This window comes from Lolium rigidum, chromosome 3 (assembly GCF_022539505.1).
Source record: "Lolium rigidum isolate FL_2022 chromosome 3, APGP_CSIRO_Lrig_0.1, whole genome shotgun sequence".
In the NCBI taxonomy this organism is placed as follows: domain Eukaryota; kingdom Viridiplantae; phylum Streptophyta; class Magnoliopsida; order Poales; family Poaceae; genus Lolium; species Lolium rigidum.
This window is the reverse complement of record NC_061510.1, coordinates 303,443,465-303,587,643: the sequence shown is the minus strand read 5'-3', so window position 1 is coordinate 303,587,643 and position 144,179 is coordinate 303,443,465. Positions and strand designations below refer to the sequence as shown.

Genomic DNA, 144,179 nt, shown 5'->3' with positions numbered 1-144,179 from the left:
AGATCATTCATTGAAAGCGGTGGAGTTACAATACATCAGGAGGACCCTGGAAAGATCTAAAATTACAACCAGTTCCTGTAATTTTGCACTAATGACCCCAGATCTAAAGATGAAAACGCGACCAGGTCCAACTCCATCTCCAGCACGCTCTAGATTCCTACCATGAACAACCATGGCGACACCGGGGACAGGACCACTTGGGTCGCCATAGCGGGAGTCAATCATGGCGGAGCAGAAGAGCCTCCATAGAAGGAGGTTATTGGTGACCTTGAGCTGGTCTTTCAACACCAGCAGCCAAGGAGGGAGCGGCCGCCCTTCGGCCTGAAGAGTCGACGGCAGGAACGCCACCGAGGATGCACTCCCAGGAGCCTCGTCTCCAAGTAGAAGTTCCCTCGTTGTAGAACTCGACACAGGACTCCGATCTTCCCCGCTCGCTCCAGATCCTGTCAGATCTAGATAGATCCCAAGACGGACTGCTCCTTCCGCCCCCATGACGGCAAGAACAGCGTCAGAGCCATCCAGATCTTGCAGTCCTGGAGTAACCTCGAGCTTATTCTTCATGGAGGGTGAGGGGATGCCGCTGCTCACCTCCGGATCCGCCCTCCGGAGCTTCGTATGCGGAAGCCACACCACCACCAGCCACCGAGCGCCGCCCGTAAGCCTCGGCCACCAGATCTCCACCGGCATAGCGCCAAACTCCACTAAGGGAACAACTACTACTTCTAGACTACTATGTACAAAGGGGAACCAGCCTCCCCTCTCCCAGTCACTCCGGCCAGCGAGGCCACCGGAGGAGAGGGAGAGGGGAGCCGGCCGAGAGGAAGAAACTCTCAAAGGGACTGTTCACTTCAGCCTGAAGGGGGAAATGAGCTTTTTCAGCTGACCTTGAACTTGGACAAGACATACAGAACAGACCAAAGATCGACGATCTCGAGGAATGAGGAGAACCAGTAGTTATGCTCCCCAGTAATGTAGTCCATTCACTGACCGGTTTTGAACACTACTATAGCCTTACCGCCTCGATATGAATTGTTGGCAAAGATGCTTTCCTAATGCGTCCTATTCTCAGCACGCGGATGAAAAGTTCGTGGTACGTTCTGCTCCTGCCCTTGTGATATGTAGCTTATGTGTCGAGATGACATCATACGAAGAGATGTGAGCCTATATCGGTGGTACGAACGAAGCGATATGGTTTCATGACCGACCGAATATATAGAGTCGTGCACATTATTAGTAGGAGCAGTCAAGCAATTCCTATGTACCACCCTTTCTTTGCTCGCAATGGCTTGATTGCTACACCCACCCGTGAGATATATTTGGGTCTATCAAACAGGTCATTCATTCACAAGTTGGCCATCCAAATTTGATACTCTAAGGGGAAAAAAAAGTCTTTACATTTAAACAAGCTGAGCAAAACGATTTTGATTGGTACCAAGCGATGCAATTTTAAAAAAAAAACTTTTATGTCCAAAAGTTGGAAGAAGTAGAACCCTCTACTATCTGAGATTCAGACAATGTTGGAAAGATTATTTTTCCAAATTCTTACATGTTAACAAGAAACATAAAAGGAAGAGTAAAACGCTTGGTGGGTTATGAAGTTGCCACGTACGAGTGGATTATTCACGAACTGGGGAAATGCTAACTTTTGGTCACGAAGTTGCAGCGTTGCAACACATTAGTCATTCCGGCATGACCGCCGTTAAGTCACCGACGTGGCACCGTTAGTGGTCATGTGAAAAGACGCGTGCATGCGTCCCAGTGCCCAAATTTGAAGAAACAAATCACACAATTTGGATAGATAATTGAAAGCATTTGGACAGTAGCTTTTTAAATAATTTTGACAGAAGTTTTTCACATAATTTTGAAAGCATTTCCACTATAGGTTTGCGCAGAATTTTGACAACATTTTGACTATAAGATTGCACAAAATTTTGACAGCATTTCGACTGTAAATTGGACTGAAGTTTGCACGGAAAATCGACAGCATTTGGAATGAAAGCTAACAGTAATATGCCATCAGATAAGAAATAACAACCTGTCTAAAAAATATGATCAAAGGGACTACAAATTGATGCAACAAGTTTGTTTCCATTGCTTTAAGGGAATACAATCTTTCTAACATTAGAGACTGAGACTTCCCGTTAAACACGGCAGCTGCCGGCGCCTCCACAGGGTGACGACGACAACACGCTGGACTACCACAACGCGGAGGCCAAGGACGACTCAGATGATTTTGTTGCCTGCGTCTTCCACGACTGGCAGGCGGCCATGGCGGAGGGCCGGAAGTTTGACTTCCCGCCAGTGATGACCGACAAGGAGATCGAGAAGCTCAACGTCCTCGTGTCGGAGGTGGACCGGCCGTTGCAGCTGCCACGGTATGGCACCGACATCATACCGCCAGCCCCGGGCGCTGCAGAACTCGGCCCCACACCTTCTGGGGGCACCCGACACAAATGGAAGCGCTGTGGATTTCGACCATTTCGGTCGACGCAAATAGACGTGCGCGAATAATTTGGGTGTTCGTTTTGCGTCGCCCCGATGGAGATGTCATTAGTGTTAGATGGAGGAGGTGAAAACGAAAAGGTGTTTTCTACGCAATTTCAGCTCCAGGACGGCCACACGCGTGCCTCAGGTGACCACTGACGGCGCCACGTCTACGACTTAACAGAATAAGTAACGTGTCTCAATGCTGCAACTTCGTGACTAAAAGTTAGCATTTCCCCAGTTCGTGACTAATTCGCTCATGTGAGGCAACTTCATGACCCACCAAGAGTTTTATTCTAAAAGGAAAGCGTGCAATGATTCTTCTTTGTACAGGATAAACATTAAATCATCAAAATAAACTTGAAGCTGCAAAAACAAAATGAAAATACTATAATTACATGTATTAATGTTGGTGCTTTTCTATTCTCTTCTTCTTTCTTCAACATATTTTATTTTTGTGGCCGGAGAAAACAAAAAATTCTCTAAAATAAATGGGCCTCACCGAAAAAAAAGAAAAACGAGCAAACCTTGTCGCTTTTCCAAGGCATGTGTTACGAACACAAAATAGTTAGCACACATATTAATGTGAATTGCTCTAGAACTTTTGACATTCATAATAGACAATGTTGACATAACTTTCTTCAAGTTGTGTTGATTCAAAGCTTCTCTAAGGTAGGAAAATCCAGAAATCGACATGGATTAATCAACATTGGCACATGTAGGACAATCACATCTTGAAAGTTTTCTCTATGGATATTATACTTGTAGCTGCTCAATGATCTATCATAGGGTTCGTGGTAGGTTCCCACAGCTGACCTTCAAGTTCGACAAGACCAGATACAGAACAGCCCAGAGATCAACGATCACGAGGCATGAGGAGAACCAACAGTTATGCTCCCCAGTACTGTAGTCCAATCACTGACAGGTTCTGGACACTACGACAGCCTTACCGCCTCGTTATGAATTGTTGGCAATGATGCTTGCCTGATGCGTCCTATTCTCATCACGAATGACAAGTTCGTGGTACGTTCTGCTCCTGCCCTTGGGATCTGTAGCTTATGTCTCGAGATGAGATCATAAGAAGAGATGTGAGCCTATATCAGTGGTACGAACGAAGCGATATGGTTCCATGACCGACCAAATATGTAGAGCCATGCACACTATTAGTGGGAGCGGTCAAGCAATTCCTGTGTACCACCCTTTCTTTGCACGGAATGGCCTTATTGCTACAACCACCCGTGAGATATATAGGAAATTTGCCCGTGCGTTGCACCAGGTTAATTTATCAGAGACATGATAATGTGGTTAGTCAATTCATTTACATAATTATCCGTGCGTTTATGTGGCCCTATACTACCCAAACACCCCGTCGCCCTTGTTTCCTCCCTAGAGAGCCGTGTGGTCACGGAGCCCATGGGGTGCACCGGAAGAGTTATTGAGGCGAACTGAGTAAGGTTTTGTTAGTAGAACTTCAATTTGTCGCTTCCTCATCTCTATTTTTGAAACATGAAATTTTTTATACGCATATAGTCACAGGTACTCATCAACCGCAGTACCGAAACTTTGGATTATTTGTGGCATCAAGAAATGTAATGTTGAAGAAATGTAATGTTGCACAAAGTTCATCAACCATATAGCTGCACCACGTTTAGCAAGAAGCACGGATGCGATCTGCAAATTCAGACGAGCAAATAGCATGCTCCATGAAGAAACTTGAAGAGAGACCCTTTTAAAAACATGTACTACTAAATCATGATCGTAACTAACCCTTTAAAATCATCATATTAATTTGCATATATATTACTGTTTTTCCTCCCTATAAAAATCATCACTAAGTGATTACGTTTTACAAATCTATGTGCTCTACATTATCTATGCAACATCATGGATTTGCTCCCGTGGAAGTACTTCTCCACGACCCCGGCCACCTGCTTTGCGTCTCTAGTATGAAATTTATAAGTGTGCACCAGGGAAGAGAGACAAAATAACAACGGATGGCCATTGCTCCAGTCAGGGTATATATCGTGGAATTGGCGATGGCGTGCGCTGGCCGTCGGCCGCCTGATCCGGATTGCTAAAATCGGTTGCTTCGGTACCCGTTCGATCAGCATCTCACGGTCACAAACCATCACACGCTCTGCTGCAGGTAGATGTCAGGTCGCTTTCGCTGTCCCTTTCGTCTCTTGCTGAAAAGTGTCGCCCTAGCAAACAACCCTTCTTCCATGCAGTTGTGCAAGTGCCAAGTGAGTTGCAGTGCATGCATGCGGTCAATGCATGGAGGCAATGTGGAGCCCACTAAATGAGGTAGTATTTCTCTCTCCTATATTCACCCAGTAGCTGCTTTGAAATTGTATGGGGGAAAAGTTGTAACGTTGTAGCAAAAACTCACAATAAACACCAACCTGATATTAATATACTTACATTATATTTAAAAAATACTTATACAACATCGAAAAAAATGAGGAAAATACCACAAGTATCAAACACCTAGAAAACTTTACAACATCTCGCATCTGAGTTTACAACAACATTAATTGACTTCTATTACATTTTAAAAACACTTATACACCATAAAAAATCCGAGGAAAATATAATTTGTATCAAACACCTAGAAAATCTTATAGCATCTCACATATGAGTTTACAACAAAATTAACAGTCTTCCTTTACATTTTTAAAATACTTATTGAACATCGGAAAATTTGAAGAAAATACAACTGGTAGCAAACACGCGGAAAATTGCAACATCTCGCTTGTTATTTGAATTACAACAAAATTCACAGCTTAGTTTTACAAAAGTCACAATCAATTACAATAAAAATTCATATGTTTGCAAACAATGTAAAAATGGTCAAGCAACAATTTATTTTCTACGGGTTGAATACAACAAAAATTGTCATCTATTTTTATAAAAGTCACAAATAATTACAACAAAAAATCCATATATTTAAAAACAATGTGAAAGTGGTCAAGTAACAATTAATTTACTAAGGGTTGAATTACAACAAAAATCGTCAACTATTTTACAAAAAATCACAAATGATTACAACAAATCTAAACTCTTTATAAAAAATACAATGTGGTCAAGCAACAATTAATTTATTACATATTGAATTAAAAAAATATATACGTACTTGTACGTGTCCATTTGTGACGGAGCTCCAAAGTTCACGTTAGACATGTGATGAAGGTCGTGGCCTTAGGTGCTGGTCAATGGTTGAATCATTGAATGCACTGGCAGTTACTTAAAAAAAGATTGTAGGCTCTGGCTCACATGCATGCATCGAGGTTGAATGAACAACGAAAGGGACATGCATTGAATTTGTGGTAGGGCCCACCTATCCAAGCAAAGTAAGAAACCTAATAACTGAGTACACCGCGCGGGGCAGCGCGCTGACTGGGACGACCGATTTTCATCTCTGGATCGGTCGGTGGATACCAAGCATTTTCCATTGGGGAAGGCGGATGGCAACAGTCAACAGTCACACGATCAAACAATAGTCATCATATGGTTCCCATTATAACTTCTTTTCCAGATCAAAGCAGTATACGATCTGACCGGAAACGTGAGAGCAGGCTCTTTGCTCTGCGATCAGTGAGACGTGAGAGCAGGCGAACGGTTGATCGAAACTGGAGATAGCCGGTCGTCGCTGGTTGATTGTAGGCAAATCAAGATGATTGCCAGATCGAGAAGTAGGGCGTTGATTGGCAGAGGAGGTCCTTCGTCTCGGCGTTTCGGCTGACTGCTCATGTACCTCGCCTGGCGCCCCGCGTCCAGCGTCAGCGTGCCATCTGCGTGCAGCTGCAGTCCACCGTGAGCCAGTCCGCTGCGATGTGTGGCAACACCCGTGCGTGGAGCCGTGGACAGGCACGAACGAGCGGCCGATCACACCGCTCGCACGCCACCCTCTGGTCTTAGGCAGTCAGGCGTCAAGCCGGTCCAAGCAGCCAACGCGCACCAGGAGGAAGATACGCTGAAGAGTCCCATAGGACGTTGTCGATTCGCTCGGCTTAGGGCTCCTCCCATCGATTTCTTCGGTGTGGACGAACACAAAATCGCTCTGCCAAGTCGTAATTAGATGGGACGATTTATAAGTCTCGTATAGATCTGAGTTCGTAACGATTTTCTCATCCTATTGTGCGGGACTTCGTCGCCTCGATATCAATAGTTGGCCACGATGCTTTCCTGATGCGTCCTATTCTAAACACGGATGACAATATCGTTGTATATTCTGCTCGATCGGGCCCTTGGGATCTGTAGCTTATCGATCGGTCGAGATGGCATTATAAGCATAGTTGTGAGATTACATTCGTGATACGAACGAAGCGATATGGTTCTATGAACAATAGAATATATAAAGCCGTGCACACTATTCGTAATAGGAGTCAAGCAATTGTATGTACCACCCGTTCTTTGCCCGTAATGGCTTGATTGCTACAACCACCAGTGATAATATATATATATTTCGGTCGATCAAACATGTTGTTCATTGAAGGGTTGGCCGTTCATATTTAATACTTCCTCCGTGTAGAAATATAAGATGTTGGAGAATTCACGCACAAACTTTCTTCCATTCGCGAAATTTCTGGGATTCCTAAACTTCCCTCTCGTCACAACCCGACCGAACACTCGAACAGTATCACTTCCATGCTCTCTTCCCCGATGGCTCAAGGAGCGGTCTCCCTCTGTCCCCTGATGCCTCCACCCGATCCGCCGCCGACATGGCTCCCTTCTCGTCACCCCGGCATCGGTTGCCCCAGCGCCCATGTTGCCCGGGCACGTGCCCGGGCTTCGCTGCCGCCCGCGAAGAAAGATTTCGGCGCGTGTTGCTTTGCCCGGGCTTCCTTGGACTTTTTTCTTGAGCGAACAAACTTGTTTACATCCTGTGTGCCCGTCCATTTGCGCCACGAAGTCTTGCACAAGGAAGCCCATCAGCCAGGCACTGTCTAGGAAAGGCACCGCACCCAGCAAATAGATGTTCTCGCTCCAAATCTTAGTTCAAAAAATCGTAGGCAGCCAAAAACAAGTGAGTGCAAAGGGATCCGAGTCCGCATCCAGAAATACATCGTGAGTTCGTCTTGTAATAAGCTTTTACAATCAGGTGTGAGAATACACATACTCCCTCCATTCTCATTTAGTCTACATTCTAAAATTAGTACTACCTAGATATGTAAGCAACCGGAAACGGTATCGCTCCGCGTCGTCCCCCGCGGGCGACCGGGGCGAACCCTAGCCCCAACCGCGCCGCCACCCCTCTTCCTCCCCTCCTCCCCCGCCGCCGCCGGCGAGCGCCACCGGGCAAAGCCCGCGCGGTGCCGGCGGCGGTGGGTTCCTCTCACCGCGCGCGAGGAGGCTGCGCGGGGCAGGCTCGGGCGCGGCGGTGCTCCTCGGGGCTTCAAGAGCTCGGTCCGGCGGTGGTGGCGGGCGTGACGGCGGCGGTCCCGGGCGGAGGTGGTGGCGGGCGCGGTGCGTGGCCATGGGCGGCAGCGGAGGGCGGCGGCGGAGGGGACCTGGCGGCGGCGCGGCCCGGATTGGGGCCGGTTGGGCTCCGATCCGGGCTCCGCGGGCCTTGTCCGGGGCCGAGGTGGGTCTCGAGACGGCCAGCCGGCGGGGCGGTCCCCCTGTTGCTCTGCTGCTCGTGCTAGGTCCGGGCACTGGCGGGCCCCGGATCCGGCGGCCCGGCAGCGCGGCGTCCGACCCTCTCTCGTCCGGGAAGGTCGTTGGGATGCCTTGCTGCCATTCAAAGGCGAGATCTTGGATGCCGACAAAGTGACCGGCTCGATCGGCGGCGTGGCGGTGTCGGTAACGGCGCGGTGATGTCCCCGGGCGTTGCGGCGAGGGTGCTTCTTTGCGGCAGTGTGCGGCCTTGGCCATGGCTGTCTTGCGGGAAGTGAGGTCGCGGGGACGCTGCACATGGTACCTGGCTAACACATTGCGGTTTGGTTGGGGGCGACTTGGCTAGGTTTGGGGCGGAGCTACAGATAGATGGCTTAGGCGGCATGGGTGTAGCAGCGTGGCGGCACAGCTAATGGGACTTGATCGAGACCTAGCAGGCGGCTGGGCATGATCTTGGCCTAATTGGTAGTGCTCTGCGTCCGGACGACGGTCACCTCGCGTGGCGGAGGGCGGATCCCCTCCCCTGGCTGCCGTTGGCCTGATGGCTGTTGGCTATGTGTCGGCCTGCCCTGTCCAATCCGCCGGCCTTGCGGTGTTGTGGCTAGGCCATGGGCTCGAGTTCGTGGGATGCCGGGCGGCGGCCTCTGGAAGGTGGACTGCGCGGTTGGCTCTACGGCGGGCAACGTTGCGGTGGTGGTGGTCTCACTCTTCGGCCATGAGGATGGCGTGGAGCGGACGGCGGGAGATCCTGGTGTTGGCGGCTCTTCGGCTGTGGCAGCTCCCAGATCGTGGTTTGGGAACCTTCCTAGGGGGCAGCGGGCGGCTGAGTCCTCGGGCGTGGTGTGAGGCTACTTCCGGGCGAAAGCTCAGCGCTGAGGCGCCAACGACGGCGATGCCCGCGGGTGTCATAACCCTCTTGGGGGCGTCGTTGTGGGTACCCTCCCCGCGGTACGGCTCCGGGTGAAAACCCTAGACCTCGCGGTCTCGACGACGGCGGCGTAATGCGTCGTTACCCTCTTGGGGGCGTCGTTGTGGAGTCCCGACTCGACTCGGTCTGTTCCATTGTCGTCGCTAGTTTTGGTTTTCCTTGTTCTTTTTTGTTTATCCTTTGATCTGCTTTGTAAGAGGTTCTCCTCTCCACCATGTATCGGTTCAGCCGTTGCGGCTTTATTTATAAAGCGGGGCGAATGCCTATTTCGAGAGATATGTAAGCAACCAATTCAAGATACATCGAAAATAGCAACGTTCAATAAAAAGGAAAATAACAACGTCCAATAAAAGAGCAAAACTACTACGTTTTCAGTGTCGCTGTTAACAAAAATCTAGAATGTAGAGTATTTTAGAACAAATTTTAGGATTAGAATGTAGAATATTTCAGAACGGAGTGAGTATTGAAGAAACTTTTGTGCTTCTCCATTTATTAATCTATTTTATTACTCTCTCATATCCAAACAATTGAGTACAAAGGGAACTGATTAACCAGCTTGAAACGATGAACTAACAGGTTTGTTTTACGAAAATTCGATCGATCTATTAATTGTCAATAGTAGTCAATGGTAGGGAAATAGTTAATTGTTAACTGTTCGGTTGGCTTGGGAGTAGCGATTAGTCCAAAATATCAGATGATTAACTGATTTAATCCGTCGACTATTAATCGGTACAACCTACACAAATTAGCAATTAAAACACGTGTATATAAGAAAAAGATAGTATAATGTGCATCTACATGCCCGGCCCTACTTCTCTAGCACAAGCCGAATGATCGCCACCCTCGTCGCCCATCCATCACTGGAGGCAGACAAAGCTTATCATAATATGAGTGCATATGGGGCAGTTGAATGCATCGCAAAGTTGCAAAGCTCCTATTTTATTTGCGAATATGTGAAAATTTAATGTGTTGTGAACTTGCAATGCAATATATTAGTGTTTCCACATTAGAAATATTGTGAAAAAAATTACTTTTTTTTAAACTATGAAATATACCCGTGCGATGCTACGGATTAAATTATTTGTTTTTTTTTGTGTTGACATGCATAACCTACTACACAAGAACCGTTATGTTGAATTTAACTTTTCAGATTTAATTATTGCTACTCATAAATTTTTATGAATGTCAGCTAGTTTACAGAATACACTTCATTATACGACTTTTTCATATGCTTATAGTATGTTGATATCATATAGAGACTCCTAATACGTAGGTAAGAGGATATGAGCCACTTGTACTCCAATTTAACCCATCCTGCAACAACAGACCCTATTGCATAGACCATGAAATGTTCAATATTGATCAAACTATGAACAATATTTAGCAGAAAAAAGAGTGGAAATCGACACAGACAAGCTAAGTATTCCCTGATGAGTTGAATATCGATTAAATAATGAGGAGTATGTAATGTTAACACGGTTTATTTTACGTTTTTCGAAGAATGTGGATATGTTATATATCAAAGTAACAAGAGAGAGTTCTAGAAAATTTAGTATAGACCACCATGAACCAGGATAACACAACACCTCCATTTTTACATTTATTTTGAAAAACAACCTCCAAGAGTATGTGAATGTCTGAAATTAACTCCTGGTTTAAACAAATAAAATGTCAACCACGAGGGCACGATTTTCACAGATTTTGTTTCCTAATATCTAATAAAACATACTACTGTTATACATTTATAGGAGGAAGCCACAACATTTCATTAGACAAAAAACTGAGAAACAGAGCCACTGCTTTCAGCGCGTGACATTGAATTCCAGCATCATAGACTGTCATTTATTTGCATTGCGGCCACGAGAGCATCAGACCTAACATAATGATCAATACAAAAGCTTTTTTAAAATGATTAATACAAAATCTTAGAAACTTGCATATATTTTCAAAGGGGTTGGACCCTGCTGTTCAAGGCAAAGGACTAAAGGGCGTGGCTCATCGGCATCCCCCTCGTCTCTGAAACATTCACCAGTTTCTCCATCTCAAACTTACATTCAGTAGTGTCTCAAAAACTAATGTTAGCTGCGGTTATTTAGTACCAAGAGGGCAACTCCTCGTGTCTTTCTGAAACTTTCAGCCCAGTTTCTTCATAATCAAACAAACGTACTCCTCACAGCTCAGGCATTAACGAAAACATGTTGTGGGCATCAGCCAACAACAAAACGAGATGAGTAGGGAAAATCAATCAAGCAGTGTAGAGCGACAAAAACATTGCTGTCCCGATCGAGCAGGCCATGGAGGCTCACAGCTGGGCTTGCGGAAGACCATGGTCGCAGCGTCTCCATCTTCGGGCTCGGCTATGTGGGGAGCAACCCGGCATGGCGTCGTGCTTTGTCCAGCACAGGGGATTGACTACGCGGCGGTAGTGCAGGAGCTCCGAGAGAGAGGAGGCTCTGTTGGAGGGTCGAGATAAAAGGGAGGGACGGTGCGGGTAGTTGGGTGTGACGCCTGCCCCGGTGCCCACCGGCGGCAGCCTACGCTCGCGAGGCCGTGCTCCTGCGTGCTGACGCATGGTAACCGACAGCCGGCGGTGAACACGCCACTACCGCTACTCCGGTATGGTGCCCACACGCAGACAAGAGTGGGCCGGGCAAGCAGCTGGGGGTCTCCATGGTAAATCGGTTGATGGGCGGCATGGTCGCCTGCTGGAAGCCTCAGTTACAGGCGAGGGTGGGAAAGAACTGATGGATGAGGGCCTGGAGGTCGGGCTGAGAGTTTTGGGGCAGCCACGGTGTCGTTCCACCCGCCGGAGGAGATGAAGGTCGCCGGTGGCGAGAGATCAACCGGGTGGCAGCCGGATGTAGGTGTCGATCTGTTTCGGGTCTTCGGGAGGATGGCCATCGAACGTGGTCGTTACAGCCGATGAACCGTTTTTTCTTTTAACATAAGCGGTGGCAGTGTTGTAAATTGTACGAATATCAGGGGTAACAACAAAAAACGGACGAACAAGAAACCTTATTTTCTTTATTAGTAGGTATAAAAAGCTGGGCCTAAGAGCCTTACCTCTAAAAAGGCAGTGATGGTTGCTCGTCCTATTCACCATTCTCTAATCTTGGAGGATGGAGGATGCAGAGAAAGGGATGAGGGGATTTTACTAGGTTGGGAAAAAGCGCGCAAACGGAGGACATTGTATCGTCGCCCGGAACAAGTGTGCAAACCTTTCAAGTATGGAGGATTGGACGTGAAGGACTTAAACACGCAGGGGGGTGGCTTTTGCCCACGATCAGAACATGCCTTGGCAGGGGCTTGAGGATACCAGATTTGCACTTGACAAGGTGATTTGGAAGAATGGTGCAACCCCGGATATGGACATCGAGCTCGCCACGGTCTTCAGAACCAGACTTTCTCAGTGCTACGTTTTTCTGCAGGAGGAAGATACTACGGAGCATATTTTGATGCAGTGTGTGGTGTCTAGGGAGGTGTGGCACATCTAAAGATGCATTGGTGATGCAGTTCACGTCTCCTACTACCAATAGCATCCTATAGGAGTGGTGCTTCCTTGAAATAGGATTTCGCTCCGCTATATTGATATGGCGGAAAGGATTAATTTTAGAGATAAGGAAAGTAAGTGGTTTGACGTGTTGGTTCGCACGTTCTACCATGCTCTTTCGAAGAACAGGGTAACACTAGGAACCAGCATTCTGCACAAGGAGCCCTGCTTGTGCTCCCCATAACCGAAGTTGAGAGTTGTATTTGGTTTATTTTCCTATCTTAGGCCCGCCGAAATCCATATCTAGCCCGTGTATATCTGTCTCTATACATACAGTATACGTCGCGTTAGAAAGAAGAAAAAAAGAGATCATTTGACCAGGTAACCAACCCAGCTGCCTAACTACCGTCCCACATCACACACACATGACCGTATTAGTATTCCATAGGTATAGAAATTACTCGTACAAGACAACGTGTGCCATATATGGGCCATACAGGTTGTACATACATGTCAGAGTTTTTAATTATACGATTATGCCCTCGCTTATGAAGGGTATGGGAAAATCTCCTCCGTCCTTATTTTTGTTGCGATCAGAGTTTTACCAAGGATGGAACACGAAAGCATAAGTGCTGCACAAGCTTTAGCAGCGATCATCTTGGAGGAATTCCACCTGCTAAAGCTAGTGCGTAGGGGCATCGAGGGAGTACACACTCTGGCTGTGAGGACAGATGAGGGCCTTGTCCTTCAAAATGTGTTTCTTGTAATCTTTTTCTTATTGTGTGTGTTGCCTGTAAGCTAAACTCTCAGCATTCTTCTACTCTATCGTACGTGGTTTTATTAAGTTATTAAAGCTGGACCTAAGAGCCTTACCTCTAAAAAGGTAAAAAGGCAGTGATGGTTGCTCGTCCTATTCACCATCCTCTAATCTTGGAGGATCCAAGTTGTCTGTTGGGAGATGCAGAGAAAGGGATGAGGGGATTTTTCTAGACTCGGAAAAAGCACGCAAACGGAGGACATTGTATCGTCGCCCGGAACAAGTGTGCAAACCTTTCAAGTATGGAGGACTGGACGTGAAGGACTTGAACATGCAGGGGGTGGCTTTTGCCCACCGATCAGAACATGCCTTGGCATGGGCTTGAGGGTTTAGGAGTCTTGGAGTTTTTCCTTGTTTCTTCTTTTTCTTTCTTTGAGTCTTTGATTCCCGCTGTGTGCAGTTTGGGATCAAATCTTGTAAAACACTTCTGCCTTCTATACAAGTCAGGTACACGTTTCGCTTACTCTCAAAAACAAATGTATATGGATGACCTGAACCACCGTGGAGGCTTGAAGACAGTACGCCTGTGCTCCGGTGTCCCCCCCCCTCGTTCGAGAAATGGTGGTGTGAAACACATTGACGGTCCGGATTGCGCGATACCGGTTGGTTTGGATACGGTGGTCCCTGTATAAAGTTTGTACTTTGTATTATACGCATTGTACGGGATGGCGTGGCAAAGTAGAGGTGATGACGTGTGATCTTGCGTGTCCGTTCCGGTAGCCTCCGTGTCCCTTGCGTGTCCCCTCCCAGTATAGAAAGGTCCCCCGCCGCATCGCCTTCTCCGTCCCCTTCCATTTCCCCCCAACCGCCCCCAAATTTGGCAAAGAGCGAGAGGTGAGGAGAGAGACGAAAACCCTAGCCCCATTCGACCACATCCATCGCCGGCGATGGAGAGGAAGGGTAGCAAGGCGGCGATGGAGAAGGAGGGGAGCAAGGCGGCGTCGGCGTCGTCGGCCGCGTTTGCGGTGCTGCATGCGGAGAATGCGGAAGCCGAGGCGTCGGCGACGGCCTCGGAGGCTGAGCTGCTGGTGAAGGAGCCGGAGGTGGAGGATCTGAAGGAGGGCGGCGCGCAGGGTTTGGTCGCGGCGGCAGATCTGTGGAAGTCGGAGGCAGAAGCGGCGGTTGTCGCGGAAGGAGTGGCGGGAGCGGCGACGCCGGTGCGGGCGGATGATGTGGACCCGAAGGCGGAGGCTGAGGAAGGCGTCTCCGTCCGTGGGCCGGCGGATCTTCGGGAAGGGGAAGGAAGAGGTGGTTGTGCGGGAGGCGGAGGTAAGCGCATGTTCATCCTCTTTTACGCCCCTCTTTTAATTTCATTTCCATGTGTGCTTAGTGTTCCTGAAATTTGTAGAATCTTGGTTTGCACTCGCATCCGTGGGTCGAATATATGTAAATGTCCGGTCTGGGAGGCAATATAATTTGATATATGTTGATCTTGGCTTTGCATTCGTTGATACAATCCTATTGAAATGACATGCATGAACCGAAGCTAGTTTTGTTAGGATTATATGTAACCTACCAGCATTTAATAATGGAAAGCGCATGAATGATATAGACAATGGTTAAATACTAGTATTTATACACACACATGCATCTAGTTGGTTCAATCATTGATGATGATTAAACACCAGGAATTAGATGATATAAATCATTATATTTTAGTTAATCCTTACTGATTTGATAATACTATAGTATTGGAGTGGTGTAGCTAGTGCGAGAGAACAGAACAAAAGAGAGTGTGACATTGATGATGATGAGGATGTATCATAGTAAGAATGTAGGGCATGAAAATTAAAGGCATGAGTTGTGGCCAAGAGGATCCTAGTTATGATGTGTATGTAGCTGCCTTAAGTTATTTTAGGAGGATGTTTCATTGTTGTTCTGATTCATCATTTAGGTCATGCAAGTCTTGTCAAGATAACCTGCTAGTTGCAATGGTTGCATTGCTGCTGCTTGTAATTTCATAGTTAATAGCTTGCTGTTTTGTTTAGCTCATGATGATTCAATGATGTTGCACATCACCTAATGGCTAAGTTGGAAAGCCTCCAAAGAGTTATCAGTAATTCTGTAAGATTATAATGAAGTATCAATAAATATCATGAAAATAATGACTACAGGTGATATAGTTAGTTGCTTGTTTACTTATTCTAGTTGTGATGCATTGATTAACGAAAGCAGTTGCATTATCCCCATTAGAGCATAGTATGTTCTGATTATATTGCAAAATTAAAAAGTAAGCATCCAGATAATTTTTATGACCTAGCATAATGTGAGAATATTAACCTTTTGAGATTAATGTGAGGATTTTATCATGGGATTACTGTGCTATGATTGAAAGGATCTTGTAATGTTTAGTAGAATGAAATCATGATGAGAGAAGGTGCTACCATAATGTAAATATAAATATAATTAAAGACTAATTAAGATGATCTGTTTGGTATGCATAGTATTTGGATGACATTTTCCTATTGTGGATTAATGTGGGGACTTATGTTATTTGTATGAAGGGTGGTGAAGGGTCCAGGAAGCGGAAGCGCAAGGAGGATGAGGTCGTGCACTGCTGCTCCAGTGCCTGCTCCGGTGCCTGCTCCTGTGCCTGCTCCTGTGCCTGCTCCAGTGCCTGCTCCTGTGCCTGCTCCGAGTGCTCGCTCCAGTGCCTGCTCCGGTGCTCGCTCCCGAAGTGCACTGCTCCGAAGTGGCTGCTCCGGAAGTGCCTGGTCCAGACTTTCCACTGGTCAATATGAGCGGTTGGAGGATTCGAGATGGCTCCACGGAGGTGAGCTATACAATTTGTTCTGTAGCAATGCATGTATTTCAGTATGTTTGCTATGTATCCGTAATCTTAACTTGTTCAATTTGTTGTTGTGCGGTATGACTCCCGGGATTCATGCGAGTCCGTGGACGGCAGGAACATTGCATCCTTCGGACCAAGCTGCTGAAGAAGCTGGATGATGGGGACCTCCCTTTCAAGAAGAGGGGAGGTACTTCTGTCCATGGCACAAGGTGAAGCCCGGGGATGGCATGCTTGGTAGCCTCAGGCAGCCTTGCGAGGAGCTAGCCCATGCCGGCAGCTCCAAGCGAGATAAGAGCGAGCATCAAGGGCTTCTCATGGTGCTTGCTAATGAGGATGCATGATGCCTAGTTCCTGTGGATGGTGGTTGATCTCGTACATTTGCTTTTGGTTTATGATGTTGGAACTACTGGTGTGAGTTGTGTTGAACAATGTTTGGTTTGCATTTGAACTCGAGTAGTCGGACCATCTATTATAGTGATGGTCTTAATTACTGAATCTGTGTGGATCTATGTTCTGTGTTGAATTATTATGTAGCTGATGATGCTTAGCTACGTGTTTCATTTGGAATGATGGTGGTTTCATGTTTCATTAATTTGTCAATGAAAGCACAGCTCAAGTTTAGCAGAAGTTTGAAACATAAACAAAAAAATTGTAATCCATCATTGCAAACAAAAATGTGCATGTATTTCATTAACATGATGAGGGCCTTTGCTGAATCCTACTTGTAATAGTAGTGACAAATTTGCATATAGATGGTTAGGTAACATGGCTATGATTTTAATTATATGCTAGCACATTAGGACTAATGCAAATTTAAATATAAAGCAAGTTAAATATTAAAACAAAACATCGAAATATTAGAGCACATCAGCAACAAATCATGCAAATATTAGACCAGATCAGCAATAGTCCTTGCCTGTAAATATACTAGAGCAAAGGGAAGTGTTTCGACGGAGGGGTTTTCGGACGAGAAGAGGGGGAATGTCCAAAAAATGACAAAACCACCATGGATTGGGCCAAGATTTGGCACAATTGTGAACCTTGTGATGTGAAACCTTGGTTGCTCAGTGTTTTCCCATTTTTGGAGTTGGCACCATGGTGGCCCCATGGTGTAGATGTGTCGAGACAGGGGTTTTCGGAGGAAAAGAGGGGGTAATTCATGAAAATTGACCAAACCACCATGGATTGGGCCAAGATTTGGCACACTTGTGAACCTTGTGATGTGAAACCTTGGTTGCTCAGTGTTTTCCCATTTTGGAGTTGGCACCATGGTGGCCCCATGGTATAGATGTGTCGAGACAGGGGTTTTCGGAGGAAAAGAGGGGGTAATTCATGAAAGTTGACCAAACCACCATGGATTGGGCCAAGATTTGGCACAATTGTGAACCTTGTGATGTGAAACCTTGGTTGCTCAGTGTTTTCCCATTTTGGACTTGGCACCATGGTGGCCCCATGGTGTAGATGTGTCGAGACAGGTGTTTTCGGACGAAAAGAGGGGGGAATGGCCAAAAACTGAGCAAACCACCATGGATTGGGGCAATATTTGGCACACTTGACCACCTTGTGATGTGAAACCTTGGTTGCTATGGGTTTTGATTTTTTGGACTTGGCACCATGGTGGCCCCATGGTGTAGATGTGTCGACAGAGGGGTTTTCGGACGAAAAGAGGGGGTAATTAATGAAAATTGACCAAACCATCATGGATTGGGCCAAGATTTGGCACAATTGTGAACCTTTTGATGTGAAACCTTGGTTGCTATGGGTTTTGATTTTTTGGACTTGGCACCATGGTGGCCCCATGGTGTAGATGTGTCGAGAGAGGGGTTTTCGGACGAAAAGAGGGGGGAATGGCCAAAAACTGAGCAAACCACCATGGAATGGGCCAAGATTTGGCACACTTGACCACCTTGTGATGTGAAACCTTGTTTGCTATGGGTTTTGATTTTTGGACTTGGCACCATGGTGGCCCCATGGTGTAGATGTGTCGAGAGAGGGGTTTTCGGACGAAAAGAGGGGGGAATGGCCAAAAACTGAGCAAACCACCATGGAATGGGCCAAGATTTGGCACACTTGACCACCTTGTGATGTGAAACCTTGTTTGCTATGGGTTTTGATTTTTTGGACTTGGCACCATGGTGGCCCCATGGTGTAGATGTGTCGAGACAGGTGTTTTCGGACGAAAAGAGGGGGGAATGGCCAAAAACTGAGCAAACCACCATGAATTGGGGCAATATTTGGCACACTTGACCACCTTGTGATGTGAAACCTTGTTTGCTATGGGTTTTGATTTTTTGGACTTGGCACCATGGTGGCCCCATGGTGTAGATGTGTCGACACCGGGGTTTTCGGACGAAAAGAGGGGGGAATGGCCAAAAACTGAGCAAACCACCATGGAATGGGCCAAGATTTGGCACACTTGTGAACCTAGTGATGTGAAACCTTGGTTGCTCAGTGTTTTCCCATTTTGGAGTTGGCTCCATGGTGGGCCCATGGTGTAGATGTGTCGAGAGAGGGGTTTTCGGACGAGAAGAGGGGGGAATGGCCAAAAACTGAGCAAACCACCATGGATTGGGGCAATATTTGGCACACTTGACCACCTTGTGATGTGAAACCTTGGTTGCTATGGGTTTTGATTTTTGGAATTGGCACCATGGTGGCCCCATGGTGTAGATGTGTCGAGAGAGGGTTTTCGGACGAAAAGAGGGGGAATGGCCAAAAACTGAGCAAACCACCATGGAATGGGCCAAGATTTGGCACACTTGACCACCTTGTGATGTGAAACCTTGTTTGCTATGGGTTTTGATTTTTTGGACTTGGCACCATGGTGGCCCCATGGTGTAGATGTGTCGAGACAGGTGTTTTCGGACGAAAAGAGGGGGGAATGGCCAAAAACTGAGCAAACCACCATGGATTGGGGCAAGATTTGGCACACTTTTGAACCTTGTGATGTGAAACCTTGGTTGCTCAGTGTTTTCCCATTTTGGAGTTGGCACCATGGTGGCCCCATGGTGTAGATGTGTCGAGACAGGGGTTTTCGGAGGAAAAGAGGGGGTAATTCATGAAAATTGACCAAACCACCATGGATTGGGCCAAGATTTGGCACAATTGTGAACCTTGTGATGTGAAACCTTGGTTGCTATGGGTTTTGATTTTTTGGACTTGGCACCATGGTGGCCCCATGGTGTAGATGTGTCGAGAGAGGGGTTTCGGACGAAAAGAGGGGGGAATGGCCAAAAACTGAGCAAACCACCATGGAATGGGCCAAGATTTGGCACACTTGACCACCTTGTGATGTGAAACCTTGTTTGCTATGGGTTTTGATTTTTTGGACTTGGCACCATGGTGGCCCCATGGTGTAGATGTGTCGAGACAGGTGTTTTCGGACGAAAAGAGGGGGGAATGGCCAAAAACTGAGCAAACCACCATGGATTGGGGCAAGATTTGGCACACTTGTGAACCTTGTGATGTGAAACCTTGGTTGCTCAGTGTTTTCCCATTTTGGAGTTGGCTCCATGGTGGGCCCATGGTGTAGATGTGACGAGAAGAGGGGTAACTTTCTTCATATTTGATACATCTTAGTTTACAGACATAGATGTAATGTGCATGAAATAAAATTTGGAAATTATTATTTGTAAAAACCAGAATGCAATTTGAAACTTTGCATTGAAAATAATAATTACAAATATGGGACTTAAATTGCATTATTATGAGTTGGGACAACTTAATGGGCTTTCGGCCCATTTAATGATTCATGAATGCGTTGACTGGTACATGACGTGCGAGTAGTGCGGGGTGATTGGGTAGAAATAGTGCCGGTCGTGGACTCGTTGACCTAGTTCTCAACCTCCATCTTCCCACGTCCGCCGCCCCCCACCTGAACCACCGTCCGCCGCCCCGAGCTGAACCACCGTCCAGGCACCCCGCACATCACCGACCACCGGGACGCACATCTCTGTGGCGGCCACCGTCGTCTGTGCATCGACATCAAGATCTCTCCCGCGGCCACCGTGGGTGTCTGCTGCGGCCACCGTGGACGCACATCTCTGTGGCGGCCACCGTCGTCTGTGCATCCTCGTATCTAGGGCAGCCACCGTCTACGCCTCGACAAACGCGGGTATGCCGCGGCCACCATCATCTGTGACGCGACCATACTCTCTCTCACGGTCGCATCCTCCTCCCTCAACCCTAATTCCATCACCACATGCGGTATAGATAGTCCTCATCACATGCAACACAAATGAACGATCCCGATAGTCATGTATCTCCACGAAATCATGCATGTTTGTCTATGTAAGCGAGGTGTTAATTTATTTGTATTGCTAGCTTGCACTTCATATATGTTAGCGGACGGAATACATCATTGTTATCACATGAAGTTCATATATGTTAGCAGACGGAATACATCATTGTTATCACATGAAGTTCATACATGTTAGCAGACGAAGTACAGATGTGTTTTCACAGGAAGTTCATATATGATATGACATGAAGTTCAAATCTGTTATCACGTGAAGTTCGAATCTGCTGTCACATGATGTTGAAATCTGTTATTACGTATAGTGTATCGCCTAGTTTCATGTGATGCAGTTGTTCAATTTTATTTGCTACCTCGTATAGTGTATCGCCTAGTTTCATGTGATGCAGTTGTTCAATTTTATTTCGTACCTCGTATTAATTTCATGTTGTTCAATTGGAAACCAGGATGCAAGACCCGGATGGGGAGATTTTCTGTGACATAATTAGGTGGCAGAAAGTCGTTGCAGCAATGACCGACGAGCAGCGAGACAAATTACGCACTTGTGCTTGTTGGCCGATGCATGATGCAAATTCCATCCGGAAAGATACGGCCACTATTGGTCAAATACATGATGCGAGGTTTATGACGAGGAAAAGGGTAGGTTCATCATTGAACCTAGGGTGGGTGAAATATCGGCAACAAATGAGGATGTGGAATGCTTGCTAGGATTACAGGATGAAGGCTTGTTCTCTGCTGATATTTTGGAAGAGGAAGGAGAAGAATGGAAAACAAACATACTGTTGACTGCCAAAACCCACCGACGGGCAGCGGCCTTGTCAACACCGTAGAGCCGGGAAGAGCCTAGAGCTGCGGCTGGCTGAGACCCCTCCGAGCGACGGCCCGCAATGCTCTTCTGGTCACACGCGGCGATGCGAAGTGCAGGGCGTGCCACCTGACCTATACCTGGTCGGGAAGGTGATGAGGATGCCTCGCTTAGTTTCTCGCGGGGCATACATGTAAACGTTAAATACGAGCCTCGATCGGCTCTCGGGTTATCCTGTGAATCGGCTCAAAGAGCCGATCCACCCATGATCCGTACGGGGTGCACGAATACTTGGTGGTCCTGCTTGATCAAGATGAAGCTAATGAGATCTACGACGATTTAGGGTTTTCACCGCATAATCGGATCATCCTACTCCGGAGTTGGGCCTTGCGGCCACGCACGGTGCTCGTAAGCCGATCCTAAACAAGGCCAAAAAACCAACATGAAGTTGATCCTAGGAACATCCCGTTTAGGACTTGCGAACGCCACCCTACGTGCCCTTGGATCCTCCCCCTTTGTAAGGCCTAACTATTGCAGATATTGAACTAATCCTTGTAGAACAAGGAGCAATCGTAACGGATCAGATCTACTAAATAATGATCAAGCGGGGTGCCGCCCCCACACCCGAGATAGGTGTGAGGACGGCTAGATATGCAAGGGTTGCACTACGTAAGCATGCTTAAACGAAGAACAATGCTAACCCTAACACATCTAATGATAACTACGTTGCTCGCCATCAAAAGCGCTTCGATACGAGCAACGCATGAACAACGTGGGGCTTGTGCTGCCTAGATCGCAAGATGCGATCTAGGCAGCATGTCGCTACCGATAGAAACCCTCGAGACGAAGGAGTTGGCGATGCGCCGAGATTGGTTTGTTTTTGGGGTTGAACGTGAGTTGTTGTTTATTCCATAAACCCTAGGTACATATTTATAGTCCAGCGGACTTTCTAATGAGGGCGTGCACTAAATCGTGCACGAGATAAACTCTAACTTCTAAACCGATACACAATCTATTATATTAAGATACACGGGCTAACTAGCCCAAATTCTCCGTGCAAGGCCGCTTCATAGTTCTTCCATATGTAATCTTCCAAGCCCATCTTGATCGCGGCCCACCTCCTGATTTAGCCAAAATCTGGTGATAACACATGCCCCCTGGTTTTGGTAATGATAATTTCAAAACCACTCGCTTTTTCCTCGGAGGGGTCGTGTCACGGCGGAGCGGAACTGTCGCAGGCATGCCTCATCATGACGACTTGCCTTCCCAACTTCTCTGCACGATTTGACAGTTTTGGCACCATGTCCTCGAGAACTGCTCGGCAATTAAAAACCCCCACCTCCTTTTATTTAGCCGCAACGAACAGTTCTCTTCTTTACCCCTTCCGCAGTAGCACTCCAAAAAACCCTCCCCTGCGACCATGTCCTCTTCCTCTTCCTCTTCTTCTTCGTCGGATCTTTCCCACGTGTCCTCTCCCATCCGAGAGTCGACGCCCTCGTGGGGTACGCAAGCGGCGTACGACATCCTTGCCCCGACAAAGTGGGACAAAGAGGACCATGACTCCTACGTCTGGTCCGAGGATGACAAATCCCAAACCGACGGGGAGAGCGACCTCCACTTCCTTGCTGACGAGAAAGCGGTGGAGGAGAGCGAAGACGACCGCCTCTCCTGGGCGAACTTCACCACCTCCGAGGAGGTGAAGGAGGAGGGAGAGGAGGAGGAGGATGAAGACAGCTCCTCCGACGAGCCGCCGGCCAAACGCCGCCACCTCTGGCCCGGGAACTTCAGCGACGTCGACAGTGACGACGACGACGACGACGAGGGCAGCAGCGGCCCCTAGATAGGGTCTTAGCATAGGGCTAGCAGTAGCAGACGGGGCAATGTATCCCCCTGGTATTCCCTTTTGAGAGCAATCAGCTTTTCTATGTAAGAAATCTGGCTTATCAATGAAGAAATTCCCCAACTCGATTTTGCCGATTCCCTTTATGATAATTTAGCCGATTGTCTTTCCTTCGATTCTGCCGATTGCCAAGCCGGACAATGCCCAACAAGCCGATGGCATCGCATCGGTCTCCCACACTAGATTTCGAGATAGATCCACCCGGACCCAAATTCCTTGCCAAACAAGGCCAAGCCCTACTCGCGCAAATCCGCGGATCTCTCAAGATGGCATGTTGAACCTAGCGGCGGAACTCCCGAAATAATGTCGGGTCTCCTTTACATCATCCTCTCCGAATTCTGCTCGCTCAGCTCCGGCAGCTTCCTTCTACAATAATCACCGTCTTTTGAACGAGTCGTCACGAAGAGTGAGCCCACTTCGACAGAGTTGGTTAAACCTCGAGGGCGAGCTGCCCCCCGAGCCTCAGCCAAGGCGAGGATAAAGGACGGATCATCACCATTGGGATTTCGGGGCGGGCTCAACCTTGTCCAAGAGAGCTATCCTGCAGGGCCCCCAGCTCGATCACCTCCCTTCCGTCGAGGGTCCATACAGCCGATCCAGCAGGCTATGATAATTTTTGCAACATAAGCACCATTCTTCAGGTAACTTGTGGTGCAGAGTTCAGCCGATCCCAACGAAATCGGCTCCCCGGAGCAGAGAACCTTCAAGGTGAGCTGCCCCCCGGGCCTTCAAGGTGAGAATAGCAGCGAGCTGATCACGTCGATCATCCTTGGTTTCCAACTCGCAACGCCGTATCAGCCGATTCAACAAAATCGGCTCTTTAAAGTGAGGGAATTTCAGGGCGAGCCGCCCTCCCCTGAGCTTCTTCGGTCCAAACCTTGCGCCTTGCTGATCAGATCGGCTCATCATCTTTGGCAGGCTGAAGCAACTTCCGGTGAGAACGTCTTTACGTTTCTGACGCCCTCCAGATTCTGGGCGCAGTATCTCTTTGGCAGTATCCCTTGCTCTTAAGTCGATGTCTGCGCATCGGCTATGCTTGAAAATTTTCGAATTTTTTCGGCCGACTTGTGTATCGGCCCCCATATTCCAATACCCATCAACAGAAGATGAGATGCTTCCGTTGCATATCCTCGTATTTTATCTACTCGGGTGCCCCCGAGCCGATTCTCGTCAAGAGAATTGATGGTATCGGCTCTGTTGGATAACATGTTGAATCCAGGCAGAATGGTGGGTGAGGATATTCACGGCCGATTACTGGAATCGGCCTCCACGTTGTTTGCTCAGTGAAGGTTTTGTAATGCTCCTTCATAGACCCTTGGGGCCGATCACAAGGATCAGCTTTGCCGACTTGCACATCGCTTAGCTTCAACTACATGGTCAGGCCAGTGGATAAAACTAGCTTAACCCTTCCCTTTGTCACATCGATGCGCTCGCGATCGTCCAATTTGATGCTCGAGAGGGGTTCTTGGCCTGCTGCTTCCCATGCGTTCATGCCAGCCGTTGAGACTTCAGCCGAGTCGTCGGCTTGGACGACCTCTACCTCATCACCATCCCCCTGTATTATGCATTGGTGCATCGTGGAGGGAATGCAGCAGTTGGCGTGGATCCAATCTCTTCCCAGCAAAACAGCATAACTGCTCGTGCTATCAACGATAAAGAACGCCGTAGGGATGGTTTTTCTTCCTACGGTCAGATCCACGTTCAGAACTCCTTGTGCCTCAGACGCTTGGCCGTTGAAATCGCTCAACGTTACGTTGGTCTTGATTAGATCCGAACTCGAGCGTCCCAGCCGACGTAGCATAGAGTACGGCATGATGTTAGCTGCCGCTCCGGTGTCCACCGACATCCTGTTTACGGGCCTCCCATCGATATATCCTCGTAAGTACGGGGCCTTCGGATGCCTGTAGCTCCTGTCTCGTGGCTTCTCAAAGATAACCGGCCGTGGGCCGCAGATCAAGTTGTGCCACGGATGTCTCATCTAATCTCGGAGCATTGAACTCCGAAGGGAGGATAAACACCATATTTGTGCCAGCCGATGTTTCATCATCGGCTTTTCTCTGTTCGGGCGCCACTCTTTTCTTTGTGGCTGACCTTCCTCGTCCGGGGTTCGCAGAATTTTGGCGGCCAGATCAGAGCCGTGCCTTCCTTAGCGTGCGCGAGTATAATCTTTCGGTTTCTTCCAACCCACGCGGACGCTGGACTCTTTGCTTCGGGAACGGCTGAGCCCATCAGGGCACCATCTGGGCTGATGATATTTGTATTCTTCACCACCGTCCTCTAGCTCCTCGAGATCTTCCATCTGAGGGGACTCAGCACGCTTGTTCCGATACGGGAAAGGCCCTAGCCGGCTGAACATAGACACGTTAGCGGCACCCTTCTTCCTTTGTTTGCATTCTGGGCAGTCCTCGATTGTTGGCAATCGGCTCATCCCTGAGTCCCAGCAATGTTTGAAGAACGGGCAGTCCCAATGCTTATCCATGTCACTCTGCCCCCTTGGCCTCCCTTCAGCGCGACGATCGTACCCGTCGTTGCTTCTACCATGTTGGCGGTGCCTTCCGACCTCGGCATTATACTGGAAATTCCTTTCATCATCCGCGTCGTAGCGCCGACGTCGGTCGTGGTGCTGCTCGTATTTGTTGAGAGGGTGCTTGGAGCGTGGGCGTTGATACCGCATGCTTCTTATTCCCTCCCTTGTCAGGTACCGCCTGTCCTCACCTCGGGGTTGGTCGCGCGGATCGGCTCCCTCTTCATCCTTGCCACGGGAGTGGCTGCTTTCTGTTTCCTCTTTGTCATGGCGGCTTGCAGATCCTGCCATATTGACACCAAAGGAAAACTTTGGCTGATCTATTGGGTGGCTGAGATCCACCGTGTCGACACCGGGACTCGGACGTGAGTTTCTACCGAGCCTGATATCGTGCGGCCGGGTCTTCTCAGCGGAGCCGATGAGTTCGGTTCCAAGGGTTGCCTTGATCCCGTCATGTTTCCTTCTGAGCTCCTTGGGCAGATCCCCATGCTTCAGAGACCTGGTGCGCTCCTCCGACGGGGTGGAGAGATCTCTCCCATCAAGTGTGCCTTCGGGCGTGGAACCCCTCCCCCTGACGCCATGGGAGTGGGTTCGGTGGGAAGAGCCGAAGAGTGCGGCTTCGAGGATGGCTTTGATCTCGTCGCAGGTGACTGGCGTGCTGTCCGCCATCTCAGATGTAGATGGCGATGTGGTTGATGTAGATGATCGTCCCACCGGGCGTGCCAGAATGTGTTGACTGCCAAAACCCACCGACGGGCAGCGGCCTTGTCAACACCGTAGAGCCGGGAAGAGCCTAGAGCTGCGGCTGGCTGAGACCCCTCCGAGCGACGGCCCGCAATGCTCTTCCGGTCACACGCGGCGATGCGAAGTGCAGGGCGTGCCACCTGACCTATACCTGGTCGGGAAGGTGATGAGGATGCCTCGCTTAGTTTCCTGCAGGGCATACATGTAAACGTTAAATACGAGCCTCGATCGGCTCTCGGGTTATCTCGTGAATCGGCTCAAAGAGCCGATCCACCCATGATCCGTACGGGGTGCATGAATACTTGGTGGTCCTGCTTGATCAAGATGAAGCTAATGAGATCTACGACGATTTAGGGTTTTCACCGCATAATCGGATCATCCTACTCCGGGTTGGGCCTTGCGGCCACGCACGGTGCTCGTAAGCCGATCCTAAACAAGGCCAAAAAACCAACATGAAGTTGATCCTAGGAACATCCCGTTTAGGACTTGCGAACGCCACCCTACGTGCCACCTGGATCCTCCCCCTTTGTAAGGCCTAACTATTGCGAGATATTAAACTAATCCTTGTAGAACAAGGAGCAATCGTAACGGATCAGATCTACTAAATAATGATCAAGCGGGGTGCCGCCCCCACACCCGAGATAGGTGTGAGGACGGCTAGATATGCAAGGGTTGCACTACGTAAGCATGCTTAAACGAAGAACAATGCTAACCCTAACACATCTAATGATAACTACGTTGCTCGCCATCAAAAGCGCTTCGATACGAGCAACGCATGAACAACGTGGGGCTTGTCGCTGCCTAGATCGCAAGATGCGATCTAGGCAGCATGTCGCTACGATAGAAACCCTCGAGACGAAGGAGTTGGCGATGCGCCGAGATTGGTTTGTTTTTGGGGTTGAACGTGAGTTGTTGTTTATTCCATAAACCCTAGGTACATATTTATAGTCCAGCGGACTTTCTAATGAGGGCGTGCACTAAATCGTGCACGAGATAAACTCTAACTTCTAAACCGATACACAATCTATTATATTAAGATACACGGGCTAACTAGCCCAAATTCTCCGTGCAAGGCCGCTTCATAGTTCTTCCATATGTAATCTTCCAAGCCCATCTTGATCGCGGCCCACCTCCTGATTTAGCCAAAATCTGGTGATAACACATACCTACTAGATTTCTTAGTAAAAAAACTGGCAATTTAGTCATGAAAGATATGATTAATGAAATCATTACATCAAAAGCCACAAATGACGACTTCCTTCGAAGAGCTGTCTTAATTCTTATAGGGCTTGTTCTAGCTCCTACTTCGACAGCTACGGTTTACAAGCCGTTCTATGCATTTGTGGAAACAATGTACAAGTTACACAACTTGAATTGGAACCAATTCACACTTGCATATGTCATCGACTGGATCAGCCCTTGCCGGAGAGGAATATATGTTAGGCGGTGGCCGAAAGGCAATGTTGCAATTTTAGAGGTACATGTCGTTTAAAGTTTTTTTTTGTATTTGTTGCAACATATACTAACTATCGTTTATATTTTTTTTACATGTAGTACTTGTATTGGGAGAAAGTGCAACCTCTTGATGAGATAGCACTATATGCTCGCATCTCTTCACGCCCACTTATGATCAACTCGGACAGAAGCTGCTGTAGCCTTGAGAGATAGCTATGATCAAGAAAATGGCCGGGGCAAAGGTATCCTTAAGGTAAGCATACATGTACCGGCCATTTCATTTATTATAGTTGTTTTGCATATAACTATGTACTGTCACATATCGTAGTGACATATTAAATTTCTTAATTTTAGATTGAAGATAACATCACAGAGGAATATAGGAAGAAACCAGATGGAAACAAAAACATGGGTGCAGAAATTAAAAAACCGGGTACTGGAAGGAGCAATGGAAAGGGCAATGGAAGGAGCACTGGGAAGGCTACTAGCTCGAGAAAACCCGGCCCGTCGTGGGAAATAAAGATGGAAACCACCATGAAGAGGATGATGCAGGATTTTAAGAGGGATATGATGGAAGAACTACCAGAGAGATGCGCGAAGGTGATTAGGCCGAAATAATTATGAGCAACAAAATTATTATTGACATCCTAAAATTTGTTTCCTTCTTGCAGGATGTTGTCAAATTATTAAACAAATCAGGTGTTAGGTACAAGCCATCCGCGGAAACACTTTCAGATCAGTACTGTTATGACGAAGGCTGCGGATCTTACCTCAACGGAGTACCTGAACGGAAAGAATTTGTTTACGACAAAAAAAGTGACACCCGGAGTGTGTCATTACCTAAAGAAGATGTTGACAAGGTTAGTTTCACAACAAATAATGCAGATTAACATGCTTCCACTATTGTGAATAATGCAGATTAACATGCTCTCACCTGCCTCACGTGCTTGTATGTTTCCTTTCCATAAGGTGTCGAAAGAGGACAATAAAGAAGAGGATTACATAACACCTGCAAAGACCAAGTGTGAGTTCTTAGGGGATGGCACACCAGACAATCCATGGCAACTTGCTGAAGATTTTAAGGAGGCCTCTTCATCGGAGGTGCCATCAAATATTTTTGAACCTGCCCTCAAAAATATGAACAAAGAAGACGAACACAAAGAGGCTGCCTCAGAAGGATCAAAAAGCGTCAACAGTGCAACCGGCAAGAATGAAGATGTACATGGAAAGAGGAAGCGAAAGCTCCCTCTTAAACTGCAGTATCCTTATATCATTGAGAATCGAACGAAACGACAACCTCGAAAAAAGCCAACTCCCGCAATAGGTACGCCACGGAAGATATGTACTTAAATTTTTGATTACTAATGTGATACTTAACACAATGCATTTTTTGTGTACAGCTACTCCGTCCAAGCAATGAAGTTGAAATTCCGCAAGACTCTATCGCCTTAACAGCGGAACACATTGCAGCAGCAGAGATTTTTGTTCAACTATGTTGCAAGAGTGAGGAAAATGGGAAAAAAATTATCTACAAAAATGATATTGGCGTCATGTTGACATCACAACGGCTTAAAGTGGTTCTAGACCATAAATGGTGTACGAGATGATGTAAGTATATTGTCGACGATTCAACTGTGCACATACTTTTAATGTATGAATTATGCACATGTATGTTTGTGTGTTAACTAGACCAAACCTTTGTTTTTCAGGTTATCGATGCTTACATTGGAGATTTGTCTCGTCGTGTTGGGGATGATCGGTACTTATGTGCAGCGTGGAGGTCATCATTCCTGCTAGAAGCACATCGCAAGGGCCACAAAACAAAAAAAAATAATAAGAACAATGATCACCTAGCTGTAAGAACTGGAACCATTCAACGAGTTATCGACGAATATTTTAGGCGGGAGAAGGTAAAGTATTCCATCAATATGACAAAATTTAGTAGTAATACTAATTTACATTGCATGTACTAACAATTTTGCCTGTGACACAGGCATATTTTCCAGATTAACATATCGAACAATCACTCGGACTACCGTGATCATGCACACACCCAAGCAAGAATTCCAAGTTCTTGACTCATTATTTCCATTAAGTGTGACCATAGACACCGTCGGGCTCTGCATCTGTTTCTTCTACTACATAGTGTCTTCAAATTGCATGCGTACACAAACATCTAATTATCTATATTTGTATAGAGACAACAAATTTCTGTCGACATCCAAGAGTACAACAAATCTACATCCGGATTTTTCCCCGATGTGATATCTTGGAACATAAAATCATACGATATGCCGCAGCAAAAAGATGGGTCGAGTACATGCAAACTACAACTAAATACTTATTACGCTACTATTGCATGTACTAACTCAATGAACCGAATTAATTGTGCAGCAATTCATGTGGCTTATTTGTTCTTCAATGCATGGAACATTGGGATGGAGATAAATGGAATAAAGAAATATCACGAGTACCGATATTCTACATGCTGACCAAACACCTTTGTTCCGTGGTACATAAAATGAATAACCGATGCCTATTGTTTGCAGGAGATGATAAACGGATCAAGGAACCTCATTAACGCACGGATAGTTCTAGCAACTTCAAATCGTTAGAGACGGTGAAATCGAAGGTTGTCCGGATCTCCAAGAGATTTACTAAGTAGATAAAGCTGCAGTGATCATAGGTTGGGTTTTAGTCCCGTAGAAGGTTTCCCAACTTGTGTCAATCTCGGCTTCGTGAATCTATATGTATGACATTTAAATACGGTTGGCAAGTACCTGTGATTGTGTGATTTTAAGTATTCATCTATATATTAAGCTACTACCGTGATTGATCTACTAGTGTGATTGATCTATATATTAAGCTACTAGTGTTACACAAAAAAATTTGTTACCAAAATTTCAACGAAGCACTTACATGACAATGCATCAACCATAGTAGCATGGACAGACCATCTGTAATTCAGCCTGGCCTTGCGCCCAAGTACAAAAAGCCACCTCAATTGTGGCTACGGTTTCAAAAAACCACCATCTTTCATATTTTTGACACACTAGCTATTGTAATGTACATACTGCTACATATTCAATCCATTATAACACATTGGCAAACAATGTAGCTACTAAACCATGCATTTCATAAGGAGTAACCAACACAACAGTTATTTCATAGAACAACACTTAGTACTTGGTCCACACAGTAGATCTCTCCACACAGTGATACAACATATACATAGTACTTGGTTCGAGTTACACAAATATCGGAGATAGAACATCTACTACATTTATTACATCAACATACCGGCATGCTTCACTCCCAACTTGCACAAATCTCTTGTATGGCCTTCATCTTCTTCGGGTTTCTATCTCTAATATTGAAGAGATCCGCAACGTAATACTCCAGACTTCTTCTTCTCCTCCTTTAGAGTGGCAATCTGCAGCTCCGCCTTCTCCTTCATAACCTTCTCAAGTTCAAGAGCAGATTTTGGAACCATTGCTTCTTGATCACTACTCAGGTTACCAAGTTGTTTATGCAGTTCAAGGTTTTTCTTTTCCAACTCCCTATTCTCAAGCACTAGCTGGTAATTGGCAGTAGCATACTCTACATTACCAGAGATTCTGGTTTCCTTTTCCTCCTCAAATGAATGCCACAACTGGAGCAATGCATGTTTGAGAGATTGTGGCCACTCGTGATCCACCCAAAATACTGTCTCACAAATATTTTCCTGAAAATTATTTTTATTCCAAAATTTAGTACAAGTGTTCATGAAACAATGTGGCTCAAAAATATGGTGCTAAATATGACACAAGGTTTTCTATTGCTACATCCATGCACAACACAAGAACTCGTCACAACATTTTCTAAATGCACAAGGATTTGTAAATGCACAAGATATTGAAGAGATGTTCCTACCTTGCATCCACAGCCCAAGAACCTCCGGCCCGTGTTCGTCCCCTCGAATGCCACATACTTGTGGCACGGCAAGTGATGGTGGCAGCGCTCCGGACCAACATGAACACCGGCGTAATCCGGGTCATACATGGTCTCTGGGACCTAAATCACAAGATAAAATGCAACCAATTCGAATACAACAGAGTAAATCAACTAATTCCCAAATTTTACCAAACCCTAACCCTAGCTCAACACGTACCCGAGACGTTGGGCTCAGATCGGCTCCATGTGCGAACTCGCAGAGCAGATCGTCTTGGCTGCTGCTCTCACCGTCGTTCCACGACGGCATGGCGGCGGCGGCGTTCCTGCGGCGGCGGACGTGCGACGGCGGCGGACGGGAGAAGGGGAGAAAAGAACAGAATGACCCAACGAACGGGCCGGCCGGGTCGTTTTGACCTATCTCCGTTGCCACGTCAGCTTGACTACGGACCCCACCTGTCAGTTTGATGCTTAAACCGCTAAACCGAGCTCATTTCGTGAATTGGTGGGTATCTGTCACGCTGTTAGATCAAACTGTTGGTTTTCTGTCAAAAATATGAAAGGCGGTGCTTTTTTTAAACACTAGCCGCAATTGCCGTGGATTTTTGTAATTATCTCCTTTAAAACCCATGTCACCATTCCAACTCCACCTTCATATAACAGATCTTTAAATAACATAACTTTAAAACCATGGTCTGCCAACATTTTGTATGCATCAAAATTGTGAAATATCATCAGCATCAAATAATGTAGTAATAGCACCATCAAAATATCGATATCATCAAAAATATTCAAATACAACACATAATGAGCAATGACTACAGCTTCATATAGCCAATGACTACATAAAACATATCGGCATGCCAACTGAATCTTCATAATGTCGTGCCAAGTTCGTCCATCAAAATAAGTCATTCATCATCCTGACCTCCTAACATATGCGCAACATGCCTGCAATTAACAATACAGATGATAAAGTAAATAACTAAAGTATAAAATGATGCATAAATATTTGATCGCCACGAAAAATTTATACTCACCTAGGATTCAGGTCACACTTCAAGCTATGTTTGGTGTGTCCAGCCTTTTTGCATCTGGTACATCGAATCCCCCTACCCCGCTCGTCATACGATAATGGCCTTCCATTCATTGTCACGGGTCCTTGTCCATCATCTCTACGCTTTCGTTTCTTAGGCGCACCTCGAGGAGCAACTTGAGCAGGGTCACCCAATTCATTTACATTAGTATTCAGCGAGTTTGTGGGACGGTTGGGTACATTATCATACTCCATCTTGTTTGAAATAATGTCAGCATAAAATGCCTTGGTCCGCTCGAACAACAGTGGATCTTTGTATGCAACTTGCAATGCTTCAGCTTGTAACACATTCAACTCCGTAAATCTTTGTCGCTCCTCCGCTACGGGAAAACCCCAATCATGTAGATCGCTCGTGCGCCTCGCTGGCAAGCCACCCCTAGCTTGTTTAGAGAATCGCTGAAGAACTAAACAACCCGGTATTTCATCCAAATCCAGCACATCAAGTACATGCAGAATATGCTTGCAAGGAAGTCCCCTCCGGATCATCCTTCGACAGACTGCACTCTACTAATTTATCCGAGTTGGCCGGTTTATAGTCAACATAAAACTTTGCATGCTTTCTCTTTTCCAAGCAACAACAAACTGCATCTCACCTTCTGTTCCCTTATACTGATCTATAACCTCAATGCCTTTTATTTTATATATCTCTTGCTGCAATATATAAAAGTTTGCCGGAGTGAATACCTTTGCAGCAGCTCTCTCAATTCTCCTCAAATTGGTTACTGGTACAGGTGATGTCCGTGAACTGATGCAGTCATCTTTTGCCTCCGTCTCTCTAATGCGCACTATAGCATTCTCGTAGTGCAAAATCAAATCCACTAGTGTCATACCGTAGTCTAGGTGTAGGTGAAGACATGAGTTAATACTTTCACTTCGCTGATTGCTTTTCATACCAAGCCGTAACCCCTCGGATAGGTACGCCGCTGCCCATAATCTCCTCTTCTTGTACATTCTTTTCAGCCACGTCCGTGTTTTCTCCGTCCGCCATTTCCGGATAAAAGCGTGCCATCTTTCCTCGAATATATCCGGTGTGGTCGTGTAATACAACGAGCCCGAAACTCACTCAACGACTTGAAACTTAGGTGCCGAGCCATGTTCTTTTCAATGTGCCATGAACAAATACGGTGCGACCGCTCCGGAAACACACTTCGAATAGCTCTAATCATCGCACTATCGGCATCGGTGATTATTGACTTGGGTTTCTGCTGCAACATAGCTTTCAAAAAAGTCTTCGTAACCATACATACGTGCTTTCCTTCTCATCCGATAAGATGGCACACGCAAAAACTATCGTCCTCCGGTGATTGTTAATTCCAACAAACGGAACAAATGGCATACCATATCGGTTCATCTTATATGTACTATCGAACACAAGTACGTCTCCAAAATCATTGTAATCCTGCCGGACCGAGCATCACACCAGAACAAGCTTTTCAAACGACCTTTACTATCAACGTCGTACTCAAAAAAAAATCAGCAAACTTCTTCCTCCGGTTCTCCATCATGGCAATGGCTGAGCTAGCATCACCACCTGCAAGTAACTTTCTCTTCTCCCTGCAGCACATGTTGTACAAGTCCTTCCTCGTAAACCCAACAGTGGTGTACCGACCATACTTGCTGAGGAAGGTATCCATGATCACATGCTTCCTAACCCCAGTTGCTGCCAATGCTAATATCTCCGCTTTTCGGAAATCTTTTATCCTCCTATGTGACCATAAAAATGGGCTCTCGCTCGGTTCCGCACACTTATGACTCGTGCTTGTAAACAAATTTTGCAACTCGCCAAACCCCCGAACCTCTATCAAGCTTCACATCCAACTCCGCTTTACAATTGCAACGTGACAAAGGTCTCAACCTACGAGTGCGGTTGTCCATAGTCGAAACTTGCTTGTTACGTTTTCCTTCCCGAGAACACACAAACCCTTCTCGCGAACTATTTTGTTAGCACCCTTAGTCTCTTTGAACTTGAACTTTCTTACACCGAATCCCTCTTGTCGAGCATATCCATTATAAAAAGTATATGCAGCTGCCTCGGACACAAAGGTCTTCTCCATTACTTCCCGAGTAAAACTTTCTCTTTTCTTCGTATCACTCTCATCTTCATCCTCTGATCCATTCTTTTTCTTACCAACTGATTTCACCTGCATGCACAATTGGATAACATTTAAAACAATTTTTTTAACGCCATGGCCGCGAGTCATACAACGAATAAATTCATAAATCTTACATGTCTTCTTCTAACAGGTTCTTCTATAGTCTCCAAGTCTGAATCACCGTAATAGTCGTAAGAAGAATTATCGCCAACTAAGACCTGACCAAACAAGAAATATTAACGGCCATGTCACCACTATATAAAATGCATTGTTCAGTTATTAAATATAAATTAAACATACATATCACCTAATAAAATTAAAATGCATACCTCATCAACAAAACCACAGTCCAATCTCTCGTCATCAGCTTGCCTCCTCCGAACATCACTCGAATCTAATTCATTTTAAACCATGTCAACATCAATTCACATTAGCAGACATTCCATATTTTTATGCAATCACACAATTATTACTACAAACTCACATTATCAGTGTCAACATCTTCTTCTTGCTCTACATTATCATCTTCTACATCAACACCATCTCGCATCCATCTATTAGCAAAAATATGCACAATCAGTATTTAACTACTTACATGCAAGTACTAAATAAAACTAGTACTTCCGTTTCACTCACACTTTCGTCGACATCATCGTCTCCCAAACTTTGTTCATCTTCACGAGGTGCATTATAGTTGGCAGACGAAATATTGAATTCCTCTTCATCTGTATTTCCGCTTTCGTACTCCATTGAACTTGCACTCAAATCTGAAACGTCCATCGCCTGTTCAAAGTAACAACCAAAATAAGTACATCTCAAAAAAGGAGCTCGAAACCCAAACCCTAACATCAACCAAATCATGAACATGCAATTACTTTACCTACCACGAACCAACAATGATCCGCCAAACCCTAACGCCGCCTGTAGCAGCAGGAACAACCCGCGTGCGATCCTTGCCCAGCCTCCTCGTCGCCGGATCCACCTCCCGCCTCCACGTCCGACCTTGCACAGCCTCCTCGTCGCAGGATCCGCTTCCCGCCTCCACGTCCGACCTTGCCCCAGACTCCTCGTCGCCGGATCCGCCTCCCGCCTCCACGTCCGACCTTGCCCAGACTCCTCGTCGCCGTGCGCTACGCCTTGCCGCCCCAACGTCGTCCTCCCTGCCGTCTCCCTCCCGATGGACAGAACCTTCCAAACCCTAACGAGGATGAGCTATGGCGCACACGAACGAAACCGCTACGCCTTGCCGTTCCCAACGTCGTCGTCCCCGCCGTCTCCCTCCCGATAGAACCTTTCAAACCCTAAGGAGAACCAGCAATGGCGCACACGCAAGGATTCAAATATTTTCCCCGTAACCACCGCCTATCGCCGGCATCAACTCCACCTGATCGACGTAATTTTCGGGTCCAACTCCGATTCTAATGACGTGGGGCCGGCGGAAACCGTCTTCACCTAAGATACGTACAATATCTACGTGGCATCCGATCATCTATGTGGAAAATGACGTGGAGTATAATTATACGCAACTAATACGGCCCCACCGTCTCGAACGGGTATCCCACCTGAACGTCGTTCACCAGGGGGGGGACACCGGAGCACACCCCATGAATGATTCACTTAACTCCCACGTAACTGCATTCAAGTTTCCAACCAAGCTAAGCCATAAAATGTGACATGGTGGGAAATGAGACCATTCCATCATCGAGTTTGTTTTGCCAAGCACGGAGAGGAGTGAGCTTGGCGTTAAAATTGTGTGGGAACCATAATACTGTTAGCACCTCTTGAGCACTTTCCATGGGGCTTGGGAAGCACCGGGATTCCAGTTCTGTCGATTCAACATGGGTTAGTCACTTGTGCTTTGTCACCTTATTTCGTGCATGACTCCACGTTTTTGCTTACACTAGGGGTATTGTGTGAAGTGTTTGTTTTATCTCTATGGTTTTCCGTAACACAGTTTTGAAACTTCTAACATTTCTATAAGTTAACCAATTTCTGATGCCAAGCATCTGACCAACCTGCTTTATTTCTCCAGGTCATCTGCGACAATGGTAGGTTATGCAGAAGTCGGAGTCGACGGCATGTAAAGAACTGATGGCGATGAGAATTGGGACCAACCTCGGAGGCGGTCGTCCTCTTCGCATCGTGTGCAAATTTTGGAGCGTGTGGTGCTAGCCAGGTCACTAGTGGTGTTACTTGTAACGGCCTGTTCCACGACATATGTTCTGTGGACGTCGTCTTCCAGTGTTCCTCCTGTATTCCACTAACTAATTACTCGTTATCTTCTGTTTACTTTAGTCATAGCACTTCAACAAATCCAGAAGACAGATGGGCAAATACTTCTATGCATATTCCTTCTAGGTTATTTATACTCCCTCCGTCCATAATTAAACGCCAACCCGCAGTTCATTTTCATTTTTGCAAATAACCCCCTGGTAAATCTAAAACGTCTGAAATTTAGCCTTAATGTGGGGATTCCAAAATCCCATCTTCCGCTCGTCCTCCCCGACGTCCTCCCCGCCGCCCGCCGTCGACGGCGGCGAGGAAGGAGCTCCCTGCCCTCCGCGCCCTTCAGCGTCCTTCGCGCCTTGAAGGTCCGCGTTCTCCATCTCCACTTGAAGGGCGCGCTCGAGCTCGAGCTCCACGCGCTGGAGCTCCACGGCGGACACGGGCTGGAGCTCCACGGCGGGCACGGGCTGGAGCTCGGTGGCGGCCACGCGCAGGAACTCCGTCACGGCCTTCACACCTAGAGCCAACTCCTCGGGCCCCGCTCCCACTCCGGCCTCCCTCCAACTCTGGCCCCGCTCCAACTCCGGCCGTGCTCGAGCTCGCCGTCGTCGCGCGTCCTCAGGCTTTCCCGAGGCGTCAACATCGTCATGCTGAAATTCAGATCTTCCACGAGCTGTTTCCCCTCGCGCTGGGCATTTGTTTTGCCCGGCCATCGTGGTCCTCCGCTCGCCTCTGCCGGAGTGACCAAAAACCAGCGGGGCCGCCACTGAAGTGTCTCCTAGTCTGAGCACTTGTTTGATTTTCCCCTGCGCCGGTGTAGGTCGATGTTGTTGCTGCTGCTCCACCCTGCTAAAGATTGCTAAAGATTCTGAGAATGAAGAAACTACAGACAGTTGTACCTATTGCAGCATCAGGTACAGTATGAAGATACAGTATTCATGGTCTTTCTTACTCCTGTAGAAAAGTCACAGTATATTGAACTATTCCATAAAAATTGTTTGAACTATTTGCTCATCCGATGTTTCACCGTACATTGAACTATTTCATTAAAATAGTTTGAACTATTTGCTCATCTGATGCTTCAGAGTATATTGAACTACTCCAATGTTAGTACTGTTTGTGTGTTTACTGTTAGTATCTAGAGTAGCAATAAACTATTCCCTTCTTAAACGGTGCCCTTCTTCTATTGTTTAATGTTTTTGTGTTTACTTTGATAGGCAATGATAAGGGGTGTCCCGATCTTCTCAGTAAGCAACGGTGGTGATGATGATCACGGGGTGATGGCAGCGGAGAAACACGACGATGTAGTGGATGATAACTTGTATGACGCAACGAGATCTCTCGATTGGTCCCCGTCGCCGCATGCAACAGCTCTCAACCCCGCAAGATATTCGCAACTCCACACACTTGCGCACGTAGCCGCCGACCACGAAGCGGTAAGTTGCAACCGTCTAATTCCCAATGGAACAGCGAGATCACACAAGACTTAAACAGGATCTACACAATATCCAAGCAATATGGTGTAGGGAATTCAATAGTTTTGCAGAGCAAACAACTAAGAACTAGGGTTTATCTTAAACGTGGTCTAAAGCAACTAGGGGGCGTCCCGGGCACTTATATAGGTGTCCGGGACGAGTTCTGGTCGAAAAGATACAAAAATAACCGACCCGGAATAGATCTGGTCGAGACAGACTCGGACTGGTCCGGTCCGGGATCCGGTCGACCGGGCTGTGGACCGGGCTGTCCGGTCTGTGGTCCGGTCGGACCGGGTTCTGGACCGGCCGGTCCGGTTGGTGGTCCGGTCAACCGGTCGGAAACCGGGAAACTGCGAAGTTTCCGGTCTCGCCCCGGTACGATAAATCTCCTCCGGTTGGTGGCCGGTTTACGACCGGTCGACCGGGCCAGGGACCGGGCTGGCCGGTCTGGGGGCCGGTCGGACCGGGTTCTGGACCGGCCTGGACTTCTTCTTCTCCTCTCGCGCATTCCTCCCGCTTCCTCCCTCGCGCGTCCATGAGATATCTTCATGTCCAGCTCCATGTCCAGCCTTCACGGCCTTCTTGACGTCCAACTGCTCCTCTCCTCGTGCGATGCATGTCTCCTCTTGATACTCGATGATACATAAGTAATAGGACTTAGGCAGTATAAAGTTCTCATCAATCAAAGTACCGTTTAGAAACAAGTTCACCTGTTGTTTAAGTAGCTTCGCACGAGCTCTTGTAATTGGTCCAATCCGAACTTCATTGGACTTGAGCTTCACAGCAGGTTCATCTTCATTTGTTAATGACGGAGGTAGTAGTGAGGTAGGGATGTCCTCATCATCTCCCCCCCTTCAAAAGGCGTCGACCCCGACGCTCCAAGGTCTTCTCCGTCATATGGTGTCAAATCAGCAACATTGAAAGAATTACTGACACCAAACTCATCAACTCGGAAGATCTATCGAGTATGCATTATCATTGATCTTGGCAAGCACTTTGTAAGGACCAAGCACCACGAGGCTTCAACTTAGACTTCCGCAGCTTCGGGAACCTATCCTTGCGAAAATGTACCCGGACTCATATCACCAGGCCGGAACAACATCTCTTTGCGCTTCTTGTTCATCCTTGCAGCATTGCTCTTGCCTTTCTTCTCGATCAACTCTTTAGTCTTCACATGGATCTTACGCACAAAATCTGCCCTCTTGGATGCCTCCATATTAACTCTCTCATGTATGGGTAAAGGCAACAAGTCAAGTGGAGTAATGGGTTTGAAACCATACACCACCTCAAAAGAACACAGCTCCGTGGTAGAATGTACCGCCTCGTTGTAAGCAAACTCCACATGCGGCAAACACTCTTCCCACTCCTTCAGGTTCTTCTTGATCATGGATCTCAACAGCTTGTGACAAGGTTCGATTCACCACCTCGCTTGACCATCGGCTTGGGGATGACAAGTAGTACCGAACAGTAGCTTTGTCCCCAGCTTTCTCCAAAGTGTCTTCCGTAAGTAGCTCATGAACTTCACATCACGATCAGAAACAATAGTCTTCGGGACTCCATGTAGTCGAACAATCTCCCTGAAAAACAAGTTAGCAATATGCGACGCATCGTCGCTTTTGTGGCAGGCAATAAAGTGTGACATCTTAGAAAATCTGTCCACTACCACAAATATAGAATCATGGCCCCTTTTAGTACGCGGCAAACCCAACACAAAATCCATACTAATATCTTCCCAAGGTGTAGTAGGTGCCGGTAACGGAGTATACAAACCGTGAGGCTTTAGCTTGGACTTGGACTTGTTGCAAGTAATGCACCTCTTCACATACCTGTCCACGTCCCGCCTCATCTTTGGCCAATAAAAATGATCAGCGAGCATGAGTAGCGTCTTCTCACGCCCAAAATGACCCATCAAACCTCCAGCATGTGATTCCTGCAATAAGAGCAAACGCACAGACGATTCTCGGAACACATAGTTTGTTAGCTCTAAACAAGAACCCATCATGTATGTGATATTTTTCCCATGCTTTACCAAGAGCACATAAGCGATATGGTTCAGCAAAATCATGATCAGTAGCATACAAATCACATAGTATCTCTAAACCAGGAATTTTAACATCAAGTTGAGTTAATAGCATATTCTTCCTAGATAGAGCATCAGGCAACAATATTATCTTTTCCCTTCTTATGTTTAATGATGTATGGAAAAGACTCAATGAACTCAACCCACTTAGCTAAACGCTTATGCAAAGTAGATTGGGCTTTCGAGTATTTTAAAGCTTCATGATCGAATGTATGATAAATTCTTTTGGCCACAAATAATGTTGCCAAACCTCAAGAACTCTAATTAAAGCATACAATTCTTTATCATATATAGGATAGTTCAACTTAGCACCGAGATAATTTCTCAGAAAAATATGCAATTGGGCGACCCTCTTGCATCAACACACCACCAATTCCAATACCACTAGCATCACATTCAATCTCAAATTGTTTATTGAAATCAGGAAGTGCAAGCAACGGTGCAGAAGTTAACAATCGTTTCAGTTCATCAAAAGCATGATCTTGGGCAACGTCCCACTCAAAGACAACACCCTTTTTAGTCAATTCATTCAAAGGTGCAGCAATAGTAGAAAAATTGGGCACAAAACGGCGATAAAACCCAGCTAGACCATGAAAACTTCTAACTTGACTCACATTCATGGGAGTAGGCCAATTTTGAATAGCTTCAATTTTAGACACATCTACTTCTACTCCATGCTTAGAGACAACATAACCCAGAAATATGACCTTATCTTTGCAAAATGTGCACTTCTCAAGATTACCATAGAGTTTATTATCACGCAACACTTGCAAAACATGTCGAATATGTATAGTATGATCAGATTCATTGCGTGCTGTAGATTAATATGTCATCAAAGTATACAACCACAAATTTGCCAATAAATTCACGCAAAACATGGTTCATTAGTCTCATGAAAGTGCTAGGTGCATTAGTTAACCCAAAAGGCATTACTAACCACTCATATAAACCAAATTTTGTTTTAAAGGCTGTTTTCCACTCATCCCCTTCTTTCATCCTAATTTGATGATAACCACTACGCAAATCAATTTTAGAGAACACAACAGCACCACTCAATTCATCTAGCATATCCTCTAAACGGGGAATAGGATGACGACATCGAATAGTAATGTTGTTTATAGCTCTACAATCTACGCACATACGCCAAGTACCATCTTTCTTAGGAACTAGAATAACAGGAACAAGCACAAGGACTAAGGCTTATGCGAATATAACCTTTGTCGAGTAGCGCTTGTACTTGCTTCCGTATCTCCTTCGTCTCTTCGGGATTAGTGCGATATGGCGCCCTATTGGGCAGCGATGCTCCGGGAATCAAGTCAATTTGATGCTCAATACCTCGCAATGGTGGTAGTCCTGCGGGTACCTCCTCCGGAAACACGTCGCCGAATTCCCGCAAAACACTAGAAACACCAAGAGGAAGAGGGGTCATGTCGTTAGAAACCAAAACCGTACCCCCGTACAAAAGCACAAGAGGCATGGCCGTAGGATCCTCACTAAATTCTCTCATGTCTTCTTTGGTGGCTAATGAGACTAAGGAATTCACTCTCTCACTTTTCGTTATATCACTCACGGCATTACAATTCTCTCACCTATCTATGGATGCATCCTCCAAATTCACTTCAATCTTCTGACGAGACTCATTGACAATCTGTTGTGGTGACATAGGCTGTAAGTTAATTTTCTTGCCCTTGTACTCCAAGTGATATGTATTGGCTCGGCCATTGTGTTGCACGTAACGGTCATAGAGCCAAGGCCGACCCAATAAGAGGTGACAAACCGTCATAGGAACCACATCAAAATCAATGCAATCCTTATACGGTCCAATCTCAAACTCAACACGCACCATATGGTTTACCTTCATCTCACCATTGTCGCTCAACCACTGAATATAATATGGATGCGGGTGCGGTAGGTACTTCAACTTCAGCTTGGTGCATAACTCCTTGCTTGCTAAATTGCGGCAACTCCCGCCATCAATAATGACCTTGCAAGCCTTGTCAGGACCAACCAAAGCTTTGGTTTGGAACAAATTGCAACGCCGAGTAGATGCACTAGGCAACACATTAAGAGCACGCTGCGACACAACAATGGTACGAGCATCGAAGGATATGCATCTTCACCATCAGTGTCATAGGCATCATCGTCTGGAGCATTTGGATCAACATCATCTCCAGTCTCATACTCATTGTCCTCATTGATAAACATGACTTTGCGGTTAGGACAATCTCTCTTGAAGTGACCCTTGCCACCACATGTATGGCAAAGCATATCGCAGTTGCGCGTTGTAGACACACCAGAAACACTCGTACTTGCCGCAGATTCGGACTTCTTTGCATTAGATACATTGGAGACCGGTTTACTAGGCGGAGTAGAGTAAGGAACGGAGCGCGTCGACGGTGCCGGCGCCGTAGAGGGCGCGCGGGGTGTAAAACGCCCAGCTCCCGTAGCACGTCCTTTAACCTTTGCTTCTTCAACCAACCGTGATTCAGCTTCTCTTGCATGATGTAACAATTGATTCATATCGGTGTAGGTGTAATGACGAACAATGCCTTTAACGTCATACTTCAATCCATTGAGAAAACGCTGCATTGTCATCTCTAGAGACTCACGGACACGACCACGCTCGCATAAGCATCTCCATCTCCATGTAGTACTCATCAACAGTCTTCACACCTTGCCTCAATAGTGTTAGCTTATCAAATATATTCCGCATGTAATTTGTAGGCACAAAACGAGAAGTCATAACTTCCTTCATCGCACGCCATGTACGGATAGGTTGTGCACCATCTTCGTCGCGGTTACGAATCAAAGAATCCCACCAACGTAATGCATAACCATCAAATTCGAAGAAGCAAGCTTGATCTTCTTATCTTCGCAGTAGTTGGGATGTAAACTCCATAACTTCTCAATCTTGAGCTCCCAAGTGAGATATTCTTCAACATCAGCTCCTCCTTCAAACTTGGGTATGGAAAACTTGGGCTTACCCAATCCATCTTCTTCATCTTGCCCACGACCATTACGGCCAAGTGGAGCCCAACCACGCGGACGATGACCACGAGGCGCACCACGAGCATTGTGTACGTCATCTTCAAGCTCGGGGTCTTCATCATCGTCTTGTTGTTGTTGTGCAGTCAAATTCTCAATAGCGAGGCGCATATCGGCAAGATTGCGCTCGTATATCGATCATTTGATCAGCCAAACCGAGTGACGGTGACATTAGTAGCATCCAACGTCCGTTTGATCTCGTCAACCGTACCCTTAAGCTCATCATCCTTAGTGCGGAATTCACGTCGCATCTCGTTACGAAGAGCTTCATACTCCCTCCATGTGATGATATCCGCCGAATTCTTGTTTTCCTGATTAACAATCTTAGTATCACTAGCAGACATGATTAGTAGGTTAGTGCACTAAATCAAAAATATATGGTGGTACTCTCACAACTCACTCAAAAACTGATAAGAAAAGGAAATCTTACCGTTCCAAAGTAAATTAGTGTTGCTTACCACTTGTAGTAACAACTAGTGCACGGATGTAGCGAAGCGAATATCAAGGGTATAAGAACAATCACACGACAAAGCAGGATATATGTGGGGCTGTAGGTAGGCTACCTATTTGCACCAATAACCAGCTCTAGCGCTGACCGTAGACAACCAATGATACTCACACAAGGCGATATAATGGGGCAATGCAACTATATGTGGGAAAGGTTGCAATGCACAAGAGAGACGCTAGCAAAGCTCAACGAGACAGGCACAAGATTGCTCAACTACAAGTGCGAGTAAAGAAAACTTAGGCCTTTCACTTGATTCAACTAGCACGACACTTTTCTTTTTGTATTTTTCTTTTTGTATAACACACGCAGCTATGTAGCTCTTTTTGCTTCTTTTCAATTTTCTCTTTTTTTTTTAAGACTCAACTCCTTGATAACACGGCCAACAAGATATGCAAAGCACCAACACCCTAATGAGCAGCCTGTCGAGCGGTAAAACTAGTCTCTTCTGGGGAAGTTCCTAGTCACGTATATCGAAAGGCTGTAGCTATGGTTTGGACAAACACACCGTATGCTATGTGGACTCGGAGTAAACAAAAACCGACTCTAGATGACAAACTAGATGAAAAGAAAACACAAACCCTAACAATTCTACTAGAAGAAAGATAAAGGTACGCAAAAACAACTACGAAAAGCAACTAAAACTCGAAATTAGTGCAATCTAAGGCGATGGCAAACCCTAACCCTAACTTTTTATGGCTTTTTCTGGATAGGACAACACTCACAACTCAACTATGGGGTGGATTGTGGAAAGCTTACCGAGGAAAACTGGAAATCTGATACCAAGATGATAAGGGGTGTCCCGATCTTCTCGATAAGCAACGGTGGTGATGATGATCACGGGGTGATGGCAGCGGAGAAACACGACGATGTAGTGGATGATAACTTGTATGACGCAACGAGATCTCTCGATTGGTCCCCGTCGCCGGATGCAACGAGCTCTCAACCCTGCAAGATATTCGCAACTCCACACACTTGCGCACGTAGCCGCCGACCACGAAGCGGTAAGTTGCAACCGTCTAATTCCCAATGGAACAGCGAGATCACACAAGACTTAAACGGGATCTACACAATATCCAAGCAATATGGTGTAGGGAATTCAATAGTTTTGCAGAGCAAACAACTAAGAACTAGGGTTTATCTTAAACGTGGTCTAAAGCAACTAGGGGGCGTCCTGGGCACTTATATAGGTGTCCGGGACGAGTTCTGGTCGAAAAGATACAAAAATAACCGACCCAGAATAGATCTGGTCGAGACAGACTCGGACTGGTCCGGTCTGGGATCCGGTCGACCGGGCTGTGGACCGGGCTGTCCGGTCTGTGGTCCGGTCGGACCGGGTTCTGGACCGGCCGGTCCGGTTGGTGGTCCGGTCAACCGGTCGGAAACCGGGAAACTGCGAAGTTTCCGGTCTCGCCCCGGTACGATAAATCTCCTCCGGTTGGTGGCCGGTTTACGACCGGTCGGCCGGGCCGTGGACCGGGCTGGCCGGTCCGGGGGCCGGTCGGACCGGGTTCCGGACCGGCCTGGACTTCTTCTTCTCCTCTCGCGCATTCCTCCCGCTCCTCCCTCGCGCGTCCATGAGATATCTTCATGTCCAGCTCCATGTCCGGCTTCACGGCCTTCTTGACGTCCGGTTGCTCCTCTCCTCGTGCGATGCATGTCTCCTCTTGATACCCGATGATACATAAGTAATAGGACTTAGGCGGTATAAAGTTCTCATCAATCAAAGTACCGTTTAGAAACAAGTTCACCTGTTGTTTAAGTAGCTTCGCACGAGCTCTTGTAATTGGTCCAATCCGAACTTCATTGGACTTGAGCTTCACAGCAGGTTCATCTTCATTTGTTAATGACGGAGGTAGTAGTGAGGTAGGGATGTCCTCATCAGGCAATAGCAAGAGAATGAGAATGCTGGAAGTACGAGAGAACAAGAGAAGTCTCAAAATTGATGAACTAATAGTTCTCTCCAATGCGTATGTTTCAATTTATTTCTACTTCTGCCTTGAGCAATTATAGATGTGATTTGTAAAGGATGGTGGTGAAGTTAATTTTTTCTTATGAATACACAGCTATTTGTCGGAGGAAATTGCTGGAGGCACACTACATCAGATTGTTTCCAGGAGGAAGAAACTACCTCTTGACGCATTGGATGTGTGGAAATATAACCGGATGCGCAAAAATGATATCTTCTTTGAACCTTTGGTACACGGTAAGCAAGCAAGCTCAATTCAAATGGTGTATTATTGCATTCAAGAAATAAAGCATGGCATGCCCCAATCTCACTCTGTTACAGGCATGTGTACTGACCTACATGGTTGAATTCCCTCGGATGAGAGCACATGCTGAGATTGATGAAGCTCAAGATGGTGTCCATGATCAACCTGATGAAGATATGCTAGAGCAGCTGAGAGGCATGCATGGTGTACTTGATCTCAACTTCAGTCCAGCACAGCCGACAGGAATGCCTGGTGTACTTGATCTCAACTTCAGCCCAACACAGATGAGAGGGTTGGATGGTGTACTTGATCTCAACTTAAATCCATCACAACAGAGAGTCTTGGATGATGTCCCCGATCGACGCGATGAAGAGATGCAAGAGCAGAAGAGAGTCTTGGATGATGTCCCCGATCGATGCGATGAAGAGATGCAAGAGCAGAAGACAGTCTTGGATGATGTCCCTGATAGACCCGATGAAGAGATGCAAGAGCAGAAGACAGTCTTGGATGATGTCCCTGATAGACCCGATGAAGAGATGCAAGAGCAGGAGACGGGTTTGGATGATGTCCCCGATCAACCCGATGAAGAGATGCAAGAGCAGCAGATAGGCTTGGATGGTGTCCCTCGCCATTCCAGAAAGGAACTGACAAATGAGGAAAGATATGGTGCCTATTTTGCCTTGGAAGTGATCAAAAGACGAGATGGAGGGTTTCAAACAAAGGATAAACTACTCATAGCAAGCATGCTGAACACAAGCATACGGACAGTTGGGAGGATTTGGACAACAGCCCAGGAGCAGATTGAAAAAGGGCTAAGAGTTGATGTATCAAACCAAAGGAAGGGACATGTTGGCCGTAAGAGAAAAGATTTGGAACTCTCGAGGGTAACAACAATCCCACTGAATAAAAGGAGAACGATTCGATCTCTAGCAAAGTCTTTGGGTGTTAAGCGCTCAACCTTACACTTAAGGTTTAAGTGGGGAGAGTTGAAGCGCCACACTAACAGCCTGAAGCCGTTGCTGACAGAAGGTAACAAGATCCAGAGATTAAAATTCTGCCTCGCTATGCTCGATGAGAACTCCTTGACATCTTCCCAGCCAACATTCAAGGATATGGACAACATGGTCCACATAGACGAGAAATGGTTCATTATGACTAGGGAGAGGAACACGTACTATCTACACCCTCAAGAACCTAAACCCTTGCGCACAGTGAAGAATAAGAATAGCATTGGAAAAGTGATGTTCTTAACTGCGGTTGCCAGGCCAAGGTATGGTAAAGATGGCTTAGTCACATTTGATGGCAAGATTGGGACATGGGCGTTTATTAAGGAAACTCCAGCGGTTAAAAAGAGTAAAAACAGAGAAAAAGGGACAATAGAGATAAAACCTGTTAAAGTTACCCGAGATGTCATGAGGAACTATCTCTGTGAGCTAGTGCTAAGGGCACCTAGGAAACAAACATGATGGTGCCTTTGGAATTCACTCCATATTATTTTCATTTGATTAATTTCAAGGTTCAAATTATAGTGATGGATTTAGCTGAACGTTACTAACCTCTTCTGATGAACTAGTGGAATGACTAGTTAACTCTTGGCTTTATTTTCATTTGATCCATACTGTATTATTTTCTGGTAATAATCATTGGGATACATCTCAATCAGAGCTTCTCTTTTCAGTTGCAAATGTACATGCTAACAACTACGGGGAGAATGCTAATACTCCAGTTAATTGAATTCACTTTTTGAGGTGTTCTTCACTTTGAGCAACGGGGAGCATGCTAATACTCCAGTTAACTGAATTCACCTTTCTGGTGCTTCACTACATGCTTGGTATTCTGCCTATCAGGATGAAATACAGTGTTTGCCTATCTTGGCATGCTGTTGTTTGCTTCTATCCATCATGCCGTGAATACAGAATCTGTACAGGAGGTTTACAAAATCACTTTTTATTGAGATAACTCAGTATGCATACATGTGTAGCACAAAAATATTCCCAACATACAGAATCTGTACAGGAGATTTACAAAATCACTTTTTATTGAGATACTGAAACTCAGTATGCATACATCTTCTTTGTTCCACATGCAGAGCACATTGGATTCAACTTCTCCACCCAACAGACAAAGAGGAAGTTGTTTCAGACTGAACTCCATCAAGAAGCGACATCACTCTTGACAAGAAATTTGCATCCTCCATGGTGGTTCTCCACATTGCAGCTTGGCTCCGCTTCTGGTGCGCCAACACCGCCACCTCGGAGGACAAAATTTGGAACTTTGGGTCCGGGAGGTCCGGGAGGTCGTCCCCATGGAGGCAAGGATCCTGCCTTCAAATCGGGTCCCCCATGGTGGCGCACGGTTCCCCTATCATGATGAAGACGCCGGATCAGCGAGCTCGAGTTCCATGACGGCGTAGACGTCCTGTTCGCGGTGCCGCCGGGGAAGCTACGATGCGGAACAAGAAAAAATCCCTCTTTATCAGGGCGCCGGGGGAGACGACGAATAGGAGGCTGCAGGGATGCGGAAGGGAGCGGGGATTCGGGGGCCGCGGGAGGAGCGGCGGCGGTTTTCGGAGGGAGCGGGGAATCGGGGATGCGGTGGCTGCCGGGAGGATGGAGCGGCGGCGGCTGCCGGATGGATGGAGCGGCGGTGACTGGCTGTTTTCGGAGGGAGCGGGGAATCGGGGAAGAGGACGGAGTGGACCGTGGGTTCGGTCGGAAAAACGCGAAGGACGTTTCTGCAAAACTACCAGTTTGGCGTTTAAATATGGACGGAGGGACCCATACTATAGTCTCGTAGATAATACACGTAACGAGAAAGCGTAGAATGCCAAAAGGATGATATCTTTTGCTTGTTGAAAATCATGAACATCATCAAATTAGATCATTTTGTCTATTTTTGCAGAAACTGTCTAAAAACTTTCACTATAATAAAGCTATAATATAAGGCACTGACCATATTAACAAAAGAAATACTGTCCAAAGCACATATTGCCATCTTACTTGTACATACAATCCAGGTCAGGAGGTGAACTTCATAAGTTATTTTTCCGCAAATAACAATAGAAGTTAATGTGATGCATAAATCAAAACTTATTTCCACAAGGAAAAGAAAAGTTCAAATCATTTCATAAAAAGGGAGAATTTTTTTTTGGCAAGCTCCACTGTTCAAATATATTAAGATTGACAGGAATCCACACGGTGCAGCAACAGTTTTGTCGAGACATGGAAAAGTAAAAGCTAACAGTCACCACTATCAAACTACATCAGAGACCAAGTCCACCATGATCACCATCAATCCATCATTCAGCCTTTGCGCCGCATAGATTAAGGAAGTGCACAAAACAATGTGCAAGTACAAGCCAACAAGCAAGTGGATAGAGCACATGTTCATATCAACAAGAACTGCCTTGCGGGACAGGGAGGTGTAAGCAGCAGAATGGGTTAAGCACACGAGAAAATTGCCAGAAGAAACGTGGAAAATAGAAGGCAAGAGGTGTCTGAACATAAGACTGATTCAACAAACCAACGCTAGGAGAAAACTTGTGGAAAAACTGTGAGCCTACATATGCAAACCAAACTGGAAATCCCTTTTGCCTGTCAACTTCCTGTTCGATTACATGGCATACTAGTCCAGTCGCCCATTTCCTTGTCATCACAAGGGGACAGATCTCTGATTAGACAAACATGAAATCAAGCCCACGAATTAGTAGGATATGCATGTGATACACAACACGCACACCAACAATATTCAAATTTGAGGATGACAGACACTTAATTGTATGTTAGCATGGATTCGTATCTGGTTGTAGAAAATACAGTGCCTGACTAGGACGGCAGTATTGTTGCACACCAGACAGCATTGCTGGAGCCTGGGGTGATGCTGGACAATAAAAAGAATGAATATGCATGTATCATGCGTGCTGATTAAGAATCTAGTTAGCAAAAAAGTTAGGTTACACTTTTGAAGATAGGAAAATAGTATTGTGCATGATACACTGGATTCAACCTCCGTGAACTAACCGTTCTTTACGTGCAGATTAGCAGTTCCCCACTGATTTTTCTTCAGGTAGAAAAGTTCCACTTGCCGGGAGTCTTGACTAGCCGAGACAGGGGAGGACAAATTCCACGCTGTTCTCACACTTGCCCAACTACTTGTGCTTTGATCTCTTACTCTTGCCGGCCATATTGTTCGTAGCATCATCAACCAAACAAGTGTATAGTATGCCCAAAAGGAAAAAATGCCCCCGGTGTTGGAAGGAGAGAAAAAGGTTAGACAAATTGTTGAATGCTTGAGCTAAATGACCAGAATCAGAGACACCAGCTCAGGCTTTGTAAGAGCAAGCTGAGCCAGGCCACATCCACAACCTAGGCTTCATTGTAAACATGGCTGCTTTGTGAAATTCTTGATATTTTCCACAGGGTCAGTGATGAGCTGAGCAACAGAAGTTACAAATCATGATGGTTTTGGACACATCACTATTGACAGCACGGTTATAATCCCACATAGATACTATCTGATCATAATTGTCAACATCCAGAGCAGCATGGAGAGTATTGACAGCACGCAACTAAATATACTAAGAACCCCAATTCAGCCATTGGCCAATAATTGTATAGGTCAGCAATCTGCAACCAGATGAGCACGCCATCGTGAATTAGGGCAATTGATAAATCAAGGTTGTTTCATTTCATCATCGGATAACCATTACTGAATCAACCAATATTCCTTCAACACCATGCGTCCCATCTCTAGCCAGAGCTACCCCTAGTTGGGCATGGCAATCCAATTGGATTGACACTTGCCAAAATAATGGATATCCTACCTCTAAATTAAGCCTTAGCTTCTACGCCTTTCAACCCATGGCTCTCCCTGACCAACAATGCAAGTCCATCCTTTACCTCCCCTTTCTTCTCCAGTGCCGCGGCAGCCTTCTGCTTCCTGTACTTCCAGGCCTCAGCTGGATCTGTTGTGATCACCCTCACCTGTGATCCAGCGCCATTGATTTCAAGCACCTCGGGCAGCCCATTGCCACATCCCTTGGACAAACCAACATCGACCCTGACGGCCTGTGCCCCGCAAACCGCGGTGATCCCCTCGCTCTGTATCGTGTGCCCCATCACCATCCGCTTTGCCCCAGGGATCATCCCAAGGACGCCCTTAAGCCTCTCGCAGTCACAGTTGAAGCCTTCGGAGAACCTCCTGAGCCAGACCACCGCATCTCGGCCGCACACAGACTCTGGCGCCCTGGCATTGTCGCCTTGCTGACCCCGGATCCAGTCGCTGACCTCGGCATTGATCCGCTCCAGCCCATACTCGACATTGGCCTCGAGGAGGCCGCCGTGGACGAACACCGAGTCGCCGACGACGAGGACGGTGGGGAGGTCGGCCAGGAACCTCCGCGCGATGGGGCCGTCGGGGCGGAGCGCGGCGACGCGGGAGCGGATGCCGTCCCAAAACTCCCGCCTGATGCCAGGGTAGGCCTTGGGGACGCCGAGGAAGGGGTTCTTGGGCGGCTCGAGGTCGCCGCAGCGGCGCTTGATGGCGAGGCCGGCGCGGTACCAGCCGGCCCAGGACGAGAACTCCTGCAGGCCCTGCGGCGTGACGAAGCGGAAGTCGCCGCACACGTTCATGACCTCGTGGTTGCCGAGGATCGGGAGGAACGCGCCGCCCTGCGCGGCGGCGGAGATGCTGAGGCGGCGGAGGAAGTAGAGGAGGCGGAGCTCGTCGCCGCCTCGATCCAGGATGTCGCCGAGCTGGACGGCGAGCGTGGGGCCGGCGGACCAGGAGGTGGAGGTGGGGCTGGAGTCGGGGGGCAAGAGGCCGGCGAGGCGGAGGGCGGCGAGCGACTTGGGGAGGTCGCCGTGGAGGTCGCCGATGGCGACGAGGCGGGAGGGGGCGGGGAGGAAGGTGGCGGCGGGGGTGGGGGTGGCGGGCAGAGGAGGAGGTGGGTTGGTGGGGAAGAAGATGCCGGAGACGGCGAAGTCGACGAATGCGTCGGCGAAGGCGGAGACGGCGGCGGGGAGGCCGCCGCAATTAGGGATGTCGGGGGAGGCGGAAGGCATCTTGGGCTCCTGTTTGGGCGTGGACTGCTCTGCGGGGGCTGCAAAGAAGATACCCAGATGCGTTGGGGCCGACGGCTGGTCTTATACGTGTTTCTCTCGGAAAGCTTGGACATGATTGGCAGTCAACCAACGTGCAAATACTCTTTTTCTTTTGAAAATCACACAAATAATAATCGTTCTTCAAAAAAGAAAAATTTAGGTTGCGATACCATTATAAATAATTTTGTGACACATTTTTCAAAACACACCGCATGGCTAAAAATAAAAAGTTTGTCACCTTGTGCTCAAAACTAGTCATACCATGGTGGCAAAAGTGCCAAACTTTCTCTTTTTTCCATGCCGTGTCTTCCGCTAAATGTGTCACACAATTATAATGGTATGAGAGGTTTCCGCCGTAGATGAAGTGACATGGCAGCGCTAAGCCAATTGGCCGCTACTCAGTCTTCCTATCGTTGTGAAGTCGGGAGCTTTCCACTTGTAGCCGAGCTCATCGTGGACTTCTGTGCCCTCGGGATGACTCAGCTGGTTGAAGGACCGGGATGTGACCCTGCAAGGGGTTATGCCTTGCTAGGCTGGCTAGGGACGTGCCTAGACGGTAGACCGTTTGGTCCCATCATCCAGTCATGCGTCATGCATGACGTCGCGGGTGCTGACTTCTATGATGTGGGGCCTCCTAGCCCCTTTAGCCGGGCGATTTGGCCAGTCGGCTACGGTGGGTTGGCCTGCTAGTGCGGTGAATACCGTCTTGGTATTATGTTGTCTAAGTCTAGGCTCTGCCCTAGTTGGCGGGCTAAAGTTCTCTCGTCTCTAGGTACCCAGTTACCCATGACCCTGTTAGTCAGCAGCACATTCACCAGGCTAACCTATAAATAACAAGGATCTCACACCTTATAGCTCGCATTTCAATCTTACACTGACTGGTTAGAGCGATCTAAGAGATGGAAGCAAGCAGAGATGGAGGAGGAGGCAACCAAGCATCAAGATGTTCATCAACAACTGGAATAAAAAGGGTTTTAGTCTTCAAAGGTTTAATCATATAGCCATAGTTAGAATCTTAGGCAGCGTAGGATAATCACTTGACCTAGAGGACCACTTCCTTGTACTTGCATCAGTAGGACATGTGTTCTTAATACTAAGATACAAACACAATCATCTATGGCAACTCATTAGAATTTTTCCTAGCACTCTCACTTAATTAAGAGGCACCTAAGAAAAACCCTAATGAGGTAGGGCACAAGGCACCGCCAAGCATTTTAGTAGCATATGCTTAAATTTAAGCTACAAGCATGTAGCTAACCATTCTGCTATGACCTAAGGGAAGAGACGGAAGCTAAGAGACCCTAAATAAGAATTACAAGATCACCTAAGCTACTAAGTAATTTATAAACAGGAAATAATCACTAAATGACTACATCAACTAAAACCTATAAGCTAAGCTCATCCTAATTAAAGATATTAAGCTAATCCTAAGGTACTGGAACCACTTAATTAAGCAAGAACAAACAAATTCGTGTGTTAAACCAATAATATGAACAATCTAGGAGTTAAAAAGTGATAAAAAAATAAGGCTAAGGGCATCATCTATGTATAAGACAAAACATGTCTTTAAGATAGGATCCACTTACTACACCATAAGCTAACTAGCCGCACCACAATGTTTATTGGTAAAATTATACATAATTTGGAACCCACCTGTAAGAACTACCCACTCATATTATTGTAAATGAACTTACTTTTCTATAGATATGCGTATTAGATACTATTATTCTAGTGCGCGTGGACTACCTATAACATCCACTATGTATAATTATAACTCTTAGGGTGTACTTTTTGGCTCATGGTGTGGTTTTTCTTGCACATAGTGGATTTCATGCAATTAAAAATCTGAGGTCTTCAAATCACGCACATCACAATAGGTAAAACTAGTCCAAATCAGCTTTGTATCAGCCTAACAAACCTTTAGAAATCTCCCACACAAAATCGGATGGTAGCCATGTGTGTGAAACAGCCCACCGGGGAACCAAATACACACTCTTAAGGCTCCTCTACTAAATTGTACCAAAGATTCTCAAATTTACTTGGAGGAGCAGAATTGGATAGCTCTGCTTGTTCAATTTTGGTTATAACCTGGAGATTATGCTTCGCCAATTCTTTTTTTTTTCGCGAAAACGCAAAAGACTTGCGTTTCGATGCATTGATAGATAGAAAGAAACGTCATATGTACATGCCCAAGAGAGGACGAACACCCCGCGCTACAACTCGACCCAAGAAAGGAGACCTAGTCTAGGGGAGAATCTGGCGGACACCCCGGGCTCCCGCGTTCGCCCACTGTCGCGCTTCGGTCTTGATGTCGCCGAGCAGGGAAGGCACCGAAGGTTGTGCGTTGTCAAAGATCGCAGCGTTCCAGTGCTTCCAGATCCACCACGCCGTGAGCATGATGATCGACGATGTACCTTTACGCAACTGGCGAGGGGCGGTACGCACCACCTGCGACCACCACTCCGCGAAATCCCCCTCCGAAGAAGGAGGTCCTGCAGTGGATCGGATCCACGAGAGGACCTCGAACCAGACCGTCCTGGAGAATGAACACCCCGTGAGCAGGTGCCTCATAGTCTCCTCGGACTGGTCACACGGCGGGCATCTGGGCGCATGTGGCAGACCACGTCGCGCCGGCCTCTCACCCGTCCAACACCTGTCAAGGCAGGCCAACCATATGAAAAATTTCACCCTAGGGGCGCCCAAGATCTCCAATTCAGCTCCCATGATGATGAGGTGATCCCCACCGAAAGAGGGCCTCATAGCAAGAATGGGAGGTGTATTGGCCATCCGTCGTCCAAACCCAAGACGTCGTGTCCTGTTCCTCCGAAAGGTGGACGTCCCTCGGCCTGCTCCATAATTGCACATATTGCCATAGTGCAAGGGCGGTAGGTGCTCCAACCATGTCGGGGATCCAAGAGCGGTCGACCGGTGCACGGCGCACCGTACGCACCTTCCTGCGCCGTTTAGGGACCAGCGCGTACACCTCCGGCGCCATCTCCTTGATGGAGCGGCCGCCCAACCATCGGTCCTCCCAGAAGAGAGCGGACTCTCCATTGCCAACCCTCATCGAGGTGGAGGCTGCAAAGATGTCCAACTCCGCCTTCGAGAACCGCATGTCCAGCCCACGCCACGGACGCGGGGGTCGATGCGCATCCTCCACGGCCGGCGTACCCTAAGGCTTATGGCCATACGTGCCGAGTCGGGAATTCCCAGCCCGCCCGGATGCGGCGGCCGACACACCCTTGCCCAATTCACATGGCAGTGGCCTCCATTGGCCTCAGCACGGCCCACCCAGAGGAACCCTCGCAGGATCTTGTTAATCTGCTTAAGGGTCTTTTTGTTTAGGGCCAGAACCGTTATCTGGTGCAATGGGATTGCCGCCAGCACGGCTCGGATCAGCGCCAAACGTTCGGCTTGCGGCATCATGGACGCCCGCCACGTCGGCAGCTTGTCAGCCAGCTTGTCCACCAGCGGGCCGGAAGGACTCGGCCGACGGATGCCTCGTAGACGAGGGGAATGCCCGGGTATTTCACCGGGAAAGGCGCTAGGCGGCACTCCATGTGCACCGCAGCAGCCCCAGCCTCCTCTTCCGAGCACGCAATTGGGGTTACCGAGCATTTAGCGAAGTTAGTGCGCAATCCGGAGGCCTGCCCAAACAGTTCCAGAATGTCGCGGACCGCACCCAACTCAGACTCATCCGGGTGACAGAAGATCACCACATCATCCGCGTAAAGCGACACAGAGGTCGCCAGGTCCCGCCGCGCCAACCGTCGCAGCACACCCAGCTCAGATGCCTTGGCGAGCACCTTGTTGAGCATGTTCATCACTAGGACAAACAACGATGGCGACAGGGGGTCCCCCTGCCTCAGTCCCCTCCGATGCCAGATCGGGGGTCCTGGCTCGCCGTTGAGCAGCACCCGAGTACTAGCCGTGGCCAGTAGCAGAGAGACAATCTCTCGAAACCTCGGGCCAAACCCTAGCTTCTGGAGAACCTCCATGAGGAAACCCCAGGACACCGAATCAAAGGCCCGAGCAATATCCAACTTCAGCATCACCCTCCGCTCCTTCTCTCTGTGCAGGAAGCGGGCCGTCTGCTGGACCAACATGAAGTTGTCGTGTATGCATCTTTTACGGATGAAGGCGCATTGGTTGCGACCCACCAGCGACTCCATCCGAGGTGCCAACCTAGTAGCCAAGATCTTTGCCACCAGCTTGGCAAAGATGTGAATAAGGCTTATCGGCCTGTAGTCACCTAGCGCCATAGCGTCCGGGCGCTTGGGCAGCAGCACCATCAAAGCCTGGTTAAGGCCTTGGAATCCGCGCCCACACATCGTGTAAAGCTTGTCAAAAGCCGCCATGAAGTCAGCCTTGACCACCCCCGGCATTTCGCGGGAATTCGGCCGTGAACCCGTCGGGGCCAGGAGCTTTGCCTGGCGGCAGGTGCTTGATCACCTCCCAAACCTCCTCTTCCGTGAACGCCTCCTCGAGCTCGAAAAGATCCTCTGGGGTGACATCCAGAAAATCTAAATCCAGCGAGTGCGTCCTTGCCACCGAGGTGCCGAGCAGGCCGTCAAAGTGTGCGAAGGTAGCACCAGCCATGGCCGCGTGGTCAGAAACGATCGCGTTATCCACCCTCAAACTGTGAATCACGTTCTTCTGGCGCCTGTAGGCTGCATGCTGGTGGAAGAAGGCCGTGTTGGCGTCCCCCTCCCGCAGCCATGCTATCTTTGCCCGTTGGCGAGCCATCGTCCGCTCAAGCGAAGCCAACCCCAAGTAGGTCTGCTTGAGGTGTGCCCGGAGCCGACGACCATCGGGTGTCAGCTGTCGGGACTCCATGGCCATATCCAACCTCAACACCACCTCCCGCGCTAGCATTAGCTGCAGCTTGATAGATCCAACCTTCTTATCGCTCCAGCTCATGAGCCGGTGCGCTGTTAGTTTCAGCTTAGCAGTGAGCCTCCTGAAGGGATCGGTGTCACCCTGAACCACCTCCCATGCGCTCTGAACCACCTCATCGAACCCGTCAAGGCGCAGCCAGAAACGCTCAAACTGGAATCTCTTCCGCCCTCCCGACTGTGTAGTGCAGTCAAGGAGGAGGGGGCAGTGATCCGCCACAACCGTCGCCGTGGCGCGCGCAGCTGCAGCTGCCATGGAGTTCTTCCCAGGCCACCGTGGCAAAAACCCGGTCGAGCCGAACGAGAGTAGGGGTCTCGCGTTCGTTGGACCAAGTGTAACGCCGGCCGTGCAGGTAGATCTCCTTCAGCTCACAGTCGTTCGGAAGCGACGGAACCGTCCCATCATCCTACGGTTAAGGTTACCGTTGTTCTTGTCCTCAGCCCGGTAGATCATGTTGAAATCCCCGCAGAGCGCCCAAGGCCCCTGGTGGATTCCACGAACATCCCGTAGCTCATCCAGGAAGGCGATCTTATCAGCCTCAGCTTGTGGTCCGTAAACGCATGTCAGCCACCACCAAGGTTCCCCTCCAGGGGGGGGGCACCCTCGCGGTGATGGAATAAGCACCTTTGAAAAGTACTTTGAAAAGTTTTTTTTTTAAAAAAGGGGTATTTTGAAAAGTTTGAGGAGGTATATATTCACAGATGGCTAAAATTACGACGTGGGCATGGCCCAGTGGTTGGGGTCGCACTGGCGCACCCCAACTATCGGAGTTTGATCAGGATGAATTTCTGGAATTGTCAAGCCAAGTTCCGCTTCTACTATATTAGTAGTGTCTAATTCCTCCTAGATATTGTTTCAATTTAAAAAAAAATACAGTAAAAATATAAATAGTGCAAAAACAATTAAAAATAGTGTGTGGAGATTGCTTGAGATCTGGATGGAAATCTAGCCTCACGTCAAACGTCATCTACTTCGAATCAGTAGTTCCTGCCCCAAAAAATCAGTGGTTCCTTGTAACAAGATCCACTAGTCACACACCACAGAGCACGCCCAGACAAAAACCGAAGAGGAACAATCTGGATTCTGGAATAGACTGGTAACCATCCGCCTCCTCCACAAGTTTTTATAAGTCCTGAAAGCAGGCAAAACACAAGCCAATCAAGCTGTTGGATTTCCTAGTTCTCATCCCATTAATTCCGCCCAACATGGCTCTTCAGGTAGCGGGCAGAGTTCGATCCATTTTCTTCCTTGTCTCGATTTTCTATTGGAATCGTGATAAATTTATCTTCCATTTGATGCCATCTATGCTCTAACGCGACCTGCTTGTCCTCTTGATTATTAGGTATGGATGGTGGGGGAGAATGGAGAGGACCTCAAGAACCCTAAGGAGTTCCTCCCCGTCTCCAAGCTCGAAGGTGCTAATGATGATTCTTGGCTACTTACGACTTCTCCCCTACTCGCTTAATTTCTTGGATTATTGGTGTGCCTCCTGTTTATGGGGGCAAAAAAATTCCCCTCTCGGGTGAACATATCTAGGGCATGGCTTTTATTTGTTGGATATCATGCATGGTCTTATGCAAACACTATTTGTAGATAAACGATGCCCTGCAACTGCTTGAACAGAGGATACTTTCAGTTGGTCAGATAATGTTTATCTGTACCCTGAGATTTACATCTGAAATGATACGTGTTCTCATATATAGCAGAAAGTTGATCCATGATTGCTTAGTGTGGAGACTGTAGAAATGCTGATTAGCTGTTGGCGTTTGCTGTTTCCTGGAGATTTTGTTTCCTGAACTATGAATCGCTACTTTCTTTTTTGGGAAATGGGCAATTGTATTAAAGCATCAACCTGATACAAATAAATAAACCCAGTCTGTGTCTCCTTGCATATGTCTGACAGGCATCCTTACGTGGAACAATGGGTCCATAAAAGAGACTGATTTAAATGTGTGAACTAGCCATGGTTCTTGATTCCACTCGGTGTCGGTTCCATCTATATATCATGCATGCCAATTAATACATAATCTGTTCTTCGCTGAAAAGAAGTGTACATGATGCCATTATACCTAAGGCGAGTAAACAAGGTTTCTAGAGTCTAGAGAATGAACTCACTTCTTCTATCAGACATGCTTTTCTAGGCAACCTACGGTACTGATCCTGTTTTTTCCAGAGATTGGTGTGTTATACTGGCATTTGGATCCAAAGCAGTCAGAAAGTGAAGAAGAACTATCGAAAATCCGCAAAGACAGAGGATACAGCTACATGGTTTGCACTTCTCCGATTGACTCTTAGTCCCTTTTCGCTTCTCTTTACGTTTGCACAGCTTGTGTATGACATTCTAATCTGATATTGTGACATGTATCACTGCTGAAGGATCTTCTTGACATATGCCCTGGCAAGTTGGAAAACTATGAGGAAAAGCTGAAGAACTTCTTCAGAGAGCACATGCATGCCGATGAAGAGATCCGTTACTGCTTGGAGGGTGGTGGGTACTTTGATGTACGCAACAAGGATGACAAGTGGATTCGGATTTGGATAAAAGAAGGTGATATGATCGTGCTGCCTGCCGGGATTTATCATCGGTTCACCCTTGACACCGCCAACCATGTAAAGGTATTGATTGGGATCTTATATGCGTTTACTGCTGAAGATTTCATTCAGCTCTTGTATCACATTTTGCATTGAAATGGCTGATAGCATCTTTTTTGTGAATCAAGCTAAATGAAAAATATGGTTTTGGTGTTAAGGACATTTCTAGAACCAACAAAATAGTTTCCGAAGTCACAACACAGAGCCAATTATTCATGTAATGCTACTTGTTGAGGATAAAAAATGAAATGAATAAAATGTTTAACTAGTATGTCATCATAGATGTACAATACAAGTTTGCCAAGCTAGATAGTGCATTCATAGATATACAGTAAGCTAGATAGTACACTCCAGTTAAACAGAAAAAATATGTTCGTAGGATGCAGAAACTAGATCAGCTAGTAAAGAGCTGTACTGTTAAACAGCCTGTAAGCAAAGAGACATCTTGTATAGAGAAGGTGAAAAACTATGATTTGCCAGATATTAACTGGATCCTGATGAACACATTATGGTGATTTTTTTGTGCTCAGCTCATGAGACTCTTCATCGGGGAGCCAGTCTGGACCGCGCACAACCGGCCTCAGGAGGACCATCCGGTCCGGCAAGAATATGTCAAGAACCTCACGGACAATGCTGGTCTTCCTCTCGCAGCATACTGAAGTATACGATCTAGGGGGTCGCCACTCGGCTATGTACAATTACTGTGGACAAATATACGGTCACACACTTCGACGAAATAATGTTGTATTGCCATGTATCATGATGCCAGATAGATAAGTGCTACCAATTATTAATTATACATAGACCTATCACTTGTGGTACTTGCAGTGTGGTGAAGTTACAATATAGTCAAATGGCTGTTTGCTACTGTATTATGTATCCAGTCGAGTGGTTGCTAACTTGCTATGTTGCCTGTAATAGCAGTGGTTTATTCGTAGTCTGTGCATCAGGATTGATCCTGTGAATGCATGGTAGTAATGAAAAGTGCATGTGATCAGCCCATCGGCAGTTTTCTGGGTAGTGTGATCTCTTCGTCATACAGAGAGAGCCGAATCTTTCTATGCAAATGGTGTGCTGAACACAATATCATCATTTATTTGTTTTGAGAGTAGCGGATGAGTTCAACCCCCGGTCTTTGCATCTGGCTCACAATGAACCGTTTATTACCTGCAAATACAACAAAGAAAACAATGAAGTGTTTATTAAGCAATAAGATGTTGCAGAACAAAGATGGATTTTATCACTTTTATTTCACTTAATGCTAAAGGCTGAAAGAAGGAATAAACAAAATGGTCGACTAAAAATATTATTGTTTGTCGTAAACAATTATTGTAAAATTCTTTTGATAAGTCTTAGTACTATCAGTATCAACTATAAGATATTGAAGTGTTCACCATTTATCTGGTTAATTCGTACTATGGGAATCATTTATAAATTTGACTGCTTTACGGGCTGCCCTTCACCATTTATCTAGTTAATTCGTACTATAGGAATCATTTATAAATTTGACTGCTTTACGGGCTGCCCTTCAAAAGCATTTGTTTTTCTTCTGCACGGTTCCATCACATCAAGTCTAGAAGATCTTCATGATGCAGACAACCTCATTACCGATCTGCACAACATCATCTGAGCGGCACAAGTTGACGACCTCACGGCGGATTTGAAAGAGAGATAAGATTGATTAATTAAAGAAAAGAAACAAAATGATGAAACACGATTTGTTGAAGGGATGAAGAACATACATGCGGAACATGCACACTGGTGGAGGACTCCGACGCACCTTGAGCATATCGGGCGGTGTCAGGCCAGAACCTACAATTCTTCTACTTCGGCACAACTCAAGAGAGATGGGGATGGGATCTTTGGTTCGTAATGGAGACATGAGAGTGATATGAAATGTAGGGTGGGGGATATGTTGCGAGATTTAGAGTAAGGAATGGAGAATGGAGAGTGCGGCAACATGGTTAGACGACAAGTGAACTATGGGCCTCGCTTTTTCAAATGCCCCATAGGCCATAGTGGGCTAAATCGGATGGTCATATGCGGTGGAACACATCAGGGCCTTGATCAAAACTAGGTCCCATAATGGTAATGTAAGAGTAGTCCCAATCCAATATATCAACAGCGGTGGGTCACACACTCACACCAGTCACTAAGATGTGGTTGACTAGTCAATGTGTCACTTGCAAAATATGATGCACTAATAACTAGCTCTCTTAATCTACCGCGCCATTATTTTGCATCGAGCTTGCTACACATGTGTGCCGCCATTGGAATTGAGCAACAAGAAAAATATTGTAGTTCGTACCAAACTAAAACATCAAGAATTAAACAACATAGTGCTCATATATATATTTGTTAAATCTTGCAGTACCAAATTACATATCAGTGCCCCATAAGCCACTTCATCTATACTTTACTGATCGGCGCTATCACGGCGAAGATATTCGTCCTTTAAGTCTGATTACCTTGGCCACCACTTGGCCATGGAATTTGTCCCTTTGTTCACCTATTTTGTACTCGAATTCGGCCAACGACATGTTGTATGCGGTGTTGTCGTCTCCCCAATTCCTCGGCAACATAAGTTGCATCTACTGCTTTTGCGGATGGTCCATTCATATCAGGAAATCCACTCTCAATTTTGTGTTGGCACCCGAGGAACTTGCGATCGGCGTTAACGACCCTGAATGCGATGAGGAGACACAACTTCAAGTGAGGGATGCGCTTGAAACCCCAAGGGAAAGATTAGATTACACCTCTTCTCCCCGAGTGGCTCTCCTTTCTCTTCCCCGTTGAGAGTCGTAAGCGAGAAGCTTTCCTGCCCGGCCCGATCCCGGATCTGCTCTGCCGGCATAGCTGGACGGAGCCGAGATGGGGGAGGCGCGCGGTGCTCTCCTCTAAATACTAGCAGTAGGGTGTGTTCCTCAAGTAGGGAGTTTGGCGAGTTGCCGTTGTCTGGCGTGATGCCGATTGGATGCGTACTGTCGACGCGAGCGAGCAGCGTTCGATGGCTAGCGGTGGGGATCTTGATGGTAGCGGCGACATGGTGTCTGCTGCTGCTTGAAGGACCTTCCATGGCGCATCCCCCAAATAAGCTCATGGTGTGCCCTCCAGATCTCGATCTGGAGGCATGGTGCTGTGCTCGTGGGTGGAGAGCTGCTCTTCTTCCTCTGTTCTTCAGCCATCAAGGAGATGGAAGAGGGGATTGGAGGGCGCCGATCTGCATCGACCTGCATGGTGGGGATCTCTTGCTGCTGCAAATTTCTGGAGCTCCATAGCAGGGGACGCGCGACAGCGTAGGCTGTCTTGCCTCTACTTCTTCAGGCCGAATGGCGGCCCTCCTAAGCCACATGATGGTGGCTCATCTTCCTCCAGGCACGATGCCATTGCGGAGGATCTTCTGCTCCGTTCGAGCATCCCACGGCAGCGCCGACCCAAGTGGTTCGTCCCCGGTGTCGGTGAAGCTGGCTCAGGCGTTGAGCTCAGTCTATGGTTGCGGTGGAGAAGGACCCGATTGCCCTTTTCAGATTTGTTTCAGTGTCCTTTGTGTAAAAGTGTAGGTCCTTGTTGTAACGCTCTATCCTCTCAGGGCCTTTCTACAAATTGTAATCCCACCGCTGAAATATAATGCAGCCAAAAAAAAAAGATTACACCTCTCCAATCTAAGAAATCTACGCAATCAAGCCACGTTGGTACGACACCATTCTATAAAGATAATATCTCCAAATTATTTGCTCTGATCAACAGAGACATAAATCAAAACTATGAAGAACTAAATGCCCCAAATTAGAGAAAAGAAACGCAATTTGTTGTTGTTGTCATGCACATCAATGAGGCCTAGCTGCTGCGTCATCAAATTTATGTCACCGCCGCCGCCTCGATGGCCTCCTCCTTTGGCAACGCCACAACCCACCGCTAAAGATTCCCCGAGGGAGAATTGGGGAGAGTACTGCAACTGGGATCAGTATAGACTGGAGTGTGTGGTTACGGGAGGTGAAATATAAAGGCCAACCTCCGCTGTGGTGGGTCACACTAGTTAGCGAAACATGTGTAGTTAGTTAGTGGCATGAGATTGACCAACCTCTCCATCTAGACCCACCGCAAACATCATGTCCAATCCACGTCATGTAAAACTACGCCTCTGTTTCACCTAATTAAGTGTCGGTTCATCGTGACACCTACCACAGCATAAGAGCAATTCCAATAGTGTAGCCAGCTGCTGGCTATAAGCCAAGTGTCATGTCATCTATAGCTAACTTAGAGCCAACATATACAATAGTGAGCTATAAAAGTGTAGTACTTTTACAATACATGGCCCACCTTTTAGTCTCACATAATGCCTAGGAGCATGTGCTAGAGCTGGCTATAAGATAAGAGCCCACTCCTCTTCTCTCTCCTAATCTCTCTCCTCCAACTAAGCAAATTTATATTATTTTATCTCTTATAGCCAGCTGACTGTACCTTATTGTACTTGCTCTAAGTATCTGCCAGTGTGGGATCAATCATGACGAAAATCTGTGTGCCTGCTTTGTTTTCCATCGAGAAAACCTATATGTTGGACAAAAAACTTTTGCAGGTACTTTTGTCTTATGTCGTCCAAAAAATCTGCCGGCTATATTCATACTTTCATGTATTGTTTGTGGTTGCATAGAAGGAGCATTTATTGTGCTGATTGAAGAAATTGCATGGCTAACTAATTTTGAGTCTTTCACTACTACTCTTTATTACTATATAACACATCCTGATTGTTGTGTTTTTATGAACCGGTATGTCGAATATCACTTTACTATTTTCCCGTTATATATCAATTACATGTTGATTTTTTTGGAAATGGCACAAAGAGGATTGTATTACACATATGACACTGACTAAATCATTTGCTAGGAAAGATTTGAGACCAACTAAGGAAATACTTTCAGCTAACCCTACTATTCTCGAAATTCATCTTAGAATATATGGCTTTTACTTTTGGTGTGTTTTCTTTGCTTTTGCTCTTCTTAGGGTTTTTGGTGGACTTTATCTCCGCAAGCTCTTAGACAACATCGCAGCTAATTTTGGAGCTAAAAGTTAGAAAAAAAGATAGCCGTATCGGGAACTTACAAGTGATGTCCTGAAAATTATCTCAAATTAAGAAAATCACTAACATGAAAGATGTGCACCTCCTCAACACAATCAAATTGCCTCCTTTTTTTAGACATTTCGATTGTGGTCTCATACAACCTATGGTGCCAAATCACCGAAGCAGCACACCAAGCGAAAGTAAACATAACGTGCACCAGACACCAAAATGTGTACTCAAATGGCTGTGAGGTATGATTCCAAGCTCGAGAATTTTTTAATGGTTTCCCCGCTGCAAATTTTTATTAATTTTTGGTTTTAGATATGTACAAGAGCTAAATAAAACAAACTAACAAACAAAATAAGCTAGAGGTTATCTCGAAGGCAGAATAGCTAAACTAGACTAAAAGATCTTAAGCGAAGGATTGCACTCAAGTTCTCGTGCCAACATAGGACTTCCTGATTGCTTTGTGAAGTAGAAAGGACATCTCACCCTTGAACTTTATTCAACAGCTTTAAAGATTTGGGGAACTATCCTTGAAGAGGAAATCATTCCTGTCGGCCCAGCAGACCAGCATGATGATCTCAAAAGAGAAGGGCTGGTTGATTGCCTGCTTTAAAGCGATGATGAGTTCTAGGACCGGAGTCTGTCGAAACTGGGCCACAGGAGGAGACCAACAAGGGTAGAGATATTGCCAACACATTACCGAAAAATGGCACTAAAAAAAAAGATGATCCGAGCTCGAGAATGACGTATTCTTCTCCGATTTTCTTCTAATGTGGTGCAATTTGTTTCCTTTGAAAGTGTGGAAGTTAACCAAGATTTTTATGGCAATTGAGAGTGTTGGGTGGATATATATATGAAGCAACCATGCGATATCAGCGTCAACATTCATCATCCACCTATCATTCATCTGCAACAAAACCAATTTACGAGCCTAAAAGTACGCTGAAACAAAAGACCACTCAAGAGGGGACGACGGCCAACAATCATCAAAAACACATTACAACCAACGCCACAAAACTACCTATGACCTACCTGTCACCTACACATGCTCACAACACCAAAGCCCACAACAAAGGAAAAACTAGCAGTACTGAGTGACCCCTTCGCTCGTGAGGGGTTCCCCAGGCGTTTAGGTTTCCTCTGCCCCCGTCATCGGCCGCCTCCGATCTGGCCGCCTCAGTGGCCTTCAGGCCATGGAGGTGCGGCGGATCACGGCCCTCGTCGGCAGGAGGGCTCCGTTTCCTAGTTTTGGGGGTTTCGTTCCCCGTCTTTAAGGTTTTTCTTTGTAGGGGCGGAGGTGCTCAGGTGGTGGTGGTGGCGCCTCGTGCAATAATGTTACCCCGGCTTCAACCCCATCTCAACGGCGATGTCGAGAAGCTTGTGGGTGGTGTGGTCTTCGAGGATTTCGTCTGGCTGTGGGGATCTTCGTATCATCAAGGAGCTTCATTGGCAGTTCATCCTACTTCTTCGTCTCCGGAACGGATGTGATCTTTTCGACCTGTTCGGCGACTTCCCATTCGCAACCAACAACGTTAGGCCGATTAGAGCGGCAGCGGCGGCGCGTCGTCGACACGATCTGGAGGTTGAAGATGAAGGGCTTCTCAAGGATTTCGTTGTAATTTTCGTTTTTCTTGAACTATTTTATATTGTTCGATGTTTCTTTTAATGCTGTCCTGTTTGCAAAAAAAAAAAGCACACCAAAGGCCCTAGGAGAAGAGAGTCTAATTATGCAAAGAAAGAAAAAAATGGAAATGCCCCCGCTTTTGACAGGGTCGATGGTGCTGCGGACTGCCATACTCGCCTTGGAACCGCCATTGGTGTTCTGAACACTGCGCTTTCTAGAAAGCCATGTATCCCACGGTTTTGTCCAACTCAAACAGGTTCTGAACTCTCTGTTCAACAGTTCAGTCAATACGTTTATCATACTTCTGTACACATTGTATGCATGGTCAGTTTACATTATCATCCTAAGAATACGGACACACACACGCATCAGGTATTCAAGATTTCAGCCAAAAAAGATCGATAAGTTTGACTTTTGGAAATTTCGCAGGCACCACAGATAGATCATATTAAATGCTGCCACGTTCAGCTATCATCTAGTTGACTTGGAAAATTTGGCGAGGCTTAACCTGAAGTTTCTGCGTTCCGGGCCGTACGTGTTCCCTATCCGTGCATGCCAAAGATGCTTCAGGATTTACTAAACAATGCTAAGTGATTGACGTTATATCGTATAGTACAGGACATCGATGATCATGGGTGTATATAAAGGGGCCCTGATTGCAGGTGCAACCAACATATCCTCACAGCAACAACTGTGCCAACAGAAGCATATGTAACATGGTTTTATTAAGGTATTCTCCGGCCAAATACGCTCTGATCTTGCTCGTGATTTTTGCTCTCCACGGTATCGGTTTCGCTTCGTCTGAGGCGTCAGATGAAGTGAAGAAGGTATGAACTACTTGTAACAATTTACTATCGGTCCATACACTGTTTTATGCACTGGTATAGCTACTGTTTTTCCTCATAAACGAAATGGAACCGAGCACAAGCGGTGTGTTACTCCCTCCGATGCATAATAAGTCTCAGAATTTTAATTACTAAGGGAGTAGTATAAATTTAAACTAAAATCTCGACACTTACTATCTAAAATCCCCCAACACATATTATCTGAAACCCTGACATTTATTATTGATCAAAAAGAGTAATTTATTTTTAGATCAACAATTTTTTTTAGATCAACGAGTAATTTATTTTAGTTGTTCTTTTAGTTGTACATCGTCTACTTGGGGGAGAGACAGCACGAGGACGCTGATCATGCCACTGCCTCGCACCACAGCATCCTAGCTTCTGTTCTCGGAAGCAAGGACGCGGCTTCGGAGTCGATCTTGTACAGCTACAAGCATGGATTCTCTGGCTTCTCTGCAATGCTCACAGAACCACAGGCCGAAACAATCAGAGGTAACTATAAACGTGTGTTACATGCTAATTAACGAGAAAGAAGTTTTTTAACAAAGAATTATTCCCATTTTTACACAGGCCTACCTGGCGTGGTGAGCGTGAGGATGAACCAGATGCATAGTACACATACTACTCGCAGCTGGGACTTCATGGGGCTGCCCTACGGCCAGCCGAATGGAGTTTTGGCAAGTGCCGGAATGGGAGAGGGCATCATCATTGGTGTAATTGACTCAGGTTAATTTGCCACACATCTTTTAGTTGCTTGTATTTGGTTTGCCCAAAGGAGAAAAAAAAGAGCTCAATCGATTATATCTTTTCTCATGCTTTCCTGATATCTATAAAAGTAATGTCAGCACAAGTTAAGAGTTTGGGGGTGAAGGAACATAATGCTCACTCCTCGATGTATGTTCAAAAAAATCCAAAGCGTCATAAGGTGTGCACCTAGACTCTCTATGAAATGCACCAAATAAAAATTTCAAGAATAGGATGTCGTGACACGTTGGATCTTAGTGAGACTGAAAAGTGAAAACACATGAATTGGTAGTAGAAATTGTTTGATCGTATCACATGAAAACACACATGAATGTTCTACAGATATATTGAGTCTCTGTTTGCGGTTGTTGAACTATGTTGTGTTGGCCTATAACGTATTGTAGAAAATAGCTACTATGGTGTCAAAAGGTTAACCAACCAAATGAAAAATAGACAACATTTTATCAGAAAAGGTGGATTATGATAATCTCCCTAACTCAATACCAAACATGGCCATGATAATAGACATAGGCACGAAAGCACTATATGAAAGCAATGCATATAAATTTTGGAGAATACATAAATTTGAACCATAGTACTCCTATGTGGGAAACTTTTATGTGGATTGAGGCTATGTTAAACTTTAAGCGCTATTTTATCATCCAAAATATTTGGGGTAACCAAATAGTGTCCAAACATTTGTCTTCATATAATTCTTCGTGCCTTTGGCTACCTTGTTCAAGACATTATTTGGAGACTGTGACTCCCTCTTGGGTGAAAACTCAGGATCCGACTATGGTGATTAGATCGAGCAACGACGACACTTGTGTGATGTTTCCTTCCTGAAGACATTGATATGGGAGAATCACTCTCGCAGTTCGGGTGTTGTCATGGTGGTGGTTGTTTCATACTGCTACAACCTACAAGTCACTGATCACTTGAACAGGCTTTTTTGTTTGTTTGTTTGTTTGTTTTGTTTTGTTTTTTCTTTTCTTTTTGGTTGTGTTCATCTTTGATGTCTTGACTAGTTTCTTAACGTTATGTTATTGAAGAGAACATATGTAGTTGGTATCTTCTTAATATTAATATATTTTCTTTATCGATTTTTTTGTGTGTCCAAGCATTTGCTTGTCCATGAAATGGGTAATATTGATTATAAACAAACAAACAAATAAACAAACAGAGTTTCCCAAGAGACATTAGCGACTAAAATTAGCAACCATCAACCATTTAGTCACGACTAAAGATTGATATGACTGATTTTTTCCCCCTCACATTACCGTAAAAATCGTACCAAATTCATTAAAAAAATCTATCAAATCTAAATAAGGGTATGCACGACTGACCTAGTTAGGATATGCAACTATTAAACTATACTTTGTTTTCCTCTCAAGGAAGACCCCTTCCATTGGAAAAACTAAAATAGTTCCCACGGCGGACGGATTTGTTACTTTATAGATAAACAAAAAAAAATCAAAAAATCTGAATTTTGTTACATGTACATATGGATTTGAACTATTTACGTAGTAATGCATTTTTTCAGTTCCTGGTTGCACAAAAAAAAGTGTGGATAAAACATATTGTTGACCTATCAACTTTCATTGGTTTTATTAAAAAAATCTATTTTTGAAATATTTTTACAGCATGCAAATCTCACTCAGAGTACATCTACATGAGCACATGTATATGTGGGAAAAAAGATCAGAGTTTCTTAAGGTGCCTGAATATTTGTTTCCTGGAGCCCGGTAGCCAAAAACTCTGCACCCCAATCTCGGTCTCTCCCCATGCCCGCGTGGTGTACATCCACATCCAGTCCAAGCATCTCCGCCGCCGTCGCCGATCTTTGCAGGCTGTCCAGCTGCTCGCGCCGCACGGCCGGCTGGTTCTTTGCTCCCTACCTCCACATCTCGGTTCACACCTCATCCGGCGGCGCCGCGGGTCATCCTATTCTGGCATCCGTGATTCCACGGCACGATGTGACTGTGACCTGTTGTTGGTAGGCGCATTCCTATTCTTGTACTTCTTGATCTGGCTTAAATATGCTCTAGATTTACTAAATTTGTAGGGGAGTGTATATATTGTCGGATATTAGCACTCACTAAGGGCTCGTTCATTGAAATGGCCAGTGCAGTATAGTCCGGAGGGGGGGTGTGAGAACCGGAGAGAAATTGCTGCTGGTAGCACAGGAGGTTGCCATAAGTGAGAAAGTGGGGATTTGATACTGGAATGAAACAACAAAACAGAAACTGTTTTTTTTCTGGGAACTTGCCTCAACTAAAGTTCAATTTTGCTGTGTCGCATTTGGTGATACATTTATAATTTCCACACGGATCTTGCAACATAACTTGCATATATGTTACTTCCAAAAGTACAAACAGGAATGGAGAAAGGGTCATCTTAACTGAATCTCCATCAGATGACATTGGACAGTGCATGGTAAACCCTGACAGTTTTTCACACTATAGGTATTTGGCCAGAGTCACCAAGCTTCAGCGATGATGGATATGACCCCCCTCCTGCAAGATGGAAGGGGACCTGCCAATCTGGCAAGTCCTTCAGCTCCAAGAGCTGCAACAACAAGATCATTGGTGCACGGTGGTATGCCGACGTTGTCAACGAAACCCAACTAGTAGGTGAATTTCTATCTCCAAGAGATCTCAACGGCCATGGTACCCATGTGGCCTCGATAGCAGCAGGGAACATCGTCCACAACACAAGTTTCTATGGGCTGGCATCCGGTGTTGCACGCGGCGGTGCACCAAGAGCCCAGATCGCAGTGTACAAGGCTTGCTGGAGTGTTGGAGCGCCACCAGCCGATGCCACTTGCAGTGAGGCGGCAGTCATGAAGGCAATAGATGATGCTATCCATGATGGAGTCGACATCTTATCAATGTCCATACTCAGTGTGTTGGGGCACATCCCCGCGTTTCATGCGGTGGCAAAGGGTATCCCGGTGGTATATGCAGCTGGGAATTTTGGGCCGTATGCCCAAATGGTGGGTAACGTAGCTCCATGGCTGTTTACGGTTGCAGCATCAACGATTGATCGGTTGTTTCCTACTGCTATCACTCTTGGAAATGGCCAGACACTTACGGTAATGTTTCTATCTTCTAGCTGTCTTTATTGGAACTAGAAGAAGAATTTGTCAAAATTTGTATGGTAAATGTGATATTAATAATTGCCATGGGGGTTGTAGGTTCATATTATGTTATCCACGATTGACAAGAAAATATTAATAATTTGTATGGTGAATTTGAGATAGGAACTATGCAAGTCGGATGCTTTATCAGATAGACCGTCGATGGTTTTCTTCCTATAATAAGCTAGTTCTTAGTTTTTGATCCCCAAAATCTATCTGGACCTTATTTCAGTCTTGTGTAAATTATGATATTCTTTGTTTGGTGATCTTCGATTCTAGCTTTGTTGCAAGTTCTGCATTATAACGTACCTTGCTTATTGTGAACAAAAATTTCAAAATGTGACAGATGCACATGATTCATGAGCTGAATAGATGATTTTCTTTCATATGTGAGCAAATGCTCATTATTTTTCATAAATGGCATGTCAGCCCTAAAATCAGGTTGAAGTATTTTGTGGACATTCCTATTATTTTAGAGTTGACAGATTCACCATAGCTCAGGAAACATGATCATTTGTCTTCAGATAGAAGAGAACCAAGCATCATTGTATTATTTGTATATACATTATTTATACTACTACCTCCGTCCATAAAAGGATGTCTCAACTTTGTCAAAATATGCATGTATCTACACGTGTTTTAGTGTGTAGATACATGCAAATTTAGACAAAGTTGAGACATCCTTTTGTGGACGGAGGGAGTATGTATTCTGATAGTAAATTTTCTCTGCTTATAGGGGCAATCCTTGTTTGCGGATATGGAAAGAGCAAATCAGTTTCACAAGATGAAGCTCTACTTAAATACCATGTATGACTACACCATATATTCTACTTCAAGACTTGCGCATATTTCATTTGTTTACTTCCTGTATTTGGTGTTCCAGATACCATGTGCATGTACTTCAGTGCTTTAATTCCCCATGTAAATTTGCAGGTGTAACTTGACTGTTGCAAACAGTACAGATGTGAAAGGGAGTATTGTTCTTTGTTTTAGTACAACCTCTGTCCTCCCGATAGCACAATTGTATGGGTTAGCATCGGCAGTGATTAATAATGGAGGAGAAGGTTTTATCTTCACACAGCAAAGTACCGACTTTCTTGTTGCTTGGCAGTTTCGTGCCATGTCCATCCCATGTGTTTCTGTTGATTTAGAAGTTGCCTACAAGATAATTCAGTATTTCAGGTAAGTACGTGGTTAAGACTGAGCGTGTGTTATCTATAATAATGATATTTGTTGTGAAAATTAAAACGAATTCGCAGAGGAGGAAATATATGCCAGTTTTATCTCTCCAGAGTCTATTAAAAGTGAGCATAAGAAAGCTAGTGCCATGTCTTAATCAAATACCAGTGTTTCCGTTAGATTTATTCATGGATGGTTGATATTATTTCCTTCACCTCGAGAATTAGAGTATGCAACGCAAATCAAATATAGGATCAATCAATTAGAAGAAACGTAAATCATAGATAGGATGTGCGTAGTCTTACCCAGGGTTTAGAAAAACAGACAACCCTGTTTGTACCTTTCTGGGCTGGTACTGCTAATAACCAAAAAAGATAAAATCTGCCATGGAGCAGATATGTTCGTTAGAAACTGTGGTCCCAACCTATGTTCATCTGGCTAATTGTTTGTTGATGGTTAATTCAAGAGCTATCAGTTCTAGTTATCTGACAGTTGTGCTTTGTTATGTCGCCTTTGCTTTTTGAATAGGTTTTGGAAGATTCTATGAAATATAGATTTAAATACCAATTTCACATAACTATAGATTTAGGGATGAAATGTGTCACAAAAACTACAAGTTTAAAGACTAATTTCCCATGACTACAAATTTATATACTAGTATCACAAAGCTACAGGTGTGTGATGCATTTAGACAGAACTCAGTCTGGCATAAGCATACCCACAAAAATCTTAATGTAGTTTTGGATAGGTTTAATCAATAAACTTGTAGTGAAGACTATTATTTTGTAAAAAAAAAGTTCTTAAACCTGTAGCTTTTTGATAATTTTGTACACTAAATTTGTAATTTTGTAAAATTTACTTTTATATATAGAAATATACATGTATATTTGTTACTTAAGTTGGTCTTAAAAGTATTATTCTTTCTCAACAGTACCAGCCAGAATCCAGTAGCAAAGGTTTCTTTGACTCAAACAACAACTGGAAGTGTAATTCCTGCTCCGAAGATTGCAGCTTTTTCATCTAGAGGTCCAAACTCTGTCTATCCTACCATCCTCAAGGTATATTGCTACAGAATTACATTTTTTACAAAATATTTTTTTGTGCACATTGTTCTTTTTCATCTGGAGGACTGACTACGAGAATATATCCGGTGCACATGTTCTTGTGGTGCAACGGGTGCAATGTATGTAGGAAATACATTCTATTTAAAAAAAATCAAAAATAATTGGCACATAATACTCATGCATATTTATGATTGCACAAAACATCAGATTCATATTCAACCCAAGACTTGAGAAAGAAAAAAATGCTAAATTAGGTCTGAGTAGTAGTTATTTTAAATTTGGCCCACTAACACGAGCAGTTCTGAATTTTTTTATCGCGCTATGTTTTAAATTTTGAATTGAATTTTTGGGACATGATAGATATGTATTATGTCTATGTTGTAAATTATTTTCAGATTTTTTGGCAACTTTTATTCCTATATCCTATGCACTGGTTGCACCACAAGAATGATGCAGCAGATACTTTTCAACTAATTACAGTTGATATTTGTGTCACTAATATGTCAATGTTGTTAAAATATGAAATGATAACTTGATTCTGCATTGTAAACAGCCTGACATTGCTGCACCGGGGGTGAATATTTTAGCAGCAGCACCACAGGTTGGTATTTACAAGGAATTGGGGCTCTACTTCTTTGATTCAGGGACATCATTTGCTTGCCCACATGTATCCGGCATTGTAGCCGTGCTCAAGTCACTCCATCCAGACTGGTCCCCTTCTGCTCTCAAATCAGCACTCATGACAACTGGTAGGTTTAGGCTAATTATACTGTTAGGATAAGAAAGCCCTTCCTTAGCTTTCGAAATATGCCTAACATCGTATTTCGCAATACATTTTTTAAAACAAAACTAAGTATTTTTACAGCATACAATACGGACAAAAACGGACTCCCATTACTAGCTGATGCAACCCCAAATAAGATTGCGGATCCTTTCGACTATGGAGCTGGATTCCTTAATCCGACTCAAGCAAGCGATCCTGGACTTATATATGATATTGATGCGTCAGATTACCAAAAGTTGTTCAACTGCATGCTTGGATCAGATACAAATGGTAGTTGCACAGGAACTGAGAGTTCTTTGTTTGACTTGAATCTCCCATCAATCGCCATCCCTAATCTCAAGTCATCGGAAACGGTATCAAGGACTGTCACCAATGTGGGCCAATCTGATGCAGTGTATAAAGCGTCTGTTGAGCCTCCTGCTGGCGTTGATATGCTGGTCGAACCTATGACATTGGTGTTTGGCACGGATACAAGCTCACAGTCTTTCAAGGTGACCTTCAAGGCAATGCGAAAGATCCAAGGCGATTACTCATTTGGTAATTTGGTGTGGCATGACGGAGGCAGCCATTTGGTCCGAATCCCGATTGCAGTTCGTGTTGTCATCGAAGATTCGTATTCAACTGTCTCCTAAACTATATGCATGGAGGTAAATGGTTAATTTTGCAGGTTATGTATGTTGTAAGTGATGTGCTACGTGATGGTTTTATGTTTGTTCTCCGTGTTGCGTACATGTAAATTATTACAAGAATAAAACGTTGAGGTACCATGATAGCTCAACTTCTTTTGATGAAATAAATGTGGTCACAATTGTTATTTTCAAGCAGCCTTATAACCTATGAACTATAGCTCCTCAATTGCAACCCGGTTATGCAGATGATCTTGGGAAAACTTGTACATAGATGGATGGAATGAAAGTAGGTGCAGTCCGCAGTGGTAGCAGCAATAGCGGTATCAGTGGGCACCCCTATGGCTCACATTTCATCTATTTCAAGAACACTCTGCTTTGCCTTTGATGGGCCATAGTTTCATAATATAAAAAGTTGTGTCCATCAGAACGACACCAGGTTCCATACTTAATGCTTATACTTATTGCAGAAAGAAAAGAAAAACAGTGTGATTCAGTACAGTATTGGTTGATCACATAAAGGGTAGCATATATTGCTATGCTGTCTAATTTCTAGTGCTGTTCCATTATATCACATCACTAGTTCCTTGCGATGAAATGAACTTATTGAATGTGTTTGTACCAACTGTAGACACCACAATATTCGAAGTGAACATCAGTCGCAGGCAACCTAAGTGAATCAATATATGATCTTCTCTTTGCATTTCTTCACCCAAACCCCGATCTCCTTTGTAAATCTCTCCATTGCTGATTTCGGCAGCAACAGAGATATCACAGTTGAGTCTTCGTCATTTTCGTTTTTGCAGCTTGTATGGTAGTAACTTATCAACTTTGAAGTCAGATCACCAGCAAGAGGTGTGCCACCACCAATCAACTCCGCCAACCCAAACTTCAATGCATTTCCTCCAACCCATATTGTATCACTAAGCTCACACGTTCTATCATAGTTTATGGTTTGCCAGAAGTTGCCATGCAAAAGAATGGATGCGACAGCCAAGAAAATCTATGATTTAAACTTGGATTGACAGATCCTTTCAAAACTTGTTGAAACACGAGAAAAATCAAAATGCTATACTAGAAAAACAGCCACGCTTAAAGGCCAGTAGGTATTGAATCCAGTTCTGGATAAACAGATACCAATGAAGCCTTTTTTAAGGAACGTTTTTCTCCTGCCTGCTGGAAGAAAGTCCACACTTGCATAACTTGAAGAGGAAAGCTAAGTGCTTGCTTGCTGGGAGCCTGTTCATGGATGACATGGTTGGGGTATCATCATACAAAACATTCTCCGCAAGAACTATATATATGTGACACCACACCTTTAGACTAGTGTTGTAAGCAACATATTTTAAAGCAACGAAGGAGTCATCGTTTATATAAAAACACCCGTGCTGCCGTGAACTAGATGAACCCGTGTTTTGCATCCAACTTTAATATGCTAGGTTTACGATTCTCATTTGTTGCGGAAACCTAGATGATATCATTTGTGCTGATGCGGAAAAAAGTTTGAACACACGATGATTTTGTGATTATGCTCTTCCACCACCTTGTTGCTCCTGCAAACCCTTTGTAGAAAAATCCTAAGCCCCTTATATTTGTTTTATTTTCAATATATACAACCCCTTGGTGGAGCCAAAGTACAACATTGTAGAATAAAAATATAGAGCTAATTATATAAAATGCATACAAATACATTTCTTTTTGTCAGTGCAAGTCACAACTACTTTATAAGCAAAGTGAAATGTATTAGTAATATCCAGCTAAAAGAATTGAGAGGAAGTTACACTAGTGACATACAAAATAGAAAATACAATATATTATAAATTGAATATTTACTAGAAGAAAACGATAGGACAGATTGAGTAGGTCAGACCATGTCTAGGAGATCTGACTTGAATGTGTGACCCAACCGGAATCTGAGTCTAAGAACAGGCCACTCCCCTAATAGCTTCGTCAAGATAGGCAATAAAGCCGGTAGAAAGCAAATTATAATAGCCAACCATGGGAGTCGAGTGACCAGTACCGTGTATAAACCTGTTGCAAAAGCTGTTGTTGTAGATGTGTATGCAAACCACATGAGCTTCTTAGTGTAAGATCTATAGTAAATCAAGAACTCAAAATCCTCCCACCGCGCTATGATACATATGAACGCAACAGCAAGTGAGGAGCACATAGCTAAGGTGTCTGAGATCAAGAATGCCAGAAATGCCAAATTCCTTGCCATGACAGGAAGCCCCTGGCTCCCAGCATCATTGCTGTATCCTCCCGGAAGGGTGAAGGCAGCAGCAAAGGTGATTGTCGCCATGAGGATCGCTACTAAGGAAGTGTTGCTTGTGTATGTTTGAGTTAGTGACTTTGCATCCTTCCTTGATTCACTAGTTACATCTTTCTTGGCGTGCGCGTGAAGATTATTAAGAGAGGTGATATTTTGGGGATCAGCTTCTGACATAAGCATGCAGATTTCATTCTGTACGAGTGCAAAGAAAGGTATCAGTGAAACAAATAGCTATTCTACAAATGTTAACGAGAGTGTTTAATTTAAATTGAAAAAAGGAAAATGTCATTTGACAGGGCGAAGATGATGATAATCTAAAGCATTTTTATTTTAAGTTGATGAATTAAATAATCAAATAGGAGGGAATATGCTATGACATTGAAAAACATGAATAACACATGCATTACTGATCATACATAAATATAGAATCAATTCTGAAACAGATCTAAAAACTCTCAAGTCATGTACATGCAGTAGAGGCATGTACAATTGTATACATGGTTGCCTTCTGTTATACTCATCCTGTCATCCATATCATCAAAACTTCAAAAGAATAGCAAGATAGCGGTACAATGGTAAAGAAACATAAAAAATAAGAGGGGGAATTAGCGTTGCTGAAGGGATGACCGCTTGACAAATAAGAGACTTTCGTCTCTAGTGTACTTGATGTTACCGCACGTGTTTCATATTTCAACTTAATCACAACCTGTTTTTAAGGACGCGCTGCTGTACATCTATGAGACCTTTTGTAAGCTAGTTGCGAGGGACATATCCTAACTATTAGATAATCCGAACTAGAAAGAGGGACGAGGTGGCTCAGAAGAGATTGTTGCCATGGAGATGCTTGTCTTGTCATTTTTGTGCAGAAATAGATGAACAATTTCCATAAGTTGGCAGTAAGATGATAAAATAGGAAAGCAAGGTAATAGCGTGATAAAAAATTGCATTACCAATGCAGAGATAGGGGGAAGAGGCTGTACTAAGGCTTCCATTATCTAAAAATAATAATGGTAAAGTTATTTAGAGGGGGGCACTATGAAACGTTGTTTAGATTGATTGGTTGAAGCTGGTGTTTACCAGACCTTTGATTGGTGATATATCAAGGAGGATTAATGGAAACAAAAAAATGCTTCAGAATTTGGGTGGCGTGCGTTTCTATTTTCCTTTGTTGTAACTTGCATAAATTTGTTCTGCAAGTTGTAGATTTTGTTATATTGTGATCCAAATTCCAAGAAGGGGCTAACTTCTGACGAGCGGAGCGAGGCCCGTCGCCGGTAGGCTTGGGCCGTCTATATATTTTCCCTGTAAGCCGCCGCTAGGGTTTGTCGCATCATTGTACACCCACGGCGTTTGTAAACACTACCGAAATAGTGAAGTTTTGCTGGCTGGCGCCCGTGGTTTTTCCCTTGTGTGTTGCAAGGGTTTTCCACGTTAAAATCTCGTGTCCCCTGCAGTGTTTTATTTTTCGTTCTTCGTTTATCGTGCATCTCGATTTTAACAAGTGGTATCAGAGCCCGTGTTCTTTGGATCTAGGGTTTACGAGATGTCGTCTCTGAAGTTCGATCTACCGCAGCTGGACTACACCACGAGATTTGCTTTGTGGCAAGTGAAGATGAGGGCGATTCTCGCCCAATCTTCAGATCTGGATGAAGCGATCGATGCTTTCGGCGAGAAAGCGAAGGATACCTGGACCGATGCGGAGAAGCGAAAAGACCGTAAGGCTTTATCGTTGATTCAACTCCATCTGTCCAATAATATTCTGCAGGAAGTGTTGCAGGAGAAAACCACCGCCGAGTTATGGGTCAAACTAGAGGAGATCTGTTTGTCCAAGGATCTCACGGGCAGATTGCACGTGAAGATGAAGCTGTTCTCGCATAAGTTGCAAGAGGGAGGTTCGGTAATGAATCACCTATCTTCCTGGAAAGAGATTGTTTCTGATTTGCAGTCTATAGAAGTTAAGTATGAGGATGAGGATTTAGGTCTTCTTCTTTTATGCTCGCTGCCTAATTCTTTCAGTAATTTTCGTGACACCATATTATTGAGCCGCGACAAACTAACTCTCGTGGAAGTTTATGATGCTCTCCAACAAAAGGAGAAAATGAAATCTATGGTGCGAGGCTGAAAGTTCGTCCTCCAAGGCGGAGGCATTAGAGGTCCGTGGCAGGCCTGAGCAGCGAGATAACTACTACCACAACAACAGAGATAAGAGCAAGGGCGACAGAGGTCGCTCAAAGTCCAAAGGACGTGACAAGTTCTGCAGGTATTGTAAGAAATCTAACCACAATATTGATGATTGTTGGAAGCTGCGGAACAAGGAGAAAAGAAACGGAACTTACCAACCGAAAAATAATGATGGTAATGGTAAGGCTGCCGTTGTCACCGGTAAAGGTGAGGCTGTCGTTGTTGCTGGTAATGATGGTAGTGATAGTTCTGATGAAGATTGCTTAGCTGTCTTGGCTGCATGTGTTTCACGTGATGATGAATGGATTCTTGATACCGCATGTTCCTTTCATATTTGCTGTAACAAAAATTGGTTCAGTTCTTATGAGTCGCAGTGCGAGTGGAGATTTTGTGCGTGTGGGGAATGACAACCAGGTGCGGCATTGTTGGCATTGGTTCGTTCGAGATCAAGACCCATGATGGGATGACACGCACGTTGACAGGAGTGAAACACATACCCTCCATGGCGAGGAATTTGATCTCTTTGAGTACCCTTGATTGTGTCGGGTACAAGTACAAAGGTGGGAACAAACTTTTGAAGGTATCATCAGGTTCTGTCATTATTATGATTGGTGATATGAATTCTGCGAAATTATATGTCCTTAGAGGTAGCACTTTGCCCGGTATTGCTGCTGCTCGTTAGTTCCGATGAATCTAGTAAGACTAACCTTTGGCATAAGCGTCTTGGACATATGAGTGAGCTTGGCATGGCAGAATTGGCAAAGAGAGAGCTAATTGATGGCTGCGATTTAGGTAAGCTTGAGTTCCGTGAGCACCGCATCTTTGGTAAGCATAAAAGAGTAAAATTTAATGCTTCCGTTCATACCACCAAAGGCATTTTAGATTATGTACACGCTGATGTTTGGGGTCCGTCCCGTAGAACTTCTAATGGTGGTGCTAATTACATGCTTACTATTATTGATGATTACTCAAGAAAAGTGTGGCCATATTTCCTGAAACATAAATCTGATGTTTTTAATGCTTTTAAGAAGTGGAAAGTTATGGTAGAAACCCAAACTGAAAAGAAGGTTAAGATACTCCGTACTAACAACGGTATGGAATTTTGTTCAAATGAATTTGATGAGTTTTGCAAGCAATGATGGGATGGTAAGACATCATACCATTCCGTACACCCCTCAACAGAATGGCGTGGCTGAACGCATGAACAGGGACCATTATTTCGAGGGCTCGCTGCATGTTGTCTAATGCAAAGATGCATAAAAGTTTTTGGGCTGAAGCAGCCTCCACCGCATGTTATCTCATCAACAGGTCACCTTCTCGTTCCACTTGATAAGAAAACTCCAATTGAGGTATGGTCTGGTTCGCCTGCTGATTATTCAGATTTGAGAGTTTTTGGTTGCACTCGCTTACGCTCATGTTGATAATGGAAAGTTGGAGCCAAGGGCTGTTAAGTGCATCTTCCTTGGTTATGGTTCAGGAGTTAAGGCATATAGATTATGGAATCCCGAAACTAAGAAAATTGTGTTGAGCAGGAATGTCGTTTTTAATGAGGCGGTTATGTTTAATGATAGTCCGTCAACTGATATTTCTGATGCTATTGATTCTCCTGATGTTTCTGATGATGAGCAGCACAGAATTGGCGTGCAGGTGGAGCACGCAAAGGAGAATGAAAATATGGTTCCTGAAACCAACAATGATGATAATGATGTTCCACCTTCACCACCTTTTGTTCAGCGACAAGGACGGTCTATTGCTGCTGACCGCCCTAGGAGAAATATTGCACCTCCTACCCGATTAATTCAAGAATGTGATATTGTTGATTATGCTTTGAGTTGTGCTGAACGAGGTGGAGCATGATATTGAACCAGCTACATATACTGAAGCCATTGCTTCGGTTGATAAAGAGAAGTGGGTAGGTGCGATGCAAGAAGAGATGCAATCGCTCGAGAAGAATGGCACATGGGATGTTGTGCACTTGCCTAAACAAAAGAAGGCTGTCCGCTGCAAGTGGATATTTAAAAGAAAGGAAGGTTTGTCTCCTAATGAGCCTCCACGGTTTAAGGCAAGGTTAGTAGCAAAAGGTTTCAGTCAAATTCCAGGTGTTGATTATAATGATGTATTCTCCCCGGTTGTGAAGCATAGTTCTATTCGTGCTTTCTTTGGTATTGTTGCTATGCATGATCTTGAGCTTGAGCAGCTAGATGTAAAGACTGTTTTTCTGCATGGTGAGTTGGAGGAGGAGATATATATGGACCAACCTGAAGGTTATGTTGTGCCTGGAAAGGAGGATCTTGTTTGCAAATTAAAGCGGTCCCTTTATGGTCTGAAACAGTCGCCACGACAGTGGTATAAAAGGTTTGATTCATTTATGCTTACACATGGTTTTGAGAGATCTCAGTATGATAGTTGTGTGTATATCAAATTTGTTAATGGATCACCTATTTATTTGCTGCTATATGTTGATGATATGTTGATTGCTGCCAAGAGCATGAAAGAGATCACTATTTTAAAGAATCAATTAAGTAGTGAGTTTGAGATGAAGGATCTTGGTCCTGCTAAGAAAATACTAGGCATGGAAATTAAAAGGGACAGAAAGTCTAGTTTGTTGTTTCTTAGACAGGAAAAGTACATTGAGAAAGTTCTTCATCGTTTTAATATGCATGATGCAAAGTCAGTTACTACTCCTATTGCTTCTCATTTCAAGTTGTCGGCTTTGCAATGTCCTAGCTCGAAGATGATATTGAGTACATGTCTCGAGTTCCCTATTCTAGTGCTTGTTGGTTCCTTGATGTATGCCATGGTTTGTTCACGTCCTGATCTGTCATATGCTATGAGTTTGGTCGGTCGATACATGGCTAATCCCGGTAAAGAACATTGGAAAGCTGTTCGGTGGATTTTCAGGTACCTTCGCGGCACATCAAAAGCTTGCTTGAGGTTTGGCAGGATTGGTGAGGGGCTCGCCGGATACGTGGATTCAGATTATCGTTGGCGATTTGGATAAGAGAAGGTCCCTCACAGGTTATGTGTTTACTCGTTGGTGGATGTGCTGTTAGCTGGAGGGCTACTTTGCGGGATGCTTGTTGCACAATCTACTACCGAGGCTGAGTACATGGCTATTTACGAGGCGGGTAAAGAGGCTGTTTGGCTGAAAGGTTTATATGCTGAGCTTTGTGGAGATAATTCTTGCATTAAGTTGTTCGATGGACAGTCAAAGTGCTATTTATCTTACTAAAGATCAGATGTTCCATGAGAGGACAAAGCACATTGATATTAAGTACCACGCAATCGGAGATGTGGTTGCAAAAGGTAAAGTGAAGGTATGCAAGATTAGTACTCATGATAATCCTGCTGATATGATGACTAAGCTCTGTCCCTGTGTCCAAGTTTGAGCTTTGCTCAAGCTTGGTTGGTATAACTGTTTAGCCCAAGTGGCTATTGGCGCCAGCAAGTGTTTTCTTTGTTGATTCAGGTGATTGTTGAAGTTCATGCTACAAGGAATTTGTCTCAAGGTGGAGTTTGTTATATTGTGATCCAAATTCCAAGAAGAGGCTAACTTCTGACGAGCGGAGCGAGGTCCGATCGTTGCCACCGTCTATATATTTTCCCTGTAAGCCGCCGCTAGGGTTTGTCGCATCATTGTACACCCACGGCGTTTGTAAACACCACCGAAATAGTGAAGTTTTGCTGGCTGGCGCCCGTGGTTTTTCCCTTGTGTGTTGCAAGGGTTTTCCACGTTAAAATCTCGTGTCCCCTGCAGTGTTTTATTTTTCGTTCTTCGTTTATCGTGCATCTCGATTTTAACAGATTTCCATTCTAAGTCTGTCCATTGATTCAAACAAGTTGATTTTCCAATATTGCAAACAGAGATGCATTTACTAGATAAATGTAATGCACATTGTCTATATGGATAACGTATATACATACCCAGTTTAAAGTCTTGGCACGATCAGTCGAGTTTCGTAATTCCCAAACTGCTGGAAGTCCTCCTTTGTCAAGCAATGTTGTGTCTGTATCCATGTGAGACAGCAGAGCAGCAACTATTCTAGGATTACACTTCTGGACTGCATAATGTAGAGCTGTTTTCCCTTTGCCATCTCGCATGTTAATAAGCTTCCGAAGTTGTGGTGTCCCCAAGATAAATTCAGCGAACTTCGTCTGACCCGCTTCCACAGCTTCATGAAGACATGTCCAACCATCTGGTTTGCTATAAGGAGCATCTGGACAATGGTAAAGAAGTACTCGAGCAACATCAATATGACCTCGATATGCAGCATAAACGAGGAGAGGAATACCGCCAGTTTTGGTTACTCCATACCCTAAAGAGCGGTCACATTTCAACAGTACTCGTAGCACGTTGGCTTTATCTCGAAGTACAGCACTTTTCACAGGACTACTCCCTCGCACAGATTCTTCTGTGGCCAGCTGAGAATATTTACCCATGATTTTTTCAGCGACAGCTGAAAAAAAAATTGATAGAAGGAACAGCGATGGTTAATAATTGAGAGTCTTTAGCAATCAAGGATTAGCGTGAATGGTGTACAACAAAACTAGGAGCAGAATCAAGTTGAAGCAAAAAAATTAGGAGTAGAATCAGTTAAGCTACAGAAAATGCTATGTTTAATAATCCAGATGCTAGTCGGTCCCATATTCAACTAGAATAGGCAGTACCTGAATTTCCATTCCTCACCGCAGCATGCAGGGCATTGTATTTGTGGGGTCCGGAATAAGTAGAACCAGGAATTTCCAGCAGTTTCTCAGTAACATCTGTGAAACCTCTCATCACCGCGACGAACATGGGTGACTCGCAATATTCGTTCACACCTTTTCACAAGGCCGGCTCTGCATCTATTAAGTCTAGCGCAAGGTTCTTATGGCCACAACAGATATCATGGTGCAGTGCATTACATTTGTTCTTGTCCTCTGCTAAGATTGTCTTACTAGGACAGAGTTTGAGTAATAAGGAAGCTAAAGTAGCGTGACCACCTGTCACAGCAACGATAAGTGGCGTCTCCTTCTCCAAGTTGACCTTTGAGAGGAGAGAATGGTCTAGCGCCAACACATCCTTGCAGAATTCCTCATGGCCATGAAAAGATGATATGTGGAGGCAGGTGTTCCCCTGAAGAGTTGTTCCAAGCAGCATGCTTGGATTTTCTGCAGCCAATTCCTTCAATGATATTAAATCACCATCTGTGGCTGCTCTCAGGAGCCGTCTGTCCATCTGTGGCTGTGCCTCTCCTGATGTGCTTGTTACCATTGGGTTTACTACATTTTGAGAAATAGCCATTAAATGAGACTTTCACATGGGGAACTTTTGCTTCTTTCAGCTAATTAGAACATGACATACGAGGAACAATGTTTACTTCTAAGTAACTACTACGGAGTACTTATTTAAAATTACAACTCACAAACAATATTGCAGTACGTTGAAATGTACTTACACTTTCTTAATTTGGAGGATTTTTTTTCGATTAACTCAATTACAGAAACAATTTTTCCTTGGCAGAAAACAATCATACTCTTGTGTCAGGTGAAGTGGCACAACAGGAGGACAAACGCATGACTTGCGCACAATAACCCATCAACCAAAGGCCTCTGATTTCGAAAACAAAATCACTAAACTAGACCACCGTTCTAAGATGCCGTAAATAGTCAATAAGATTGCGATAACTGAAGAAATGAGTCAACTCCCAACAACCGACAGTAGTCCCAAGATGCAGATAACATCGCAGAAATTTACCACGGGGACGGCAATTTTTCTGGAACTTTCAACTGAACCTCACACGAACGCACAACTTTCAGCTAAATCGAATGGCGACTCAAAGCTTCTAACCTGGGGCATGCAGCGCCAAACCCTGCCGCCCACCTTGCAGCCGTCAATGGCACGGCGGCGGAGGAGTGGCACCGGCCGCCGTGGAGACCGCCCTGCCTGGCGCCAGCCGAGGGGGACTCGCTTGCTTCAACACCTCTCGGGGCACCTTCCCACTTGTGCGTGGGCAAGACGCGTTGTGGAGGAGAAAAAGAGTACGGGAGGAAAATGCTCGGAACATTTCCGCTTTGCGACAGGATGAATGTTAAAAGTCGGCGCAAGAATTCAATCATGGAGCTGACTTCGGAGTTCGGACTACCCAGCGACACGCACAAATAGTCATACGGTGCGGCGGCTCGCTACAGACGCGTTTAGTAGCCTGCATCCCCTTGGTTCGCATGCGGGGAGCAATTTTTAGCTTGTTTGGATGCCTGGATCGAGCGGTGTTCTCGCATTAACCGGTTCTCAAAGCAGCCCTGGGACAGGTTTGGAGGAACGTCTGAAATGGCAGTTTCTTCGGGACCAGGCCCGTTGCGGCCTGCACGCGTGGGGAAGGGAGGCGGAGACGCCGCGTCCCTTCGGGAACACGCGCCATAATTAGCCTCACCGCTCCTCTCTTCTTCCTCTCACTCGCGACTGTAGTCTCACCTCCCCCAAATTGTCACATCACCCGGCGGTTCCCCTCCCGCCGACCAAATCGTCGCGCCGACGCGGGGAGGAGCACCGCTACCGGAGGAGGAGACGTCGGCGACGAGGACCTCGACATCGGCCGCAATCTGCTCCGCAGATCTCATCGGCATCTCATCTTCGCCCGCAACCTCGAGCTCGTCCTCTGCCGGAAGAATGGCGATAACGACCCCTCCTTCTCACCTTCGTACTCGTTCTGTTGAAACATATATGCCATTTTCGGGCATTTCCGACGACATGCACATTAGATCTGCTAGGGTTTCCGTTAGGATAGCGGTCGGACTGACATTTTGCAAGGTGTTTGTCCCCATTTCTTGCAGTTCTTGTCCAGTTCTTGCATTTCACGGTCTCGATTTGCTTAGATCTGTTACTATAGTGTCGGATTGTGGTAGATCCTTCGTAGACCGGCCTTTGGATTACTGAAACTGTCAGATCTTACTGTGCATGCATAGAGGCGAAGATTTTTTGTGTTCGGGTTTACCATGTTATCATTGTTGTGCGAAAAGTTGAGATGAGTCGCGCTAGTTTGTTCAGACGCAAGAGGAGTGGGAGGACTTGAAGAAGGAAGTTGCAATGCTCAAGAATATGCAGAGAACACAAGCACAAGTGATAAGTGCTAAGAAACAGAAATGGGAGGCAGAAAAACAGGCTTTGGAGGCCGAGAAGAGAAAGCTAGAGTATGACATATACGATCTGCTTCAAGTGAACTTTGCAATCAAGCACAAGCTCAAGAGGATCAGGGCTACTTGTGACGAGTGATGAATGTGATATAGACGTACTGTATGAATTTGTAATGTGGCCTAAGTACAATTTGTAATGTACCTAAGTACCACTCGTAATATACTCAATTTGAAGTGGCAATTGTGTTGTTTCTTGATTGAACTAGGCCAATGATTATGCCCTGGGATCATAGTATGAGAAGATGATTGATCAGAACCTATGGCATGACTTAACATGACCAAGCCATTGGTTCTGTTCAAACATCTCCTACATATGTCCTCATTGTATGAGGCATCTGATACCCTGCTTTGCATGTTTCTGCTTCTTGAGTTCTGCATTGGCCAATGATTCAACTATGGCACAACGACAGGCATGGTGCTGCCCTCAAACTTAGTCATGTGTGCCGTATTACTGGCACACTAGACTTAGTTTGGGGATAGTCCCTCTGCCTGTCGGGTGATCCTACATACGAGGCCTCGTTTTGGTATGTGTGGTGCATTGGCTGACAAGGGATTAACTTATCAATGCCTATGGATTGTAGGCTAGGGTTTAGTTAGAAGTAGAAGGCAAGTAGATCTCGAAGGTTTCAGCCGAAAAGTACTCGACGAATATGAAAACTAGGGTTTGCAGACAATGATTTGATGATCTCTTCGTCCCTCGACTCCCCCTTTATATAAGAGGTGGAGCCGAGGGTTTCGTTTTGTACAAGTTACGCAGTCCGGGACGGTTTCTAACTCATCCCGCCGATTACAAATAACACTTCCTATTACAACTCTATCTTTTCCTTAAGTACATCTTGGGCTTCCGAATCTTCTTATTCTTCGGGTAATGGGCCTTCAATAAACCCCGGGTACTATATTCGGCAGGCCCATTTGGGATGCCTATGTCAGTAGCCCCCGAGATTTTGCTTGAATCATAGAGTCAGGGAAAATCTCCACTGTTTATTTTTACTCGAAAGCTCTAACTTTTATACTTCTTCTCATAAAATTCTATATTGTACAGGGATATTGGTAGTTGGGGCTAGTTCATCTGACGGATCGGTACTAGTTAACCGCTCTAGTGGCAATCCGCAAAAACCTACTTCAAAATCACGTCCCCGGACATGATCTCGGGATACTGGTGTAAACTTCGACAGGTGCCGCTTAAGGTCTTACCATTCTGTCGAGTCCCAGTCGAATTTATCGAGTACCTAACGCGTCCGTTAGGATTTTTCTTCGTATCTGCTGATACGGATAAAAGTAGCAGAGCACAGTCTTTGGCGATGCCACGCCCGACAGAATAGATCCGGGGTCTTACCTTCGCAAATTTGCGGCATTCGGAAATTGATCGCAACTTTGGCGTTCTGAGAATATATTGTCGAGTGCTTTTCCGGCTGTTGGAATGGCACATTTTATCGAGTCAAATATGACTTATATTAATCTCCCGATGGGAGTATATGTAGAGTTAATTATAACTCGAAATATACTCTCTTGCTGTTCTATCTTTCTTTTTCTTTCTCCCTTTTTATATTTCATCGGGCACGCGAACAGCGTTCCCGATGGGAGTAGCCCCCGAGGCTACAGCCAAGAACTTGTGCTTGGTTGTAGGCTCAACATTTTAGTCCACCTTGTCGCTATATTGCCAGTATCTCCCAATAATCTTTCTCTTCTTTTCTCTTTTCTCTTTTTTTTTTTTTTTTTTTTATCTATCGGGTGCGCGAACAGCGCTCCCGATGGGAGTAGCCCCCGAGGCTACAACCAAGAACTTGTGCTTGGTTGTAGGCTCCCGCAATTTCTATATGTGCCATAGTCGAAACTTTAGTTTTTTCGAAGTAGCCCCCGAGCATTTGGGCAAAAACTTGTTTCTGACCAAAGGCTCCCGAAGTATGCAAATAACTCATCCTGTCGCCATTCTCCTTTTATTTTTCTTGTCGACATATTTTCCCTTGGCAAATTTTCTTCAACTCTATTGATGGTCGAGTTTGTTCTGCCTTGTGGGTCCATCGTTCCCACCACGTTGACACGTCGTGCAAGTGGGGGACACACATCCTCCGCTTTTTCTGGCGCACGTACGGTATCGCCTATCTCTGTAAAAATACTTGTTTGCCCTTGTATCTAGAAGATCTATGCTCACCACACGATTTCCTCATCCAACGGCACACTGCTTCACCCAATTCTTATATAAACCTGTCTTCAACCTCCGTTCATCCCCTCGCTTGCGCCGCTCACCTGTTCCTCTTCGCAAAACTTTCCCTGCGCCCAACTCTCTCTGATTTCCCGCACTCGCATACATTGCTCTGCCCATTGCCGTTGATGCCACCGCGCGCGCGCCTGACTCGCCACAGCACTCCGGAATCCAAGATGGCCGCCGAGGATCTTGAGTGGGAGAGATCGAAAATCTCCAACCAAGATACCAACATGCTGAAGAGGCTCGGCCTTATGAAGAAGGAGGATGCCATCCGCTTTCCTAGCGAAGAAAGCTACCCCAATCCTCCAATGGAGTACCGGGTTAGTTTTGTTGACCATCTAATCCGCGGCCTTTCGCCTCCAATCCATGATTTCCTCCGCGGCCTTCTTTTCGTTTATGGGATTCAGCTGCACCAGCCTGACCCCCAATTCCATCCTTCATATTTCTATTTTTATCACCCTTTGCGAATGCTTCCTTGGAGTCGCTCCCAATTGGGCTCTTTGGAAGCGCATTTTCCGCCTTCGCCGCAATGGCTCCCACAACGTCACTTATAACATCGGTGGCGTTGTTATCCGTGTTCGCACCGATGTCGACTATTTCGATGTCAAGTTTCCTGATTCTGTCCAAGGATGGCGCAAAAAGTGGCTCTACATTCACGAAGAAAGCGCCAACTCCGTTGAGCACAACATAGTTCCTTTCGACGGAAATGCCAAAATTCAACGTCGCCGTTCTTGGGATGCCGAAGCTTCTGAGGAAGAGAAAAAGGCGACAGAGGCACTCATGTCTCGTATTCGTCGGCTTCAAAACACTCGAGGCAAAGAGCTGTCTGGTGTTCAAATCACTGCCTACTTCCTTAGGATTAGAGTGCAGCCTCTTCAGGCTCGCAAAAATCCCCTTTGGACGTACTCTGGTGAAAATGATGCCAACAGAATCTCCGGTAATCTTTCCACCAAGGACTTCGAAAAGTTACTTCGAAGACTTTCTCGCCTGGGCAAAGACCCAATTCCTTCTTCGAGTCGCGTGGAACCTTACAGCTCCACCAATCCACTCCCCAAGGTATTTTGTCTTCCCGAGTTTTTTATCCTGTTCCGCACTTTTTCTTTATCTCATTGTATTGTCAACTCTTCATTTTTCCTTTTGTCATTACTATATTTTTTTTTAACAGAACCATCCTACTATGACTTCCCTTCCTCCTCTTCCTGAGGGTGGAGAAGTCGAAGAAATGGCCATCGTTGCCGAAGACACTCAAGGCTCTTCTGTTCCTGAAAGTGAAGTCGCGGGTTCTCACAAATCTGCGGCTTCGCATGAAAAAGAAGCTGAGTCTGAAGCCAGTGAATCGACGCAATCCCTTCCTCCTGCTGTTTCTCCAAAGAACAATAGGAAAAGGAAAAATGCCGAGGATTCTGGCACTTCTAGGGCTGAAGAAGTTGTTCCTTCTCATCCGAAGGCAGCTTATGATCCTTATGTTGAATCCCTCATCAGCTCGTAAGTCGACTTTTATCTCTCCCCCCTTTTTTTTTTTGCACTCGAAATATTTATCTTGTCTTGCTTTTTATACTGTCGATTTTTTGTTCAATAGTGATGAGGAAGAAGGAGTACCAGTTACTGACGTGGCTCCTCGGACAAGCACGTCACGTCATCGTACTGTTTCAGACACGCTAGTTGAAGGAGATGAAACGTCGCCTCCTCAACAAAACGTCGTCACCACTACTCCACCATCAAGCCCCCTTGCTCCTTCACCAAAAAGGGCAAGGGTTGAAAAGATTGTTGAACCTGCCCCTCAATTAGGCGGTTCGTCGACTCGCTCTTTGATGATGTAAGCTTGTCGACATCTATATTTTCTTTATTTTTATTTTTTCGCATCTTCACTCTGTTTTTCATGCCGATGTTTCAACTCTGCTCTTTTGATGTTTGAACAGCCAATGATCAAAGAGCTTCTTCGCATCGGATCCCAATTTATTGGGTACCGTGAATATGCCGCCAGAGCCGAAGGTAATGACTTTTATACTTGCTGTTTTTCCCTGGTTTTTTACTCCTGCTGCTTGTCGCTATTTTTGATCTTTCTTCTCTTTCTTTTCCTCATCTCGACAGAAAAACTGGCAGAGGCTAACGAACGTGCTGAAACACTTGCTCAAAAACTCGAGCAAAGTGAGACGGCTCGCAAGAAAGCTGAGCTTGCCGCTAGCGAAGCTAGAGCTGAAGCTGATGATGCCAAAGCAAAGGCCGCTAGTGTCGAAGAATTGCAGCAAAGGCTCAAAGATGCTGAATCTGCCTTGCACGAGCAAAAATCTGCACAGGCTGCTCGTGAGCAAGGGATCATCAAGCGTTTGAAGTCGCAAAGTCGACGTACGCTGAGTAATATCCTCAATTTCTTCTATTTTGTTGCATTTCCTGTATCTTGGTTTTCGACTAATGTTTTGTCTCACATGGCAGCCCAAACAGACCAGGATTTTGATCTGGAAAATCCCGTCAATGACCCTCTCCTTGACGCACTCTCTCTTTTGGAATTGCATGGGCGCGAAATTCGTGAGGGCGTGGCCAATGCCAGTGCGGTTTTGTCGGCGTTGTTCCCCTATTTCTTCCCGAAGAAAGAGGAACCTTCGACTTTCCTTGACCTCGCCAAGATGTTCAATACATCGGAGGACCTTGGACTAAAAGTGCGCCAAGAAAATATGAAGGTTGCTGTTGAAAACACTGTCGCGTTGGTTGCTGACAGTGGACAGGCTATTGACTGGATGAAAGTTGGCGACACCGAGCAGATTGAGCAATCAAGATGGCGATCGCTGATGAAGGCAGCCAAGCCCAACACGAAGAAGATCTTGGCCTATCTTGGGATTAAACCAGCGTCGACTCCTAGTTCGTCAAGGCCGGAGGTCTAGTTGCATGCCTCTGTTTTTCTTTTTGCTTCTTTTGCTCTTGTCGCCAAAGTAGTTATTTGGCGACACGTATTTCCTTAGCTCCACTGTAATGCCCTTGTAATTATTCCCAAGAGATTAATGAAGAACTCTATCTTTGCTTGTTATTTGATGTTGTCCTGTTTAAATTTCAGTTGATATTTGATAACTATACTCCAACTTCCACTCCTTCCAATGTTTCGCCTTCTTCCCGCGCGAAGAGAACTGTTACTGATGCTGCACCTGTCGATGATACCTTGTCGCAAGAATTGGATGAGCTTCGACAACAACTTCAGTATGCGAAGAAGCAAACACTTGTGATGATGGAGCAATCTCGTAAGTCATCTGAAGCCGAAAAAGTTGCCCTTCAGCAAACTCGCGAGGCTGTGGCTGCTAAAGAAATTGCTGCTTCCGAGGCTGAAAAGGCGGTTACTCGAGAAAATTTCATGCTCGAGTTAATGAATGAAGCCAGTGCAGATATGTCGGGTATGTTTGTCTCATCCTGTAATATCTTTCATCTTCATGCTATTGCCTCTTAGAGGTTGTCCTTTCGTTGTTTTGATAGGTGCCTTTATTGATGCTGTTGCCGAGGAAGAGAGGGTGAATGCTAGGACAAACCTCCTAGTTAATCTTTCCTTGGACCATGGTTCTTTGTTTTGGGCTACTCCAGAGAGGACCCGCCAAATTACCAGATTTCAAGATCGCACCTCTCAAACCCGTGATTTTCTTCACTTCTGTACCAAATCCTTATCCATGGTTTACAATTCCATGTTTCCTCGGAATGTCCAACCAAAAACTCTTCCTGAATTGATGGAAAAGTTCAAGGATGCTCGCAGTATCCATGACTTTGTCAAAGCACAACTGGTAGCTGGTGCCAGATTTGCTCTTATCATGCTCCAGATCTGCCACTCGAAGCTTGACCTTACCCAGGTTGTCGAGAAGGTTCACCAAAAGGTAAAACGTCGGAGAGTTGGTGTTGACAGGATTAACACGAAGGTTACGCCTGTAGCCGAAGAGATGATTGAGGACCTGCTTCGGATGGATGCCGACTTTTTTGCCGATGGCCATTATGCCGATTTTCTTGGTGCTGCTCCTGAGGAGGACAGAGTTACTCTTGATGACATACTGAATCAAGACTAGTTATTTTCTTCTTGTAGATATTTTTTCTTTGTAATCCATGACTATATTGTAAAGCAACCATTATATTTCTATGTCTGTCTAGCCCCCGAGTGTTTCGGTGACTCTTTACTATATTTGTATATTTGCGAGGTTGTGAACCAAGGCATTTATATATTTGAGGCAAATATGAGCCCCCGAGCTTTTATTGAGTACTATTTTGTATTTTTAGTGACTCACGAGGTATTTGAATACCAAGGTAAGGTTTTTCTTTTGTCGATGAACTATATTGGAATTCGTCTGGAGCAGTGACTTTGGTCATGTTGATAAAGAAGAAAGGTGATATGGCCACTATCTTTATTATATTGCAGCACCGCGAGCCCGCCTCATTAAAAACCTTCTCCGGCCCCACTCGGTGCCCCGAAAAAGGAAAAGAGTGCGTCCGAAAACTCGCGGGCGTTTCGAGTACATTGAAGTTTTACAAGGACTATATTTCGACTCTAGGCGTAGAACCGCCTAAGTTGCGCCACGTTCCAGGGGTTTGGCTCCTCCACCCCTGTCTTCTTGTCCTTTATCCCGTATGCTCCTCCTCCGATTACTTCCGTGACGATGTAAGGGCCAAGCCATGGTGACTCGAGTTTTTCATGACTTTTTTGCGTGAGCCGAAGAACTAGGTCGCCCACCTGAAAAGATCTTGGCCGCAAACGTCGACTGTGGTAATTCTTCAAGTCCTGTTGATATTTGATTACCCGAGATAGTACTTCGTCTCGAGCTTCGTCAAGTGCATCTACATCGTCTTCCAATGCTATTTTTGACGCTTCTTCATCATATGCTGTGACTCTAGGGGAGTCGTGCTCTATTTCTATTGGAAGTACTGCTTCCGCGCCATGGACCAGAAAAAACGGGGTTTCTTGTGTCGCCGTATTTGGTGTTGTTCGGATGCTCCACAGCACACTTGGTAATTCTTCAGGCCAGGTATGTCGAGCTTTTTCTAAAGGTCCCAACAGACGTTTCTTGATGCCATTGCAGATGATGCCATTGGCTTTCTCGACTTGCCCATTGGTTTGAGGATGTGCAACCGATGCAAAGTTCAGCTTGATACCCACCTCTTTGCAATAGTCTTTGAATTCATTGGATGTGAAGTTGCTCGCCGTTGTCCGTGACGATGCTCGTGGGGCACTCCAAATCGAAGACGAGGCCTTTTATGAATTTTATCGCAGATGCTCCGTCCGGTGAATTTATCGGCTTCGCTTCTATCCACTTTGTAAATTTGTCGACGACTACTAGCATGTATTCCTTTCCTCCCGGCCACGATTTGTGTAACTTGCCCACCATATCGAGTCCCCATTGTGCAAAGGGCCACGACAAAGGTATTGGTGCTAACTCTGCTCGCTGGAGAATGAGGTTTTGCGGCAAACCTTTGACACGCGTCGCAAGTTCGTACTATGTCCTTAGCATCCTCAATTGCTCGTTAACCAGTAGAATCCTGCCCGAAAAACCTTGGCTGCGATAGCTCGACTACTTGCGTGGTGGCCACATATTCCTTCGTGTACATCCTTCAGAATTATTCTTCCTTCTTCGGTGTGACGCACCTTTGCAAGACGCCTCGAAATACTTCTCTTATATAATTCTCCCTTAACCACTCGTGAAAGCTTTGGAGCGTCGAATTACTCGCCTTGCCTCGACCGGATCGTCGGGTATTTCTTTCCTGAGTATATATGATATGTATGGCTGCATCCATGGTATCTGTATTACCATGACTAGGTCTTGCTCTTCTTCTTCTTCCTCTTGCTTCTCCTTGGTAGTCCCCGAGGGTTTCTTCTCCTTCTTTTTTGATTTTGTCGACTCGGTGGATCTCTCTCGTTATCTCTTCCCAAAATACACCCGGTGGGACCGCAAGGCACCGCGACCCGATGTTTGCCGGAACGTCGGCTTCGTCGTTGCTCAATCTACTAATATGATTTACTTCGCATCCATCGAACAACTTCTCGAGCTCATTGTACACCTCCTTGTATGCCATCATGCTATCATTGACTCGCGTCACATTGGTTCATAACTTGCTGAGCTACCAACCGTGAATCGCCAAAGATTTTTAATCGAGTTGCTCCGCAGTGCTTTCGCCATCTTCATCCCGTGTATGAGAGCCTCATATTCCGCTTCATTGTTAGACGCGTTAGGGAACGTCATCCGAAGGATGTACTTCAACTTGTCGCCTTCAGGTGATATGAGTACTACTCTCGCGCCAGCCCCTTCTAGTCTCTTGGACCCATCAAAGTTCATAGTCCAGGTTCTCGATAAATCCGGGGTCCCGTATTTTGCAACTCCATCCACTCTGCGATGAAGTCCGGTAGTATTTGCGACTTTATTGCTTTTCTTTTTTCATACGTGATGTCCCGAGGGGAAAGTTCTATTCCCCAAAGGGAGACACGACCCGTAGCTTCTGGGTTGTTTAGTATATTTGACAAAGGAGCTTCATTGACCACTATGATCGGGTGTGCCGAAAAATAGTGGCGCAATTTTCGTGCTGTCGTGAACACTCCATATGCTAGCTTTTGGTACTGAGGGTACCTTTGTTTTGAGGGCGACAAGACTTCGCTCACGAAGTATACTGGTCGCCGTACTCCATGGATTTTCCCTTCTTCTTCTCTTTCGACAACTAACACCGTGCTAACCACTTGGTGTGTGGCTGCAATATACAACGAGAGAGGTTCCTTTTCCTTTGGAGCCACCAGGATTGGTGGTGTCGAGATTTTTCGCTTCAGATCCTCGAAAGCTCTATCGGCCTCTTCGTTCCACCGGAATTTATCTCCTTGTTTTATCAGCCGCATAAAATGGTAACGCTTTTTCTCCTAACCTCGGCGACGAATCTGCTCAAAGTCTGCGACTCGCCCAGCTTAGTCGCTCGTATTTCTTTCAACTTTGTTGGCTTCCTCATTGTTACTATGGCTTGTATTTTGTCGGGATTTGCTTCAATCCCTCTTGCTGAAACTAGAAATCCCGAAGTTCTCCCGCTGGGACGCCAAAAGAACACTTCGTTGGGTTCAGCTTGAGGCGGAATTTGTCGAGGTTGTCAAAAGTTTCTTTGAGATCCTCGATCAACGTTGTCCCCTTTTTTGATGTTATGACGACATCATCGATGTATACTTGCACGTTTTTCCCGATCCGTGTTGCTAAACACTTCGCATCATCCTCTCGATATGTTGCTCCCGCATTTTTTAGACCGAAGGGCATTGTCTTGTAGCAAAACACGCCGTAAGGTGTAATAAACGCTGTTTTGGCTTCATCATCTTCTTTTAATCTGATCCGGTTATAACCAGAGTATGCATCCAAAAAGGAAAGACGTTCACAACCTGCCGTGGAGTCGATGATTTGATCGATCCTTGGGAGGGGAAAGTGATCCTTAGGGCAATGTTTGTTGAGACACGTGAAGTCGACGCACATGCGAAGGACTCGTCGTGTTTTTCTTCGGCACCATCACCGGGTTAGCTACCCATGTGGCTTCTGTAGATATCTCTCCGATAAAACCAGCTTCCTCTAGTCGATTTATTTCTCGATAGCATGGATTTGCGGTTTAGTTCCGAAAAACGCCGCAAAGGTTGTCTCGATTGGTTTCGCTCGTTGGATCCAAATTTAGGTGGTGCTCGGCAAGTTCCCCGGGTACTCCCGGCATGTCACCTGGACACCATGCGAAGATTTTCCAGCTCTCACGGAGGAACTCGACGAGCGCGCTTTCCTATGCGATATCCATGTTGTTTGCAATGGATGTCGTCTTTTTTGGATCCGTCGGGTGAATCCGCACCTCCTTAGAATTTTTCTCTCGTGTTGAAAGTTGATTCTTTGTTTGGCCTTCCAACGTCCGGCAGTACGTCGTAATCGGTCATGCTTTTCGATGCCAAGTATTCAGCTTGCATCCCGAAGGTTTCGATAACCGATGGAAATCCTTGTCGCACTTATCGCCTAAGGCAAAACTCCCTTTGATCGTGATTGGTCCCTTGGGTCCGTGCAATCTCCATAACAGGTATGTATAATGTGGTACCGCCATAAACCTAGCATATGCTGGTCGTCCCAACAAAGCGTGGTATTGCGATGGAAAATCCACGACTTCAAACTCCAGTTTCTCGATTCTATAATTTTCTCGACTTCCAAACTGAACGTCGAGGTTGATCTTCCCCAATGGGTAACTTGGTTTTTCTGGTGTGATGCCGTGGAACCTGGTGTCCGTTGGCTTCAGGTTTGCTAAGGATATGTTCATCTTCCTCAATGTATCCGCATACATAAGGTTTAAGCTGCTGCCACCATCTATGAATACTCGAGAAACATCAAAACCCGCAATAACCGCCGGCGAATAAGTGCTCGACCGCCCCGGTCGAGGAACTTGCTGCGGATGATCCGCTATTGTGAAGCCGATATCTTGTCCCGACCAATTAAGGTACTCAACTGTTGGTGGAGGCATTTTCTCTCGCCATAAACACCTGTCGTGAGATTACTTTTTGAGCTCTATTGGACGGCCTTCCCTTCGAATCATCGACACCGCTCCGTTGGAGTTAGGATCAACATAGGGTGGTGGTGCGGGTGCTGCCGCTATTCTGAGCTGGTGTCGATTGTCCTCTGTAATCGCGGGAGGTGGCGGTAGATGAACTTCGCTCCTAGGCTCCCGAGGGTTTCTTTGTGCTGCTCGAGCGTGAGCATTTTCTGCACATCTGAACATTGTTTGGAAATTTCGACAGTCTTTCTGCAGGTGCCCTGACTGTCTTTTCCCGTTGCTGTCGAGGAAGAAGTGCATTTGGCACGGTCCGTTCAGCATTTCTTCGGGGGACACGAAAGGTCTTGGAAACCTCGGCCCACTATTTTGTCTATTGCGGGAGTCGTCTCTATTGTCGCTTCTCTGTTCATTACTTCTCCGATAATCATCTCTATTATTTCCTCCTGCGTCTGCTCGAATCCAGCCGAAATTTGCCCCTGGAGCGTCGTAGTTCCGATACCGCCGAGGAAATCGTCGCCTCGATTGATAATTTTGACCACGGTCCTCCTCCGGCGACCTGTGTCGTTTATTGTGGACGGCGTCTTCTCCGTCCGCCCATCTATTTGCTATTTCCATCAACGCGGATACTCGTTTTTGGATTGGTCCTTCCCAAATCCTCGACAAAATCTCCACGCCTAATTCCCGCGACAAACGCATCTATTGCTCTCTCGTCGGATATATTTTCTCGCCGAGTTTTTTATGATGTTCCACCTTTGGATATATTTTCTCATTGACTCATCCGGCTTTTGTCGACATGCCCTCAGCTCTTCTAATGACGCGGGTTTTTTGCACGTGGACCTCGAAGTTCTTGACGAATACGTCCTCGAAACTTTCCAGCTGTCGATGGATCCTGGCGGAAGTTTTTTGATCCAAGATCGTGCGGCTCCACTTAAGTGCACCTGAATACTTTGCATGGCTGTTGCTCTAGTTCCTCCAGTTAGCTTCACCGTCTCGAGGTAATCAATTAACCAGTCCTCCGGATCTTGCAGGCCATCGAACTTTTTGAAGTGATCGGGTAACTTGAATCCTGAGGGGACTCGAGTTTTTCGGACTCTTCTCGTGAAGCACGGTAGACCGCACATATCCTCGTCATTAAGCTCCGGGACCGCCGATGATCCCTTCTGCTTTGCCTCGCTCTATCGACCCTTGCTTGTGCTCCTGTGTCTCTTGCTCCACTTGGTCCTTCCGGAGCTGCCGCCGTTGCTGCCGCAGGTCGTGGACTATTTTGCCTTGGCGCTCCTTCGGGAGGCGTTGCTACAAATGCTGTCCCCATAGCTCCAACTCCTGCTAACGCCATATTGTATAATGTCTCCCTTGGATCTCCTGGGGGTGGCTTGGATGCAAGGATGTAAGATTGTGTCGCCATATACCCAGCTTCTGGTGTCTTAGGGATAATATTTCCTCTTGTATCTATCGACATAAAAGACATGTCGAGGTTTTGAACCAAGTACTCTCTTTCTGCTTCGGGTATGTGTTGTAACCTTGATCTTCCTCTGTTCCGAGCCTCCCTGTGGCTATCACCCGAAACTCTAGATTGTCCACTTAGATCTGCCCTTCTCCTGCTGGATGCAGAAGCTGCCTCCTTTCTCCTGTTCAACTCAGCTGTCTGTTTTTCTATTTCTCGGGCAGTTCGCGCGAGCCTATATTGATAAGCTTGCAGTTCTTGAGCTGTAGCTGTTGTCGTCATTGGTTCTGAACCATCTATGGCTTTTGCCGCTCTATCCCAGGCTGCTCGTGGAAGTTGAACTCGACGCGTGGTGTGGGCCCGACATATTTAGTGCCCATACCTCTCCTTAGATCTGAGGGATCGACAAAAGGATTTCCCAACTCGTCGAAAGCCTCCGATGTTTCCTCTTGATTTTCGATAGCATAAATCTGATGATATTTTGTACTCAGATCTATGTTGGGTTCGGTGACATCATTGTTGAGATTGATGAAGACCTTGCCCACTCGTGAGAGATTTGTCGATGAAGTCGTAACCGTCGACATCGCTTGAGCCATCGCTTATATATGAGTCCGCAGATGACTCAAACGATGCGTTGCTCGAAGATCTTGGCGAGTTTCTCTCTTGCTCGATGCTGACGTAACGTGTTGCCGAAGTTTCTTCTTCGACTCGCTTGACGATGCATAGCTTGAAAAATCGGAATCGACCACCGACGATCCCGACGAAATCGGAATTTCGACACGATACGATCCTTTCTTCTCGACGCGAAAGTGGAACCTTCCGAACGTCATCTCCAAGGGCTCCGCCAGATACGCATATGCATCCAAACGGGAGGGTGGGTGAGGAACAAAATCAACAAGACCAGCAGCGATCTGTTTACCTCGATCCATAGTGTTGCTTCCGGTTGACGATGTCGAAGATCTTGAACGTGCCATCGAGATCAGATCCTTACGCCTCTAATTCCCACAGACGGCGCCAATTGACAAGGGATTAACTTATCAATGCCTATGGATTGTAGGCTAGGGTTTAGTTAGAAGTAGAAGGCAAGTAGATCTCGAAGGTTTCAGCCGAAAAGTACTCGACGAATATGAAAACTAGGGTTTGCAGACAATGATTTGATGATCTCTTCGTCCCTCGACTCCCCCTTATATAAGAGGTGGAGCCGAGGGTTTCGTTTTGTACAAGTTACGTAGTCCGGGACGGTTTCTAACTCATCCCGCCGCATTACAAATAACACTTCCTATTACAACTCTATCTTTTCCTTAAGTACATCTTGGGCTTCCGAATCTTCTTATTCTTCGGGTAATGGGCCTTCAATAAACCCCGGGTACTATATTCGGCAGGCCCATTTGGGATGCCTATGTCATTGGCCAATGATTCAACAATGGAACAATGGCAGGCTAGATGGTGACCTCAAACTTAGTCATGTTGCCACTGTCGTAGCACACTACACTTAGTTTGTGGTCACTCCCTATGTCTGCCGTGTTAGCAACTGTATGAGGCCTTACTAATGTTATCAATGTCCGTTTTCATCTACACTACTTGTGAGCACGTACACCTCTAATTGCTTGTGTTCTTCGCGCGAGCGAGAAGATCATGCTTGGGTCACCTGCTGAGGTTCCCGGCGAGGGACCGGCGAAGAAGCGTCGTGGAAGGCCAGATAAGGTCGGCCACTTCCACGACGAGCCAGGGCCGGACCACTTCCTCAAAATCATCTTCAAGCCCACTTTCGGCCGCCTCATTATCCCTAAAGCTTTCGTCAAGTGGTTCAGAGAAATCCCTTCCAACATCATCATCACCACCAACACCGGATGCAACTGGAGGATGACTACGAGGAGAGAAGGCGATGACGCATTCATCGACCAGGGATGGTCGGCCTTCACCGTCGCCCATCAGCTCAAGGTAGGCCAGTTCGTCACCTTCGGAAGGGTGTCCTCCTTGGAGTATAGTGTGGTCATCTTCGACCACACTTGCACTGAGGTGGTGACGAGGTGCCCGTACCATGGCGATGACACCAGGTGCGTCGTCTCCGAGCACCATGTCTGAAGCTAACCTGGTGCCATATCGTGTCTAGTTGCTGCTTGTGTCTAGTGTGTTGAACTATGATCATGTCTGCCAGTCTTCAGAACTATGATCGTGTCTGCAAAATGTTGTGACGTGAACTTGTGTCGTCTATGATCACTGCTAAGTTATCTGTTGTCTATGATTGTGTTCTTACTTATGTTGTTGATCGCTGGTAACCTCACCACTGAAGGGAAGAGGTTACCAGAATCGGATTATGGGTTGCAACCAAACAGCAGGGGCGCCGTCCTGGGCTGCTACAAGGCCTTAAAACCGACCTACCAAACGGCCAGAGTCCAAATCTCCACGGGGCCGAAAAATCTCCATGCAGGCCACCAAACAAAGTCGTTTTTATGGCCCATGGCCCGTCTTGAACGCGCAATGCCTCCCATCTCGCTGCGCCAGTGATGCAGGAAATCGGCCCAGGCAACCAAACACGCCCTATATCCACGAGACCACAACGGCACGACACCTACAGGACTGACTGTACTTCCTACATTAGCCGCAAATAAGTGTACTTCTCATCTTTGTTCTAAGAAAAACTTAATAAACATAAATAAATCAATACCTGTCTTTTTATAATATCGTGCGACGGAAAATATTTCAGTTGCCAATGTTTTCTCAGGGATCTCACCTAACTATTGAATTTAGGAAGTTCTTTCTGAGCATAGATGGAAAACATGGATTCAATTAGTGAGAAATTCAATAAGAGTTAATTTAACAACCAAAAAAGTTAGATTCATATGGAATCTTCCAACCCCGGGTTCTCTCACAGCGAAGTGTCTATGTACATGAATATGATGAATGGTCGTACGGTTTTTTATTTTGAGAAAATACATCTCACAAATTAAAGTATCATTAAACATTAAGATTTTTATGTGGTATTCATCAGAAGGTTATACGTTATACTCACGAAAGACATTTAGGTAAGCGAAATTGGAATGGCGGTAAGAAATGTGATTTTTTGACTTCGACGAGTCTATCAACCATCTATTTGTTTTACATGTCAGTTTGCTCGTCTTGTTTGAAGAGTTGTTCACTTTACCTTTAATATTCCTCCAGTTATCAATGTTATCAATATATTTGGTAATTGGCTCAATGAAATTGAGATGCAAACTAAAGGTCGTATAGGCGTTTGTGCTCTATTATGGGAGTTGTGGAACTATAGAAATGATATGATTTTTAACAAGATCGGAACTGCTCATTTTTACAAGTTTTCCCTATGGCTACTTTCTGGATCCACGAATGGTCCTGCTACTCAAGGCACAACAGGTGCATATGAATTTTGGATGCTTCGCAGGGCTATCTACAATCAGGGTGGCTGGCAGATTGTTAGACGCTTACATGATACTTAAGAGCTCTACTTTTCTTTTGTTCCGATGGTTGATCTTTATTACACCATGTGTGATCCATGATTTGTACAACTTTATAACTTTGTTACTCTGAATAAGGCAATAAAAGATTGTGTGCATCGATTGTTGCATATGCCAAGGCTTTGCTCCCTTTTCGAAAAAATCAAGTATAGTGTGTAAAGTATTTTTATCTTCGGAATAGTGAACGAAGTGCTGAAAGTAAATATGAAAGCAAAGAAACAAAGGAAAGTAAAGTGTGTTTCTAATAGTGCAACACCTCTCGGGGCACACCTCCCACTTGCGGGCAAGACGCGTTGTGGAGGATAAAAAGAGCACGGGAGGATAATGCTCAGAACATTTCCGCTTTGCGACATGATGAATGTTAAAAGTCAGCGCAAGAATTCAATCATTGAGCTGACTACGGACTGCCAAGCTACCCGACACAAATAGTCATAGACTCATAGGGTGCGGCGGCTCGCTATGCACTCTATATCCGTGGGACCACGACGGTACGACGCGTACATGACTGACTGTACTCCCTATGTTCACCACAAATAAGTGTACTTCTCATCTTTGTTCTAAGAAACACTTAATAACAATAAATAAATTAATACCCATCTTTTTAAAATATTGTGCGACGGAAAAATCTTTTAGTTGCCCATGTTTTCATGGAATCTCACCTAAGTATTGAATTTAGGGAGTTCTTTCGGAGCATAGATGGAAACATGGATTTAATTAGTGAGAAGTTCAACAAGAGTAATAATAAATTTAACAACCAAAAAAGATAGATTCATATGGAATCTTTTAACCCCGGTTTCTTTCATAGTAAAGTCAATGTACATGTATATGATAAATCTTCATACGGTTGTTCTTTGAGAAAATACATCTGAAAAATTAAAAGTTATCATTAAACATTAAAAAAAATTATGTGGTTCCTTCATCATAAGATTACACTCACGAAAGACAATGTAGGTAAGCAAAATTGAAATTGTTGTAAAAAAAAAGTGCTTTCTGTGAATTACAAGAGTCTATCAACCATCTTTTTTTTGCATGTCCATTTGGTCGTCTTGTTTGAAGAGTGGTTTACTTTACCTTTAATATTCCTCCACTTGTCAATGTTACCAATATATTTGGTAATTGCCTCAATGGAGTTGAGATGCAAACTAAAGATTGTATACGTATAGGCCGTTTGTGCTCTATTAATGGTGTTTTGGAATTATAGAAATGGTATGATTTTTAAGAATGTCGGAACTGCTCATTTTTACAGGTTTTCCCTATGACTACTTTTTGGATCCACGAATCATCTTACCCGCTACTGGAGGAACAACGGGTGCATATGAATTCTGGATGCAACCATCTGGATACGGTCGCATGGGCTATCTACAATCAGAGTGGTTGGCGGCTTGTTAGACATTTACATGATACTTAAGAGCACTACGTTTTCTTTTTGTTCCCATGGTTGATCTTTATGTACACCATGTGTGATCCAGGAGTTGTACAACTTTATAACTTCGTTACTCTGAATAAGACAATAAAAGAATGTGTGCATCGATTAATGCAGATGCCATGCCCTTGCCCCCTTTTTGAAAAAAATATTTCAAGTATAGTGCGTAAAATATTTTATTTTCAAAATAATGAAGTGATGAAAGTAAATATGCAAGCAAAGGAAAGTAAAGTGTGCTTCTTATAGTTTAAAATGGATCATAATTTATGATTCCATTTGATCTCTCTGGTACACATAGTGACATGGATAAAACACTCAATAAAAAGCAACCAATGATAGCAAATCATATTATGTTGATGATAAGTATTTATATAGCATCATGTTCTAGCATAGAGATTATGAAACACATCTCACTAATAATTCTTCGCTGGGATTTTTTTCTCATACCAAGATTAAGAATAAACAAAGTATTTCCTCAAGGACTTTGACATGAAGTTAATCATCATAAATAGCATCTAGAGCAAAATAAGGACACCTATAATGTCACTAGATGAAAAACGCATAAGTAATCATTTATTCATAGTGAGGTAACCAATGAAAAGGTAAAAGACATGGTATCTCTTATTATCACAATCCTATGCATACTACCAAGTTATTCTAACTAATACACATCCCCTTCACGGGTTGTTGTATACAAGTTTGATCAGAACAGAGCATACACCAATAGGGTGACATATGCAACTATTAATACATCAAGAACAAAATACAAATTTAATCTCATTACTGCTCTCATAACAAAAGATCCACCATCAAAGTGATACAATATGGCCATAATCATGTAGGCAACTCATCTAGCTCTAGTTAGTGAAGTACATGAAAGATTGATACAAGCTACTTCCATAAATCCATAGTATGGGCTACTCCCTCTTCATCATGGTGGTGGTGGTGATAATGTTGATGGAGGCGGAGGAGCAACCGGGGGTGACTATGGCGGTGTTGCCCCTCCTATCTTTGCGAAACTTATCGGTTGCGTGTATTTTCCTGTTGGGAGCCATCCTTTTTGTGACTTCACGGTATACTAAGAAAAGAAAACAAGTTTTTCTATCCTGCAACTAGCGGTGGGCATTCGAAAAATTTAGGGTCAGATTTTGTGGGTTTCTAAAAGATCAGGTTTTCACATCGCACACCCGAAATTGTCCTGAAAATTCCTACAGCTGACATTTAGGGTACCCGACAATTCAGGTCCTTCTGGTTTTCCCGATTTACCCGAACGGGAGAAGCACCATAGAGAAACTTCCATGTGGAAGCGCATCTAGAAAAGGGCAGAAGGAGGTTGACGCGTAGAGAAGAGCAAGACTTTCATGTGTTTGCTTCACCACTTTGTCCTCATTTAATTGTCATATCAATGTGTAACCAGGCTCCTCGTCTTTCAAAATGGAAGGATAACTCGCACGAAGCAAGAATCTTCTTAAGAACTCTTGGTGTAAATGATAGTTATGATAGACGCAAGATATAAAATTCTCTAAAATGAAGAACCATTCAGTCGGTGCCGCAAGAGTAATTGGTGATGTGTATAATTTTGGTGATTGTCGACAACGACTTTCCCTTTTGGAGAAGGTGTGCTTCCTCGAAAATGAATCTGCCATTCCGAAAAAGGAAACTCTAAAAGCAGGCCTTAAATCGAAAAAATAAAAGAACAACACTCCTCGGCTCCTACCAAAAATACTTGGAGCAAGACAATATTTTTTTATTTCGGTAAATAAAAAAGTCACGTGTCGAACAAAAGTGTCGAACAAAAGTGTTGAACCCTAGCTCGGCCATAAACCCTCCTCCGCCTCGACCTCTTTCTGCCCTCCTCACCAAGAAAGGAAACACAGCCGAATAAGAAGAAGAAAACACGGCCGAAAAGCTAGCTACCCACACCCGCCCCCTTCCCGTCTCCCCCCTTCCTCAAGCTCGATGGACCACGTGAGGGCGATGGAGGAGCAGATCGCGATGCAGCGGATCCAGAAGAAGCTGGAGGAGGTGAACGCCGCCGCCCAGCAGCACCTCGCCGGCGTGCAGGACCATGTCAACTTCACTTTGCAGGTCACGCCTTCTTAATTAGAGTCCAGGGTCAAGATTCGGGTTTCCTCTAGGACGCAGATTCAGGGCGGAGGGGCGGAATCCCCGATGCCTGTTCGCGGGGTCTCGGATTGGGGCCGATTCCTGGATTTGTGATGTCGGATTTTAGGGATTCGCATTTTGCTTTTCCGGCGGCTAATTTTAGAGTAGAGGCAGCTAATCCTGCGAAATTATGTGGGTTCTTGAAGGAGTTTCCTGTATCCAATTGCACTGTACTGTGATGCTAATTGTTTCGGCTATTTCAGGGTTATTATTCTTGGATACTTAGGTTGTTCTGATGCAGTTCACACGATAAATTTTGGCCTTTTTAGCATACACTATTGTAGATTTTAGATGAAACACCGGAAAATCTTGTGCTGTTTTTGATATAGAAATTGGCTTCTCTTTGTGATATTTTCTATTGCTGGTCTTAATCCTGTAATTTGCTTAGCATTGCTATGTTCTATGTGGTATGGTCACTTAAAATAGTTAAACAATATTGTGAAGTTTCCAGATTTGCTGTATATCTATGGATGTGCACAATTTACATGAGTTGTTGAAGCTCATTTACTATTCTGATTATTACGAAGGGGAAAGATATTTTGACATGAAATAAGCTTATATTCGTAGCAGGGCGATTTGCCTGCATGAAAACACCGATGCTGACACCTGTTTGGATTTCTTTTTCTCTGAATGATTTTCAGAAAGCCTACTTCCAGTGTGCATATGAGTGCTTTGATAGGCGACAAAACCAAGAAGCGATCGGCAGCTGCGTAGAGAACTGTAGTGTGCCTGTTCTTTCTGCCAACCATGTTCTTCAGGATGAGATGGCTAAGTTCCAGGTACTTTGTGCTTTCCTTCACCTATCATTACTTATTCACAGATGTTATGCTATACTTGTTTCTCTCAAAATGAACAACATGGGGTCAGCTTTGTTTCTATTCAGTTATGTATATAGTTTCAGTAGCATTATTCCGCTGTGCAGGTACTAAAACTATGACTATGTCATTTATTCTGTGCAATCAAGTTAGAGTTTTGTTGCTGCTCTATCATCTACTTTGTCATTCTTTATTGAAATGAAACTGCAACCGTTTCTGTTGCCTTCTAAACTTTGATTTATCATTATTGTTGAACCATATCTGTTGATGACGCATTTATTTGGTGATCAGAACACTCATACGTGCCATGTATGATTTAAATAAGCAATGAGTCAGTGATTTGAATAATTGATGGCCTGACATGTCAACAAATACTTGGGAGTAATCTCTTTGCGCTATATAGGTGTAAGTTTCAGACTATCAGATGCTATGCATATGTCTTAATGTGGTTGTCTCTGTCTGTTGATTAAAATAGAATCAAGAATTCACTCATACAAATATGCATACTTAAAACTCTTTCACGATTTATCTCTCTAGCACCTATCGTCTAGCTTCATCTCTGTGTTCTGTTTCTTTAAGTTGCCCAGTCCTGAGCAATTACACAGTATGCAGTATTGCAGTGGCTAGGTCAACTTTGTTTGCTACATGATCTGCCCCCAGTTCAGCATGTTATTTCTAAAATCTTACAAGCCTGGCTTTTTTTGAAAAGAGAGCTAGTAGTGTAGTCAGTCTTCTTGGGTGGTCGTTTATATGTGAAGAACCGAGAATTCTGAACATAATGGTTAACTGCAATAAATTTTGCATCAGGGCATTGGTCTTTGTACACTGTCTACAGTTTGCAGGGTTACATACACAGCATCTTTCTTTCTCAAATTTATAAATGAGTGACCTGAATAAACCACCAGTTAGCAAAACATGGGGGACATTCTCCTTTCTCTTTATATTTTCACATGAAGCGGGAAGTATATATTGCATTTATACCCTTGTGCTGACATGCTAAAATTGAGATATTCTCTTCTTCCAGGAAAGGATGAATCGTTCTTTGGTGGTCTGCCAAGACAGATTTGAAGCAGCAAAGCTCCAGAAGATGAAAACAGATGCATCTCAGGAGTTCGAATCCTGTGTGAACAGGTCTGTCGAGGACAGCATCAGGGTCCTGCCCCATGTGGTTGAGCAGATCAAGTCTACTATTCATATGAATTAGAGGGATCATAGCCCAAACCCCTTTTTTGGCCGCGGAATCGTTAGCTGAATCTATGCAGAGCCTGTGCCAACTTTCGTGTAACTTGATGACTGTACCTTGTTTACTACTTGTCTACTGCCGTGAGAATTATGTACGCATGCGTTTTTTTGCTGAGAGATTATGCAATCTAAATGTTACCGTGATACTAGACTCAAATTTCCTTGCTTCATCTTATTGGCATACATCTTTCAAGTCACATGTTGTGTACATTTGGTTTCAATTTTATATCCTGGTCAATGCATTGTGATGTGAAGGCAGCAGAGTTGCCCATTTACCTTGTTGGCTGGGACATTCTGAAAAAAGAGCGAAGTAGGTGGATGCACTCTACAACGACATCAAATTTGCCCATTTGCATTTGTTTTTTCGGTGTTTACACATTTAATACAATTCATGTTTGCCAAACGAATCAAAATTCGTACTCAAATTTCGTACTGATCGATGATACTTGTGGCTGAAATTAGTGAAACATCGACAAGTATTATGAATTGGAGAGTGAAACAGTAATATTATCGGGGGGGGGGGGGGGGGCTATTCCTAATAGATTGATACCAAAATAGCAGATCCAAATTACAGTTTAAGAAATCCTTTGGAGTCAATTCATGTTATCTCTACATATACTATTTGTTATTATGAATATATGTGGTATTGATTGTAAAAAAATATTTATAAGAAATCCTATCGAAGCTACAAGTGCAGAAATAGGGTTTTATGATCCGATAAAGAATCAAACTTGTTTAAGTACTATGAATTGGAGGGAGTACTAAAATTGTAGTATCACTGAAATCTTACATGTAAATTTCTGATCAGAAGCTGTACCATGCGATGGTATTTTGTTCTTCCTGAAACCTCACCAGCTGCATCAATCTGAGGTCCAAGAGAATAAGAGATGCCCCCTCCCCTCCCGCCACCGCCCACCGCCGCCGCCGCCCTTGCCCAGCACTACATCCGCCTCCTCTCAGCCGCCGGCTTCTCGTCTCCCTCCTCCCTCCGCGCGCTCCTCCCCATCCACGCCCGCGCCGTCCTCCTCGGCATCGCCACCAACCCGGCCTTCGCCACCAGGCTCCTCGCCGCGGCCGCCCCGTGCTCCCTCGCCTACGCCCGCAGGGTGTTCGACGCCGCGCCGCGCCGCGATGCCTACATGTGGAACACCCTCCTCCGCGCCCACGCCCACTCCCACTCCCACTCGTCCGCCTCCGACGCCCTCTCGCTCTACACGCGGATGCGCGCCGCGGGCGTCGTGCCGGACTACTACACCTACCCCATCGTGCTCCCGGCGTGCGCGGCGGCGCGCGCCCCGCGGCTCGGGCGGGCCGCGCACGGCGACGCGCTGAGGTTCGCGCTCGCGGGGGACGCGTTCGTGCACAGCGCGCTCATCGCCATGTACTGCCAGGAGGGAGAGGTGGCGGACGCCCGGCAGGCGTTCTTGGAAAGTGGCCGTGCCCGCACGGTCGTGGCCTGGACGGCCATGGTCGCCGGCTACGTGCAGAACTGCTTGTTCGCCCAGGGGGCAGCGGTGTTCGCTGCGATGGTTGCCGAGGGCGTGCTTCCCAACGAGATCACTCTCATCAGCTTCCTGCCCTGCCTGCAGGGGCAAGAATGGCTCGCTGCCGGGGAGATGGTTCACGGGTTCGTGGTCAAGCTGGGGTTCGATGCAAATGCCCCGCTGGTGAATGCACTCATCGCAATGTATGGGAAGTGCAAGAGCATCGCGTCGGCAGAGGAGTTGTTCGACGGAATGACCACACGTACCGTGGCATCCTGGAACACGATGATTGCCATGCATGAGCAGAACGGTGAGGGGATTAAGGCGATCAAGTTCTTCCGCAGGATGCTTACTGAGAAGGTGGGGTTTGACACCGTCACTCTTGTCAGCGTGCTGTCTGCTTGCACGCGCTCAGGAGCCCTTGAGACAGGAAAGTGGGTGCATGAGCTCGCTAGGAATCACGGGCTCGATGCTGATGCGAGGATCGGCAATGTTCTTGTGGATATGTATGCAAAATGTGGTGATCTTGCTTACGCAAGAGTGGCTTTCGATGGTCTGCGTTCGCCGGGCGTCGTGCCATGGAGTGCCATGATCAGTGCATATGCCAACCATGGTGAGCCTGAAGAGGCTCTCAATTTATTCTCCCGGATGAAAGGCCAAGGGGTGAAGCCTAATTCCTTCACATTCACCGCGGTTCTGGTGGCATGTGCCTACTCGGGCCTCGTTGACGAAGGACTGGCACATTTCAACAGCATTGTCAGAGAATACCGTATCTCACCAACGCTTGAGAACTATGCCTGCATGGTTGATATGCTGGGACGTGCCGGTAGACTTGTGGAAGCATATGAAATCATTAGGGGGATGTCGATGCAGCCAGACAAGTGCATCTGGGGTGCATTCCTTGGTGGCTGCAGGCTTCATGGCAACCTGGAGCTGGCTGAATTTGTCGCCAAGGATCTCTTCCAGTCAGGATCTCACGATGTCACGTTCTATGTCTTGATGGCGAACATGTACTTTGAAGCCGGAATGGTAGAAGATGCAGAAAGGATGAGGAGGACCATGGAGGAGATGGAACTCAAGAAAACAGCTGGGCGTAGTTTAGTCTGTACCAGTAGAGAAAGAAGAGCCATCATGAGGTAGCAAACTGGATGCTGGTTTTAGGTTAGACTGTTTGTACACAGCTATATTCACATATTGTCTCTCTCCTCCAGAGGAAAAATCACATGTTACTTTAGATGTCCAAATTAGGCTCTACCATAGTTTCTTCGTAAATGGAGGACAAATGTGTTCTCTGATAATTCTAGACTTGTAACTGTACTTTGAGGATTTTCCTTTCCATTTATGAAATCTTATGACCGTAAGCATCTCCGGATTTTCTTATTTAAAATTGGATTTTACATTAGAGCTGCAGAAGAAACTGAAAAAAAGCTCCAGAAAATAATGTGTCACCCAATTTTCCTTCGAAACAAGAATGCCAGGGTAGATGACTGATCAAGTATAATGTTTCCCTTCTCATGCTAGTAGGATGAGTTGAAATGTGGTAGTAGGACAAAGAAATGCGATCAAGTATCTTTCATTTTGAGCCTCTTTGCTTTGTGTCTCTGCTCTTTTTTTGTTGATTTTTCTTAGTAGAAGAAAATCGATTGTTCTCTGTCCTTCCTCATGCTAGTAGGATGAGTTGAAATGTGGTAAGACTGAGAAGTTATAAACTGAAAATAATATAAACCTTATGCAATTTAATCACTTACATGTATTCTGTCGACCATCATGTCTACTGAAATGAAAAAAAATACCGAGGTTAATTATGCATCATTTTTAGGTTAATTATCTGTCATATTTAGCCTCTTTCCTTTGGGTTTGCTCATTATATCTTTTTGTTTAATTTTCTGATAATAAAATGAAATTATTGGCTCTCTTGGGACCATGGCCCCACATGTCATCCCGCAGAGAACATGATAATAAGAAAACAAATTTAGATTTTTTTTTTAAAAAAAACTTCCATGTCCCTTTTTTTAGATAAGTGTCTTTTATTTTGAGCCTCTTTGCTTTGGGTCTGCTCATTCTAAATTTTTGTTGAATTCTCTTATAAGAAAATTGCTGGCTCTATTCGGAGCATGGGCCCACATGTCATCCCGCGGAGAGAACAGATAGCCTCGTATGTGAACTTGTGAAGTGTGCGAAGAGAACAGCCAGCAAGGACCACCAGTCCATTCCGTCGGCCCTGCACAATAGATTCAGCCAAGCCAACCCTACGCACGCTGACACGTGCCGGCACGTCTCTTCACGTCGTTTCTTCTCCTCGGGATCCAAACCATCCCCAAAAACCCTCCCGCCGCCGATGGCCGCCGCCGCCGCCGCCGCCGCAACTTCCCACCTCGCCGCTCTCAGTACCGGATCCCGCGCACACAGCCACCGCCAGCCGCCCCCTCCGTCAGTGGCCCTCTCCGCCAGGCCGAGGGCACGCCACGTGGCGGTCGCCGCCGCGTCCGCTTCTCCGGCCACCGGCGGCGTCACGCCGGTCCCTCCCCGCCCCAGGGGCTCGTAAGTTTCACACCCCGCTGAACACTAGTTTTCTTATGCCCTTCTGATCTTCAAGTCGAGGTACAGTAACATTTTATTTCCAATGGGGTATATAGGACTGTAAAGCGCCACACGGTATCAGTGTTCGTTGGGGATGAGAGCGGGATGATCAACCGAATTGCCGGCGTCTTCGCCAGGAGAGGATACAACATCGAGTCGTTGGCCGTCGGGCTGAACAAGGACAAGGCGCTGTTCACGATAGTGGTGTCCGGAACAGAGAAAGTACTCCAACAGGTTGTGGAGCAGCTCTACAAACTTGTTAATGTCATACAGGTCAGTAGGTTCTTCCAATATGCCACTTGAATTACAAGATCATTGCTAACTGATACGTAGTAGTGCGCCATCAGTTGAATCGTTCATTTCAGTTTTCGTGCTTATTTCAGTCGTCAGATCCTCTGATATTCGTAGCTTTGTATATGGATGAAACAGGTTGAGGATTTGTCAAAGGAGCCACAAGTTGAGAGAGAGCTCATGCTGATAAAGCTGAACGTAGAGCCAGAGCAGCGTCTTGAGGTAAAGTTTGTACTATGTGCATAGGATGCTCGATTATATGCTTCAGTTGGAGTGGGGGTGAGGGTAGAATGTTGGTACTCTTTGCTCATTTCTTCACTTTTACATGCAGGTGATGGGGTTGGTTGACATTTTCAGAGCAAAAGTGGTTGATCTTTCAGACCGTACACTGACTATTGAGGTAAATTCATGGTGTGTTGTATCTTGCAGATCATTTCCATTGTCACTTGTATGCTTTAATTTCAAATTATGCTCTCTGTTTTTGAGTCATGCCAAAGGTAACTGGAGATCCTGGAAAAATGGTCGCTGTACAGAGGAACATGAGCAAGTTTGGGATCAAAGAAGTTGCCAGAACTGGCAAGGTTATACTTCTTGTGTAAATATTAGGACCTTATTCTGCTTTTGTTCTTGACTAGATTTTATGGGCCTTATTAATATATAGATAGCTTTGCGGCGTGAGAAAATGGGACAAGCGGCTCCCTTTTGGAGGTTCTCTGTAGAATCCTATCCTGATCTTGAAGTGAAAAGGCCTTCAGAATCTACCCTAAGCACTGCATCAAACACAACCAATGGCGAGTCTGAAGAATCTTTGCAGGTAGGACATGGTAATTCTCATCATTCATATAGTTTTTCATGTATCCATTTTTTCTTCAGGATTGCAACAACATTGTTTCTTTATTTTGACCTGGTTTATTGTGTTATTTGAGTTTTTATCATGCATTCACAGAAATCAACACATGTAATAGAATTATCTCTCTTTCATTCAATATTATAAATTCTATTATTTACTGATTTGGTCTTAATGAGGATTTATTATTGTTTATTTTATTAAGGTATGTCCTAATTCTTTTTCCGATCTGAGTTTAGAAGGGAAAGTAATATACACTTAGGTAATGTACCAATATTGATCCTTGCAAGTGCACCTTATATATATGCAAAGCGTATTGATGCAATTAGCTTGATTTGCCATGTATGCATATGTTTTGTAGACAAGCAGGAGTTGATGCATCATTTAAATTGTTTTTATGATTCGTAATATCAGCATTATGCTGGCAATCACTAGTTTTTTTTTTGAAAGCAGCAAGAAGTTGGCTGTCTTATAACCTAACTAGATCTCACAAACAATGTAAACATGACCATGACTAGTTCGTTTTGTGTGAACAAGTTTATTGCAAACACTTTTTTCTATAATTCACATATAGTTGTGGTTTGCAGTTCGATGGCTGATTTATATATTCTTATGTTTTATTACTAGGGTGATGTTTATCCAGTGGAATCTTATGAAAGCTTCTCGATAAATCAAATTCTTGATGCTCATTGGGGTGTGATGACTGACAGTGATGTAAGTTCTTGGATTCTTCTATCACTAGAGCTTCTATGTTGCTGAAAGTTAATGGCAAGAGTCCCAGTGTCTAATGGAGCATAAACCTATTACATTTGTTTGCACTAAATTACAATTGCAACTTTTAAATACCTATTTCGAAAATAACTGGAATACTTTGCTTTCTTCAGCCTACAGGGTTTTGTTCACATACTTTGTCGATCCTTGTTAATGATTTCCCTGGAGTTCTCAATGTTGTAACTGGTATCTTTTCCCGGCGGGGCTACAATATTCAGGTTTGTTTTCCACCTGTAGATATCTTATGTTCCCTCAATTAGATCACTCCAGGTTACAGTGTTGTAGTTCATTGCTAACAGGTTGTATCCATTACTTTGATAGAGTCTTGCTGTTGGTCCAGCTGAAAAAATAGGCACTTCTCGCATCACTACTGTCGTTCCTGGGAGTGATGAGTCTATCGCCAAGCTAATACATCAACTTTACAAGCTCATCGACGTTTATGAGGTCAACTTATTAATGTTGTGGTTTGCATGATTGTTGTTCCACATGTAAGGTTAGCTCACAATCGCCTTGGTTTTTCAGGTCCAAGATCTTACACATTTACCGTTTACTGCTAGAGAGTTAATGATCATAAAGGTCGCTGGGAACACTTCAGCTCGCAGGGCTATCCTGGATATTGCTGAGGATGTTTTCGGGGCCAAAACGGTTGACGTATCAGACCACACAATAACTCTTCAGGTAATAATTACTTTGTCCTTTTGGACGCAACTGCTGGATTTAGGACATATATATGCTTTTGCTGGTAGGATAAATCAATGAGTTTGATTTAAGCTTGTTTTACCTTTCATTTAGGCATCTTGATTGTAGACAGTAGAAACCTGAACATTTAGCAAATATAGCCTTAACTTGGTACAATATCTGTGTTGTTGTCAATTAGCTCATAAATTTCAGCATAGATCAAGTGAAATCATGCTATTTTGAAGTATGGTACTTATCCAAGTTGTTTAAAGTAGAAACATGAACATTCATCAAATGCAGTCTTTACTTTATCTCTTTGAGCATTATTATCAGTGTTGCTGTCAGCCAGCTGATGAAATTTCAGTATAGATCAAACTGAAATGCTGCTATTTTGAATATATAGGGTATTTATCCATTTGAAAAATGCGGGAGTTTCTAGATTTTTTCAATGTCCTGTATTATACTACCTCTGGACTTAAAAAATTGACGCGGCCACCAGCCAGAAACATGCATGCACATACCTCCCTCCGCGTCGATTAAATCCGACCGGAGGGAGTAGGTTACACCACCGAATCATATGTACATGATTACTTATCTAATTTTTGAGTACTTATCAAGAACTAATTTATAGCCTCTTTTAAAAGGAAATTTGGATGATTTTAATCCTTTAAATTTTCATATGTGGCTGTTTGGTATGCATTTATAATCCATATAATTTTTTCTTGAGGATTCAATTGCAGTATATTTCATAGAGACATTTCCACTAATTCAAACCTTGTGGAATGATATCTTTGTTTTTCCTGTGGCGTAATCAAACACCCTTTGGTCGAGATTCTTGTTGTATTTAACCCTACTCTTCAGGAAGCCATGAAATTCCTACTTCACCTTTTCCTGCATTTTTTTGAATCTTGCAAGTCAAAGAGTCCCTTGAGGACAATGTATTTAGTGGCATCAATGTTTTTTAATAAGTAGCAACCTTATTGGCATGCAGCTCACTGGAGACCTTCATAAAATGGTCGCACTACAAAGGATGCTTGAGCCGTACGGCATCTGTGAGGTTTGTACTGAAGGTTCACTTTGCAAATGCACCATAGTGTCGATAATTCGTGATTGCAGAGTACTTATTCCAATGTAAATCGTAGTTTAGCAACTACAATATTTCAAATTATTAGTTACAGTGGATCCTTTACCATCTTTGGCCATATGCATTCTGCAGATTGCACGAACCGGCAGGGTTGCGCTGAGCCGTGAGTCAGGAGTCGATTCCAAGTACCTCCGTGGGTATTCTCTTCCTCTATAACATGGCAGTTGAAGACTTCACGCCAATCAGTTTGCAGATTGCCATTCTTCTGATACCGGATCTCCTAAACTCCGAATGTGCAATGGTTTTTCGTTTGCTTGGGAGCATACAGCAAAAAGGCACCGGTCACATTTAGGTTAACTAGATTTGCACCATCTTCTAAAGTTTTTTTTATAGATACTACAGAGAAATGGAATTGAGATTTTTAATCCCATGTGAATACCATGTTTTGGGCTTCCTTCTTTGAAGTAGCAAACAGAATTATATCTAAAATTATGCTTCCAAGAAGATTTTAACTTTCTGAATCATAGTTAAATTTGGCGTGAGCACTCTAAATTCATTTTTTTTTTACTCCAAGTAGTTTTAAGAGTGTATAATGCGTTTAGGCTTCCTACTTACGAATACTGCAACTAGCAGCGATCATTAGTCTTCTGCAAGGTTATAGATCAAATTTAAGACCACTCCTTCAAACTAGTTATTTATGTGCCCAATGTCGCATTAGCACTCAAATGCCACTTCGATTCTTCCGTGCGAACAAATCACAGATAACATGTCATTTCTTGGCGGAAGGAGTCATGCTAGTTTTTTTTTCTTTTTGTTGTTGTTGTTGCTGCTGCTGCTGCGACAACTCACGCTAGATTGCTAGTTGCATCTGCCATGCTAGAAATTCAGAACTGATGCATTGTTTGACAGCGTCGATTCATTTGTGAGAATATAAACGATCATTGTCTTGCATGTACAAATGATGTGGATTATTATGTTTTGCATGCACATATGATGTGGATAGTACATAACGTGATGCTAAAAGGTGATGGAATTAAAAAAGGAAAACGCTTGCTATCAGCCGACCGATCCGGCGCTATCGATCGGTCGTGCTGACGCAGCTAGCTTTTGCTTTTTTTCCTAGCATGTAACTAGCTTTGCTCTCCTTTGGTTGTTACTTTTTCTTATTTTTTGGTCGCTTGCCGCGGTGTTTGTTGGTTCGCCCCGTCATCATCCGTAAGCTATTTTACCCCTCTGAGTCAACATTTGCGACGTTGTGCGATTCCTCCGACCGACTACGACGAGCATAGGGAAGACTATGGAGTAGTGGGAACATGCACGGGTAATCGATCGCCGATGGGCCTCCAGCAGGTATAGGGCCGATGGACGATGGTACAACTAAGTTTCCTCCTTGATTTTTCCAATATTGCATAAGTTTGTTAATGTTGTAGCAAAAGCGTATGATTTTTGTAGTGAGAGTACATGAGTTTTGTAGTGAGAGTACACGCCCGATGTTGTAATATTTTAACCGGGTGTTTGCCACAAGGTTGTGATTCCACTGGTTTAATTATTCGATGATGCATTAGTTATTTAAAAATGTAACAAGCTCTTATACGTTATGTTGGAAAAGTAGAATTCAGATGTCACAAAGGTTTGCTACAAGCTGTGAGTTTCCTCAGATTTTTCGACGATATTTACATATTTTTATAACAAATTACATGTTGGGTTTATGTTGTTAACTATTGTTGTAAACATCCAAATTTGTTGTTGGAATTGTTGTTGGCTATTGTTGTAAACAACCAAAACGAATTTGTTGAATTTTTTGTTGCCAAATCCAAGTGATTTTTTTGTTGTAATTGTTTGTGAATTTTGTAAAAATAGATGGTGATTTTTATTGTAATTCAATATATAGAAAATTAGTTGTTGCTTGACCAGTTTGAACGGTCTGCAAACATATGGATTTTTATTTTACTAGTCTGCGGTTTTTGGTATAAATGTTGGCGACTTTTGTTGTAAATCAATTGACCGCAAAAAAATGTTGGTTCATCCACTTTAGGGCAGTATTATTTGTTTATAAATTTTGGAAATTTTTGTTGTAATTGTATATTTGTTTTGTATACGGGATGATTTTTTGTTGTAATACCCTCAGGCCTAGTCAGCACAGTGGCATATTTGTTGTTAATATCGAGAAAGACAAAGCCAAAGTGATATACCCTTTCGGATTAGGTGGAGAGTCTTTGCACTGCGGGTTAATTTTGAAAGAACCGGGGGGTTAAAATGCAAACATGCGTTGCATCTGGTTCTGTGCATTGGATGTGCATCTGACGGTCCGCAGAACGACCGATTTTGGTCAAATCATCAGCCCACCGACGCCTAGCGTCGGCCATTAAAAAAAGGTGATATCCGCGTCTCAACTGAATTGGACTTGGGGCATTTGAAACGAAAGAAAAACCAACGAATTGGCTCAAGGGTATCCAAAACGATCGAAATACAATGTTCCTCTTACGTCGATAAAAATATAGTATCATCCAATGGTAAAAAACGATCGAACTAATTATTCCATCCGTTCCAGATTAACTGAAGCTTTGTCCTAATTTTAAAAAAATGATCACGTCTAGGGAAAAAGTGTACTTCCTCCATCTGACAAAAGACGTCTCAACGTTTGTTTTAGTTTGGATGCATCTTCAAACTCTTGTAAGTTTTGATCATGGTTATTGAAAAAATTGCGACAAATACATCTAAATTTAGATAAAGTTAAGATAATTTTTATACAATGAAGGAAGTAATTTTTATACAATGAAGGAAGTATAAAAAATATACGACCTCTGCTCATAAAAGAATGTCACAAATTTATCTAAATTTAGATGTGTCTATACACTAAAGAGTGTCTAGATACATCTGAATTTAGACAAACTCTGACATTGTTTTATTAACGGATGGAGTTTGACATGATGAATCTATGAAACTAATTTGGTGTTATTGATATTCATATATAAAACATGGTCGAACCTAAAGAAGTTTAACTTCAAAATAAGATAGAGCTTCAGTTAATTTGGAATTTTTATTTCATTAGTATTTTCAGTTTTTTTTAATACAAACACACGGTTGGGAGATACATTTCTTGTTTTTGGTGGAATAGAACTCAAATTTGTGTCCGCGAAAACTTAATCGTGGGCATGATTGGTTACATGCATGATTATGCTTGCGTGAGACATGATGACAGACCAAAAGACAAAATTGGGTTTGTGTTTTGGTGCTCGTATTGTGTGAGGGAGCAGTTGTGACCCTACGTTTGGTCGTCTGTATGTGAGGAATTAGGCTTGGCATCAATCTCAAAAACCGTTGGATCAGTTTTTTTGACTTAGTTTCTCAGAGAGGTGCTCATAGGATATGATGTGCGTTTGTGAGTTTATATGAGTGAGTGTATGTACTATGTGTGAGCGTCTGGATCTTACCATGTTTTGCACAAAAAATGCAATAATAAGGTGTTTGGTTGCATATATCATATTGAATGTAACTAGAGTACATTTTAGAACTCTAGGTGAAATGGACCTAACTAACCTAACATTGCAAGGGGTGTTATGGGTGCTTACCGAAGAGGTGATGACGACGGATCCCCTTCCTACTTAGGGGAGTTCTATTGATGATTATTAATATATTGATGGAGTTTCGTAAAAAAAAAAGAATGGAGGGAGGTGAGCCGCAACCGATAACGAGAAAGAGGTGTGATGGTGCCGGAGAGAAAAGAGGCGAGCCTGATGCTTGATAGGAGGAAGTGAGCCGCAACTAGAGATGACGGTGAGACAAGGCGGTGTCGGCGAGGAGGGTCATCACCGCCTCCGTCGCGGCCTAGCATCTCCAACAGGCGCTGTAAAATCTGGCGCTGTAAACCGGCGATTCGGCGCGCTGTATACCGCTGGCGCCCGTGATAGCGAATTTGCCCCGGGCAGAGGCTCTATTTTGCAGCGCGCGTTGCTGTGCGAAAAACGCACCTCCGGCAGAGGCTCTATTTTGCAGCGCGCGTGGGGCACAAACTGCTAATCCGACCGTTTTTTTGAAAATTTAAATCAAACAAACTATGAAAATTTGATCGAAAATACGAATATATTTTAAAAGTTCAACGATACAATGCGACATATAGAACGAAAATACAAATAACTACTCGTCCGACTCCCAGTCGAAGTCGGAGCTGCTCGGAGTCGTCTCCGACACCGACATCGTCATCCACTCGAAGGAGGAGGAGGAGGAGGAGGAGGAGGAGAGGACGATGGTCGACGGCCCTGCGCCGTTCTTCTTTTGCTCCTCCTTCCTCGCCGCCTTCTCGGCCCTCGCCGCCTTCCTCGCCGCGGACTCGGCGCGGCGCTTGTCGCGGCTAGCTTTTTTTTCTTTGCCTTCGCCGCCGCCTTCTCCTCCTCCTTCTGCTCCTTCTTCGCGTAGAAGGCCTCCGTGGCGGCGACGTCCTCGGGGAAGCAGCGCGCCCATTCAAGGCGCAGAGCCTCGTCGCGCTCGGCGATGAGGAGGCGCTGCTCCCGGCTCCCGGCCGCCGGCGGCTGCTGCTCCCGCATGATCACCGGCGGCGGCGGCGCGAGCATCTCCGCCTGCTCCCGCGTGAACACGTCGTGGAAGTTCATTGCGCGGCGGGAGCGGCCCAGCCGCCAGGCGACGGCGTCGTACGCCCGCGCCGCCTCGTGCGTCGTGTCGAACGTGCCGAGGCGGATCCGCTCCTCGCCAGAACGGATTTCCGCGTCGAATCGGCCGCTCGGCCGCGCCCGAACGCCGTGGTAGCCGGAGGCGGGGCGGCGGCGCGGAGGCATCTTCGCGCGAGGCGGAGGGGACGACGGCGGAGTCGCGCGGAGGCGGAACGGTCGGAGGCGGAGCGGCGCGAGAGGGAGAGAGACGGACGCGTGGGAGGGATGGCAGTTGGCCGCTTTCGCGCGTGGCGAGTTTACAGCGCGCACGACAGCGCACGTGGCAAGTTTCCCGCGCGGGATAGCACGAAAGCGCGCGGACGGCAAAAACTTTAGCGCACCCGCCATTTTCCCGCCTCCGCAGCAGCGCGGCAGCGCCCGCGCGGGACAAACCGGACTTTTTTTTGCCGCGCGGGGCTTTTATAGCGCCTGTTGAAGATGCTCTAAAGAAAAGTTGCAGACGGGTGAGCGACTAGCTAGAGGTGAGCTTTGGTTTTCCATCAGCGACCACCCGCCATGTCCTTTGAGGCACTCATCGGACTACGTTTCCTGCTCGCTCCCCGCGGGCTGGCTCGCTGGAAACAGAACGTGTGCATTCGATGGGTGTGGTTGCCCTTATGAAGACGACCAAGCACACCCTAAACAAGACCGTTCTACCAACGTTTTTCTTTTTCTTTTTTGATATGGACGTTCTACCAACGTTAGGTTAAGTGGTACTGTCTCTGTTTGGATTTAATTGACGTCAATCAAAATGTTATTTCTTCATGGCTCCTTGTCCACGATTACATGACGCACGCGTATTGCAAGGTTTTTATTCTGACCATCACTTTGACTCATAAAACATGGCTTATTTGCTCACACGAATTATGAGGTTTAACTTTGACCAACACATTGATTAATAAAACATGGTTTGTCTGCTATAGAGCTCATATATTTGCTTTGCGTTGGAATAAAAGTTTTTAATGGTATAATTTTATTTGTCAAATTGATGGTCAAAGTTAGTGCAAGATGGGAGTCCTTGTTTTTTTTTTGCATTTTGACGCAAATTTAAGCGCGTCATATAAGTTTAAAAATATATTCTTAGCGCGTCGTCTTCTCCAGAAAATCCCCAAATCCTGGTCCGGCGTTTCTCCCGTAGTCCAGTAGACGCCGGAACTGCAAAGCGCAGGAGGAGTGGAGGCTGTCCTCCGTCCGTGCACCCGCACCGCGGTGGCCGCCACGACCGCCATCACCACCTGCTCCCGCGGGCCGCTGCTGGCTGAGCTACAGGCCGAGCTGTACCAGCTTTTGCCCGGCAGATCACGCTGTAGGAGACGCCGTCCACCAGCGCAGGCAGACCACGTCGGAGCAGCTACTGCTCCCTGTACGGACGGCACGTCTCCGCCTTGGTCACCGTGGTGCGTCAAGGGCGGGATACATCAGCTCTGGGCACCAGGTTAGAACTTAGAAGACGTGAATTTCTATTTCGCTCTGCTTGCCTGCGATTTCAATATGGAATATTGGCCGGTTGATACCGACGAACCCGGTTCATGAGCTTCTTCTGATCCGGAAGCCAACTCGAACCCTGATCTAGATCGGTCGATCGGAATCGGTATTTGTAAGTCCATTCCGGCGTTATGCTCCCTAAGTGTTTGAATTTATGTGCCAGTTGAGCCAAGCCTAGCACAACCAAGGGAAGGCAATGGAGGCGGCGGTGGTGGTGAGCGCGTCGCGCGGCGCCATGGGGGTTCTGCTCGGGAAGCTTTCTAATTTGCTCGTTGGCAAGTACAAGCTGCTCAAAGGAGTCAGGGGCGACATCATGTTCCTTAAAGCTGAGCTTGAGAGCATGTACGCCTTCCTGGAGAGGATGTCAGACGCAGAGGAGGAGCCTGACCAACAAGCAAAGTGTTGGATGGAGCAGGTGCGTGAACTTTCCTATAACATTGAGGATAGCGTCGATGAGTTCATGCTCTGCATCGAACGTGAGCCCAACAGCAAGCCGCGTGGCTTCAGGGGGTTTATTGAAAAGAGCATGGACTTCCTAACGAAGATCAACACTCGGCACAGGATCTCCAAGGAGTTCCAAGGCCTGAAGAGTAGTGTCATGGAAGTGAGCGAGCGGCGCATGAGGTATAAGGTCGATGACATCGTCACCAAGCCAAGCCACACGGCAGTAGATCTTCGCTTACTGTCGCTCTATGCTGAGGCAACGGGCCTTGTGGGTATCGATGGGCCCAGGGATGAACTAATACAGCTAATAATGGATGAAGATAGTGTTACTGCACAGCAGCTGAAGGTGCTCTCTGTCGTGGGATTTGGAGGTCTTGGCAAGACTACCCTTGCAAAAGCTATGTATCGCAAGCTAGAGGGGCAGTTCCAGCACCGAGCTATTCTTTCTGTGTCCCAGAAACCAAACATACGGAAGATTTTCAGAAATATACTTTCTCAAGTTGGCTTTGTAGCACCGGAGCACACCAACATGGAAACATGGGGCGAGGATGAAGTTATCATTACACTCCAAAACTTCCTTACAGGAAAGAGGTATGTGAGTTGTGATTGACTTTAACAAGAATCAATTTGACATGTGTTGGTCTATTTTCTGTGGAAGCTGCTCCTTTTGCTTGTATGTATTCTGTTGACGTAATAAGTTGATGCTCTTCTTTGAGAATTATGCTTCTGATTGAGAAGCTTACATCATCCCTTTTTGTAAGGCTTTAGATCCTCTTCAGTGGGCCGTTCTATTAAAGCAACAGAACCATGAAATGACCGTGAAACATGCTCTGTAATCATGCAATTTTTTCCACCCTTGAAAGATCATCTGTCGTCATAGAATGAGGAACGCAATAGGTACTAGGGGGTTGGTGAAGTGGTGGGGATTGTTTGTCAGTGGTTGTACAACGCTACCCACCATGGTTTTAATCGCGGTGTCCACCTTTATGCACACACCTGTGCACCTAAGTTAGGGTTGATCTTGGTGTTTTTGCGTGCATCCATGCCGTAACAGGAGAAACCATAACCATGTGTATAAATTACTCCATAGTCAGGACCCTGATACTTGATTCTTGTCTCAAAGTTCCTCTATTCAGCATTACTAGTATCTCCTGAGATTATGAACCTAACTTAAAGTACTGAGGATAGCATTGTGAATTGTCTATTTTGTTCTCCAACTAAATTACTTTAGGCTTCAGTGCATGTTGTTTCTTGCTAACAAGTGCTGTTTCACGTGGTTTCGAAACTTAGGCCCCAGGCCCTATGTTAGAGATTCATGTCATGGTTGCAGTTATCGTGGACACTTGTACGCTGTCCTGTCTATGTCTCCATGTCTGCTTTAAGTCCGACTATGAAACCTTTGTGATATAGTATTAGCAGCGTGCCAAAGTATATTCAACTTGTGGATATTTCTGGTGAGTAGCCCAAATTTGTGGATATTTGTAGCAAGTAGCGCAATGGTATTGGATATTTCTGGTGAGTAGCCCAAATTCACTCGCAGAACGTGAGCATATGCGTCATGTATGTTGACGAGTATGCATGCACTGAATTTTAGATTTCAATTCATAGAGCCTTTTGTAATTCACTTGCATAAAGTGAAGATACTACCACATACATTTACTTTTTCCTGCTACTTATTATACTTCATACAAATTTATTTTGCAGGTATTTTATTGTAATTGACGACATATGGGATGAGACTGCATGGAATATTATTAGGTGCGCTCTTCCAGAGACCATGAATGGTAGCAGAGTGATAACCACTACACGAATTGATACAGTGGCTAGAGTGTGCTGCTCCAATCAGTACGACTATGTATATAAGATGAAGCCACTAACTGAACAAGACTCGAGAAAGTTAATTTTCAGCAGAGTATTTGGTTCGGAGGATGCTTGTCCTCCGTATTTGCATGAAGTGTCAGCTAAAATTTTGAAAAAATGTGGTGGCTTGCCACTCGCAATTATTACTATATCTAGCATTTTGGCTAGTAAACAAAGTAAGATGAAGGGGCAATGGGAACATGTTCTGAGTTCTTTGAGCTCCAACTTTGAAGTGAATCACACCCTGGAAGGAATGAGGCAGATACTAAACCTTAGCTACATCAGTCTTCCTCATCATTTGAGAACATGCATGCTATATTTTGGTATTTACCCAGAGGATTACACAATTGAAAAAAATGATTTGGTCAGGCAATGGGTAGCCCAAGGTTTAATAAGTAGGTTGCATGGGCGAGATCTGGAGGATGTTGCAGATGGTTATTTTAATGAGCTTGTCAACATGAGCATTATTCAACCTGTTGATACAGATCCTAACAATGAGGTGTTGTCTTGCCGAGTACATGATATGATGCTGGATCTTATTGTACAGAAGTGCAGAGAAGCAAATTTTGTCACTGTAATAGATGACTTACAAGCCATGGCAAGGCTGCCTAATAAGGTCCGTCGACTCTCCCTCTACTTGGATGGTGTAATAGATGACACAGTACTCGGAACCACCCAGCTCTCACAAGTAAGAGCGCTTGCACGATTTGGTACCTCCACATATGCACCTCCTCTGTTGGATTTCAAGCATCTCCGGGTTTTAACTCTTGAGTTTCCAAGTGGTAACCATGAGCCAAGGATATTCGACCTTACTGGTATGTGCCATTTGTTCCAACTGAAGTATCTAAAAATTGTAGCATATGGTGAAATAGCGCTGCCAAGGAAAATCCAGGGATTGGAGCAATTGGAGACATTGGAATTAAGAATATCTAGCATGGTTGCAGTTCCAACAGATGTTGTTAACCTGTGCCAGTTGTTGCACCTGGTCATTCCACAAGTGACGCAATTGCCCAGCGGGATTGGTAATATGAAATCCCTACGTACTTTGCGAGAGTTCAGTTTGGGCCTCAACTCAGTAGACACCATCAGAGACCTAGGACATCTGACCAACTTGAGGGATCTTCAAATATCATCTTTTGCTGGGGTGCAATTGGATGATGTGGAAAAGGGGCAACGAATGGATGTATTGAGGTATTCCCTTGAGAAGCTTTGCAACCTCAGGTATCTGCGCATGGATCCTTATCTCCCCAACATATGCAGAGATGCATTAAGTTCAATGTCTGCTTCTCCCTGCCTTCTTCAGAGACTCCATGTTTGGTGCATGTTATCGAGGGTTCCCAAGTGGATTGGAGAGCTTCATAACCTCTATGACCTTGAACTCATGGTTGAAGTGTTGGATGATTTTGGGATCCTTGCGCAGTTGCACTCCCTTTTGCACCTTAAACTGCATGTTGAAGCAACTCTTAAAGATAAAGTCACCATATGTGGTAGTGGATTCCCTGTTCTCAATCATTTTATAATCTCCTACATCAGGATATCAAACCTGACCTTCGAGGCAGGGGCAATGCCCAAGCTCAAGAGGCTCGAGGTAAGATTCAATGAGCAGTATGGAGCCGCACCTGTTGGCATTGAGTACCTGTCAGGCCTCACTGAATTCTATGTAAGCAACGGAGGATATAATGCTGAGGAATCCAGCAGAAGCGTTTCACAGTCTGCGTTAAGGAATGCCATGGACATGCACCCATGTCGTCCTGCAGCTAACATCAACCGCCGTGGCAATTGGCAGTACCTTCGGCGATTCGATGATGATGGCTTCAGCTGGAGGAAGTACGGCACGAAGAATGTCATCGGTGCCAGGCATCCAAGGTCAGTGACGCTTGTACCTGAATTCATCTCACACATTTTTTTTTTTGGCTTGTAGTCTGCAGTTGTGCACGAGGGAGGCTGACCAGAGCTCCTGTTGAAATGAAATCTTGCAGGCATTACTACCTATGCGCACAGCGCAAGGACTGCAAGGCAAGGAAGTATGTACAGGCCACTGAGAACGACCCACTTCTGTTCCACGTCAGCTACTTGGGGAAACACTCTTGTGCCCACAGTGCGCAACCACGTCCACAGCATGCTCAGGGGCAGAGTTTCGTCTCCAAGGGGAGCGTGCAGAGGATGGAGTGCGACTCAACCAGGAACTCCCCAACAGGCGATATGATGCACCGGGATGCTGATTACTGGGATAACTGCGGTTTCTTCTGACAAATGACTGTAGCACGTTCCGGAGGACATATGTTATCTCCAGTTGATGCAGATTCTCTAGTTTAGTGACGTCGTACATCTTTGGTGTTCGGTATCTCTTTTACATTAGGAGTACCTTGATTCATAATAATTTGAGGCTTCCAGGTACGGATGAGCTAGCCTAGCATTCTGTAACAAACACACAAAAACATACTTTATCTTGTTCATATTGACTAGATACGGATGTAGCTACATAGGTTTGTTGACTAGATAAATCTGTATCTAGACAAAATGGAGTCAATTAATTTGGATCATCGGAAGTATACAAATTTCTTTTCATATTATTTGATTGACTAGAGTGGACTCTGATGTAAGTTGATACTGGTCCTGCTAGGCTATTACCATGCTAAATTTTGGCTAACCATCTCTGTCATCAGCAAAGTTTGGCTATACTTATTAGCGGTGGCATTTTCCAGACGCTAAGAAGTGCATAAGAGCCATTCAGTGTTTTTCCTAAAAACAAGAAAACTCAAAAACATATGCATCATTTATCCATCTCATCTAAAGAATATCGACATAAATTCAATGATTCAATTATACGAAAGTGTTTCGACAGAAATTCAATGATTCAATTATACAAAAGTGTTTGAACAACCATGATGATTGTAGTAATAAAAGGAGCGCATAAGTGCATATTACATATCTAGATCCATGTGCTATTAAATTCATATCTTGGAACTTTTTGATCTGACAGGAGAAATGACGCTATTTTCTTGCCTAATTTAGCGTTTTAGCAAGATTTAACGAGCTATTAGTGGAAGTCTGCTAAATTTAGCGTTTTAGCGTGATTTATCAGAGCTATTAGCAGGAGTTCCTATTTAGCTTAACAGTTCACAGCGTTAACGAGCGAGGGCTTTGAATCTGCTATAGCAACGCTATTGTTAAGGAGTATTGGTATTGGTCTAGGTTTTTATGGGTAAGTCATCTGTTAATGAGCTTACCAACATGAGCATTATTCAACCAGTTGATACAGATCCTAACAACGAGGTGTTGTCTTGCCGAGTACATGATATGATGCTGGATCTTATTGTACGCAAGTGCAGCGAAGAAAACTTTATCACTGTAACAGATGACTTACAAGCCATGGCAGGGCTGCCTAATAAGGTCCGTCAACTCTCCCTCTACCATGAGCCAAATATACTCGACCTTACTGGTATGTGCCATTTGTTCCAACTGAAATATCTAAAAATTGTTGCATATGGTGAAATAGCACTGCCAAGGAAAATACAAGGATTGGAGCAATTGGACTCTTGGAGACATTTGAATTAAGAACATCTAGCATGGTTGAAATTCCAACAGATGTTAATCTGCGTCGGTTGTTGCACCTAGTGATTCCACAACGGACACATTTGCCCAGCGGGATTGGTAATATGAAATCCTTACGTACTCTGGGAGACTTCAGTTTGGGCCTCAACTCAGTAGATAGCATCATAGATCTGACCAACTTGAGAGATCTTTCAATATCATCTTTTGGTGGGATGCAGTTGGATGATGTGGAAAATGGGCAACGAATGGATGTATTGAGGAATTCCCTTGAAAAGCTTTTCAACCTCAGATACCTGCGTATGGATCCTTATCTCCCCAACATATGCATAGATGCATTAAGTTCAATGTCTGCTTCTCCCCTCCTTCAGAGACTCCATATTTGGTGCATGTTATCAAAGGTTCCCATGTGGATTGGAGAGCTCCATAACCTCTATGATCTTGAACTCGTGGTTGAGGTGTTGGATGATTTTGGGATTCTTGCACATCTGCACTCCCTTTTACACCTTGAGGTCACCATATGTGGTAGTGGATTCCCTGTTCTCAATCATTTTATAATCTCCTACATCAGGATATCAAACCTGACCTTCGAGGCAGGGGCAATGCCCAAGCTCAAGAGGCTCGAGGTAAGATTCAATGAGCAGTACGGAGCGGCACCTGTTGGCATCGAGCACCTGTCAGGTCTCACTGAATTCTCTGTAAGCAATGGAGGGTACATTGATGAGGAATCCAGCAGAAGCGTTTCACAATCTACGTTGGGGAATGCAATGGATATGCACCCATGTGGCTGTGTAGCAAGGATCAAGCCTCGTGGCAATTCGCAGTTCCTTCGGCGGTTCAATGATGACGGCTTCAGCTGGAGGAAATACGGACAGAAGGATGTCATCGGTGCCAGCCCAAGGTCATCGATGCTTGTACCTGAATTCATCTTACACACATTCTTTCTTTGGCACGCGAGGGAGACTGACTGCAGTTCCCGTTGAAATGAAATCTTGCAGAAGTTACTACCGATGCACGCACAAGAACATACAGGCCTGCCACGCCAGGAAGGAGGTACATCGCACCGAGAGCGACCCACTTCTGTTCCATGTCAGGTACTTCGGGAACCACTCTTGCGCTCACAGTGTGCAAGCAGAGTTCCGTCTCCAAGGGGAGCGTGCAGAAGATGGAGTGCGACTTGACTAGGAACTCCCCCACTGGTGATATGCTGCACCGGGATACTGATTACTGGGATAACTGCGGTTACTTCTGATGAAGGACTGTAGCACGCTCTGGATGACATATGTACTCTATGGGTGATGCATATCTTCAGAAATTTGGTGATGACATTGTATCTCTTTGGTGTTCATATATCCCTGTTACCTTGGTTGATGATGTTTTGAGCCTTCCTTGTACGGATGAGCTGCCGTGAGCAGTCTATAATCAACACAAAGAAACATACTTTATCTTATTCATTTATGAAAGTTTCTTCCATATTATTTGATTGAGTAGACTAGACTGTGATGTAGCTGATGTTGACCTGCTAGGCTATTAGCAGGATAAATTTTGGCTAACCAGCTGTCCCCTCAAATTCTGGGGCATCTAGTGAGCTTGGAAAACTCCACGTATATTTAGCCTTTTTAATCATTGAGGACACACACAAACTGGATTCCATGAGGTATGCTGTTAGGACCAGACTTCAAGTTTATGTCATGTGTACCAAGATGATGCTTTTGGGCAAATGTGTCTGCATTGTAGAGGGCGGAACATGGGAGCAGAAAAATATCTTGGTTCATGTTTTAGGTTTTTCTAAAATATGATTTTCATTCTACTTTTTTGCTTTTATTAAGGTGAAGTGGGATTATCATGATTGCTTGCCCTCTTTGTATTTGTCATGCATTTCTGACCAGGATATCCCCTTGGAGCCATGGATAAGTCGTAAAGAGTTCAGTTTTCTGTTTTGGTACTGATGCTTGTAAGCAGTGATCTAGAACTTTAACACATCTTCAGGTTTGTGGTCTTCTATCTTATCTTGCACACTAAGACAAAGCCATCTCTGCAAACATGAAACAACTCTCTGCAACTAGAATTATGCACCATGTGAATATTTTACTCACCTAAAAATTTATCCGTTGAGAGATTTTTTGACCTTTGACAGCGACAGTAGCTAGCGAACCACATCTAACTAGTAACTATGTTCCAGGCCTCCAGCTTGAAGTCTTCCTGAAGAGTCAAGGAACAACCAACAAACCTGGAAGCAGGCAAGGAAACTGGAAACACGATGCTGTTATTATCTTCCATGATGCCACAGATGTGACACTACTGTTAACGGATTGACCTTGGTTTCAGGGAAAAATGTGGAAACACCTGAAGTTTGCATGGAGGGGTGTTGGACGGAGTGCAGATGCTACTTACCACGGGCTCGTTCTCGGTGCATTGCAGCATCGTTTGTCGTGTGCCTTACACAAAGCACCTCTTTACTCTTTGTTTAGTTTTTCCTCAATCCTGATGATAATATGCCTGATTTCTCAAGCTACCCAAACTTGTTTATCCTCCTTGGTTCTCACCATGCACTCATGCAGTCCTGCACCAATTCTCATAGCCAATCTCACCAAACGATCAAATTGTGCCCAGCGGAAGGTATACACTTCAGAATTTCACTGTCATGAAACGGCTACATGCGACTGATATTAGGTCAGGACATAACCTCCATAGTCTGCAAAGCTGAGCCAGGAATCATATGCCCAAAGTGACCAAAGTTATGCAAAAGCAGACCATTCAAACCTTATACACTAATTAGCTTTTCTCTTTTCGTTTTTCTTTTGGCAAAAGTACTGTTCTTTTTCATGATGCTACCTTCTGTCCTGACCCAAATTAGATTCCCTGCTCTCTGTTTTCTTACATTTCTCCTCCATCTTTTATCTGCACTTGCTACACTCTCTTCACTGCTCCCCTGCTGCCTCTCACGCTGGCGATCTCTCTCTGAGAAGCGGTTCTGCATCTTGCCAAATCCTGCCAAGTTTCTAGCATGGCATGTCGTCGGTGTCTGTGGTGAGGTTGGCACACCACGCCTAACAAGCTCTCAGGTAATCTAGCTACCTACTTCTGCCTCTTGGTTTCTTTTATTCTGGTTCTCAGCTGTGACTACCGGTTTTTTCCCTCTGTTCCTAGATATAGCTTTTTGAGAAAAAGTCCAGAATATAATATGTATTGCATTGCACAACTTGTCTGTTCCTAGGGATTTGATTGTGTTTCCGTATCTTCTGCAAACTCCTCTATTTTCACACGTCAATTTTCCAAATTTTCCAGGTGCCCAAACCTGGTGTAATTTGTCCTCAACTTGTGTTCTTTAATATTCGTGCCAAAAACTATATACCTTACATCTAGGAACGGAGGGAATAGTATTAGCTTTGCATCTAGATCTACTGTGTAGTCAATCCAAAACGTGATGTTTTTCTAGCAAAAAAAATCCCATGCTAGCTAGTAGCTACGTGACAGGACACTGTACCGTTAAGTTTTCCTTGAGCAAAGCATACCCATTTTTCAATAATTAAATGTTTTTTGTACGGAGTAGAACATTATTTCAAATGTTTTTTCAGTGCTATATTTTCTCCAAATATTTTCTAAGCCTAGTTTTAGTTCTTCTCTGGTTCTGACTGAACTCTAACACTTGTTTAAGTATCCTTAAATCCACTGTCAAATATTCGGAAGCTATTTGTGCTGAATTAATACATGCTTGTTGTATTTCACTTTCTCAATTGTCATCATGAGCACCTCTTTAAATTTCAAATCTCATCGGAAGGTTAGTTTCACAATCAAATCTGAAGGGTTAAAAGTGCATCCTTGTTAGCAATTATATATTCATATTGTGAAAATGATATATTGTTCTAGGTAAAGACAATCTAAGAATTTGGGGCCATCTAACCCTAGATATAAATTGATGCAGGATATAATATGGAAAACAAACTGCAAGTGAAAGCATTGTCATTTCTTTTTGGTTCAGTTGATAATTGTTGGTATGGAAAAAGGCCAATCTATTGTACACACTGACAAACAAGTATTTTTGTTGTTATTACAAGCAGGACATCAGAGTGAAAGCATTACAAAAGCTAAATGAATCATGACCATAACAATTGAGAGCTTGTGAAAAATATGAAGCAGTGGGAAATCCAGCTGGTGGTGCTCCTCAGCTTCACTTTGCAAATATTTCTCTTCTTTACCGGTTGCATCAGTAGGTACAGCACCAATGCTCTGCTCAGGCTTTTCATCTGGCTAGCATACGTTGGGGCAGACATGGTTGCAGTCTACGCCCTTGGTCTTATATCCCGAGTTGATCAGAATTCCGGATTAAATGGATTCACCGCCGGTACACCTAGGCGGGCAAGACACCCTGACTGCACCTGCTGAACCTGACCATCCAAGTCTCCTTAGCTGTATACGCCTTTTGGAAGTCGATAGGTGGACGTAACCAGCGGGCTTCTGGCTCCAGCCATCTTGGTGTTCATTGCTGGAATCATCAGGTACGGGGAGAGGACATGGACGCTCAAGTGCGGTAGCCGAAATGGCCTCAAGGAAACGAGTCTGCCTGCCTCCACTGCCAAACCTGACTATTGAGGTTGATAAAGGCAGCTATGCTGCCACAGTCTGCTATGTTCTAGGTTCAGTGGTTGGCATCCGGGATCTCTTCTCAGGGCGCACCATCTCCCACATGAAAGAGCGTCATGTCTTTAGGTTCCAAGCAGATAGGCCCCCGGGTTCCCAAGTTGCTTGAGGTTGAGCTTGCCATGATGTATGACGATCTCTATACCAAGGCCATGGTACTTCGAACAAGGACCGGTGTCGTGCTCCGCTCCATCAGCCAGGTCACCATGATAACTGCATTTGTGCTCTTCTTAGTTGGACGCAACAAACAAGAAAATAGTGAAGCTGATGTTGCAATCACCTATGCGTTATTCATCAGTGGCTTTGGCGTTGATGTTTGTGCTTTCTTTCCGACCGCGATGTCACCATGGACTTGGGTGTTGTTCAAAGCTTTTTTTAAACAGAAGGCTCGATGAGCCCGACTTTGAATTAACAAAGCCCTCAACCGGCTAGGATTACAACTGCGACAACAACACAACAAAAGAAAAAGAAAAACTGGGGATACCAGTTCGAAATACAAGCACGGTGGTGAAAGCTAAAGCCTAACCAACAGAAGACTAGGCGGAGCAGAGCCAGGCTCTAAACTCCACAAACTACACAGGCGCCCAAGATTTTAGCTAAACACCGGCGACTCAGTCCGAAAATTCAAACACCGAGACGCCACTTCGCGGAACTGCTCCCGACCGAAGAGGTACACACGACGGCTAGCAGAAGACCACTGACACCATGGGACTAGCATACTGCGCTAGAGAGCAGACGAGCCACCAGAGTTCAAAGGGGGAAGCTTTACGACAACGCCTCCAGGAAGGGGAGCGACGCTCTCGAGCGTCGCCGTTGTCGGCACAGAGACATGCAACGCTTTCGCAGCTGCTTCAACACCCACACCAAGGAAGACCTAAGCCTTTGCGCCGGCCATCAGGACAACCACCAGCTAATGAGGAGTACCGGTGTCCCACGTGCCACGGCACAGACTCTGACAGCCACCCTAGGCTCGAGAGAGGCCGCGCAATCCGGAGGCACACCGTTTAAAAGAAGCCGATCATAGCCTGACGCAGGGCATCGACGAGAGGGATTCCGCGGAGGACCTCGGCGAAATCGCAAGTCAGTATTGCAGCTGATAATATCCAGGGGACAGCAACCAGCGGCGGGGTGAGTGTGTCATGGCCACGCCTCCAAGGAGGTAAACGGCGTCCGTAAACGTCGTCGTCGCCGGCATTGGCCGAAGCCTTGCAATGCTTTCGCGGACACACAATCGCGCACGCCAGCATCGCAGCAGGTTCAACTCCATGTGACCAAACCAGTCAAGCAGCTCCAAGACACACCGTCCCAGCGGTCGTCAGACTGGCTGGAGAGGATCAAACTACCAGCAGCGGCGAGCCGTCGCCATACCATTGCCTCACCACCCCACCAGCCAAAGATCCCAAGTCCTCACGAGCCGGAGCAAACCCGAGAGACCAGATGACCCGGCCCCTGCCAAGATCACCAGGATATGGCCCAGACCTAGGCCCGCCGGCCCAGATCTGGGCCCGCCGCCGCCAACCCATGGCCACGACCGAGACGTCGCCGGACAGCGACACCAACCAGCAAGACAGCCGGAGTCTCGGCCACCTGCCGGAAACGGAGGACACCCCCAAGCCTCGCCGGGAGCGGGGGAAAGGAGGCGCCTTCCGCCGTCACGGGGCGGACACGCGCAGCCCAGGCCCCTGCCCAAGACCGCCGGCCATGGCGCCAGCCCTCCGCTCGACGCCGCAGCCCAGCGCGACGACGAAGCTCAGATAACGCCCCCGCCGCCGCCGCCGCACACCACCATCCGCGCCGCCCGGATAACGTCTCCCTCCGCGCGAAGGGAACCCGTCGGAGCGTGCTCATCCCCCACCCACCGTCTTCGACGGCCGGGCGCGGCCGCCACCGCCGGCGCCGCTGCGGCAGCGGCCAGACGGGCGAGATCGAGGGGCGCTGTTTTTTAGGGTCAAAGGTGCGATAGGCTTGCTTGCATTTCTTGGCTTCTACTCTCAAGTAGCATGGGCTGGCCGGAGAAGAAACTGTTGTGGTCAAACTCCATGGGGCAGTATAACTTCTTGAGCTCATGCATGGGCCGTGAGCAATCAACAACATCATCCAGAACAATCAGAACCCATGTCTACATAGTACTAGCTAGAGGTGTGCTTTGTGAGTTGTATACCCAAAATGCATATCGTCTTTTGAGAGTCCGCAATGCATAGACAAATATTGCAAGGTGGGAGGATCTCGAATTCTTGATTTATTATAAGATCATTTAGTGCTGCATTTTCAACTGGTTTACACATTCAATGGTTGTTAGCCCCTCGTCTCCAATGGTTAGCCATATTTTGCACTTGGTTGTGTGCCAGTGTCGTTGCCCATTCTTACGAGCCTCTTAGATCAACTACATGTGTTTGTTCATTGTAAAATCTTTATTATGTACCACAAAAATATAGCCCATCAAGGAAAAGAGCTGCTAAACGAAAGCAAAACAAGAATGTAGACAAGCAATAACTCAGACGTTTAACATTACAAAATCTATGAACTTTCTACAGCTAAAAGTTAAGTTCCTCCCTTGCCATCCTCTTATAATTTGTCGGTGCCATATGGTTACTCTCAATTGATTGATGAACTATTGGGCTGCTTTTGATTTTGTAACACAGACTGAGGTAACAGGTGACGTAGGTTAGACATCTGTACCACAGGTCCAGACAGCTATGTAAGTTAAAGTAGTCGCTTCATAGTTATTGTTGATTCGTGAAATAGAAGAAAGACACTCGAAAACAAAAAGTTCGCCGCGCGTTGCAGGCAGCTGCACTCACTGCCAGAGTTAATATGACACGCTTGGTTGTGTTCCAAATTTCCGAGTACTGCGAGTGTGCAAGAAGCAAGAAGTAAGTGGGACTGGTATTGTCGAGATCCACCCACATTTTCCTGCTATATATATAGGAAATGGACATACGTGTGTGGTGACGTGTATGCGATTTTTTGCGCAACGTGAAAGAAAGGAAGCTGCAGCACCCTACTGCTACAACTACAATCATCAACGACCAACCATTCCCGGTCGGTCATGCAAGTCATACCGTCACGGGTGACGCACGCACAAATTACACACTATAGTCCGGCGCTCGCTTATGTCGTCACTACAGACTACGATCGAGCTTCGTCTATATATTAGCCATAGCGCAGTGCTCATTGCACTCGCGCGGACATACATAGCACATTAGCACCTTGCCAAACCTCAAAGAGAGCTTTGAAGCGCCATATAGCTAGACCGTTCAAGATTGAAATGGCGGCCAATGGCGAGGTGACGACGACGAACAAGAAGGTGGTGCTGAGGAGGTACGTGACGGGCTACCCGACGGCGGAGGACATGGAGGTCGTCGCCACCCCCGGCATCCCGCTGCGGGCGCCGAGGGGGTTGACGGCCGCCGTGGTGGTCAAGAACCTCTACCTGTCCTGCGACCCGTGGATGCGCGGGCGCATGACCAGGAACGACGACAGCGACGCCGTGCCGGCCGATGACTTCGTTCTCGGAGAGGTATGTATATATGCACACCGACCGTGCGCTCACACATCAGTTCTGGCGGAGTTTCAGTGCTCGTATTATCTTGCATCAGTTTTGAATATTTGATGATCGATCGTCAGGCCTTGGTGAACTACACGGTGGGCGAGGTGGTCGATTCGACGCACCCGGAGTTCAGCGCCGGCGATCTCGTCTGGGGGATGAGCACGTGGGAGGAGTACACTCTCGTCACCAAAACGGAGGGCCTGTTCAAGATCAACCACCCCGAGCTGCCACTCTCCTACTACACAGGTGTTCTTGGTGAGTGAATTTTTTTTTACTTACGTGTATCCACACTAGCTAGCTAGTACGGAGCACGGAAAAGCTCACTCCAAACGGTTCAATTCACTGTCAGATCTAGCGTTTGAGTTAGTCGCTAGAATCATCATTAATATGAGAAGTCTATCAACAAGTAAGGATAAAACAGAAGCTAGATTCTTGGACCTATCTTCTCTTTTCATGTTATCGATAGTGTTATCAAGTTGAAAAGTAATAAGTCTTTTAAAATTCATATTTGAAAATTTATTACCATAAGATCATAGAGAAGTTGTGCAGATGTAAAGGGTAGAATAAATTGAATATAACTTCTTTTGCAATTTCGTAAAAAGAAGATAGCAAATTAGCAATGGTGATTGTTTGTTGAGAAGTAACATGAGAGTTGACTAAATATACACTAGTATTATTTTGAAAATTATTATGGGTGTCATGCCCCCTAGCTCATACACTAGGTCAGTATTGAAAAGGTTTCGGTAAACATTTCTTAGGTCAAGATACACCCTTTTGCTAATAAAAAGAAGATACGGAGTACATTCAAAATGAAAATAGTTACAAGATAAAGAGATGAATAAATTAAATTACCCAATTATTTGTGAGTGCTTTTGAGAAAATGTTTCTGACATAAACAAAACCAGAAAATCATTTAGGATGTCTCCTAATCCTGGACGGCTTTTGAGAACAGTTTTGGACAATCCGTCGTGTATGCGTCTATTAGAACCAGTGTCAAATCTTTACAGTTGCTTACAATAGTTCTGTTTCTTCCCAAACATTTTGATAATCTTGCACCGTTAATCCTACATGCAGGCATGACAGGGCTCACTGCCTATGCTGGACTTTTCGAGGTTGGTAAGCCGAAGGGAGGCGAATCTGTCTTTGTGTCGGCAGCGGCAGGCGCCGTCGGCCAGGTCGTCGGACAGCTCGCGAAGATCGCAGGATGCTATGTGGTGGGAAGTGCCGGCTCCGACGAGAAGGTTTGATCATGTCTGCATGTAAATTTGCCTGTCGATTTTTGCTAATTCTTCGTTTCTTAGAATCTTCGTAAGTCCTGGTCACCGTAAAGTAAAATATTGAATGTTACCATGTTGCATTATTAAATTAATTTTATCAGACTTTATAATAGTTTCACTAGTGGAAAACTGCTCTTTTGCACCGGTTCAAAAGGCCCATATGCACCGGATGGCCAACCGGTGCAAACCATCCGGTGCAAAAGGCCCCCCCCTTTTGCACCGGTTCTCTTACGAACCGGTGCTAAAGGGGTCTCCACGTGGCCGGCTGTGGGGCGCTCGGCGGGGAGCTTTTGCACCGGTTCGTAATACGAACCGGTGCAAAGGTAGGCCGCGGCAGCATTTTAGTGCCCTTCCCTGCCGCGGCAGACTCTGCCGCGGCAGGGAATTGCACTAAAACGCTGCCGCGGCAGACTCTGCCCCATTCGAAATACGGTATAATATTAATGCAGACAATTCACATATATATATATAGGAAACCATTGTATTACATATATCGATCAAAGTGACACACGTTCATGCATATATATATATGTCTACATCAACATTGATATTGGCGGTTGTCCACATAGTGTTCTCCATACTGGAGCTATGACTTGGTCAAGTAAGAACCCCGCCAGTTCTTCTTGAATTGCTCGTACACGCTCTGTTGCTAGAAGACCGTTCCGCAACCGTTCGATCTAATAATTTGAAGAAGGTACGATGGTCGGTATATATATATATGTGTGTATGTGAATGAAACACAAGGTGATCGATAAAATAAAGCCATGAATGTTGTTTAATTACTTACATCAAGTTGTTCCAAAATGTCCCTCTTATGGTGGGTATTACGGCGGATAAACTCGCAAACGTAGAACCCGCATAAATTATTCCCGTCCTCCTGCCTCAAGCACTTTACGAGAACAAAGTTCAATCAAAATAATATATATATAATCAAGGATGATAATAATGGTATTGAAACTACAATCAAAGAGATGCGCGGCCTAGCCAGTAGTACTTACCGGTACATGTTTTATTCGAAGTTCTTTATTCTTTAAACCCGGAGACTTGTTGGTGAACCGTTTCCAAGCCTTGAGGAGGATATCAGCCATGTCCCCCACGCCTCAAGGGGTTTACTCTTCGAGTCCATGACTTCTACTATCCCGGTGTCGGGTTCAATGACTAGCGAGGATATAGTGAAACCTGCGGACACACATATATATGCATAACTCATCAATTACACTTAACACATGGAGTAAGCGAAAAAGATTTAATGTGTGAAGACGGTAACACTCACGCGAAGTTGTAAGGAAATAGTATTGCCCTTTTGTATGAGTTTTTCCTTAAGACATATACCAAGTTATTCTCCGTGTCCTAGGGAGAGTTGTCGACAGTATACCCATTCACGGTATATGGGTCAACGAACCCAAGATCATAGATTTGCCCCTTGCGGCATTCGCGAATCTTCATTACGCATAATACGGTGAGAGTATGGTTATATGCTAGCAATAATGGACGAGTCGCGGTAGAGACTTAATTACATAAATAATACTTACGAGACAGTATGCACTCAGCGAGAGATTTGTCGAGGGCGTCTTGGTTGAATAACTGAAATAATTCACAAAATTCGATGTTCATCACGTCAATTCGCCCGTAGTGCTCATCTCTTATTGCCACCATGATCCGGTTCTGGCCGTCCTTACATGCATCCAAGTACCAATTATGTAGTCTTCGCAGCTGTGTTGATAGATTAGGCAACTCCGCAGCTACGACAAGAGGTTCCCCGTATGTGTAATGGTATGCTAATTGGACATCGTCCGTGGCCATGAGTTCGATGCGGCTTAAGTACTCGGGAATACTCATACCGGCCGCATCTGCCTCATCTTTGTATAGTTTTACCATCGTTGGATCAAGGCACGCTAGGACATCGGGATACACTTGGAGCGGGGGGCACGAGTTTTTCGGGCTCCAAGCTGGGGAACTGGTTTCCCATCTACCTTACTTTTTCCCACCGCTCTTTTGCTAACACATTTGACTTGCGAATAGACCGGTCATAGTTCGATGAAAGACTTGGCTCAGGTTGATGAAGGTTCTTCGGCAGTTTCAACTTCTTTTCCGGAGATATAGCTGGCTCCGGCTCAAGGCTGGGGCTTTTTAAGTTTCAACATTTGTTGCTTGTGCTTGTTCAGCTACGATCTTGGCATTTTCCTCAAGCTTGTATAGTCATAAGGTCTCTTGGGAGGAACCTTAGGCACTCTTGGGAGGGGCTCTTCTTTGCGTCTCGGTGATTTGTTACGACTCGAGCTGTGTCGTAGCGGCCCGCCTAATTTTCCTCTTATACTTGGGCGGCGGAGAAGGCTCACGCGGCGGCGGAGATGGCTCACGCGCCGGCGGGGAAGGCTCACGCGGCGGCGGAGATGGCTCACGCGCCGGCGGGGAAGGCTCACGCACTGGAGACGGCTGCATCGGTGGAGAATGCTGGCTCGGTGGAGACCTTGTTGGCGCCTTCCAACCCGGAATCACAATGAATTCCTTTCGCCATAGAACTGTAGTGTTCTTGGCCTCTCCCCGCTCTAGCAAATCCCCTTCACCGGCAGGGTGGTCAAGCCTCGGCGGCCCATACCCATCCATAGCTTGATCCACCCCGGCAACGGCGTATCCGAGGTGGAACCGGCTTGAAGTGATATCTTTGATCGGAGTACCGGCGGTAAGACATAGCCGATCGCCGCCTTGAGCGTTAAGTAGCCCATCGTTTGGAAATGTAGCTCACAAGGTGTCGACTGCGTGATAAAGTCCACGGGGTAGAGATCGGAAGGCATCAGCGGATCCACGGGGAGGGAGGAGCCATGCGCGGATCCACATCTGCATCATCACCAGGCAGCTCCGTGGAAGCCACGCTGCTCTTCCGCTGAGATCCCTGGCCGGTAGCATCGAATGCAACTTCTTCTATCCGCGGATTAGGTTGAGGTTGGGTGAGCTGTGACTGAGCCTGACATTATCATCCTCACTTGCTCCTCTAGCTTAGCAACGCGTTCTTGAACCACATCCTTTTGCCTGCGACGGCTTCTATCGGGATATTTCTTCGTTTCGGCGGAAACCCAATACACCACGGCTTGCCACCTGGTATGGTTCGTGTTCGTCCTGGGTGTTCAGGATTCCCAAGGGCGCGTGTGAGCTGGTCCTTCTCTCTTTCGGGACGGAACTTCCCCTCTTCAACTTCCTTTGCAGCATTTCTAAAGGCTTCGATGGGAAGTGGGTTTTCCCGATGTCTTTGTGTATATATGCGAGAACCCTTGTGCGTCCAACGTGCCCCCATGCGCGTAAAACCAATCCCTTGACCGCTGGTTCCATTTCCGTACCTCCGGCTGGATCCCGTTCTTAATTAGGTCATTCTCCCATTTCTCCCACTTAGGTACTGCCGACCTTGTAGCCTCCTCGCCCCATGGTATGGAAGTACATCTTATTAGCAGCATTTTTCTTGTTGGTGTCGACCTTGTCTTTGCCCTCTCCGATGTCTTGTACTTCACAAATGCCTCCCGAGTGGTCTTTTATCTTCTCATAGGGGCCCTTGAAATGCGGAGTCTTCTTTTTCTTGATAAAGGAGTTGTCCAATTTCTTCTTGTAGTCGTTGAACTGCGTTGCCATCTTCTTAAGAGCCCACTTCTTGACTCTTCGTTGTATGCTATTCAGCTCGGGATCCTCGGGGTACGGCCTTTTATTATCACTATCAGAGTCAGCTGGCTCCGGAAATGTGAAATTTACCATGAGTTTCCTAAACATCAGATTTTTGGATCTCGTATCGACGTAAGTAACTCCTTTGTCCTCCTTTGCGGGTTTCTTCCATTCTTGAGTGGTGATCGGGATGGTGTCCCTAACAATAACTCCGCATTGACTTACAAACTTTTTTGCGTGATCCTTGGGAGAAATCGGTTCGCCGTCTATAGCGATTTCCGTGATGATGCACCTTTCATGGTCTTCCATCTTTACGGCCGCGCCTCGTTTAGTTACTGCCGGTAGAGTGTGTTGATTGGGAGGTCTAAAAGAAGAAACAACGTTAATATATGTATATGCACATATACTGTAGGCTTGGTTAATTAATATATATACACCTCGACGTGGTGAGCTTCTCCCTCGCGGTCGTCACCTTCTCCCTCACCGGAGCCGTCTCCACGGTGGTCTTGATCATCTTCCTCATCGAGCCGTCTCCTCGGGTTCGCTCGTCTCCCTCGCCGGATTGGTTTAGGTAAAGAGAGGTGATATCGTCATCATCACGGATAATCTCCTCGACGAGGTATTCTTGTTCTAGGTCTCTTTCCATAGTTTCTCGCAAAGACTTAAAAGTTATTCTAATGCTATAAACACAACGAAGCTAGATTATTCTGCAAAGACTTACAAGTTTACGCAAAGACTTACAAGTAATTAAGAATAATGCTCAATACATGATCAATAATAGTGCTTGAAAGCGGATAGTGCGATTACATGCATACATAGATCGATAATACATCAATCACTACTACAAACACTCAACCGCGCGAGACCGGGTCCTAGAGGCGCCGACCGGGTCTCGAGCCGCGGCTCAGGTGTGCCCCCAAAGCCACGGAACAACAACGGGAGCATAGCTAACATGAGATCCCTGCATAACGCTCCATCCGCCCCTATACATGTTGTCTAACGCATACATGTAACGGCGAACGTGCTGGTCCTCCGCTTCAATGCGGCTGAGCTACCTCCTCCGGCGGGGCCGGCTCCTACGAAACGAACGTGGCCCATAAGACCTCCACCGAGAGAATATCCGGGTCGACGACGGGACCCGGATTCCGCACCAAGGTGCGCGCCCCGGAAGATAACACCTCCCGGTGCCACCCCGGTGGAGCCCGGTCCCGGACTTCCCCATCTGCTGCATCTCCTCTAAAGCTGTCCTAGCTCCCGGGACGCGGAGGCCGCGGCATCGTATGCAAACTAACAAATATAATAATAAAGTACTTATGAATATGAATGAAACTAACTAAATTTTGTCTAACACATACTAATAAAGTACTTACTACTTTTTTCTAACACATACTAATAAAGTACTTACTACTTTTTTCTAACACATACTAATAAAGTACTTACTACTTTTTTCTAACTAAATAACTAAATTTTCTAACTAAATAACCTAACTAAAATCTCGAACTAAATTTTCTAACTAAAACTAACAAATTTAAACCTAACTAATTAAAATGTAACAAAACCTAACAAATATTCTAATAAAACCTAACAAAAATGTAACTAATTCTAACAAAACTAAAATCTAACTAATTCTAACAAAACTAAAATCTAACTAATTCTAACAAAACCTAACAAAAATCTAACAAAATCTAACTAATTCTAACAAAGCTGTAATTAAAATCTACTAAAATCTAACTAAAAAAAAGAAAAAAAAGGAGGGCCGGGGGTGCGGCCTCACCTTGGCCGGCGCGCGGCGGAGGGGTGGGGCCGGCGGCGGCGCGGAGGGCGGCGGGCGGGGCGGCGCGGAGAGGCGGCGGGCGGGCGCGCGGCCGGAGTGGTGGGGCCGGCGGCGGCGCGCGCGGAGGAGGCCGAGCAGCGGGGCGCGCGGCGCGGGCGGGCTGGCGGCGGCCGGCGCGCGGGCGCGGCGTGCGGGCGGGGCTGGCGGCGGCGCGCGGGCGCGGCGGCGGCGCGGGCGAGCGGCGGGCGGCGGCCGGCGACGGCGCGGGCGGGCGGGCGGCGCGGCAGGGGAAAAAATTGGGCAGAGTTTCCCCTGTATTTCTGTCCTCGCGCGAAGTGGAGAAGAAGGGGCGCGCGGGGGCAGTTATACTGCGACCCTTTTGCACCGGTTCCAGCCACGAACCGGTGCAAAGGGGTCAAATTTTGGCTGAATTTTTTTGCTTTCTTCCCGCCTTTTTTCCCTGATTCGCGCGGGATCGAGTTCCCGCCACGACGCTGCGCGGGTTTCCGCCACGACGCCGCGCGGGATATGTTCCCGCCACGACACGCGCGGGACATTTTACGCGGCACGACGCCGCGCGGGATATTTTCCCGCCACGACGCGCGGCGCGGAGATTTCCCGCCTAAACGCCCTCTATAAATAGTACGCCCCCGTGTCTCCCATTTCACTCATCACCAAACCCTAGCCCATTGCACAATGCCCCCAAAGCCGCACCCGCCGCCGGTGGAAGTGGACCCGCAGCTCGCGGAGATAGAGGAGTGGGAGGAGCTGCTGCGGCAGAGGCGGCAACCGGGAGGGCAGCGGCGGATGAGGTGGACCCGCGGCTCGCGAGAGATAGAGGAGTGGGAGGAGGCAGCGCTAGCGGCTACCATAGAAGCATTTGAGAGGCGAGTCTCCGGGAAGCTGCATAAGCGGCCGCGTGTGATGGATCTGGATAGTGAGGAGATGCATAAGCGTCGTCGTGAGGAGGAGCTGCGGCGGGGCGGCATCCGGGGAGGGCAGCGGCGGATGCGCGGAAGAACTAGTAGAAGTTGTTATTTTAGTTTAAGTTTAGTTACCGTATCTTGTTAAATTTCAATAAAGTCGTTGTCGTTTTATCCCGGTTAATGGCTGGAACCGGTGCTAAAGACGGTTGATTAGTTTATATACCCCTTTATACGTTATTTGCCTTATGCGGGGTGGTTTCATGCGGGGAGGGGATTATGCGGAGGCACACACCGCCCGAGTAACTCTTCCCGCAAGTCCCGCTCGGAAGCTGCTACTATATATACACCCAACAACCGAGTAGGTGAGGATAAATTTGCAAACATGTGTATCTAGAAAAATAATAAACTTGGATAATTGCATTTAGTTCAAACGACCAATGTTAACGATACATATCACAACAAACGCTTCACGGTATGAGCTCAAGGTACATTATGATCGCTTCGGCCGTAACCATGGAGTATCTTCAGCATTTAACGCGATGGTTGGATCAATGTTCACTTGTGAAGGGCGGAATTTCAGCAAACTTATTATAATCTTCGA

At 45.5% G+C, this 144,179-nt stretch overlaps 7 protein-coding genes, 1 long non-coding RNA gene and 1 pseudogene across 8 annotated transcripts in view; 6 read left to right on the top strand and 3 right to left on the bottom strand.

Moving 5' to 3' along the window:
* Positions 1–34,920: 34,920 nt before the first annotated feature.
* On the bottom strand, positions 34,921–35,294 carry LOC124701776. The gene is made up of 3 exons (XR_007002223.1): positions 35,258–35,294; positions 35,063–35,146; positions 34,921–34,976 (listed from the first exon to the last, which is right to left on the bottom strand). It is a non-coding gene; the product is annotated as an uncharacterized LOC124701776 (long non-coding RNA).
* A 15,841-nt stretch (positions 35,295–51,135) lies between these two features.
* On the bottom strand, positions 51,136–52,551 carry LOC124699779 (shewanella-like protein phosphatase 2). Its single transcript, XM_047232024.1, has one exon. It carries the CDS (start codon positions 52,532–52,534, stop codon positions 51,302–51,304), a length of 1,233 nt encoding a protein of 410 aa, XP_047087980.1. The 5' UTR covers positions 52,535–52,551; the 3' UTR covers positions 51,136–51,301.
* A 5,908-nt stretch (positions 52,552–58,459) lies between these two features.
* On the top strand, positions 58,460–60,937 carry LOC124703647 (1,2-dihydroxy-3-keto-5-methylthiopentene dioxygenase 4-like). Its single transcript, XM_047235869.1, has 5 exons — positions 58,460–58,686; positions 58,812–58,884; positions 59,643–59,737; positions 59,846–60,085; positions 60,592–60,937. The coding sequence occupies exons 1-5, from the start codon at positions 58,675–58,677 to the stop codon at positions 60,718–60,720; spliced, it is 549 nt and encodes a 182-aa protein (XP_047091825.1). The 5' UTR covers positions 58,460–58,674; the 3' UTR covers positions 60,721–60,937.
* A 2,453-nt stretch (positions 60,938–63,390) lies between these two features.
* On the top strand, positions 63,391–75,303 carry LOC124696778 (subtilisin-like protease SBT3.9). Its single transcript, XM_047229453.1, has 9 exons — positions 63,391–63,546; positions 67,898–68,087; positions 68,166–68,321; positions 70,805–71,433; positions 72,215–72,285; positions 72,412–72,660; positions 73,589–73,715; positions 74,275–74,470; positions 74,587–75,303. Exons 1-9 carry the CDS (start codon positions 63,391–63,393, stop codon positions 75,135–75,137), a joined length of 2,325 nt encoding a protein of 774 aa, XP_047085409.1. The 3' UTR covers positions 75,138–75,303.
* A 1,553-nt stretch (positions 75,304–76,856) lies between these two features.
* LOC124699778 lies at positions 76,857–85,495 on the bottom strand (annotated as a pseudogene).
* A 20,165-nt stretch (positions 85,496–105,660) lies between these two features.
* On the top strand, positions 105,661–110,666 carry LOC124699777 (putative pentatricopeptide repeat-containing protein At3g11460, mitochondrial). The gene is made up of 4 exons (XM_047232022.1): positions 105,661–105,884; positions 106,604–106,741; positions 107,802–107,964; positions 108,947–110,666. The coding sequence occupies exons 1-4, from the start codon at positions 105,756–105,758 to the stop codon at positions 110,641–110,643; spliced, it is 2,127 nt and encodes a 708-aa protein (XP_047087978.1). The 5' UTR covers positions 105,661–105,755; the 3' UTR covers positions 110,644–110,666.
* Positions 110,667–111,965: 1,299 nt separating this feature from the next.
* On the top strand, positions 111,966–116,266 carry LOC124699776 (acetolactate synthase small subunit 2, chloroplastic-like). Its single transcript, XM_047232021.1, has 12 exons — positions 111,966–112,044; positions 112,140–112,356; positions 112,513–112,596; positions 112,706–112,774; positions 112,872–112,955; positions 113,036–113,188; positions 113,849–113,935; positions 114,106–114,210; positions 114,314–114,436; positions 114,515–114,670; positions 115,662–115,727; positions 115,887–116,266. Exons 2-12 carry the CDS (start codon positions 112,189–112,191, stop codon positions 115,968–115,970), a joined length of 1,179 nt encoding a protein of 392 aa, XP_047087977.1. The 5' UTR covers positions 111,966–112,044; positions 112,140–112,188; the 3' UTR covers positions 115,971–116,266.
* Positions 116,267–122,071: 5,805 nt separating this feature from the next.
* On the top strand, positions 122,072–128,947 carry LOC124696777 (disease resistance protein RGA5-like). The gene is made up of 3 exons (XM_047229452.1): positions 122,072–122,941; positions 124,055–126,076; positions 128,761–128,947. The coding sequence occupies exons 1-3, from the start codon at positions 122,103–122,105 to the stop codon at positions 128,945–128,947; spliced, it is 3,048 nt and encodes a 1,015-aa protein (XP_047085408.1). The 5' UTR covers positions 122,072–122,102.
* Positions 128,948–135,591: 6,644 nt separating this feature from the next.
* The window catches only part of LOC124703645 (2-alkenal reductase (NADP(+)-dependent)-like), a 28,594-nt gene continuing 20,006 nt past the window's right edge, over positions 135,592–144,179 (top strand). Inside the window, exons 1-3 of the mRNA XM_047235868.1 lie at positions 135,592–135,923; positions 136,031–136,208; positions 137,028–137,194. Of these exons, the coding sequence (XP_047091824.1) occupies positions 135,672–135,923; positions 136,031–136,208; positions 137,028–137,194 (597 nt within the window). The 5' untranslated portion in view covers positions 135,592–135,671. The remainder of the gene's footprint in view (positions 135,924–136,030; positions 136,209–137,027; positions 137,195–144,179) is intronic.

Bases quoted from the DNA above. Each gene is read 5' to 3' on its own strand.
- LOC124699779 (XM_047232024.1), bottom strand. From the start codon at position 52,534: ATGCCTTCCGCCTCCCCCGACATCCCTAATTGCGGCGGCCTCCCCGCC.
- LOC124703647 (XM_047235869.1), top strand. The intron at 58,885-59,642 runs GTGCTAATGATG...TGTTTTTTCCAG, and splicing joins CCCCGTCTCCAAGCTCGAAG to AGATTGGTGTGTTATACTGG. The intron at 59,738-59,845 runs GTTTGCACTTCT...TCACTGCTGAAG, and splicing joins ACAGAGGATACAGCTACATG to GATCTTCTTGACATATGCCC.
- LOC124696778 (XM_047229453.1), top strand. From the start codon at position 63,391: ATGGCGGCCCTCCTAAGCCACATGATGGTGGCTCATCTTCCTCCAGGC. The intron at 71,434-72,214 runs GTAATGTTTCTA...CTCTGCTTATAG, and splicing joins GAAATGGCCAGACACTTACG to GGGCAATCCTTGTTTGCGGA. The intron at 72,661-73,588 runs GTAAGTACGTGG...CTTTCTCAACAG, and splicing joins AAGATAATTCAGTATTTCAG to TACCAGCCAGAATCCAGTAG.
- LOC124699777 (XM_047232022.1), top strand. From the start codon at position 105,756: ATGGACCACGTGAGGGCGATGGAGGAGCAGATCGCGATGCAGCGGATC. The intron at 105,885-106,603 runs GTCACGCCTTCT...AATGATTTTCAG, and splicing joins ATGTCAACTTCACTTTGCAG to AAAGCCTACTTCCAGTGTGC. The intron at 107,965-108,946 runs CTATTCATATGA...CCGCCGCCGCCG, and splicing joins GGTTGAGCAGATCAAGTCTA to CCCTTGCCCAGCACTACATC.
- LOC124699776 (XM_047232021.1), top strand. From the start codon at position 112,189: ATGATCAACCGAATTGCCGGCGTCTTCGCCAGGAGAGGATACAACATC. The intron at 114,211-114,313 runs GTTTGTTTTCCA...TTACTTTGATAG, and splicing joins GGCGGGGCTACAATATTCAG to AGTCTTGCTGTTGGTCCAGC. The intron at 114,671-115,661 runs GTAATAATTACT...ATTGGCATGCAG, and splicing joins ACCACACAATAACTCTTCAG to CTCACTGGAGACCTTCATAA.
- LOC124696777 (XM_047229452.1), top strand. From the start codon at position 122,103: ATGGAGGCGGCGGTGGTGGTGAGCGCGTCGCGCGGCGCCATGGGGGTT. The intron at 122,942-124,054 runs GTATGTGAGTTG...TTTATTTTGCAG, and splicing joins AACTTCCTTACAGGAAAGAG to GTATTTTATTGTAATTGACG. The intron at 126,077-128,760 runs GTCAGTGACGCT...GAAATCTTGCAG, and splicing joins ATCGGTGCCAGGCATCCAAG to AAGTTACTACCGATGCACGC.